The sequence below is a fragment of the Jaculus jaculus genome, chromosome 4 (genome assembly GCF_020740685.1).
Source record: "Jaculus jaculus isolate mJacJac1 chromosome 4, mJacJac1.mat.Y.cur, whole genome shotgun sequence".
Taxonomy (NCBI): Eukaryota; Metazoa; Chordata; class Mammalia; order Rodentia; family Dipodidae; genus Jaculus; species Jaculus jaculus.
Window position 1 is genome coordinate 108,870,759 of NC_059105.1, and position 144,179 is coordinate 109,014,937.

At 42.2% G+C, this 144,179-nt stretch overlaps 1 protein-coding gene and 1 pseudogene across 3 annotated transcripts; one reads left to right on the forward strand and one right to left on the reverse strand.

Annotated features, from left to right (window-relative positions):
- Nucleotides 1-2,055: 2,055 nt before the first annotated feature.
- Nucleotides 2,056-90,553, reverse strand: Gpr45 (G protein-coupled receptor 45). 3 transcript variants are annotated; one of them, XM_045146826.1, is made up of 3 exons: nucleotides 90,448-90,553; nucleotides 17,729-17,806; nucleotides 2,056-5,472 (listed from the first exon to the last, which is right to left on the reverse strand). In XM_045146826.1, the coding sequence occupies exon 3, from the start codon at nucleotides 5,210-5,212 to the stop codon at nucleotides 4,094-4,096; it is 1,119 nt and encodes a 372-aa protein (XP_045002761.1). In that variant the 5' UTR covers nucleotides 5,213-5,472; nucleotides 17,729-17,806; nucleotides 90,448-90,553; the 3' UTR covers nucleotides 2,056-4,093. The 3 variants fall into 3 exon arrangements, with proteins under 3 accessions (XP_045002761.1, XP_045002759.1, XP_045002760.1); XM_045146824.1 differs by lacking the exon at nucleotides 90,448-90,553 and adding an exon at nucleotides 89,992-90,052; XM_045146825.1 differs by lacking the exon at nucleotides 90,448-90,553 and adding an exon at nucleotides 71,782-72,377.
- A 38,892-nt stretch (nucleotides 90,554-129,445) lies between these two features.
- Nucleotides 129,446-129,809, forward strand: LOC123460020 (annotated as a pseudogene).
- The last annotated feature ends 14,370 nt before the right edge of the window (nucleotides 129,810-144,179 follow it).

Genomic DNA, 144,179 nt, shown 5'->3' on the forward strand with positions numbered 1-144,179 from the left:
AGCCTGGTTCTGAAACAGGTCTTCCACCCTTGCCCATATAAAGGACAAACATTTATTAGCAAGCAGGTGCACAGTCTATCTGAAATAATTATTGCCTCCAGTTCTTAATATCTACAGTGAGCCAGGTCTTCCTTGTACTCTATCCTTTAGATACAATATTTGTATTTATTTACTTGCTTGTTTATTTTGCTGGGAATGGAAGTCGGGGCCTTGTGAATGTTAGATAAATACTATGCATGCATTTATACCCCACTCTTGTTAATTCTTCACTGTATTTCTCTGACTGGAAGAAACCTGACCATCTCAAAGACAAGGATGGTAGGGACAGAAATGCTGTATGACTTATTTAGAATCACAAAAGGAGGGAGGCAGCCCTGGGATTCAGATTGTCTCAGGAGCAGTTGCTCCACCACATCCAAATTTCTATAGCACTCAAAGCTCAAGAGCCTCACTTCTTCCCAACTGCAATAATCAGAGGGGAGGACTACCAATTGCATGTGGAAGGGGTTCTGAGCAACACAGAACACCCTCTGTATAGGGGATGTCCCGTCCAAAGCAGCCTGTGTTATGAGTTGTGGGCGGGGAAAGCACACACAGGACTCAGAATGGCAGAGGGGCAATTGTCTAGCTTTTGGTGGTTCTTCTTGGTTGTCACAACATCCTTGGTAACTTTTGCTCTGCTCCCCCCCAGAACAAGATTCACGATGGAAGGTGGTAGAACTTGGGGGCTAGGGGTTCAGTCAGAATTAGAATAACATCCTTGGGTTCTATATCCATGTGTTCAACCAACTATGAATGGAAACTATTTGAAAAATATTTCCTTTATACTGAACATGTACAAACTTTTTCCTTGTCATTGTTCTCTGAAAATATAGCATAATGACCATTTGGACAGCAGTTGCATTGATTTGGTATTATAAGTCATCTACAGATGATTTAAAATATACAGGAAGAATGTAGGTTCTATGCATTGTTACACCATTTTGTGTAAGGGATCAAGTGCCTTAGACTTGGTATCTGTTGGGGATTGGTTCCAGGGCCCTGTGAGGATATATATGTCTGTAGCTCATTTCTCAGGCTCTTCCATGGAGCCCAGGCACCTGTGTGGAATGGAGATGGGTCTTTTAACTCAAAATGCCACAGAAACAATATGGTTGTTGAGCTGTTTTAACCACACAGATCCTAGAATCTGGTTAAACTACAAACCAAAGAGAAGATGAGCAATTGATGAATAACTGAAACAGCAAAGCAGCACTTCCTTGGAAGCCTTGGTAATGGAGTCGAGGAGCAGGCATTTATTCCAAATCTCAGGAAACCAAAGTTCCTTAAAGCTTCAATGAGTTGGGGAGTGCAGTGAAGGTAGCCCACAGATTAGAGTGAGGACCAGCTGGCCCAATGACTCAACATCACCACAGTGACAATAAGCAACATTGTGTAGCCACCTCAGCTGTGCTCCAACAATCTCTAGTTGTCATTTTATTGTCCCGTTTGTCACATCCTCCTTTAGAATTTCCAGCCTTGCTGGTAACTTACAGGCTATCTAATTCATCAGTTATTCTTTGTTTGGAGTTGTTCTAGTCAGAATGCTAAATTGTCCCCAAATGCCTATGCTATCACTTCACACCCAATGTGACAGTGTTAAGAAGCGGGATTAGGTAATGAGGTAGGTATCCTATCGCATGCATGGGACTAGCACCATTAATTTAAAAAGAAAGGGAGAAGGGAATGTGGGAAGGAAAAAAAGGAAGGGTATGGGAGGGAAGGAGAAAAAAAGCTTGAAGGAGCTTTCTCTTTCCCCTTTGTCATGTGAGAACACAGCAACAAGACCCTGTCTATACCAGAGAACAACCCTCACCAGGCTTATCTGTTCATGACTTGATCTTAGACACTGCAGTTGTTAGAACTTAAAAGCCTCATACTTCTGTGGTTTATAAATTACCCAGACAAAAGTATTGTTATATTAGCCTGAACCATATTGATAAAGGAATATTGAACATTGGAATCTACATTGACTATTCATGATCTTGTAAAATATTTGGCAAGAAAATGATTTTATACATTGAAAGAGCCATAATAGTTTATTTAAAATATATACAAAATTATTACTTTAAAACATATACTATTCCACAAATATCATATAACATGGATCGATGTAAATTTTGGTACCTTCATTCAGTGGATCCTCTTTATTCAAGGCTCTGAATTGCCCCCTGGAAGGGAGGTGTCCCTAGGGTTGCTCCCCACAGTAGTCTTGTGGTGCTCTTGAGCACCAATGGACCCTGAAGCCCTGGCCCAGGGGAGCTAAGGGCTATCCTCAGCTTTGGTGTGGGCACTGAGAGCACAGGTCAACCTTAGTCAACTATTTACCCACTGCATGTCTTCTCTCCCTCTTCCCTTGGTTAGCGAGAACAGCTGTCAATTATTTTCTTGAAAGACCCTCCCCGGGGCTGAGATTTATATGTTTCATTCTCCTTTCATCCCTCCTTTCCTGCCCCCATCACTGCTACCACAGGAAGAGAGTGCTAGAATGGGGAGCTAGCCTCTGAATACAACCTGGAAAGAAATAAGAAATGAAGCAGAGTGGAGCTTCTGTGCTCTTGGGTGGTTTCCACTCTCCTGAGATATGGTGGGCTATTGTCCTGGGTAGCCCATGATTCACTTATAACCTCACATACAGTGCCCTGTACTATCAGGCACTTAACAAATGCCATTGCATGGGTGAATAAATGAATGCAGAGGACCTCATGATTCCAGGCAGAAGTTACAGTTTAGAATCAAGGAGATGGAGGTCATGTAGAACAACTTCTTCCCTTGGCAAATGGGCTCTTAAAAAGAGATGAAATGAGCAAGGTCACAGACTAGTTCCCAATGGAGTCAGACGTGGAATCAGATTTCTCTCTCTCTTCAGATCTGACTTTGTAAAGAGTCTAATGGACCTAGTGTCGTGTGCCCTAAGCTCACAGAAGTCACCTTCTACATTGAAACTCCTGGTCATGATGGTGGCTATGGCCATAGTGGCCAAGTGTGTGATGCAAGCAAAAGGTCCCCTCTAGGATTCCTTCCCAAGCCGTGGTCCTTGGTTAGAGGCTCTGACAACAGCGTGGACGTGAGTGAGGTAGGAGGAACAGAGATGAATGGGGCACCCGGCTTTGGGGAGGGTTGTTCTATGCCTGAAACAACTCTAGTGCTGACCTGGATCTAGTGCCTCACAAAGGCTCTGGGGCATCCAGAAGAAATGTGTAAACAAAGCCCAGTGGTTTTGAGAGCAAGTCACTACAAATACCTGCTCAATGGATGGAGTCACAGCAGGTGGTTTTCTTTTTTTCTGTTGGCACACTGGACAGGATGAAAACAAAGGGAGGCTCAGAGAGGACAGGGACAGAGGGACAAGGGTCATCAAGCTGGCCAGGCATGTGAGGGGACAGGAGCACACGTGAGGACCCAAGTGGACTTCTTATAGTTCAGCTTCTCCCGAACACTCCCCTCCCCCAGCTTTGAGGCTTTCCACCTGTCACACTGGTGGCCTCAAGAGCTTCCCAGTATGATTTACATTTCTTTCTAGAAAATTCAATTTGGCATGGTCAGAAATGCACATCTGACCAAAGTGAAGACTCTTGTCATTCATTCCCATCCCCTACCGGTAGAACTCTAAGGAACGCTGGCATCAAGTGGAGGGAACGATGACCTGTGAGATGACAATACCTGTTTTGAGTTTCTTGCACCAGAATCTAGCACCAAGGGGTGCTCCTGAGAGCGGGGGCTCAGATGAGAGAGCTGAGCTCTTTTTATAGAACCTCCTCCTGCCCCACCCTCAACCAGCTCCACTTTCAGCTTTCCCGCCTCCTCTCTCTCTTTCAGACCAACTCCCACAGTACCCTGTTCCCACCAGACCCACACGTGGTTCTTCTGAGATGAGAAACAAAGACACATCTTGTGGAGACTTGAAGAGTGAGAGCAGCAGCTCCCCTGGAAACAAATGAGTACCTTTGTGCTTAGACAGTCGCCACAGAACGCCGAGGGCTTTGAAGCCCGGAAGCGGAGTCCAGCGCGCGGGCCGCGGGGCGGGGCGGGGCGGGCTCGGCTCCCGTGCTCCCTAGACCGCGGATTGGTTTTCGTTGCACACGTACACCGTGCTGGGCTGGATTCTCCGCTGGATCCGCTCAGGCACTTTGGGAAGGATTTGGAAGGTTTGGGGCAGCAGCTCTATGCAGGCCTCCCGGAATTTCTTGATCCTCCAGCAGTAGACGATGGGGTTGAAGACGGACTTGAGGTAACTGAGCCACAGGACGCACGTGCTGGTGGCGTAGAAGGAGGAGCTGTAGTAAAAGCGCCGGCTGAACACCGACAGCAGGCTGTAGACGGAGTGCGGCAGCCAGCAGAGGGAGAAGCCCACGAAGAGGATGAGGATGGTGGTGAAGGCCTTGGTTTTGAAGCTCAGGTCCAAGCTGACCTGCTGCTGCCGCTGGAGCCGCCTCAGGCCGGCTCTGGACAGCTGCCTCAGGTCCAGGCTGTCGGACTGGTTGTGCACGCGGACGGCGTTCTTGCGCACGGTGTTGAGGATGCACAGGTAGGAGCACAGCATGACGCCGAAGGGCACGAAGAACACGGCCACCACCAGCGTCACCACGTAGGCGCGCTCGGCGGGGAACTCGGTGTAGCCCAGCACGCACTGCGGGGCCCGCGCGGGCACCTCCACGAACGTCCAGCCCGTGAGCGAGGGCGCGGAGATGCAGAAAGACAGCACCCAGGAAACCGCGATGATCACCTTGGCCCTGCGTGGGTTCAGCTTGTCTTGGCGCTGGACGATGATGAGAAAGCGGTCCACGCTGATGATGAGCAGGATGGCCACGCCCTCCAGGACAAAAAACCAGTAGAGCGTGGCCGAGAGCCGGCAAAAGTGATCCCCAAAGTGCCAGCGGACGGTGATGAGGGTGATGGCAGTGAAAGGCATGCAGCACAGGGACAGCATGATGTCAGAGAAGGCCAGGGTGGCCAGCAGCAGGTTGATGGCAGAGCGCATCGCCGGCCTCTGATACACGATGATGCACACAACCGTGTTGCCCAGGAATCCCACCACAATCATCAGCATCATCATGATTGCCAAGGACAACCTGAGGGGGGCGGGAAGGGGGGCGACCCTGGAGTCGGAGGCATTGCTTACGTTCAACAGCAAGTATGAGTAAGTCTCCATGGAGGTGCTGTTGCAGGCCATCGCGAAGAGCAACTTGGAGCCGGGACAGAAGTGGCTGCAAGGGCACCCTTCAGTGCTGGCGCGGCTTTCATTTTCTGCCAGAGGGCTGCATCTTTTCCCTCAATGTCTGAGGCTTTCTTGGGCCTTGGAAAGGTTGAGAGAAGTCTTTCTTTGGGAGTGCTAGCTGGGATCTGTGGGTCATCAGTCACATCCTTTTCCTGTCTGTGGCAGCCACATGTGTGTGTGTGAACTGCACATCTCCCCAAGTGGGCCACTGCAGCCTAGAGCAAGCAAAACACAAGAGGAGTCAGGCTTTGCAAGCATGCATGGGATAGACAAAGGAGTGAGGCTTGGATAGAAAAGGGAGTCAGATTGTGCAAGCCTGCATGGGACAGAGCCCTGTTTAAATTTGACAGGTAGACACACTTGTGTGTGGGTTATGCATGTTTATAGTCAACTGACCTACATAAGAGATATTCAGAATGAAAAGCTGTCTGAACATGTAAAGACTTGTCATTATTTTCTAAGCAATGCTGCTGTTTTAAAATACTTTATTTGAGAGAGAGAGGAAAAGAGAGAGAGAGAGAGAGAGAGGCAGATAGAACGGGCATACTAGGGCCTCCGGCCACTGCAAACAAACTCCAGATGCAATGCACCACCTTGTTCATCTGGCTAATGTAGGTACTGGGGAATTGAACCTGGATCCTTGGGCTTTGCAGGCAAGTCCCTTAACTGCTAAGCCAACACTCCAGCCCCAGTGCTATTATTTGCATAGAATGTGTTACAAGTAATCTAAAGATGAGATAAATTACAGAAAAGGATTGCATAAGTTATTTGAAAACCCCATGCCATCTTCTAAAATGGACTGGAGCATCTGGGATTGTTTTACTTTTTGAGGTAGGGTCTTGCTGTAGCCCAGGGCATCCGGGGTTGTTGGTCTCTAAGGTCTTGGAGTCAATCACAAATAGGTTCCCAGGGACACTAGAGTGAAGAGAAAAATGACTCATTTATTGTGATTTAGGGAAAAGTTTGGTGATTAGAAATGTTGAATCTTATCAAGCAGTCTGGGAAAACCTAGCCGCTCTCCTTTGAGAGACTTGGAAGCTCTTTCTTATAAGTACTTTGGAATTATCATTTATGTAATGTCTTGGGTTTTAGGCAAAACGACTGAATAAGGCCTAAGACAAACCAATGTCTATTAACATGCCAGAGCAAAGAGGGCAGGGGATGTGGCCTGTTTTATTTTCTGCATGTCTATGGTACCCAGGACAGTACCTAACAGACAGAAGGTGCTTAGCAGATTCTATTTGAGCAGGTAAATCCGTGGCATTTGATGCTGCTATATTTCCTTACCTTCAAAAATTCACTTTCTTGAGGCAGCTGTACATCTTTACATCTCAGTAGTATTGGGGACAATGTATGCTGTGACATCATCACTACCATTAAGATCATGAGCACATATATCACTCCCACATTTGGCCTTTTTCCCCCTCTTTTATTTATATGTTCACAGAAAGAACATTTAACTTAAGATCTATGCCCTTAACAAATTTTAAAGATGTTTATATTAAAATATATGTATATTTGTTTAGCTATATTTTGAGATAAGTATAAACTCATGTGGAGCTGTAAGAGAACAGTAAGCTCCCGTGTCCCCTTTTCCATGTTTCCCTGGTAGTAACATTTCAGATGACTGTTGTGCTGCTTTCACATGCTTTTTGGAAACACTGAGAGGGAGAAGGAAATTCTCCCTTAAGATAAGCCTTTTAAAAAGATAGGGCCGGAAAGATGGCTTAGCAGTTAAGGTGCTTGACTGCAAAGTCTATAGACCTGGGTTCTATTCCCCAGTATCCATATAAGTTGGATGCACAAAGTGGCACATGCATCTGGAGTTTGTTTGCAGCAGCCGGGGGCCCTGGCACGCACATTCTCTCTCTCTTTCTCACTATCTCCCACTCTCCAGCCAGGCATGTCAAACAGTCCCTTCTACAGAGCAGCTGTGCATATCACAGGGTGATGTCACCATGTCTGACGGTGGAAGGTTCTCCAGAAATGACACTGCGAATCCCTTGAGTCCTGAGACAAGCCAATCACAATATTACAATGGCTTCTGTTTAATAGGTATGTGATATAAGCAAACATTTGTGTGTGTGCTAAGGCTGCCAGCAGGTGAAGTGAAGATGCTTTGAATTCCCACCACATCCATTATTACACTTGCATGAGGAAGGCGGCTTCAGGAAGGCTAATCACCAGCCTGACTACAATGAAGCACTGCGGGTGGGCAGGTGGTGCACTTGTCACTCAGCTGGAAATCTAAACTAGGAGCCTTCAAGAAGTTATAGCAGCAGCCAGAAGGGAATCCAAAAAGGAGTACACAGAAGGTCACCAGGGTGTGTTGGAGGTTCTCTCATCTCTCCAGGTTTCCTGCCCCCTCCATGCAGTCCTGGAAAGTTGGACCCCAGCCTCTGCAGGAGGAGTGAGAAGTGAGGTCTCTCCTGCTCTGGCTTCCTTTGGCTGTGTTGTGGTTGGTGGTTTGTTCATCTTGTGAGGTCTCAGCTGATTAGAGAGAAGCTGTTCTACACAGCCTAGACCCTCCCCAGGTTCTCCATCTGTCCCCTGCCTCCTGCAGGTGGTGGTGATTTCCCTTATCCTAGCCTCACTTCGGACAAGAAATTCTTTGATCACACTCTGTGTGCATCTACACAGTATTTTAATCTCTTCCCTGCCTGTTTTTAGTGTTGTGACAAGGGTCATACAAACACAAGGTATGTGGAAGCAAAAAATAAGAACAGATAGTAGTGGAGAAAAGTGTGTGTGTGTGTGTGTGTGTGTGTGTGTGTGTGTGTGTGTGAAGGGACACAAATCGACCTCAAATCCTGACTGGTTTTCAAATAATAGCATCTACTTATTCTCCATGTATGCATTTATAGTATTTGTTCCTTTCCATGTGTTTAAGGGATATTTTATCCTTCCTTCCTTCCTTCCTTCCTTCCTTCCTTCCTTCCTTCCTTCCTTCCTTCCTTTCTTTCTTTCTTTCTTTCTTTCTTTCTTTCTTTCTTTCTTTCTGTTCGGTTCTGTTCTTTTCTTTTTTTGAGACAGGGTCTAACTCTAGCCTAGGCTGGCCTTGAGCTCATGATGTTTGTGTACCTCAGCCTCCTGAGTGCTAGGAGCATAGGCATGAGCCACGCTATCTGAGTAGCCTTTCATTTCTATGCCATCTCTTACCCTTACCTTTTCCCTGGTGCCTCAAAGAAGCCTCTCTTAGCACTTTGCTGGTGGTTCTCCCATGACACTAAATGGTTAGTGTTATAGTTTGAATGCATATCCCTCATAGACTCAGGTGTTTTATTAAAGGAGCTGTCACTGTAGGTGGATTCTGGAGTGCAGCCCTAAGGTGTGTTGGAGGCAGATCTGAATTCCAGTCAAAAGGTACACAGATCCTTTGTGATGTTTTTAACAAGTAGACTTAGCCAAGGGGCACTTGGAAGGCAGCGGTAGGATGATCACTTTGAGGTTAAGGCCAGCCTGAGACTACAAAGTGAGTTCCAGGTCAGCCTGGGCTAGAGTAAGATTCTACTTTCAAAAAAACAACAACAACAAAAATGTAAGTAGAGGGCTGGAGAGATGGCTCTGAGGTTAAGGCACTTGCCTAAAAAGCCAAAACACCCAGACTTGATTTCCCAAGACCCACGTAAGCCAGAATCACAAAGTCGCTCATACGTCTGGAGTTCATTTTCAGTGGATAGAGGCTCTGGGGTGCCCCATTCTCTCTCCCCTCTTCTCTTCTCTATGGCTCAGATAAACAGATAGAAGCAAAATATTTGAAAAAGATAAGTAGACTTTGAGGATTTAACTCCCAATGATGCTATTTGTATATACTTTTATAGTAACATAAGCTTGTTTATAATTGGGGAGTTTATTTTTTTTAAATATTTTGTGGCAGTGGCCAAATGGCAGTGATGGTCAGCTCTGGATTGTGATGCTGATGGGACACTGTTCAGCAGGGCTGTGGCATCTGAGACATTCTTTGGCAGGACCAAGAAGTCTTTCAGCGACTTCCTGGAGTGCCTGTTGTCTGACAGTTTGCGCTATTACTAACTTTTCCTTGAAATTTTTGGTGTTATTATAAGTTTATTACTGCTTATTTTAGCTTTCATTTTCCCCTTATCAGTAGTAATAGGGGAATCCAATTCAGATGTGTTTATACAGTCACCAATGATTAAACAGGAAAAGAATGTTTCTGCAGAAATTTCTAAGGCTGTAATGTTTGAACAGATTATGGATCCTGAAACTACGACTAGTTTAAATGAATAATTTCTCAACACCACAAATGTATATTTCACCAAATGAGACATGTTTCTCACAATGCTCTGCTACATGCCTTACCAATTGTTCCCAATAAAATCCTTGTTGTCAAGATGATTACAGGAATTAATGGGCACATTTCCTGAACCAACAGATGACTTACAAGAAAAGGAGCCTGACATGTTAGGAGCAAAAGCAAACATCTTTTAAATAATCAGGTTGGGCCCAAGCAAGGTAGTAAAACAGAATATGTAACTTTCAGAATTAACAATAGTGTTTAATGGGCTCCTAAAGGAAAGACAATGCAAAACACTGGTTGGATAGATCAATCTTTACCATATACAGGGGCATATATTAATAGAGTAAGGATGGTCTGGAAAGATGGGAAAAAAGTTAAATATAAAAATCTTCCTTTTATGGAGAGACTTGCAAGGTCAGGACCAAACTGTAAAATGGAACGACAAACTAATGTCATAGAGAAACAATTAAATCAGTACTGGATTAGAAATATAGGAACATACTGTTATTCAGGCTACAAGATATTATGTAGAGAGTGGCTAACACAGCCCTTTCTCAGGTCAAAAAATGTCTGTCACCTTATAGCTGCCAGAGGTACCTGCTAGGGCTCTTGGCTAGTTTCCATGAGCCTGGGTAAGATATTAACCAGCTTGCAATATTTGACTTTCTTGTTTATGATGTTATCAGAATGTCTATGGGTCGAGCTTCATGAGTTAAGCAGAAGCAGGAGAAACCAGGGGAAACAAGGAATATTGTGCAAGATTTCTTAGAGAATAGAAGCTACATGAATAAGTTACTATGTCTTGCTTGCAAAAAATACAATGTATAGATAAAGAAGCAGAGTTTTGCTCTGCGTCCAGTATGCTACTGGTCCAAATAATTTCCTCACAATGCTGACTCCACACATCCCCTTCTAGTTCTCCAACCCTGCTGAGGCTGGACCTCACCAATTTTGATTTTTAACTTATTTATTTGAGAGTGAGAGAGAGAGAGAGAGAGAGGCAGATACGGGGTGGGGGGGGTGCACTAGGGCCTTTACCATTGCAAACAAACTCCATACACATGTGCCATCTAGTGCATCTGGCGTACTTGCTCCTTGGCCTTAACCACTAAGCAATCTCTCCAGCCCCAGTTCATTCTTCAGAATATCTTTCCATGTGATTGAACACTGTGATCTTAGAGGGGTCAGATCTGCAGGGAGCACATTCCTCTCAGTAAGCTCAAGTGGAATCTGCCTTCTTGTAGCTCTCATCAGAGCTTGGATGCTAAAAGCATGATGCGTAACAGTTGATTTCACATGGACTACATGACTGGCTTGTGTTTCCCTTGAGCTTCTTTGGCCCTTGGTGTACTGTGCCTTTATCTGGTGGTTCTCATCTTTTTTTTTAAATTTTTTTTATTTTTCATGGTATAGTCTCACTCTAGCCCAGGCTGATTTTGAATTCACTATGTAGTCTCAGGGTGGCCTCGAGCTCATGGCGATCCTCCTACCTCTGCCTCCCAAGTGCTGGGATTAAAGGTGTGCGCCACCACGCCTGGCTAGTTCTCATCTTTTTACAAATGGTTCTTTCTTTCCTTTTCATGAAAGTTTGCCTCTACTCCAGAGCTGAGCTGTCCCCACTGGAGCAGCATGGCTGCCATCCCATACTGCCTTTCTTTGATCCCATGATTCATTTGTTCCTGAAGGCCGTGCCATCTTCTTTCTGGGAAACATCTTTAAATCACTTGCTAAGAAAAGGTTGAGGGGGATAATTTCAAGCTAAGAAAGCATTAAAAGTCTTTGACTCTAACAAAATGTTTCTTCTCCCTCTTATCCCTTCCCACAGTCTGAAGATTTGGCCAATTATTGGGGCAGAATGTTCTTTCAGAAACTGGAAGACTTTGCTCTTTGTAGTACTTGGCATGGTGATACTACACATTACTCATTTTCTTCATAGGTAACATTTTTTCTCTTAAAGATTTGTTGATATTTTCGTTCTGAAAATGTTGGTATCAAGTGTACCTCTGAGTCTGTTTATATTGTGCAGGGTACTCAATGGGTCATTTAAATACAAATACATGTATCTGTTTTCTCCCCACTGACTTCTGTGGTGGTACATAGAGAATGGCCAGATGTTAGGCCTCATTCATTGGACTCCTAACTCCTTTCCTTTAAAATAATTCATTTCCCTTTTTGGTTCTTACTTACTTAATACCCTAGGGGACTAAAAAAATTCTTTTGAAGTAGGGTTTCACTCTAGCGTAGGCTGAACTGCAACTCACTTTGTAGTCCAGGCCAACCTCAGTCTCATGATGCTCCTTCTACCTCAGTTTCCTGAGTGTTGGGATTAAAAATATATGCTACTGCACCCAGCTAAAAAAATATATGTTTAATCTTTGTTGTTGTTTGTTTTGAGCTAGAGTCTCATGTAGCCCAGGCTGGCCTCAAATTCACTATGTAGCTGAGGCTGGCCTTGAATTTCTGATCTTCCTGTTTCTACATCCCAAGTGATGGAATTACAGGCATGTGTCACCATGCCCTCCTCATTTAATCTTATTTTTAATGAATGTACTTATTTATTTATTTGAAAGAGGGAGAGAGGGAGAGAGAGAGAGAGAGGCAGATAGAGAGAATGGATGTATCAGTGTCTCTAGCCACTGCAAACAAACTCCAGATGCATGTGCCACCTTGTGTATCTGGCTTACGTGGGTCTTGGGGAGTTGAACCTGGGTCCTTTGGCTTTGCAGGTAACCACATTAACTGCTAAGCCATCTTTCCAGCCCATATTAATCTTATTTAATTCTAGTTTTAGAAATCTTTTTTTTAAAAAAAAACAAAAACATAAGTGTCCCTATTGCAGAGCACTTTGGTCCAGAGGCTATGAAACATTTTATTTTAGCTTCTCTCCTGTTTTTCTGAATTATCTGTGACAGAGACAGTTGGTTTATCTTTGCCTTTATATTTAAGATTACTGGTTCTCTTCATATGGCCAATGGTTTCGGAATCTTGATAGTTATTCATGACTAAGGACTGGAGAGTCCCTGTGGGCCAGTTTCCCCAGAAGCTGTCTTGTTGGATGGTGTGACTCTGAGTAGGTTCTTGTGTAGCAGGGTAAGTAGACAAGAAGCCAGACCTTAAGCTGGAGCCTAGGAACAAGTTGATGAGGGATCTCTTCTGGGGTTCTGTCATCCACATTTTAACCCTTCACTACCAGCATGGGCAATACTAAAGAATCTTTGCTGATACAAGTAATGGAATTGTTTTGTCCTGTATTAGACCTTGCTGATGATTCTTGTTTTAGTATCCCCTTAACCATCCAAAACCACTTAATACTTCTATGGAGAAGAGAGTAGTGGGACTTCAGAAACCTGCCCACCCTCTAAAGAATGTTTCTTCACAAAATGCTAGCCCCTTGAGTATCTTGTAGATTTATAAAAATATCTAGAGGAACAGTCAAGATAGCAATTAAAGAACTTAAGCAAAAATACCCCATGTGAATGGGGGAAAAAGTCATAAGGTAGTTGGGTGAAAATTTCAGTGCCAGTGATGGTTTGCCCACCTATGAGCTATTGGCTAGGAAAGTCCCTAAGATCTGCTAAATGATAAGGCTACTGCTGCTATTGGTTGTATGCAAAGTTAGATGATAAGACCCTATTGCTGAAGACAGTGTACACTGGCTGCAGAACATGGAGAAATCAGCCTGGCACTGAACTGGACATGTCCTTCCTGCTGACTTACTTTCATAGTACCAGAAGACACCATACAGACTCATGGGGGAGAATTGCCACCAATAGCCCTGCTTGGCTATTGACCTTGCTTATTACACTCATGTGTCAGACAGGATGTGCCCACTGGTGCAAAAGTGGCATAATTATTATGGATGCAACCAACTAATTTATCATTCTATTGAAGGCTCACTCCACAAGAAGGAACTCACATCTAGTACTACAAACCATTGGGAAAGCCTATGGCTAGGGAAGTCAAAGGTCCCAGTAAGGAAGCAACTGCAATTGCTTTGTTAAGTGGATTTGGTGTGCCCTGTGAAATTGCCTTCTAAGATTTGTATTTGTGGCCATAGATTATTAATGCTGTCAGCCCCAGGTGGTTATGGAGGGATTTTTTTTGTTTTGTTTTTTTGAGGTAGTCTCTCTGTAGCTCAGGCTGACCTGGAATTTACTATGTAGTTTCAGGATGACCTTGAACTCACAGAGATCCTTCCACCTCTGCCTTCCAAGTGCTAGGATTAAAAGCATGTGCCAACATGCCTAGCTGATTTTTCTTTATTTTTATTTTTCTTTATTTATTTGAAAGAGAGGGAGAATGGGTTCACAAGGGCCTCCAGCCACTGTAAACAAATTCTAGATGCATGTGCCACCTTGTGCATCTGGCTTATGTGGGTTCTGGGGAATCAAACCTGGGTCCTTTGGCTTTGCAGGCAATTGCCTTAACTGCTAAGCCATCTCTCCAGGCCTCCTTTTTTTTTTTTTTTTTTTTTTTTTTTTTTTTTTTTTTTTTTTTCAGTGGATGGTAATGGTGCAGAGACTCATAATCAGCCAAGCTCCTGAGACTGAGTGAGTATTCTGTATTGACCATCCTAATAATGTTAATGTTTTTGTTTTTCAGATTCTGCATAGCCATCCATGACTAATTTGTACTTTCTTGGAGCAGACAGGCAGAAATAGAGAGGGTTATTGTTGGAATAACAGCATTGCTATTAGAGAGGGGTTTTGTGAAGTGGCCGTGAGGAAAGGATATCAGTGGCTGGGTTCATACCTGTTACCTGCTAACTCATCTCTAATCAAGGATGGAAGAAGCTTAATTTAGCTTGGCAAAAGGTCCTTGAGGTGGAATATGCTTTTAAATTGCTAACCATGTATCATTTGACATATACTTTGCTTAGAAATTACTTAAAATATAATGAAAATTTAAAACACATGTATCTGATAAGTTGACTATTTGAATTTTCTTTGGCTTGCTTAATTTTTTTATCTCTGAAAAATAAATACATAGTTATTTCAATAGCTAAACACAGTTACTCATGCTTGTATCCCAGCATTCAGAAAGTTGAGACAGATCACAAGTTTGAGGACAGCCTGGGCTACATTTTGAGACCTTGTCTCAGAATATAATGATAATAATATTACATTTCTGTTATTTTTTACCTAGAAACTCCAGCTTGACATAAATCTTGCCACATTTACCTCCAAGTGACCCATATGGATCGATTTATCTGCTTTGCCTTGCTTTCGTCCTTTCTTGATTACTTTGGCACTTTACAGATATAATTGATATGCTTGTCTAAGCCATTCAGATCTGCCAAATCTTCCTATGTCTTAAAGATTATGTCCCACTATGGGATGGCCCATATAGTCCCAAGGTCCCTAATGAATCAGCCTCCTTCTTAAATCTGATGTGAATATAGTCTTATTTGGCCCAGTGAATTGGGCATCAAATACCACCTTTCTACAGCTCAGATCTCTCAGTAAGGACTGTCCTTCATTTGTATTTTCCAGTCTCTAATATTTATGTGGACTTCAACCAGTCACTGTACCTTATGGCTCATGTGAGCCAGTCCATCAAGGACTTATATCCTATATATATGTGTGTAATCTCAGGTTATGCATCCTCTGCCACAAGGAGGGAAGAATAGTTCTATTACTCAGTTTCTCCAATTCCACAGAACTCAGACTGACCTATTTGCCATTGTGTCCCTTAGCTTCATGAAATGGGCTATGAGAGGATCTTCCAGTAACTGATATAAAACTTTCCCAAATCCAAGCAGTTCAGATACAAGGTATTCTCCAGTTGTTATAGTTTTATGTGCTGGGCCATTGTTAGGCCCCTATCTGCAAGCTAAATCATGGCTTTTCCTTTACTCTTTCATAAGAGAATTGTCTCCTACCACTTTGACTTCATTTTCTTACTCTCCACTGCCTAATTCTTCCAATTGGTTTCAGGTTTTTGGATCCCAGGAAGGGCCCTTTAGCACAGCTCTGTTTTGTCTTTTCTTTGCCTTGCCTTCTGCCAGATATAAGAAATATAAAGGCAACATTTCCATCTCATCCACCTTTCCCAATAATAAAATAATAATAATAATAATCATCATCATCATCTTCATATTTTTCCCATTACATGAGCAACTTCTTTCTGGGAACACAGCTGAATCTCAGTTCCATGTCTTATCCCTCACTACAAGGGCCACACAAGTGGCACCATAGCCTGCTTACAATCCTGCCCCATACACTATTCTATTTCCAGGGACTTAAATGTAATTTCTAGTCAATCAGTGGTTGGGGGGCATCCCCATACTCATTATGCACCCACTTATCCTGCCACCCCATAGCAGATAAGGAAGATGTTCACCCTGGGATACCCCTGAGGATGTTCCATTCTCATAGGCTGCGGCCTTGGCGACATGTTCTGTCAGTCCCTGCAGGAAACATGCAATCACCTGCTACTACAAAGTAACACACCAGCCCAAATCACATGAGGAAAAGGTAGCCACCCCAGCTTGCCTCCACTCATGCTCTACTCTTATGGGTATCAGCCTCAGTTGCATGTCAGCACCCATTGCAGGGGCCACATAACCACTACTCCCCAGTGCATCTTTGCTTCTGTGAGTCCCCACGTGTCTGTTCAGGCATCAATTTTGCTGTGTGACTTTACCTGGGGCAACATGAATAAATGTCTATTCACTGCAGACAGGGCACTGACAAAAGACCAAATAAATAATTCACAAATAATAATACACAAGTACAGCCATTTGAACCAGTGAGTATATTAGAGTTTCTTACAGGTGTATGGGTGTGGCATCACTTGCAGGAGCATGGATAACTCAAGGCAGCTGTTTCACCAAAAACCCATCTTAGCAAAAGTAATAACTTGAGAAAGCTATATAATTGGGGCTCTCTGCATAACTTTCAGGCAACTCAGATAATTGGATAGTCTCTTTTCTCCAGCAATTATTACTGTGCTTATTACCAGGGGGAGGGCCTTGGGAATGTTGGAAGTTTTAGGAGCTTCCTGCGTCTTATAAGCTTTATGTATTTCCCTAGCCTTATGAGCATCTCTCCTTCTTTCACAAGGGAATTTTCTATTTGAAGGAAATCATTATAGAACAAGTGTTCAAATGCATTAGGCTGGGCTGTAATATCAGAAATCAGGTGTATTGATTTATAACTAAGAAATAGCCTCTCATGCAGACCAAAAGCATGATACCAGGCTTCTATGCCTCAGCTTCCTTTTCTTTTTCCCTCCCTCCCTTCCTTCTTTCTTTGCTTTTTTTTTTTTTTTTTTTGAGGGAGGGTCTCACTCTAGCCCAAGATGATCTGGAACTCACTCTGCAGCCCAGGCTGGTCTTGGACTCATGCAATCCTCCTGCCTCAGCCCAAAGTATGAGCCACCTCTCTCAGTTTTCTAAGAGAAATGGAGATAATCACATTATCTATCCCAGAGTTAGTTGTAAGATGTTACAGGAAATACCTCAGGTACAAGGAAAGTTGTTAATACATTAACTTCTTACCCCTCATTGCTTCAAGTTCATGGGTTTCTGTCTTTTATGTTAAGCTGTAAACTCAAAGAAGACCGAGATTTGACACTCAGAGAAGCTCTTATGGGTTAAACTCTTGTTGGAACATAGAACTAGGGCACTGAGTGGAAATGTCTGTCACCTGTACCTCCACACAGGTCTGCCAATCCTGGGTGCCAGTGAACCCTTTAGCCATGTTTCCAGCTATGTCATAGGTTGAATGTTCCCCACAGTGATAATTAAAGATAGCAATTTCATGCTGAACCAAAGAAACAAGTCATGCAAGACATTTTTCTTTTTTTAAGGTGTGTATCTTAAGGTTGAATCTGATGAAAATTGTTTTGGCTTCTGGGCAACAATCTGTCATAGATATTTTAATTTAGTATTTTGGTAGCAGTCCTGTTGCTAATATCTGATTCAACAGTGCTCTTACTAGTATAAGAATCATTAAAGAACAAAGTCAAAGGTAACACTTGCATGTTATACTACTCTCTTCTGAGTTCCACACTTAGCATCTCTAGTGGGTTGCACTTAGAGAAGGGGGCCACGTTGGGACGCATAAGCCAAGGAAGAAGCAAGGCAAGAACTGGAGTGACTCACAGCTCTTGTTAGAGTTACTTTCCAAATTATCTCACCCTGGAACTGGGAGGTCCTGTAAGGACCATAAGGATGGACAATTACATAAAATCGAAGTGTAATTTATCACCTGGAGAGGGTGGCCTCAGGCCCACTGGCCCTGTGCTCTGGTGGGAGATGATGTGCTTGGACGAGTCCTCAGTGAGCTCTGTTCAAACAAAAGAGAGAAGGTGTGTTCAATGGTGAGCAAGGAGGAAAACCACCAAACATGGAATTTCCTGCAATATTTTCCACAGTGGCCCCATCACATTCCTCTGCACAGGAAGCCCTTCCTTTGTCAGCCATCCACCTTGTCATCCTCATTGCTGACAAGATGAAGTGGCAGAGAAGCCATTCAGGAAATCTCAGACACAGTGGTGGATAGCAGAGAGCATAGCTGAGACTGGAGGCATTCTGGTCCTAGACACCAGAAGAAGCGGTTAGGACATGGCTAGGGAGAAGTGACAGGAACTCTTGCATGGATGTGATTTTTTTTTTCAAGGTAGGGTTTCACTCTAGCTCAGGCTGACCTGGAATTCTCATCGTAGTCTCAGGCTGGCCTTAAACTCATGGTGATCCTCTATAGTGCTGGGATTGAAGGTGTGTACCACCACACCTGCAAGGCCCAGCATTTGAGATAATCCTTTCCTACCCTCCCTTTTCCTTCCATTTAAGCTGGTACCTCTTTGTCTCTACACACCCTTCATTCCAGCAGAGGGCTTTAGAAAATACTCTCTGCCACTCAGCACCTTTGCACTTTGACCGTGACTTGAGGAAGCTCTGCCCAGGTGTGTTCCTGAGATGCGGCCACCACCCACAGATAGCAAAACACCTGAGTGCCATATACAGCACCTTGGTGTGTGTTCTTTTTTAAAAAAAAAAAAATTATTTGAGAGTGACAGAGAGAGAGAGAGAGAGGGAGAGAGAGAGAGAGAGAGAGAATGGGCATACCAGGGTCTCCAGCCACTGCAAATGAACTCCCGATGCATGCATCCCCTTGTGCATCTGGCTAACGTGGGTCCTGGGGAATTGAGCCTTGAACTGGGGTCCTTAAGCTTCACAGGCAAGCGCCTAACCACTAAACCATCTCTCTAGCCCTTGGCGTGTGTTCTTAAAGAACTGTTTTGCACTGGCTTTGGGGAAAACTCAAGTGTATAAGATACACAGATACATCTATCTGTAAGACTGTTAGAACACAGGTATGTTTGCTTTATGAGGCCAGGTGCAGCCTGGGGCGCATGGCTAAGCAGGAAATCAAGACCAGCTCCCCTGTTGTCCAGAACCTCAAGGCCACATCTACTGTCTTCCTAACTCCTCCCATACCCATCTAGTGACTCCCTGGTTCCTAGCATGTAGGCTGGGTCCCTTGGTGCAGAACTTCCCCCTTCCAGAAAATTTATAAGAACAGTCACCTCACTTTGTAACTCAGAACCCAACCCCCCCCCCCCAACTCTGGCTTCAGGATCTCATCATGCTCTTTCATGGTATAATATCCCTTCCTGCACAACAAACCTCTCTCCAGAAAGAAATCTGTCTGAGCATCTCTCTGCCAAACCTACCTTAAAGAATCTTTTATTACTATGGCTTTGTAATATAGTTTTAGATCAGGTATGGTGATGCCTCCAGAGGTATTTCTTTTGCTGAGGATATGTTTGAATATGCGAGGCCTTCTGCCTTTCCATATGAAATTTGAGATCATTTTTTCTGTCTGTGAAGAACACTGTAGGGATTTTAATTGGAATTGAATTAAATCTGTATATTGCCTTTGGTAGGATTGCCATCTTCACAATGTTAATTCTGCCTATCCAGGAGCATGGGAGGTCTTTCCATTTTCTCAAGTCCTCCTCAATTTCTTTTTAGAGTATTTTTATGTTTTCGTTGTATAGATCTTATACTTCCTTGGTTAACGTTATCCCAAGGTATTTTTTTGTTGTTGTTGCTATTGAAAAATGGGACTATGTCCCTTATTTCTTTCTCTGTATCTTTGTCATTTGCAAATAGAAAGGCTACTGATTTTTGTGCATTGATTTTGTATCCTGCTACTTTGCTATAGGAGTTAATCACCTTCAGGAGTTTTGGGATGGAGTCTCTCAGGTCTCTTACATATACAAACATGTCATCAGCGAATAGAGCTAACTTAACTTCTTCCTTTCCAAATTGTATCCCTTTTATTTCCTTCTCCTGTCTTATTGCTTGAGCTAGGACTTCCAGTACTATGTTGAAAAGCAGAGGTGAGAGTGGACAACCCTGTCTTGTTCTTGATCCTAATGGGAATTCCTCCAGTCTCTTTCCATTAAGTATTATTTGGGCCTTCTTTTTCTTCCTTTTCTTAGTGGGCATTGACCTGTAACTCCCAGTACCAGCATGTGGCTATCATCCACAATGAACTTTTGATCAGAGAGACCTACAAGGTTTCCTAAAAGAAAGACAGATTTCTGTCAGAGTACTTGATGACCTACCAAAGATTAGTGGTAAGACCATACTGCTGAAGACACCTTCTGTGGTTGACATGTAAAACGGAATGGCATGGCTGGAAGTTGGAAGAGAGTCAGTCCCCAGACAGTCGGGGTGTCTAGTGCCAGAAGGTGCTACATGAGCGAGTGGGGTAAAATGACCAATATCTGTCCAAGCAACTCATGGTCTAACCTACTTAGCAGCAAATAACCTGTTGTGATAGCCACACAAGTGCAAAAGTGGCACACAGCCATGGTGGGGAACCAACTGCTCTTGATTGGGCTAACTGGTCCCCTCAGTGGTACAGGACCCATAGCTGGAGCTGGGAAACAAGTCAGAACCATATCCAAACATAAGCCCACTGTCCATTATCAAGCTACCATCAATCATCAGCTACAAGAGGGCCTATACCTATTAAATTCCCTATAAAAAGGTAAGGGTTATCTCATTTGTCCTGGAGCTAACTTAATCTTCATTGGAGAATCTGCTTCTCTTTTTCAGATAGATGCAGATCCTAAGGAGAGAGCCACCCCATCATACCTCAAAAGGGCCCCGACTGAAACTAAGAAAAATTGGCGAAACAAGCAAGGATGCTGTTTTCCTGGTGAACTGGCTACCAGCACAAGGGGGAAGGAGAGCAACACAGAGAAAAATCAACACCTACCAAATCAGAGAGCCAGAGCCCCAGAGGCCCCCAATACCTCATCACTGAAGCAGACCAAAAATGAACCCAACACGGCTCAGGGAAATTTTGCGGAAGAGGGGGCAGAAAGAATGTCAGAGCCACATGTTGGGTCATGATATGCAGAGACATTTATCTTACCCATAACTGTGGGCTAACTCTACAATGAATGACCCATATACCTCAACAAGGAGGGGCCAAGGGGAGGGGTAGGTCACGGATGAGCCTAATAATGGTACCAAACTGACTATATTTGCTGAATACAAAACTAATTAATAAAAAATTTTTTAAAAAGAATCTTTTAATCTTACAGAGACAACTCTTACATTTAATAGGATTTGTTTTTTCTTTGTCAGTTCTATTTCAGCTAAGTGGTAGGAAATTTGATGGGCTCTGTCTCTTTAATATTACTTCCGGTAGCCAATTAGTGTTTGTGATATTGGGTTTTTCAATTCCTGATCCAAAATGCCAAATCTAGGAAAGGAAGTGAATCTTGGCAGAAGGGAAACTGAGAAGCAGCCCTTAGCTATGGAAACAGCTTGACTCCATCATTACCTGCAACCTCATCACCTGCCTTTTTGGTACATACTCAAACAGATGGTATATTTCAGTTTCAATAACTTTATTGGCAATGAAAAAACAACATGCAAGGGCTGCCAAAAGCAGTATATCAAGTAGATGTGTTTAGAAACAGATGTTGGGTCACGTGTCTCAACTTCAAAGAAAGGTGAGCTGACAGGAGCCTGACTTGTTATTCTTCAACTCAGGCAAGACTGTTGGAGAAAAATTTCCAACTAAAGTGGAATTGGGAAAGTTTTTAATAAAGCAAATGTTTATTGCCTATTCTCAGCCTAAAATATCCCATGTTCTCTTCCTATGCTGGGCTCTTTATTTATCTTGGCAGTTGACACTTTGCTCCTGGATTTCCATCAGCATCCTCCAGAACTTGTGGACTTCTCAGGGCCACCTGCTGAACTAGAAACTCAAGGAAAGCAGCAACTGGGCTTTAAGAAACTCTGGAGGGTTGCATGTTCTCAGTGGGAATTTCTGACGTAAGTCCTCTTGTTGAATTCTCACATTGACTCCTTTTAACATTTCATATACTTAATTGTGTGTGTGCATGCATGTGTGACGGGTGTGTGTGTGGTTTTCCAGGGTCTCTGACTGGTGCAAACAAACTCCAGATTCAAAGTGCCACTTTATACCTAGCTTTTCATGGGTACTGGGGAATTTAACCCAGGCTGATAGGCATTGCAAGCAAGCATCTTGAAGCACTGAGCCAGATCCATCTCCCAAGCCCACGCTGATTCCTTTTTAACAGCTGAGTAATCCAAGGTCAGTTATTACAGGAGGGCTTCTGAGCTCACAGGTTCTGCATTCACTAATTCAACTGGCTCTGCATTGAAGACATATAGGAGAAAAATTATATCTATACAGAATATGGTCAGACTGTTTTCCTTGTCATCATTACTGTTAACAATGCACTATAACACCATTTCAAAAGTTTTCCAAATCCTATGAAGATGGGATGATGTGTACAAGTTCTGTGCAAATACTATGACACTTTACATAAGGGAATTGGGCATCTGTAAATGTTGGTGTCCAAGAAGGAACCAATCCTACATGGAGACTGATGGATCAATGCAGTGAGGGCCTATGTCAGAACCAAGTGGTGTTATTTCAAAACTATAACCTTAAGCCATGGGCTACACAGAGGCCACTTAGATAATGACATAGTGGGAAAGTCTATCAGATGTTCATATCAGAAATGTGTCACTATTTTGGAGCAGCAGCAGTGATATCTTACACAAGAAAGGAAAAAGGAAGTGAGAACAGACACACTCACACAAACTCAACTTTACACTCCTGTTTTGACCATATTACTTGTCTCTCCATTCTTCTGTTGCAGGGAAACCTCAGGGTACTTACTTGGTACATACTTGGGTTTCATTGTGTGGACAAATTTGTTCCCACAGTTTCAATTTATGACTGACCAATCAACTGGCCATACTCACTCTAGTTTTAATTCCTCTGAGAAGTCAAAACTCACCCATGGGACATTTATACAGTGTCTGTTTTATGCATCTTTCTGTTGCCACCTTTCTTGGAGGAGGATAAAGTGTATTGACTCCCTAAGGAGTGTCAGTTTCCAAGTGGGTCCTTGAGAATTTTATCTGTGAATTTCGCAAATGAAAGTCCACATTTTCACCCTGGCTCAACTAATTTAGAGGTGTTGCATCTAAGGCAGGGGTTTTTAAAGTCCCTGAACTAGGCATGAGGATTTTGCTCTAGGCATAAAGCATATGGTACTTGTTTAAAAATGGATATAGCTTGATATTTTAGCAAAATCTGAGACAATTAGCACATTTCAAAATGCTAAAAAACAAAAAAAAAAAATGGTCTGCCAATGTTGTGTTTCTCCAGGTATAGCATGTGACATCCCAAGCAGCCTGGCCCAGGAGCTCCTAGGACAGCTGAGGCTTACACAGGAGACAATCCAGATACCAGCACTTGGACCTTCTCAGAGCTGCAATGAGGCTGCCTCACAAAAACCTTTTCCTTTAAGTCACACCTGAAGCCCATCTTTTTTCCTTGGCATCCTCAGAAACTATTTTTAAAGTTTTTTTTTTTTTTTTAATTTTAAACCCTTTTGCAATTTCCCAACATTTTATTCCATAGTTCTGGAGAACAGAAAACCAAACCAAAATATCCACCTAAGTCTGATTAAAACTCTGCTTTTCACTTATAATATGAGAAAGGCCGACACAGATGACACAGTCCAGTATAATTATTTTTGGTGATATTTTAATGTTTGAATAGCTATATTATGATATAATATACCACTATAACATTTCCCATTGTAAGTTTATGAATTGATGTTTTTAATCTGTTTAACATGTTCTTGTAACTCACCCAGGGCAAGGTGGCTCAAGCATTTAATCACAGCACTCAGGAGGCTGAGTTAGAAGGATCACTGAGTTGGAGGCTAGCCTGTGATACAGAGTGAGTTCCAGGTCATCCTAGGCTAGAGTAAGAAACTGCCTCAAAAAAATGATGGGCTGGAGAGGTAGTTCAGTGGTTAAAGGTGCTTGCTTGCAAAGCCCGATAGCCCAGGTTCAATTCCCTAGTACCCACATAAAGCCAGATGCACAAAGTAACACATGCATCTGGAGTTCATTTTCAGTGTCAAGAGACCCTGATAAGTCAATTCTTTTTCTCTACTGGCAAACAAATAAATAAAAATGTTTTTAAAAGTTACATTGCTGGGCATGGTGGTGCACACCTTTAATCCCTGTACTTGGGAGGCTGAAATAGGAGGACTACTGTGAGTTCAAGGCCAATCTGGGCTGCTGAGTGAGTTCCAGGTTATCCTGGTCTAAAGTGAGACCCTACCTCAAAAACAAAAACAAAAATAAAACACCCTCAAAACAAAGCAAAAGCATTGTGTAACTCACTATGGTCTACTTAATCACCTTCTGCTACCCCAAAAAAGACCACTCATGTCTATTTGTAAGCCAGCTAAATTGAGTTGTTTAATAGATTTTTTTCAGTTTTTTTCAACCCAAGATGGAGAGCCTGGTAGTCCTAGCCCCTCTCCATACATTCCTACCTAGTCCAAGATGCATGCAGGAGAGATGCTAAGGAGGCACCTTCTTTTTTAAAAAAAAAAATTTATTGACTTATTTGAGAGGAAAGAGAGAGAATGGACACGCCAGGGCCTCCAGCCACTTCAAACAAACTCCAGACACATGAGCTACCTTGTGCATTTGGCGTATGTGGGTCCTGGGGAATCAAACTTGGGTCCTTTGGCTTTGCAGGCAAGTACCTTAACCACTAAGCCATCTCTCCAGCCCAGGAGGCACTTTCTTAAAAGTAAAAAGTCACTGAAATCATGTCAGACCCTGTGCCAGGCCTATGCTGATATTTTGATACTGAGTTGGTAAGTTTTATCAGGCAAAAAGTAAGACAAGGTTAACTTCCTTGCCCATATGAAGCCACCAAAGTACCAAGAGCTTTGGAGAGCACCAAACATTTAGAAAAGCAACCCCTACCCCTCCCCACCACCACAAGGCATGAAGCACTAGACAAGGAAAGTATGTCTTTATTAGGACAAGTTGCAAGAATGTCTGTGTTCTCCAAAATTATACATTGGCATCCCTGTTGCAGTTAACTTTTCATTGCTGGAACAAAGCACTTGAACAAAAAACAGCTGATGGGGGCTGGAGAGATGGCTCAGTAGTTAAAGTGCTTGCCTGCAAAACCTAAGGACCCAGGTTCAGTTTCCCAGAATCCATGTAAAACCAGATGCACAAGGTAGTACATGTGTCTGGAGTTCATTTGCAGTGGCTAGAGGCCCAGCCATGCCCACTCTTTCTCAAATAAATAAGTATTTTTAAAAAAAGTTGATGGGAAGGAAGTTGTTTACTTTGGCTTACAGTCTTGAGGGGAAGTATCATGATGGCAGGGGAAAGGGTGGCATGAGCAGAAGCTGTAAATCATCTCTGCCACAGCAAGTGGAAAGAGCAGCAGGAGAGTGAGCCAAACTGGAGCAAAGGGAAGCTGACCGTAATACTCATAAGCCAACCCCCAGCCACAGCCACACACCTCTTCCAGCAAGGCTCATTTCCCAAACTGCTGGCTGGGAACCAAGCATTCAACACACATTCAAACACAGGAGTTTATCAGGGATAGCTGATTCAAACCACCAAAATCTTACTCCCAATATGGTGAGCATGGGAGCTGGGGTCTTTGGGAAGTGGTGAATTGAGGTAAGGAAAGCTCTCACAAGTGGTTGGTGCACTTAAATGAGATCCGAGAGCCCTCTTCCCTTCTACCATGTAACAACATGGTAAGAAGGCACCATTCCATGAACCAACATGTGGATTCTGATCACATGTGAAATATGTCAACAACTTGGTCTTGGAGTTTGCAGCCTTCTGAACTTCCAGAAATAAATTTCTGTCATTTACAAGCCATCTAGTTTGTACTGTCTTGTTATAGCAGCCTGACTGGTCTAAGACTTTTTGATTACAACTACAGATAAAGCCTCTATAAACATCCATTTGCAGGATGTGTGCACATGAGTTTTGTGTGCATGGAAATTTTCAACTATTTTGGATAAGTAAAAGAGCTCAGATGTTGGAGAGTAGGGTAAGAGAGTGTTCAGCTTTGCAAGAAACCATCCAACTGTCGTTCCAAGTCTGACAGCATTTTGCATACCCACCAGGATTGAGGATAACTTCTACTCCACACCTACCCAAGATTTGGTGGTGTGCATTGTTGGATTTGGCCACCTAGTAGATTTCTGATGGCATCTCCTTGTAGGTTTATTCTACAATGCCCAAGTGACATATACTGTTAAACCATCTTTTCCTGTGCTTGCTTGCCACCCATGTGTCTTCTTCCAGCTCCTTTGTCCATTTTTCATTGAGTTATTATCTTTTCTTCTTTTTATGTATGCTTAACCAATTATATAGACACCTTGCTCCTAATTAGCCCATCTCCACTTTCCTTGTGACAATCTTTGGCTAGGGCACAGTGGAAACCTCCATATTTGATTCACTCTAAGCTTTTCCACTTGTCTGTAGTTGGGCTATGTTCTTTTGTTGAGTTTGAAGACTACTTTGTATATTTCAGATAACAGTCTTGTAGCAGATGGAACTTTTGCAAATGTTTTCTTCCAGCCTGTGGTTTGTCTTTTCATTTATTTAATGGTGTCTTTGACAGGGTCTCATGGGTTATGCTTTTGGTGCTGAATCTTAAAAGTCATCACCAAACCTATGATAATCTAAAATTTCTGTTGTCTTTTATGAGTTTTGTAGTTTGGCATTTTACACTTAGGCCTGTGATTCATTGTAAGTTAATTTTTGTTTGTGTATGTGTGTGGCGGACTTGTGTACATACGTGCATGTATATGTGTGTGAGTGTATGCATGTAGAAGCCAAAGGTTGACACTGAGTGTTTTCCTCAATTACTCTGTACATTATTTTGGGGGGGGTATGTTTGTGTGTGTGTGTAAAATATGTGTGGTATGTGTGTACATAGTGTATGCACATGTGTGCTGGTGCTGGTGTGTGCATGTGTGCAGAGGCCAGAGGACATCAAGTTTTGCTTCTATTACCCTCCTTCCTCATTTCCATGAGAGGGGTCTCTCACTGAATCTGACATTTACTATTTTTCATTTAGACTGGCTGATAAGTGAGCCCCATTGACCTTCCTATCTCTGACCCCCAGCAGTGGGTTTACAGGTATGTACCTGGCCTTTTACATAGTTCTAGAGATCCAAACTCAGGTCCTCATGCTTCTGTGGCTAAGCCATTTCCCCGGCCCTCATTTTGAGTTCACTTTTAAAAATTATTTTATTATGAACTTTACAGTATGAACATATTGCATGTTGGTCATATTCCCATTGGGTGTACTCTTATGTCCTATCTTTCTGACCACATTCCACTGAGGGCCCTCCTTACTGGGGTGTTGGTATTTACTGTGGGGTTATGAATGCACCAGTCAGTCTTAGTTGGGGTGGAGAACAATGTGCTGGGATACACTTTCCCACACTGTGGCTCTTACAGTCTCTCTACCCCTCTGTCCTAATAATTCCTGAGCCTTGTCAGACATGTTACAAGTCTCCTTTAACTTTAGTGTTGAGCTTTCTGTATCCTCTGATTTTCTTCTCTGATAAATTTTGTATCTCCTCAGTGTCTACCATGATCTCCTTGGAAAAGGTTGTCAGGAAAGCAGTTAGAGCAGCATTGAGTTTATTTTTAAAGTATTCTGTCTGAATTCTTTGATGGATTTGCACATGTCCACTACCAATTGACAAAAAGACTCATATTGCCTTTGTTCTGTTGTCAAGGATCAACTGAGTCCATCCTCACTCTTAAAGCAGCCATCATTTTAAGTGCTAAGTGCTCATGTTTGGCTGAGTGTATTAGTCTTGGTTCTCTGGAGGAACAGAACCATTGGAATGGATGAATTTTATAAAGGGGATTTATTACAATTGCTCACTTAACATGAACTGGGCAGTCAAATAATGGCTGTATATACCTTGGAGAGGCAGAGAACTAGGTAGCTGTTCAGTCCATGAGACTGGATGCCTCAGCTGTCCCAATTTAGTGTTGAAGGACTGAATCATTCCTGGAGAGCAGCTTGTCTTCCATCCATGTTGAAATGCTGCAGAAACTGGGTTCTGAGGTCTATGAATGATGGTAGCTCCAGGGTAGATGCACTCACCATTAGAACCATACTCTCTGTGAAGGCTCTAGGTCAGAATCCTTCCTTGCCTCTTCTGGCCTCTGGTGACTCCTGGAACCTCTTAGGATTTCCTTGGCATCTGGATGCTTTGAAGGCACCAATGTCTGCCTTTCTTCATATGGCTATCTCTGTGTCTGCTTGCCCTCTCCTTTTCCTATGAAGTCTCCAGTCATTAGATGTAGCACCTGCTCTTATATAGTCTGACTTCATCTTAATTATATTTTCAAAGGTCCTATTTCTACATGAGGTACCAGTTTAGGGTTCTGAATGGATGTGAACATTTTGGGAGGTGATGCTAGTCAGTTCAACATGCTCATCTGTCACTTAGTCTTAGCATAATAGGTTCTCAACATGACTAGAACAAGTTGGGTTGTTTACCTCAGAGTCCTCCAGAGGTCCCTTCTTGGCTTTACTATCAGTAAAGGACCAGCAGTTGGAATAGTTATGCAAACAATATTTCCAAGACCACTTGTATTTCCCAACCACCAAATATAAATTAATCCATACAAAACCTTTTGTAATTATTATCTATGCTTATTTCCCTGTTATAATACAGTTTCTGTGCATGTTCTTGAATAATATAAATCAGTGCTTTTGAATTCTGTGAGTTGAAAAGAGCCCAAGTGAGTTGTTCTAATTTTGGCAAAAGATAATTCATAATAATAAAAAGAACAAACAAACCTAGCAGATCCCTGATTTAGAATGTTTAGAGAAAATTAGTATTAAGAGCAAAATGTTATTTTAATTTTCATTTCCTAAAAAGTATCTCCCCTACCTCTTCTAGAATCCAAGGACTTAATGGCTTAATGTCAGGGAATTCATTGCCTAGGAGATGAAAAATTAGTAGAAGACAATTTTATTTTCTTCCTAGAAAATTAATCATACTAAGATAGGGGCATTTGGATCAAGGAATAAGCCAACAGGCCATTTTAATTCTGATTGGTATAGCTGTAGTTGTTATGGTTTAAATATGAAATGTTCTCCACAGGCTCATAGGTTTGCAGCTGTTGGCACTGTTTTGGGAATTTGCAATATTTTGAGACTTGTGAACAAGCTAGCAGAAGTGAGCTGCTAGGGATGGGCCTTAAAGGTGATACATGCTTCTAGTTCTGGCCCAGGGTTTCTCTCTGCTTCCTGGTCTTCCAAGATGTGAGGAGCTCTACCACAAACTCCTCTACCATGAAGTTAGTCACTCTGTCATGCCATCCCTGCTGCGATGGACTAAAATCCCTGAAATTGAAATCAGGAGCAAAGCCAAATTCTTCCACTTTTAAGCTGCTTCTCTAAGGTATATTCTCATGGCAGCTTTTCAACAACAGTTGAAAGAAATACTAAAAAGCAATTCATAAGAGGGAAAAGAAAATCAAATAAATATTTAGAAATAGGTCAATCTTGGTACTAGGGATGTGGCTCATGGTAGAACACTTTCCTAACTTCATGAAATCCTTAGTTTGAATCTTACCACAGAATAATAATAAAAAAAAAAAAAAAACAGAAGGCAAGCCAGTCTTAAGAATGCATCTTGAGGGCTGGAGAGATAGCTTAGTGGTTAAATGCTTGCCTGTGAAGCCTAAGGACCCCGGGTTGAGGCTCGACTCCCCAGGACCCACGTTAGCCAGATGCACAAGGGGGCCCATGCATCTGGAGTTCGTTTGCAGTGCCTGGAGGCCCTGGTGCACCCATTCTCTCTCTCTCTCTCTCCTTCTTTCCCTCTGTGTCTGTTGCTCTCAAATAAATAAACAAAAAAAGAATGCATCTTGAATTTGTAATTTTCATATTCTCCATGCTGCTGAGAAGCACTTATTATTCTTCTATAAAGCTTTTAATGAAATATTTGTAGACTCTTGATTCAATAGAAAAAAATAGAAAGCTTGTCATGTGATGAGTTTGATATGGAATAAGCTAGTGCTTTGTGGATGTGTGTGTGTGATATGTGTGTATACATGTTAATATGTGTGGGTGGCTGTATGCACAGTCAGATGAGCACATGTGCATAGGGAGGAAAGAGGTTGATTTTAGGTGTCTTACTTAAGTACTCTCCACCTTATTTACTGAAGCAGGGTTTCTCACCTGAGCCCACGGCTTGCTGATTTGGCTAATTTAGCTAGCCAGCTTGACCAAGGGATCTGCTGTCTCTGCTTCCATGGTACTGGGATTACAAACAGGCTGACACAAACACATGGCATGTATGGGGGTGTGAGGGATCCCAACTCTGTCCCCATCTCCCCAGCCCCCAAATTGGGCATTGTGGGAACCTGATCTCCTTCCCTTTCTCTCTGTTGGAGTCAGATTTGCATTGGTGGCAGAAAACACCTGACCAAGATCAGATTGTGGGGAAAAAGGTTTATTTTGGTTCACAGACTTGAGGGGAAGCTCCATGATGGCAGGGGAAAATGATGGCATGAGTAGAAGGTGGATATCTCCTCCTAGCCAACATCAGATGGACAACAACTACAGGAGAGTGTATCAAATACTGCAAGAGGAAGCTGGTTATAACACCCATAGCCAGCTGCTAATAACACACTGCCTACAGGAGGCTTTTATTCTCGAATTGCCATCAGCTTTGAACCTAGCATTTAGAACACCTAAATTAATGGGGGACACCTGAATCAAACCACCACATTCTGCCCCTGGCCCCTATAAATTGATAATAATGTAAAAGGCAATGCATTCAGTCCCACTTTAAAAGTCCCCATAGTTTTATCTAATGATATTCAAACATCCCCACAATCCAAGGTCTTTTAGCTGAGCCATAATACCACCCTCAAAAAAATCTATAATGGCACAGAATAAACATTCACACTGCAAAAGATGGCATTGGGCATAGCAAAGACATTTTCAATCAACACAAGATTTAAACAGGACAAACATCAAACTGTAGCTCCAAGTCCAGCAACTCTAGTCAGTGACAAGTCTCTAAGTCTGATAATTCTAACCAGTGACAAGTCTCTGGAGTTCTAATTCTGCCCCTCCAGCTAGGCTACACACAGTCCCAGAAAACTTCATCTGGTACTGATAGGTGTGCTTGGCAACCATCTAATGGCCCTGGGGTCTCCACTGGGTCTCCACTGCAACCCCTGGTTCATCCTAATGGCTCCATAGGGTCTCCATGCAGGTAATCCAACAAGCCTGCTTCACACTGCCCATGGCCATTTCCAAAATACAAAACCATGTTTCAAATTCAATGACCTCTCTTTCCTGCATTTGTTATATTCCATAATACCAGGTGGATTACCAACGTGTTAATCCGGGGGGACTAAAGCAGACTTTGAAAAACAGGACACTCCTTTAGCATTCAGGCTCCTTCAAAGGAGTCTGCATTCTTTCTGTCTTTCTAATGCAGGTCAACTGGCCCAATCTCAGTGGCTATAATCTTGCAATTGCAGCTGAATGGGCAGCAGTTTTGGCCCAAAGATTCCATTTTTTTGTGTGTGCCATATCCCTCTGCTCACACCAGCCCATTTCTTTTTTTTTTGTTTATTTATTTGAGAGTGACAGACAGAGGGAGAGAGAGAGAGAGAGAGAGAGAGAGAGAGAGAGAGAGAGAGAGAGAGAGAGGGAAAGAGAATGGGCGGGCCAGGGCCTCCAGCCACTGCAAACGAACTCCAGACGCATATGCCCCCTTGTGCATCTGGCTAACATGGTCCTCCTTCAACCAGGTAGCGAGGTCACCTAGTTTGTATCCCTCTTCAAGTGATACAATGAGACCTTAACATGTGCAAATAAGAATAACACCTGAATTTTAAAACAGAAATGCAATGTTCTAGTCTTTATAGACACTATACACTTATTCTACAAATACAATGCAAATATTCTTTTTTCAATAATAAATTAATAATATATATCCATATATCTATATGTATATCTATCTATATGTATATCTATCTATCTATCTATCTATCTATCTATCTATCTATCTATCTATCTATCTATATATATATATATAGAGAGAGAGAGAGAGAGAATGGGCACACCAGGGCCTCCAGCCATTGCAAATAAACTCCAGATGCATGTGCCACCTTGTGCATCTGGTTTATGTGGGTACTGGGGAATCAAACCTGAGTCCTTAGGTTTCACAGGCAAGTGTTTTAACTGCTAACCCATCTCTTTATCCTTTATAGCTTATTTTATTGTACTTTTTCTATATGTATGTAGGTTTAAGTCCATAAATATTCACAATTGCTTACAATATTTAGTCTTATAACCTAGGCTGAAACCACTGGCCAATTAGGCAATGGGTAGTAGGTTTGTGGAAGTACTCTATAATATTGACACAGAAACAAAATCACCTAATGATGCATTTCTCAGAGTGCATTCTCATTGTCAGTGATGCATGGCAGTATGTTGGTAGCAGATATACAGAAGAAGAAAAGAAGCCAGAGAAGAAGAAAAAGGGGCTCAGGATGATAAGCCTAAATGAAGCTCGTAATGATGGTAGCTACAGTTACCAAGAGCTACAGTTGGGTCAGATATGTTTCCTATCTAATTTAATGTTTCCCATACAACCAGAAATTGGGGTTATTTCTACTTAGAGACATTGCATAACTTGCCTCCCAGCATCAGGGGCAGGTGGAGGATGGTCTTTGAGGGCCTAACTGTAATACCACTCATCATTCCATCCATGGCTAGAGGGCCTCTAGCCTTGTTTTCCACAGAACTCTGGCATATACACAGCTACTCAAGAACCTGCTAGAGGCTCCAAGGGGACAGATCTCGTGAAGCAGGCACTATGGAGTGTGGCCACCAACCTTTTCCCTAGCTTCATGGAGCAAGAGCTCTTCTAGAGAAGGTCTTGCTACTTCTCAAACAAAGCATATCTTTAAGAAACACTAATGTGAATGAGAGGTCTTTAGTCAGGTGTGGTGGCTCACACCTTTAATCCCAGAGGTCATGAGGCTAAGGTAAGAGGATAGCTGAGCATTCAAGCTAGTCTGAGCTATAAAACGAGTTCCAGAGTCAGCCTGGGTTAGAGTGAGACCCTGCCTGAAAACAAAACCAACAAAATCAAAAAAGGAGGTCCATTTTCAAAGATGCCCCACCAGACTAATGGTAATTACTGCTTATAGATGGACTGATATCACCTATATGGTTCCTCTGAGCACCGAGGACAATTATTTGCTCATAACTGTTTAATTTATGAAACAAATATTATTGCATGGTCACACTAAAAGAAATTACTTAGAAATCCCACTTTTGGAATTGATTCTAGAGAAACAATTGATAGATGAAGAGATTTTGCCACAGCAATGTTTTATGCTTCTACAGAGAGAAACTGAAAACCCATTCAAGACGACTCAACATAGCAAGACATGCAGGAGCAGAGAGGGGGTTTGCAGCACCAAAGTCACAGTGCCTAGGTTCAGTGTTGATCCTGGCACCGGACTTTTCTTAGTATTGGCTTCTGCATCTGAAAATGGGCAGCATGAGATTCTCTGGGCCATTGTGTCATACTGTAGGACTGGAGTATGGGGAACTACAGACACACCAGCGTCTCAGGCCTCTGCTTGGTCACAGCAGAGCTCACAATAGACACAAATAACTATCCAACTGCTAGCTCACATCTCCTTCTTAGTGAATAAGCATGAAGGTAGGGATTCCTGTTGGTTTTGCTGAATTTTATGTGTCTTACACTGTAGCAGCTTCCGGAATTCAGTAGTCACTCAAAATACTAGGTGGATGAATTATTTTACCCAACTTCCTTCCATTGCTAGTTGGAAGAAAAGCTTTCTGCCATTAACATATCTTATATTGGGGTTGGGAATATGGCCTACTGGGTAAGAACACTTGCCTCACAATCATAAGGGCTTGAGAGGGCCTAAGCCAGCATGAGCTCAGTTCCTAGCACTCATGTGAAAAGTCCAAGCATAGACGTGTTTCCTGTGACTCCAGTCCTGTGGGTAGCAGAGATAGAAGAATCACTGAGGCCTGCTGGTCAGCCAGTCTGATGAAAACCAGCAGCTCCTGATTCAGTGAGAGACTCCATCTCAAGGAAATACATGGGCGAGGGATAGAGAAGGACAGCTGGTGTTCTCCTCTGGCCTCTTCAAGTGTGCACATTGGGTGCATGAATCTGTATACCCACGTGCATATGTTATACATACAAATACCACTCATACTACACATTCTACGTACACATACACCTCCCTCCTCAAACTCCATGTCTTCTATGAAGGAAAACAACCAGTTTTAAAAAGGAGTAACCTTTTCCTATTTTTTTTTTTTTTTGCATTTTTGGTATGATGGATGGCAGTGGAGGACAGAGATCATGAGATGAAAGGAGGGAGACAATCAGGTTGACCTGCTGTTTCAGGCGATGTCCTGGACGATGGCCAAATCCATTGCAAAATCAGGGTCTGCAATTTAATACCACTTCTTATCAAGAAAGCCTGCTTACTAATTTAAACCTAGGGCTAGAATATTTCAATACCAGCTTCTCCAATTTCTAATAATTCCCAACATATTTTAATTGTCCAGGTTTCTAATAATATCAAACACATGTCTCTACAACATGAGGAACACATTTACATCAAAAAGAGCCAACATGGAAACATTTGAAGTACATAGTCAAGCCACAGGGTGAATCAGCCTCAGGTTGGCTTCTCCCAAGTGGGCTGCCCGGAATCTAGCCACAGAGGATCATATGCCACCACAGAAGTGCAGGCAGGTTGCTTGAGACTGTGTTTGATGAGCAGGCCAACACACACCTGTTCTGTGTTAGCCTCCTCTGAGTAATATTATCTGAAGGTCTGGACTGTAGAAAATAATGGCTTGATTCTTATTTGAATTCAAAGACCATTCTAACAGGGAACTAAGAGAATCCCAGGATGTGCTGCACTTCTCATATAGTCTCCCAGGTTATCTCTTCTATTCCAGTCACCCAGAATTCTGCTCAGTCCCCATTCCACAGACACAGACTTTCTCTTGAGCCTTTTTCTTCAAAGACCATGGATAGAGCAGCGCCTTCCCCCTAGTGAGACTCCCCACCTTTGCTGTATCTGAGCAACCAGCACCATTGTCCTTCTGGTTACCAGAGCAGAAACTGTCACCATGACTCCTCCCATCACTCCATCTGCATGACTCCCAACAATTATCTCTTCTCAGTCCAAAGAAATTCACAAACCAAACCATTTCTCTATTCACGCTGTTAGTGCTCGTGCCTGGGGTATGCTTATCTCTCAAATGGATTATAGCCTCATGCACTCTGCAGCATATTCCATGAAGTCCAGGTCACCCTTGGCTTAAACCCCTTCGCTGTACATAATGTATACTGTTTTCTGGTGAGAACTCAATAACTCTATGTTGAGTAAACAATGAACCCATCAGTGGCTCCCTGGTAATCTCAAAATCAAGTTCAGACTTTGAATAGAGGCACATGAGATCCATTAGAATGTTATGAAGTTTATTAATCATAACCAACATATCAAAAATGAAATAGGGGCTGGAGAGAGGGTTTAGCACTTTTGCCTGTAAAGCCAAAGGACCCAGGTTTGACTCCCCAGGACTCACATAAGCCAGATGCACAAGGGGGAGCATGAGTCTGGAGTTGGTTTTCAGTGGCTGGAGGCCCTGGTGTGCCCATTCTCTCTCTCTCAAATAAATTAATAAAATAAAATAAAATGAAACATGAAATAGAAGCTGTATACCATAGTACATACCTCTTATCTCAGCACCTGTGAGACTGAGGTGGAGAATGGTGAGTTCAAGGCTTGTCTGGGATACATAACTGAGGTACTGTCTCAAAAAACAAACTAGCAAGCCTAGGCATATATAGCTAGTGGCAGTGCACTTGCCTTGCATGCATGAAACACTGTGTTCAATCCATAGTAGTAGTGGAAATAAGCAAACAAAAATAGAAAATAACAGAACCACCTTACCTCAACAAAATAGAATTAAAATAAAGTCATTTGTGCACTGCAGGGTGAGTGTTGTTTGTGATGATGGTTTCATATGTATGTGCATATCCTAAGTATTGACGTAAGATGAATTTCATAATGTGGGGTGCAATGTTGGCAACTTTGAGAAAAAACAAGTAGACAAGACCTTTCAGGATTTACCCAATGCACAGGCTTCTTTCCTACTTCTCCACATTTTCAGCCTTCTCCAGCTGCATGGAGTTTCAGACACACAGCTCTGTGCACATGCTATTCTCTTTCTCTGAATTTCATTGCTTGTCTTGCACCACCAAGCTCCACCTCAGCCTTTCTTGACTGCCAGGCAGGAAGAGGTCATCTGCCACATGTCACACTCATGGTCTGGCAATACCCTGACTTGTGTCTGCTTTCCCACGGCTGGCTCATTTAGCATAGGAGTCACGTGTGCCTTATCACATCTGGGGCCATGGCACATAGCTGAGGGCTGTACGTGTGGGAATGGGAAGTATCTGGTAACCATGTTAACACAAGAACCCATTCACAGAGTCAGCGGTTACTCAGAAGATTTCTTGGGTGCCTTGACTCTGTGGACACACAGAAATAAACAAGGCAGCCTTCCTGACTCAAGTTCAGAAAGAATGGATCCCTGATCTGTCAGGTTACAAGAAAAGAATCCCACCAGTGGCAGAGTTGGGAGAGTTGGGAAGGCTGTTTGCCCTCTCCCAGATAAAAACCAGACACTCTTACCAAGCTTCACACTAACTATCCCTTCCCTGGTTTACTCAAAGCTGTGTTGTTTCAAGGCGGTACCAAGGGGTCATCCATCTGGTTTAAGCCAGACATGGAGGCTTTGCCAAGACCCTAACATTCAGGGGAGAAGGAATGCATGTTAAACGTCAGTATTCAGACCTCATGGTGAATCATTTTTGAAACAAAATGATGCTAACTGGAGGGAGGAGGAAGCAGGGAACTTCAGCCTCTGGGGCTAGAAGTTAGGGACAAACGGAAGAGAAAGGACACAGAACTGGAGGCTTTGGAGTTGGTTCCCTGGGTCCCAGTCCTTGCTCCTCTTTGCTAGTCTGAGGCCCTGGTCAGGGCACCTGACCTTACTGAATGACAATTTACTGACCTGTAAGAGGAAGTTAGATGAATAAAAACAAAGGATTTAAGTCTAACTCTCAGCATACCTTCTCTACACAGGGAACCTGTGGCCATGAGGTCAGCTAGGGATATCACAGTAATGGTTAGGTGGCAGAGGATATGGGCTCTGTCTAGTAGCTCTCTAAAGCTTTACCAAGGTAGGGCTGGTAACAAGGTTCGCAACTGTCACAAATCCGAGGACCTAGAATGGCTCATAACCCTTGATGAAATGTTAGGCTGCCCATCATAGAGGATGTAAAGGACTCTTACAGATGGGGAGGCCCTGTGATACACCTCCATTCATTTCATTTTCCCTTTTTATGTAATATGAGCTTATGTGACCATAGTGTAAGTGTGTGCCGCGTTATTCTGAGGAAGCAATTATAGGAGTGGACAAGGCACACCTTATTGCTTCCTGCTGGGCTTGGGGTCCTCAGCTTATCTGATATGAACCAGTGGAGGAGGAAGCCCCAGGGTGGGGTGTTCTCCATTTCCTGCTGTGCTAGGAGAGGCAGGAAATGAGGGGCAGGCCCAGCTAGTTGGACCCAGGTAAACCCAATATTCAGAGCCTTTGTTCTCAGTAACTTTAGCCCATACTTTTGAGGATGCTAATAAAAACCATGCTAGGGATTTACATCCCTCAAATATTTAATGTAAACCATGTACAAGGCTTTCAAGCAGGCTTTGAATAAAAGGTGGTTTGTGTTCCCAAAGAGTCTCAGGGTCTAATTTTGGGGGAGATTCTATGAGAAATTTGAAAAGCTGAGGAAAATAAGGACCTTACTTGATCCTTCCCACCTTGAGGTGAGATATGGTGGGGTGCACTACTACAGTGGAAGGAGCTGTGAGTGTGGGCTAGATCTTCCCTCTACATCACCAAATGGATATGATGGTAAATTTCATGTGTCAGCCTGTCCAGACCACAATCCCCAGATAGTTGGCCCAGTCTGGAAGTCACTTTTAAGGCTTATTTTAGATGAGATTAACTTGAGTAAAGCAAGAAACCCACCATAACATGGGAAGGCTTTATGAAATCAGTTGAGGTCTTAAGAGAAAAAGATTGAAGTCCCCAAGGGAAGAGGAAATTTTGCCTGCAGTTGGATTTTGGTCATATCCTGCAATATCAACCTTTCCTTGGGTCCCCAGCCTGCCAGACTGACCTACATGTTTCAGATGTGCCAGCCCAACCATTTCATGGGCCTATTCCCTAAAATAAACCTCTGTATCATTATTCAAATTCACATGTATTTATTGGGCTATAAATCTGTATATATGTATATGTGTGTGCATACATACATACATAGATGGAGAGATAGAAATTGCTGTATCTACGTATCTTTCTTCCTACCTTGTGTGTCAGTGAGATAATCACCCGAGGAGATGTGCTTGGGGCTGACTACGTGGCACTGGGAGTTCTGAGCTGCAGATAAAGTGTTTTCTCTGGCTAAGGACTAAGGACTTTTAATGGAGATGAAAGCTGAACATTGTGAGCCACTGAACAGAGGTGAATGACCTCCCCATCAATGTTATTTGTTTCTGGAAGGCAAGGCTTGATCCTAGCCTTCGCAACAGCTGTGATCACTGCATCTTCTTCAGAGCCTTTCCCTTTGCTCAGGTGCTTGATGGGAATGTCCTGTGGATTGTTAGAAATGCACTGGCACTTCCATGGTTCACATGCAGTGCCAGTGGCAGAAGCTCGGCTAGAAATAGGAGAAGATTCGTGACAGCTGCGAAGAAAGCGAGTGACTTTGTCCCCCAGTCAGTGCAAAGCCGTGAGGAGCAGGGGTGTGGCACTGGGCACCCATGCTGAGCAAGTGCTATCTTGCACATGAGAGCTTGAGAGAAGGGATCATATCTTTCTACTTTTATGTTCCTGCTTCCAAGGTTAACAGATAGATTTACATGTGAGTGAACACAATCAGTACTTACTACATTAAAATGCACCACAGAGGTTTGGAGAGATGCCTCAGTGGTTAAGGTGCTTGCCTACAAAACCTAAGGAATCAGGATTGATTCTCCAGTACCCAAATGAAGACAGATACACAAGGTAGTGCATGCATCTGTAGTTCATTTGCAGTGGCTGGAGGCCCTGGTGTACCCATTCTTTCTCTCTCTGCCAACTTCTTACTCTTAAATAAATAAATAATATAAAATGTGTCACAAAATGTCACATTAATGGCAGGATTCCTTGGAAGGCAAGAGCAATAGTTGAAATACCAATGGTAATAGTAATAGTAACAACTACCTAATGACTTAAGACTTGGTCTCAAACAACAGAACTCCTAGATGCAGCAGAGAGAAACAGTGTTGTGACACTTAATTTGGCAATGATTACTTGGTTCTGACACCTGAAGCACTGGCAATAAAAGCCAAAGCAGATCAATGAGATCGCATCGAGCTTAAAAACCATGCCAAGGAACTATTACCAGGGTGAAAAGGCAACCTGTAGAGTGGGAGGCGTATGCACAGACTTTGTATTTGCTAAGAAGCTAACATCTAGACTACATAGAGAACTAATCTCAACTGTCATTACTCCAAAATAAAAATCAAATAACATCCAAGAGGATGTGCAAATGAACAAGCATATGCAAAATGCTCAGCACCAGCCATCATCATAGAAGTGCCAATCAAAAGCATAGCCCCTCACTGCACTGCTGGGATGGCTACCATGTGCCAACTGCTGCCAGACCTTAACAGACGGTGAGCAGGGGCAGAAATCGGAGCACTTATGCATTATTGATGAGAATGTAAAGCAATGCAGGCATTATTGAAAATAGCCTGGAGATTCCTCAAAAAACAAATTTAAAATAGGTTAACCATGTGACTCAGCAATCCCACTAGTGGGTATTAACTTAAGAGAATTCTAAGTGGAATTTTCATGACATATTTGCACACTCATGTTCACAAAGCACTATTTACAGCAGACAGAATGAAGAAGCATACCAGAGGGTCCAATGATAGGTGAATGGACATCAGAATATGGTATGTGTAGAGCACCTAATCTTATTCAGACTTTAAAAGGAAAGAAATTTTAACTGGATTTAACAGGAGTAAATCTTGAAGATGTAATATAGAATGAAATAATACAGTCTTCAAATAAAAACCTTGCATGCTTCTACCTAGTGCAGTCATGTTTATAAAGTAGATGGTGGGCTGTCAAGGCCTGGAAGATGTCAGAATGGGCAACATGTGTTAATAGGAGTGAGTTTCAGTTTTGCCAAGTGAAAATAGCTTTAGAAATCTGAGGCACAACAGTTTAAAGTATTTGATGCTACTGAACTTTACACTACAAATTGTTCAAGATGGTAAATTTTGTTTTTACCACAATTAAAATTTTTATGATGACAAATTTTGAGGGAAGTATTCTCCATTGTGATCTGTCTATTCCAGCCCAGGAAAGACTTCTCCCTGGATCATTTTGTGTAAATTGTTACAATATCTACAAGAACTAATAGCCTGCTGTGCAGAGGAAGTAACTGAAGGCCAGCGGGAGGTCATGTGCCCAAAGTCACATCTGACTAGTGGCTTAGCTGAAAAGCCTGAGAAATGTGCTGTAAGCCAGAGCTAGTAAGGGCTGGGCTGAGCTCAGTTCTCAGTGTAAGCTCATTCTCATTACTATGTCGTATTGTGGGAATGCTAGGCAGGGTGACATTGACCTCCTGTCAGACTGTGGTATCGTGTTTTATCCTCCAGGGAGGCGTGTGGGTGTTAGGCCATGGAGTCTGCTGTAGGGTGAGATACTTTGGAAGCCAAGGCTCAGAATGTACATGTCTAAGCCTGGGTAGACAGTTTTGGGGATGTATTATAGATTAGGAGGCTCCAGTTTCCAGCAGCAGCAAATTAGGTGGTGATGTCTCTGTTGGGTTACGGAGAAGGAAGAGCAGCATACATGTGCAGAGACCTCATGCCTGCATCACCCATCTCTGTGATCACCAGAGAACAGTTATTAGCAAGGGTTCTTCTAAACAAATTTTAATGCTTGTATGTGTGTGCATGTGTATGTTTGTATATAGATGCATGTGTGAGCACATGTGAACATACACATGTGTGTGTGTGCATGTGGAAGCCAGAGGAAATCTCAGGTATCATCCTCAGGAATGCCATTCACCTCCTTTGAGATGGGTTTCTTATTGGCTAGGAGCTCACCAAGTAGGCTAGACTGGCTGGCCAGTGAGCGTCAGAAATCCTCATGTCTCCACCTCTACTGGGATTACAGGCATGTGTCACCGTGCCTAGCATTCTTCTGCAGCTTCTGGGACCAAATTCAGGTCCTCATGCTTGAAAAGCAAGCATTTTACTGACTGAGCTATCTCCAAAGTCCTGAGCTAGGGATCTGTCATCCCACTGATGAGGACACAACACTTTAGAAATTTGGCCAAGGTGCTATGGGAACAGTAGACCCTGGATGTACTGAAATGCTTCCTGTGTGAACCCTGAATGCATGGGTGGAATCTGCAAGGGCTCCTCTAGTAACAAACAGATGGCTTATGCTGTCCTGCTCAACTGCCCCTCTTTCTTATAGGACTGTTTTACCTTTCTTTGCCCACAAATCCACACCCTTCTCCCCAACCCTGTTAGCTCACTTAACGAGAATTAGCAGAAGCAGTAGGAATAGAGCCTCTCCAGGCTGCCTCCACACCTACCATGCCAACACATCCCTGGGAGGGGGCGGGGTGGCCTCAACAGAACTGACCGTGGTACTGAACCAACTCCTCCCTACAAGACACAGCCCAGCACATCTCCTTTCTGCCTCGTGTACCTTGTACTATCCCTCACTGTCAAATCCTCTATCAGTGCACAATATATAACAGCATCTCTCATTTTTCACATCCTCCCCAGTCCTCTCCATGCATACTTTCTGCTGCACAGTCAAGCTGCATACAAGACCTCTTCCTACTTTTTATTTCTTCCTCCTTTTCTTCCATTTTCTTTAGACTCCAATCATGCCTTCATTCCCACGACTTTGGCAAGCTTCTCTTTGTATGTGTGTGTGTGTGTTTGTGTGTGTGTGTGTGTGTGATGTGCATAGAATGTGTGTTTTTTTGGTGTGTGTAGTATATGTAGTGGTGGTGTGTGTGTTGGTATGTGTGTGGTAGTGTGCGTCTAATATATGTGGTGTGTGGTGGTGTGTGTCTAATATATGTGGTGTGTGGTGGTGGTGAGTGTAGTGTGTGTGGTGTGTTGTGGTGGTGTGTGGTGTGTGTAGTGTCTGTGGTGTGGTGTGCAGTGTATGCATATATATATGTCAATACATGGTCCTATGTGCATTCCTGAGGCAGTGGGAAAACCATTAGGTTTTCCCTCCATTACTCAACTGTTTTTCCTTGAGACAGTCTTCTACTGATTCCAGAACTCACCCTTTTCACAAACACCCTTGGTTCTCTGGTTTCTCCTCCCTCAATAGGACTAGAATTACACACTATTTACATGGGAATTAGGGAATTGAACCTGAGTAATCTCAGACCCCCTCAGGCCCTCAGGTTTGCACAGGAAACACTCTTAACCTTTGAGCCATCTCTCTAGTCCTCAAGCTGCTCTTGTTGAGGTTGTCTCTTCTAAACATTACTATCATATTTACTAATAATCTTTATTATTTTGGTTCCTTTTTAGTTTTAAGACAATTACCAAGTTTAAGGGAAAAGTTTTCATGTCCAAGCCACTCCAGTAGATCTCACAATTAAAATTTTCACTTATCAAAAAAAAAAATACAGCTTGCAGTTTATAGTTCCATCGTATTGTGAATTTTAAACACAAATGAAAATATCTGCTGGTCACACTGAAAAAAATGGGTTGAAGTGTACAGTTCCATATCTTTGTACTGACAAGCTGTGTGCTATCAATATCCATGTCAAAACTATATAAATAGGAGCTAGAGAGATGGATCATTGGTTAAAGGTACTTGCTTGCAAAGCCCAACACCCCAGGTTTCATTTCCCAGAACTCATGTAAAGCCAGATGTACAAAGTGGCACATGCATCTGGAGTTCATTTGCAGCAGCAAGAGGCCTTGGTTACCAATTTTCTCTCTCTCTCCTCTCCCACCCCCTCAATAAATAAATATTTTAAAAAACAAGTTAAGCTGGGTGTGGTAGCACACACTTTAAATCCCAGCACTTGGGAGGTTGAGGTAGGAGGATCACTGTGAGTTTGGGGCCAATCTGAGACTAATTCCAGGTCAGCTTGGGCTTCAGTTGCAATTGCAACACTCTTTAAAATAGGCCAACTAAAGACTACTTTCAGTAAAGTTGTTGAGAGCTACCACTGCATGGTGATGATAAAAAGCAGACTTGCTTTTATTTGAATAATTATTATGAATTCTACACAGTGACAAGGAAAAATGAAATAATGAAATTTGCAGGAAAATGGATGGAGCTTGAAAAAATTATTCTAAGTTAGGATACACAGACACAGAAAGACAAGTGCTAAATGCCCTTTCTCATATGCAGCGTCTAACTGGAATCAACCGGAGATGAGTGCAAGCAGTAGTTAAGCATCAAATGGTAGTTAAACATCAGGAATATGGACATCAAACTAGAAGGAGACCAGGAGAGAGAAGAAATAGGGAGGGAGGAAATACTCAACAGGCTAGGGAGGGTCAGAATATTGTGGGGTGGAAGCCAGGCATGGTGGCCCATGCCTTTAATCCAAGCACTCAGGAGGCAGAGGTAGGAGGATCACCATGAGTTCAAGGCCACCCTGGGACTACATAGTGAATTCCAGGTCAGCCTGGGCTAGAGTGAGACCCTACCTCGAAAAACCAAAAAAAAAAGAATATAGGGGGTGGGAGGGTATTGGAGGGTCAGGGGATGGGCAGGGTAGGGAGAAGAATTACACATATCTTAAAATTCTTGATGGAAAATGTGCCCCTTGGGAAGCCTCTCACCTTGACCTCCATATCAAGAAACCCTGGGGTTGTAGCTCCACCCTCATCCTGAGACTGGCCACAGCACTGATCATAGCCTCTCTGCTCCCACTTTCTTCATAGAGGCTTTTCTTCATAAGCTGCTTCTCCTCATTCTCCATCGTAAACAGCAAGGCACTGGCCTCAGGCTGCCCACCCTCTAGACAGCTTTTCTAAGACTCATGATTTTATAATTGCTTCCTCTCCAGTGAATCTGATCTCTAAATATCTGTATGCCAACTACTTCCAAATTAACATTTTCCATTGAGACTTTTTCCCCACATGCTGATACTTGTATGTTCTGATGCCGTTCAGAATTACATTTCAGTCACTGGCAGACTAGGTATGACTGTGGTCTCATGTGATCACAATAGAGCTGAAAATCTCGTGGTGCCTAGTAACATCATAGTCAGCAACACTGTAGAATTCAAATGGCTCTCATGTTTGTGGTAAAGGTGTAGATAGTCCTCCTGCACTGTGAGCTCTGTGGAAGTGCAAGTCATAAATATATACAGTACAGCACACTGGATGTGATGGAACACACTGGCTTTGCTTAATGCCTACTGTACCATTCACTGCTATTTGAGAGTACAGTCTTACACACTGTTAAACAGCATATCATGTAATGCTGACAGCAGACTCAGGTATCTTGTACTGTGTGTGTGTGTATGTGTGTGTGTGTGGTGTGTGAGGTAAGCAGGCAGGCAGTACTAGGGGTCAAACCCCAGATCCTTGAGAATACTAGGTAAGTACTCTGCCATTTAGCTATATTCCTAGTTCTTGTTTGTTGGTTTGTCTTTGAGACAGTCTTACTATGTAGCCCAAGCTGCCTTCAAATTGCAATCCTACTGCTTTAGCCTCACTAGTGCTGGAGATTATAGGCATGTTCCCACATTTCTGAATGCTGTGCCTCTTCATTTCACCAAGAGGACACATGTATTGCCTGACTTGTTCAATCTGGGTTTATATAAAAATCTCTTTGTGATGTTTATTCAAAGAAATTGCTTATTGACCCATTTCTCAATACATATCCCCTTAGTTAAATGACCCATGGATTCACTTAACAGAAACACCCTTGACACCTCTGCCAGAATAGCTCCTTGGCATCACAAATTCACTCCTTGACCCATCCCAACAGAGCTCTATTTCTATTCTTCTGTGTCTCTAGTTTTCTACTACTTAGCCTAAAAGGTATGCAATAATCTATAAGACTCCTCAATCACCCCCAATTCTCTGAAAATTCAGAGTGTGAAATGGTTTCTTTTCTCTAGGCTCAAAGCTAGCCATCAGGAAAACTGCAGAATAATGCTTCACAGGTTCAATACTGAGTTCATTCTTCACAGCTGCCATTGTCAGCGTGACAGGATCTAAAACCACTGAGGAGCTAAGTCTCTGGGCATGTGTGTGAGACAGTTTCTAGGTTAGGTTAGTTCAGGTGAGAAGACTCACCCTGACTCTGGAGAATATCATCTCATGAGCTGGGGTCCTGAACAGAAAGAATACCAGCTTTCATCTGTGGGGATGGAATGCGATTAGCCGCCTCGTACTCCTTCTGCTGTGCCTTCTCCATCATGATGGATGGTGCCCTCGAACTATGGTGAGCTGAAAAAAACACTTCCTGCCTGAAGTTGCTTTTGTCTGGTGTTTTGAGATAGCAACCAGAAAAGTAACATATGACATTCTTTGCATCACATGTCCAAATTCATGTTTATTCCTCTAAATATGTCCTCTCTCTTCCAATGTCCGCTTCAGCAAGTGGTCCCACTGTTCATTGGGATCAAGCCGGACACTTCTCTTCCTGTTTCATCACAATGACTGCTACCTCATCCTCTCCTCCACCACCATGTCTCAGTACACCACAACCAGAAGTCGGCTACTAGCCAACTGGGCAGATTAAAACTGAACATTTTTAGTGGAGAAGCTTATTAAATTGGTTGACTTGAACTTCCAAGTTGTATCTAGCCAGGGGCACTACACCCTTAAAATACCTCCTCAGACTAAGGACAACTTTTAGGGAGACATGCCATAATTTGTCTTGGATGTGTGTGTATGCATGTGTGCATGATCTGTTCAATTTACACTCTGGGTAATCCTGGAGCAACTTCCAGACATTGGCAAAGTGAATATATTTTCTTTGGTTTCCAGTACTCAAAGACTTCTGCCTTTGAAGATTTCTACCTTCTGGTGACCCAGGCTTTGAGCTCTTTATTTAGCTATTTTCTCTCCACACGGTCTTCCCTCCAGCCCACCTTGATGTCCATTTAAGCATATGTTTAGCAAGGTAATCAAGCCAGGGTTGTGCCATGTCTTTGCCATGTCCTGGCCATGATGCCCGACCGTCAGCATTCTGGGCACTGAAACATACTCACTTGTCTGGCAGTTTTATGCCCATGCTCAGCTAGGCTTCTGCTATTCAAATACATGAGTATTTATTCAACCACTGTTTATATAGTAGAACCTACTTTACAGGGTGGAGGTAAGATGGTGAACAAAATCCTCAAAGACCCTGAATTCTCTGACTTGATAGGGAGACACAAAATAGATGAATGTGGAAAGGACAGTTGGTAAGCTCTGAGGATAATGGGGCAAGGCTGGGATCTCTTGTGAGTTTGTCTGGAAGGCTGTGTCAGCTGTTTGGGGGTGGAAGGGGCTGAGGTAGGGTCCGTAGCAAGAGATTTTGAGGGAACAGGAGGCCCAGGGAGGCTGGACTTGGCAGGTACTGTGGAAACAGAATTAGTTGGAATCAATCATGGCTCTTCTAGCTTTTTGTAAACAAGCACATGAACACATGTAGAGAAATCTTAAAAATCCAAATTTTAGAAGATAGACTTAAATCATTGTCTGACTGCCAAGTCTGAATGTTTGTGACCTCTTAAGCTAGTGTGTTGAAATCAAGGAGCCTTTGGGAAGTGGTTAGACCATACAGGAGGCCACACACTTCTAGTGTGTGTTTCAGAAAGCATTCCTTGAGGGCTTTGCAATACTGTCTTCCAAACACAAAGTGGCTGTGGTATTCATGACCTCACAATGGCTGATACTACCTACATAAGACCTGCATAATGAGGGAAAAATGACACAAGAGAGAGACTTGGTAGAAAGAAGAAAACATTCAGGGGCAGAGGGATTTGGCAGGGAGGAAAGCAAGAGTAGTAGGAGGGGATTATGATCATGGTATCAACCACTGTTTATGTAGTAGAACCTGTCTACATGTATGGAGGCTGTGAATAAAAAGTTATTTTTTAAATAAAAAACACACCTTGAAGACAGGCGTTTTCTATTTTTTTTTTTAATAGAAGACCAGAAATGGACAAATCAAGGTCCAGTCTCACCATAATTCCAAACAGGATATGAAGCTGTAACGTAGGCCTCCTCCTGTGCTAATGTAGTGTCCTGCATGCTCTGATTTGTCCTCACAGCATGACACTGCTGCTCTGCAACAGCAACTCACCAGATTATGTATAAAGTGGTGAATGCAGGGAAGGATGATGCCTGGGACAATATGGAAACAGCAGGGGCTCTTGTGAGTTGAGTCAAAGGACATTGGATAAGATGGAAGGATGTTTGGCAAACATTTTCAAAGAGCCTTGGATTTGAACTCTATTCCCACCAGGCTGTACCCCTTTGGATAGATTTCTCTAATGACTTCAGCCCTGAGTACAGGCTTCTTTCTCCATAGAACCACCCTTTTGGCCTTTTTTCATATCACTCAGTGATCCATACCATTTCAGCTATCTTTAAGCACAGTGGCTTATATTTCCCTCAGTATCTCATAGGATGGGGTAACAATGTCCCATTTGAACTAAACTGCCAGGGGAAGCCCATTCATGGCTATACCCTGAGGCTTGCCCCCTACCGGCTCCACTGCCCAGGTCCCACCTTCTAGAGGTTTCACAATCTCCAAAATAGCGCCTCCATCTGGGGACCAAGTGTTCAAAAACATGGGCATGTGAGGAACAAGTCATACTTCAACCATAGCAGGACCTTAGCAGGGCAGGTGATGGAGAATGAAGATGGTTTGCAAGAAGACAAATTCAAGTTCTCACTTTGTAACTTTAAGATCTTTAAGCCTTGCTATTCTTAACTTGAAGCAGGCATAAAGACATATTGCAAATTTGGGTTAGGGACAATATATTACCCAGATCCAAGCAATTTCTAGCTGGGGAGTTCTTCAAAACTTTCAGAGCCTTCTTTTGTCACACTCTTCTTAGAGGCCAACTGCTACCACCTGGCTCTGCCCCTAGCCTTGTTGGGTAGCATGGGTGGTACACTGGAAGCACATGTTCAGCACACAGCCTGGCACATAGCAAATGCTGCCACAGCTGTAATGATTTTATATGATTCTTGCCTCAAACCTTCCAAAACCTGGTTGAATAACATCAAAGAACTACTTCATAATCCACACCACTATTAATTTCCGGAGCAAGCCTCTGAAGCACTGGGTGTGCCGCCTCAGAGGATTAAGCAGGTGTCTGCCACAATCTGTTTGCATTTTAAAGAGAGCAGGCCAAGCTTTAGTCTCTCCTTCTTTGCTTGTACCCCAGCCTTGAGCTGATCCATCCAGACATTCCACTGAGGGGAACAAATTAGGATGATTTTTGTATGAGACAGCTTGAACTTGCCTTCCCATTGCTTAGAAACTGAGTCGCAACCCAAACTGCTGAGAAATCTCTGCACGTCAGATATTCTTCTCCTAGTTGATAAGAAAGTGTTCAAAAATAGAACTGTCATCTGACAAATCCTGGAACTAATTGCCTTACACATAGCAAGCTACTAAACGTGACTGACATTCTCCCCTCAACTCCATGGTTCCCAAGGAAACAAGGTTAATGCATTCATGCCTACACTTGCCTTGTCAATCCCAGTTCACCACAGCCACATAGAGCATGGGGGAAAGTGCTGAGAGCATCGTTTCACGCTTCTCCCCTTTCTGCTTTCTGCTTGGAGTGCAAAAGTCTCAAGTAAAGATTAAACAAATGTTCAGCCAACCATCAAAAATTAATCAGCATGCACACTTGTCCCAGATTCTAAGTGCTTGCCTGGGTGTTCTCCTGGCATCAAAACATCAAGGTACTCGAATTCACAGACCATCAAGTTTTAAGAGTAGCTAACCCTTCAGTCAGGAGTGGTGAAAGCTTTCTTTGAGTTTGTTTTGATAATTGCTTAAGTCTTCTATTTTTGAAAAAAAAAATACAAAATAGTTCACCTGCAGAAAATTACAGTTCTTAAAATGAGCACTTATGTATGTAAGTCTTGTTCTAAATTTATAATGAGAAACAATAGTAAAAACAACAACAAAGATCTTAACTTCATTTCTTTCCCTGCAATTCCATTCTCCTTTACTTCCAGTTTCTGACAATTGATGCTGGACATGGTGGCTCATGCTTATAATATCAGCATTCAGTAGGCCAAAATGGAGAGATCATCATGAGTTCAGCCTGGGCAATAGTGAGTTCCAGGAGAGCCTGGACTAGAATGAAACTCTGCCTCAAAGACAAAAAGAAAGGAAGAAAAAAGAAAGAAAATTGAGGGGCTAGAGAGAAGGCTGAGAGGATAAGAACACTTGCAGTTCAAGCATGGGCCTGAGAGACCCAAGGCTGCCTGAGTTTGGTTCTCAAGCGTCCAATAAACAAAGCTCGACATTGCCACACACATCTGTACCTCCAGACCTGCAGGAGATGGAGACAAAAGAATTACTGGGGCTCACTGACTGAAGAAAGGCAGCTCCGAGCAAATACTCCATGCTAAGGACTTGATGAGCAGATGGCCAGTAGAAGAGGACACATGGTGTTCTCCTCTGGCCTCTGCTCGTGGGCACAGGAGTCCATGCTTCTGCACACACATGGGCACATGCCACACACATGTCATACCATACATGCCAAAAAAATGGAGGCAATCATTATGAAACCCTTAGAGATACAATAGACAGTTACCTGCTCTATAACCCACAAATCTGATTGATGGCACTGCCAACAAGTGTCTTGAAAATTCTCTTGTTTGTGTTCCTATTGCCACCTTGTTTTAAGAGCTTCAATCACACTTTTTCCCATTCTGCTCCTAAATTGGCAGTTTTTGTCCTTGAATGATATCATTTCACTATCTCCTTACTTCACTGTAGCTTGAGAAATCAGCTATCAGTCTATTTCTAATTCCTTGTGTGTCATCTGATTTTTTTTTTCCTTTCAAGGATGATTTACAGATTTTTCTTTTTTAACCACTGGGGAGACTCAAAGCTCCCCAAACTATTTAGAAAAAAATGGTAGTGATGTCTTCAGGACTGAGACTTCTCTATCCCGCCCTCCAAGCCTCCAGGACCATTGCAGAAAAGGTGGTAGTAAAAATGTGAGCTGCAGGAAGAGGAGGAGTGCTTTGCAACACTGTCCTCCAGACACAAAGTGGCCATGGCATTCATGATCTCACACTGGCTGATGATAGCTACACAAGATCTGCATAATAGGAGGAAAAAGTGATGACATCAAAGTAGAAGGGAGGCTGGAGAGATGGCTTAGCAGTTAAGGCATTTACCTGCAAAGCCAAAGGAGCCTGGTTCAATTCTCCAGGACACACATAAGTCAGATGCACAAGGGCGTGCATGCATCTGGAGTTTGTTTGCAGTGGCTAGAACCCCTGTTGTGACCATTCTCTCTCTCCCTCCCTCTCCCTCTCCCTCTCCCTCTCTCTCTCTCTCAAATAAATAAAATATATAAAAAGAAGGGAGACTAGCTGAAAATAAGAAAGGGTTCAGTGGAGAGGCTATCAGGAGGGGAGAACAGAGGGTGGTGAGAGGGGATTATGATCATGGTATATTGTCTACAAGCACAGAGATTGTCAATAAAAAGTTAAAAAGGATTTATTTTTAGCATTCTATAATTTATGTTATATGCAGTTTTGGATGTCTTTTACATTATCCTATTGGATATGAATTAGGCTTCTAGAGGCAAAGAAGGCTAAAGTTTTCTTGTCATTTCTAAAAATTCACCACTACAATGTCACCAGGCTTTACCTCTATCTTTTGTTACTTTGTTTTGAGTAAAATTCTAAGTTTGTCCTCTTATCTTCAAATCTCTCTGATTTTATAGCTCATTATCTTTCTGTTGTTCATTCTGGGTGATCTCTTTGGGTTTTTCTTTTAGGTTAAAAGTCTTTCTCTTGCTGAATCTATTCTGCTGTTTAATCTGTTCAGGGAATTTTGATCATTACATTTTCCCCATGTTCCTAACATAGAGCTTTAAAGGATTTTGGGATTTATGATAGAAAATCTTTGCTATACTAATAAAATAATTCATATTGAGCCCTTACATACTTCAGAATGGAGCTGGACACTGGGGCAAAAAACCCCTGTTATGTGGGACTGGAGAGATGGCTCAGCACTTAAGGCATTTGTCTGCAAAGCCTAATGACCCCTGTTCTATTCCCCAGGACCCATATAGAGCCAGATGTACAAAGTGGCACATGCATCTGATGGATCTGAAGTTCAGTTGCAGTAAGTAGAAGCCCTGATGTTTCTCTCTCTCTCTCTCTCTCCCTCTCTCTCTCTCTCTCTCTCTCTCTCTCTCTCTCTCTCTCTCCTCTCTCCTCTCTCTCTCTCTCTCCCCTCTCTGCTTCTCCTTGCAAATAAATTATTTTTTTTTAAATCCTCCTGCTATGTGACTAAGGTAGGGGTTGGAATTTTAACCACTTGACCTCCAGGGAGAAAAGGGGGTGGGAAGTTGAGTTCTAGCAATGGCCTCTGACTCAACCCATCATTCCCACATAATGAATTCCAGTAAACACTCTGGACACGGGTTTAGGACAGCTTTCTGGGTTTACACACAAAAGTATGTTGGGAAAGTGTTGTTCTCTGATCCCATACAGAGGGGGCACAGAAAATCTGTGCGAGTCAAAATTCACCCCATGGCCCTGGACCTCTTGCTGTGTCCTTTATGATAGAACTCCAGTTTGAAGCACAGTATTTTCTGAGGCCTGTGAGTTGTTCTAACACCTTAGAGAAACTGAAGAGTTTGTGGGACCTTTTGAATTAATGCAGTTGGTTGGAAGAATGAGTGGCCTGGGCCCCCCCACATTGCACTGTGGTCTGAAGTAAAGACAGTCTTATCAGGGCTGTGCCCTTTGGCATATAGGCTCTGAGCTTCCAGAAATGCATTGGAGTACACTCAATTGTAGTTCATGGAGAATAGAGTCCCAACCTTTCCTTTTATAATGTATGAGGCTTCAAGGAAATGAAAACCAAAACTGTCCCTGTGATTCAGTTTCCTTATCTTTAAAGTGATATCAGTAATACCTTAACACATTAAAAGTGTGAAAAAGAAGTAAGCTACTCAGCATCCAGTGTAACAACTGTTCAACCATGATGAGTGCTATAAATGTGTGCTCACATGTCACCAGACCCAGATTGCATATACTGTACTCTGGAAGAAAACATCCCTCCTTCCTTGCAATGGACATGTTCTGCCTCTTATTGTTTTCTTTTTCTTTTAGTTCCCACTACATCTTTCTGCTGTAGTGCTTTGTAACAGAGCAGCCCTCACAGCCCAAGTCTTTATTCTCATTACCTATATCCTGCTAGCTTGGTTGATCCAAGCTGGGTTGTTCTGATCTGACTTTAGTTCTCTTGGTCTTGTCTCTAGGCTGTGTGTTGGAAACAAGTTGGGCCCACAGATTTGCAATATTCTGGGACCAGACTTCTATGGCATATTGTTATGGCAATGGCAGAAGAACACAGCAGACCAAACCCTACAAATGCATTAATACATTTCAAGCCTCTCTTACATAATGCTCCTAAATATCCCATAGTCCAAAGGCAGTTACACAGCCAAGTCCAGCAACAAGATGCAGAGAAATGTGCTCGGCTTTTTGGTCACATGACAGAATAGTGTATAAGTCTAATCTAAGTAAAGCCTGAAGAACTGGGAATGCTGTGCCAATCTAACATATCATTACACCTGTTATGTTTTCATGTGTTTCTATCTAGAGTATATTTCCTGCCAATGTCCTATAAACTCGGTGAGAGAAGGGACATTAGTCATTCTTTATATAACTCTATCCCTAGCATCTCCAGTGGCAGTCATTTAGCAGGCATCTGTTGACTGAATGAATGAACAAATGAGTCAATAGTGTCTGTAGTCAGAGCTCAAGCATGTTGAGGTTGTGATATAACTTCTAACAAGTTGTAAAATATCAAAGAAAAAAATCAGAAGAAAGCTGGTGGGGCTCCCTCAATGACAGCAGAAAGGCCACTGTACCAGATGTGGGATAACTGCTATTTACAGTGTAGATAGAGTCACGGGTTCTAACCCAGGGCCTATAAAGCTACATGGAAATTGTATTCACAGAAAATTTTCAATCATGAACCTCACTGAACCAAGTGTGATGGTGCATATCTTTAACTCCAGCACTCAGGAGGCAGAGGTTGGAGGATCGCCATGAGCTCGAGGCCACACTCAGACTACATAGTGAATTCCAGGTCAGCCTGGACTAGAGTGAGACCCTACCTCAAAAAACCAAAGAACAAGAAGAAGAAAAGAAGCAGCAGCAGCTCAGCGAAGGTAGTAAAAGCTCCTGACAAAAACATTCCAGTGTCCCTGGTGCCCCAGCTGTGCAACACATCCGTGGTAATAGGAAGTGCTGGGACATGCTGACTGTACTCAAGCCGAGCGCCCCCCCCTGCTCCACACGCAGCGCCCGCTGCAGGTCAGCAGGGAGAATTTCACACCTGGAATCAGAAAGTCTAAGTTAAGCTACTTTTAATCTTCCATTGGCTTTCCTCAAATAATGACACTATGAATGGAGAAACCCCTAAAAATACAAATTCTCAGCAATTTAGCAAATGCAGGGACAATGAGATACTTAATAATAAACTTGAGACAGACTAAATACCACATAATTAGCACACTTGAACCAAAAGCATAAGAAAACATGTAATTAAGTCTGAATACTGTAGGAAGAAATAAAAATAGTCCAATAATAGCAAAATCAACCAGAATAAGAAAGGTTAAAAAAGGAAACCTCCAGTTGACTTACCCAGTAAAAAGACACTGGACCAAGTAGAAAAGCCTGGAAGGAAAAGGGGGGTAATAAACTACAGATGTAGAAAAATGATGATGTAACAGTTTCTTCCCAAGGAAACACTGAGTTTTCCCATGGTTCATAGGAACAAAGAAAAACATGTATACAACTCAGTTCCCCATATTCATTCTTAAACACTAAGCTCAGGGGTAGGAGCTTTAGGGAGGACATGTAACTAAGGTGTAAGGCTTGGCTGTTATGTCAGCAGCACACTTAAGTCCTGTGGAGGAAGAACTTATCAAGCCCAAACTAGAGCAAAAGGTCAAGTCCTTTGTGTCACATGGAATTCAGGACTATCAGTACTTTTGCAGAGGCAGGTGTTCACCACAAGGTACCCATCCAAGGACAGTATAAGTTAGGCCCAGACACACCTTGATCGAAGTACATGCATACGACAGTCGATGATGGAGTTGTGTTCTGAGAACTGTGTCATTAGGTGATTGTGTGGTGTGTAAACATTGTAGAGCACATCTTACACAGGTGGGGTGGGGCAATCACTCCACGGGCATGCTTAGTGCAATCAAATACAGTTGACACAAGTATAAAGTGGCTGCCAGTGCAACATGGCACACTATTTAACAGTGCACTGCTTTATAAGGGGGAGTCCAGTCTAAAATAATGGCAAGAAGTATAGCACAGTAAATCACAAATCAGTAAAATGGCTGTTTAGTATTATCAAGTTCATACCTAAAATACACTTGTACTGTACTGCATAGACTGTATATGATTGTATTATATGCTATTATGGGCTCTGTTTTCATACCATTGGCACTGCAGTAGGTTCATTCTCACAGCATTCCACAACACATGAGGAATGCCCTATTCTGTGACGGCACAAACATCACTACATAGTAGGAAGTTTTCAGTTCCACTGTAACCACGTTGAACCACTTGGTAGAGTCCTAGTGCTCTCTACCAACCCCCTCTTTTCCTCCCTACTACCTGACTATGCTCCTCTGCGCAACCTCACACTCTGGGACCACCTCTTGGAATCTTAATGGGCTAAGAGGGGGGAAGGCAACATCCCCTCCTCCCACAAGCCCTTCCTCCACACACTACCCAAGGCCTCTCCCTACCTGGGCAGTTTCTCTCCATGGCCTCATTCTCTCTCTTTCCACTCTCCTGTTTCAGGTGCATGTGCTCTCTGTCCTCTTTTTCCTCTCAGTCCCTCTCACACCCTCCATGGTGCATGCCCAGTCATCTCTCCACATGTCTCTCCTCCCCTTCTCTCTCTCTCCTCTGTTACAACACAGTGGTGGAATGGAGTGGAGCCAAGAGCTTCTCTGTGAGTCCTCAGATCTGAGGATTCCCTGTCTTTTTTCAGAACACACCAATCTGTCCTGATGTAAGACCCTAGGTCCAATAAACTGTCTTTGTGCTTTATTGTGCATTTTTAACCTTACACTGTTTATTTTTTTTATTTGAGTCACAGTCACACTATAGGCCAGGCTGACTTGGAATTACTTTGTGGTCAGACTGGCCTTGAACTCATAGTGATCCTCCAGCCTCCTAGGTGCTGGGATTTGCCACCACTTGGAACCACAGTTGTTTTTTTTTTTTGTTAAACAGTTTAGATTTTATTGACCTCCTAGGTTTTTTCTTTTTAAGTTAAATTTAAGGTCACACCTGGAAGAGTCTGCTGTACTTTATACAGGTCATACAGAATGTCTATGAAGAGATACAAATTAGCCAACTTCTTCCACCATGATGAAGCATCCCATGGAATCCGTAAGTCGGAAATAAACCCCTTCCTCTCATAAGCTGCTTCTGGTCAGGTGTTTGACCCAGCAATGAGAAGGTAGTAATGACCAAAATGTTGGAAGTGTTTTTTTCTCTAGTTTCTGGAAGCCATTGAATAGAATTGGTATCAACTTTTCTTTAAACTTTTGGTAGAGAATACAAATACAAGCACTTTAATTTTGAAAAGCAAACACAAGAGAGAAGTGTAAATCCAAATGTGTTTAACTGCTTCCATTTTGAACAAGTAAGAACCTATACAAGTTTGTTCACAGAAGCTAATCCATCACTAGTCTCTACTTGCTTTGTGTTTTTTGAGGTTGGGTCTTGCTCTAGCCCAGGCTGGCCTCAAATTTACAGCAATCCTCCTCCCTCTGCCTCCAAAGTGCTGTGATTAAAGCTATGTGCCACCATGCCTGGCTTAGAATCACTGTTTTACATGTGGTCCATCAATGTGTGAAATCTTATTATATTGCACATGAGCATTACTTTAGTTATAACATCATTTAATTCTGTACAAATAGAAATGACAATACAAACTACTTGTGCTTATGGCTCTTGCACAGCCAGAAAACCAACAAATACACTAATGCTATGTAGACCAAATTTAGAGACAAACTAAAGCACATTAAAAGTTTAGAGTTTATTTAAACAATTTTCCATGAATTGGGCATCTCTAGCTCACAGGTGTTTGGGGCTTTAATGACGAGGCATGAAAGGAAGCCAAACATAGAAAATACTTGATTGGCTAAAGTGGAAAAAATAGCCTTATTTGGATTATTGCATTTAAAAAATCCTAGCAACTAGTTGGTAATATCTGATTGGTCTAGAATGTGCCTGTGTCCAATCAAATTGCTTATGTGGAAACCCAAGGAGTGGTGTCAGTCTAATGATCTGTTAGTCAACTTTGAGTTTTTGTAACAAAATACCTGAAATAATAACTTTAAAAGGGGGAAAAGTTCATTTTATGTCATGATTAAGATGTTTCAGTCCATGATCATTTGGACTGGTAGCTCTGAGCCTGTGGTGGGCAGAGCCCAACACCCATGTAGGCATGTGTAGTGAAGAAAGACTGCTCACACCATGGCGGCCAGGCAGCAACGAGGGGATGGGGGACAGGTCCCAGTGACCTAACTTCTTCCTACAAGGCCCCACTTCCTAAACGTTTCATCACCTCTCAATTGCGCCCCAGGTTAGGGACCAAGCCTTTAATAAAGGGGCCATCTTTGATCCTAATTTTGCCACCTTACAATTATTTTATGTGAAATGTTTTTCTGTTTTTGTTTTGATGATAAACGAAGGGGAAAAACTATCAAGTGGATACCAGTGCCTGACACACAAGCACATAGCACTCCTAGAATGCACACTGACCATGAAGGAGGGCCCAGAAGACAGGGTGAGGCTGTAGCTCCAGCCTCACGTATAACATTTTGATTCCTCAGCCTGAGGGAGAAATAGGAGCAAGGAAGTTCTTTTCTTTCTTTTCATTTTTTTTAATAGGTGGTCAGCTAAGAAAAGAGAAGTAACAAAAAGATGTTGTACCACCTGCTCTCTTCCAGACTCACCTGATCCTGGTGGTAAAGCCCACCCCAAAAGGCTATAAGAGGGGCTTAGGGGCTTGCCAGGTTGACTATTCATCTCTCCTGATGCCTGTTCCTCCAGCTTCCTGTTCCTCTCAGCCCAGCTGGGATGGGATAGCATGGGGTGGTAGGAGCTTTTTTGTCATTTTGTTATTCTTTTCTAAGCTAGGGGACCCTTACTCACTGACTGCTTAGCTTTTTTACTAACGTGAAGGTGAAAGATTTACATTCTTTTTTGCTCCACTTCTTGTGTGTGTGTGTGTGTGTGTGTGTGTGTGTGTGTGTGTGTGTTCCTTTAAGCTCTGTCCTTTTTCAATTTCTTCGGAAATCCCCTTCACATTTTCCCTTTTCTCCCATGCTCAGCTTCCCACAGAAGTTCTCTGGGACTGCCACCATGTGGGTGTGTATACCCATTCCAGCCCCCCTCCCTGGATTCATAATCTCCCCTAAATAAATTAAATGACTTATAATTTACCCCTCACAGTCCATTTATTTCAATTCTTTGTTAAATATAGATAAGAACTTAAAAGTTGGGGTTCATAAGCCCTCCCCGAACTCTAAAACCCTGTATCATGTCTTGACAGCAGATATTTCACTTGGGAGGGCAGAGGCAGGAGCACCTATAACTATAACACAAATGGGCTTCTATTTATTGTAAATAAGTCTCAGACATTTTGTCGTAATTACAGAATATGGACTAAGACAATGTGTCAAAAGATTGCACTTTTAAAACAACTACAGTAGTATCCAGTCTACTTATGTGTGTTTAAAATGTTTCTGTAACATATCTCTTTCTCTCTGTCTTGCACACACACACACACACACACACACACACACACACACACACACACACTGTAGGGGGGGGAGTAGCTATTTTATAAAGAGTATTGGAAAAATCTTTTTATTTCCCCACATTGTTTCAAATTAAAATAATGTAAAAGAAATAGTTTGGGCTGGAAAATGGCTTAGTGGTTAAGGCAATTGCCTGAAAGCCAAAGAACCAGGTTTGATTCCCCAGAACCCATGTAAGCCATATGCACAAGATGGCACGTGCATCTGGAATTCATTTGCAGTGGCTGGATGCCCTGGCATGCCCATCCCATTCTCTCTCTCTCCTCAAGTAAATAAATAAATAAGTAAAAAATATTTTTAAAAAATTAAAAAAAGAAAAAGTAAAGTAAAAGTTTTGCATACAGTTTAGAGACAACAAATGAAAGAGAGGGAGGGAGGGAGAGAGGGAGGAAGAAATAAAGGCAAGGTAAGAGGGGAAGGAGAGGGAGAGAGAAGAAAGATAGAGAGAGGGAGAAGAAAACAATTCAGGAACAATACAGAGAATAAACATTAATGTCAAAGTCTGAGGAAGCCAGACATGGTGGTATATACCCATAACTGGGAGGCAGAGGCAGAAGAATCATAGTACAAAGCCATCCTGGGCTACATGTTAGTAGCTTTATGATTTACTTTTAAGTCTGGGGTCTTAAAATGTTGACTTATATATATGTGCAACTGTATTAGATAAAGAAAAATTGGGGCCAGAGAATGGCTCAGTGGATAAAGGCACTGCTTTCAAAGCCTGATGGGCGGGGTTCAGTCCCCTGTGCCCACATAAAGCCAGGTGCACAAAGTGGCGCGTGCATTGGAGTCCACTTGTGGCAGCAGGAGGCCTTGATGTGTTGGTGCTTTCTCTCTCTCCCTCCCCCAAATAAATAACATTGCTTGTAAAAGAAGAAGAAGAAAAATTAAAATGCTGCTGTTTATAGCCAGGTAGACTATTGGAGGTAGACTGGAAAGCAGCAAGAGAGATGGGCAGGGAGAAGTGGTGAGATTCTGCTATGCAGTGGGCCACTCTGCATCCCTTTGGTGGCCATGCAGGGCAGTGGCATGAATGTGAGTGGTGGTTATAGGTGCTGCACATCAGATGTTTCCTATGGGTCGAGTAGCCCTGCCATAGAGTGGCCTTCTCATGCCCTTGAGGCTGGAGATGGCAAGCAGTATGTATTGGCCAGTGGCTATGAGGCATGTACCTGCTGCCTGAGGCTTAGGGCCAATGGTAGTTGCCCTTTTTTCTCCAAAAGGGCATGTGGAGGTAGAGCCTCTTGGTGTCTAGTCCCTCATGTGTCCCTCCTGCCATTGAGTCAGTTGCTTATCCCAGCATGAAGCTGATGAAGAGAAGGGCCCTAAGGACTTCATGGTGGACTTGGGGCACAAGCCTTTGTCACTGTATGTGATTTGTCATAATAGCATCTCCTAATCACCTAATCCAAGGGTGTGGGTTAAAGTGCAGTCAGTGACTGGCTGTGGAGCTGGGGACTGGCACAGTGTGCTACTGAGCAACGTCTACATAATAATGCTTCCAACAAGCTCCAGGAGGTGCTTATGGGCTTCCACGGAGAGAGGAGCTGCTAGGACACTGGCAGGTGCACAGTAGGACAGCAGGAGAGCCGCAGGATTCCCTAGCTGCCTGCAAACTCTCAACATCCTCATCCTTAAGATGAGGTCACGTGGTTGGAACAGATGGCACAGTTCAGGCTGCTGTGACAAAGTACTATAGATTAAAGGTTCTAGAGGCAGGAAGTTTGTGGTCAGGGTGCCAGCAGGACTGGGTTCTGATGAGGGTTCTCATCCAGGCATTAACGAACTTCTCTTTGTATTCCACATGGCAGAAAAGAATTCTCTGGAATCCCCCTTTCACGGACTTTAATCCTATTTGTTTTTTTTTTTTAATTTTTGCTTATTTTTATTTATTTATTTGAGAGCAACAGAGAGAGAAAGAGGCAGATAAAGAGAGAGAGAGAGAATGGGCACTGAAGGGCCTCCAGCCACTGCAAACGAACTCCAGATGCGTGTGCCCCTTGTACATCTGGCTAACATGGGTCCTGGGGAATCGAGCCTCGAACCCGGGTCCTTAGGCTTCACAGGCAAGCGCTTAACCACTAAGCCATCTCTCCAGCCCTTTAATCCTATTTGTAAGGGCACAACCCTCACAGTCTAATCACCTCCCAAAGGCCCTCACTTCCTCATACATTTCTGGTGAGGAAACATTGAATTTGGGGGACACAAATGTGGGTGATCAGCCTCTCTGGTGCTTTCTGCTCTCATTGTATGACAGACTGAAAAATGGCTGTGGCTACCATTGTGGGGTCAGACATGCATGATCCTTGACCGTGAGGGAACACTGAGAGAGAACACTGACTGAACAACTATACCTTCTTCCTTAGAAGAGAGGTAGGATCATTTATTGTCCTGAAAGTCATTCATGTTCAAAGCACATTTGACAGTCTTTGTACATAAATAAGTGCTCAGTTACTAGAGGCCCCACACAACTTCATGCATAAGCACCTGGAAGCTGACCTGAAGGCCTCTAGGAAAGACAGACAGACAGACACAAACGTGTTAAGCATACAGTGGTTAGCCTTGCCGACTGGCTCTTTACTTTTCATTGCTAATGCCTTCAGGTCTACTTCACTGGCTGCATTTCAGGGCTTCCTTCTCCATGCAGTGCTTTACTGCCTACTAAGCCCAAGGGTGGAGCACGAGTGCCTTAAGTCACAAGAAGTCAAGGCAGACACATGCTTCCTCCTTCCTTAACCTCATGTAGCACTTTCTCCTGCAGCAATATTCACTTCCATGTGCCTTCCCCAGTGAATTGGTCCTCCTCCCCTCACTCCTTCAAGTAATGAAGTACTCAGCACTGGGAGACAGATTCAGCATGGCCTTGAAGTCCAAGGCTTTAGTGGAGTAACCACTCAAATAATGGAAAGTGACAAGGCCCATAAGAGCTGTGGAAATCATATCCACACCAAAGACCACAGCCCCAGGACATGGTGGGACTAGGGGAGGCGTCCTGCCATGTGCATATTCCCATGGTGTATTTCTGCTTTCTAGCTTTTTTTCTGGGGCGCTTACAAATTTCCTTCTAGAGCTTTCACCTCTTTACCTTAGACCTCTCCCTAGAGTTTCTGGAACATAGCATTTCAAGCTGCCAAGGACAGGCTTACTATGATGTCCTGTAAAAACAAAATCAAGCATACCATAATTACCTATTGTGTGCATGAGCTGCATGCATTTACACCACCTTCTTATGGGTCCCTACTGCTTCTGTTTTACATGAAAACACTGAAGTGTTAGGGGTTAAATACTTGCTCAATGCTCAATGTCTCTTGGTTCATAAATAGCAGAATCTGAGTTTGACCTCTATCCTCTGATGTGAACCTTGACTCATCCCATCCACCACCCCATTGCCTCCTGTGTGGTCTTGGCAGCTTGCCTTACGATATCGATATCCTAAACCAAGCTCCTCCTCCATCCCTCCCTGCCACCTTGTCTCTTCTGTGGCTTTGGATTTACTCTCCCAGGCACTGAGGCTGCACGCCTGGTGTTATCTCAACCATGCCCTCTGCCCCTTAATCCTTCCTAGTGAGCTAGTAGTCCTTACTATTTGCCTGCAAAGTGTTCTGTATCCAGATAGCTGCTGAGAAATGATCTAGTCTCACCCTACTTCGTTGAATGGATCCCACAAATAACATGCAACATGTGCTTTCCTAAATCCAGGTCTAATGGGCTCCTTCCTTGGTGAGACACCTTACGGCATTTTAATGAAAACCGTGCACCCTCTCTTCTAAGCTGCACTAGTCTCCACTGGAATCTCCCAAAGACATCTGAAATTCAGTATGCATCAAGCCATACTGGATCTTCTACTGCAAAGATTCCTCAGCTCCATCTGCTTCCCCTCTCCCTCTTGTAGCCTCCCTTCCTCCCTCCCTCCCTGGAGTAGTATCACTCCACAGTCTTAGCTCAGCACAATATAACATATCCTATTTTTCTCTGTGCTAGTATGTTTATGTGACCAAATTCTCCAAGAGCTGATGTGAGCAAGTTACAAGTCACAACTTTAAACTTTAAAGGGGCTGGAGATGGAGCTCGGTGGTAGAGCATTTGTATAACATGTGCAAGACCCCAATTATATCAGTAGAAAAACAAATAACAATGAGAAACCAAATAACCCAAACCTTAAAAGAAAAAAACTATGCTTCCGAGAAACTCTTGTCTCCTTCCATTTTTCTGGGGTCCCAGGAAATTGACAAGGAGTCATTCTGGATCAGTAAATAACAGAACAAGACAGAAGGTACTGGCATCTCACTATCTGGAGCCCTTTTAATTCTAAATTGCTTACACATCAGCAATTATAATTATCTCTTTCATGTAAATCATTTTGAGTATTGTATATTTTGTTAGAATAACTAGTTTGCATCACAATTGTTAAAATGAAATAACCTCCTTGTTTGAGTAACAAAGCCTAACCCTCAGCCACCTCCAAACATAGTGATCTGTACCCTAGGCAGAATATGTGAACAAGCTGTAACCTGCCCTAAGAGTATACCTTTGTAACCAAGCAACTGATGTCTCAGCTAATAATGGCTGTTGAGCTTCATCCAATCATGAGCTTACAACTCATCAGAACTTATCCACATAAAGACACATGCCAACTATAGCAATTCAAGATGTCTCTGTATGGCCCTTCCTTTCTCTGGCTATAAGCACAACTTGCACATGCAATGACATACAGCCTTTGGACCTGTCTTCCTTCTGGAGTGCTGTCCCAAAGAAACTTTTTCTTACTCAAATACATTTTGAAAAGTTTAGCTGCTCTCAGTTTTTCTTTAATACCTTGTCAGATTGTTAGTTCAAAGCCAGCCTTGTCTACAGAGTTTGCTTAAGGTGGTTAAGGCTAGAACAAGACCCTGTCTCAAGAAGAAAAATGAAAAAGAAAACAAACAATAAATAAGTACCAATATTGGTTTCTTTGTTGATGTGACAAAATACCTGGCAAAAACAAACAAAAGGAGGAAAGACTTGTTTGGGACAGTTTGAGCATATAGCGTGGTGGTAGAGCCATGAGGCAACTGGTCACATTGTTTCTACAGTCAGGAAAGATTGTTGTTGTTTAGTTTTCTTTCTCTCTCTCTCTCTCTCTCTTTTATTAAGTCCAGGACTCCAGCGTGTGGAATGGTGCCACCCACGGATAAGCTAGGTCTTCCCACTTCAATGAACCTAATCCAGAAACTCACTCACAGCCATGTCCAGAGATTTTTCTTTTAGTTGATTCTAGATCTAATCAAGTTGACAATTGAGGTTAACTATCACAAGTCTACCACTTGTCCACTTGACAGCTAAACATGGCCCTTTTAAGTCATAACCTTCCATGCTTTGTCATAGGCTCACGGACATCTCATAGGGTAAAAAGCATTCAGTTCAACTTCAAAAGTTTCGTTAATAGTTCCAACACCGTTTAAAAATGTAAATGAAGGGATGGAGAGATGGCTTAGCAGTTAAGTGCTTGCCTGTGAAGCCTAAGGACCCCAGTTCAAGGCTCAGTTCCCCAGGACCCATGTTAGCAAGATGCACAAGGGGGCACACGCATCTGGAGTTTGTTTGCAGTGGCTGGAAGCCCTGGAACATCCATTCTCTCTCTCTCTCTACCTCTGCCTCTTTCTCTCTCTGTCACTCTCAAATAAATAAAATTAAATTAAATTAAAAAAAAATGTAAGTGAAGATCAATCTTTTTTTTTTTTTTTTTTTTTGGTTTTTCGAGGTAAGGTTTCACTCTAGCCCAGGCTGACCTGGAATTCACTATGGAGTCTCAGGGTGGCCTCGAACTCACAGCGATCCTCCTACCTCTGCCTCCCAAGTGCTGGGATTAAAGGCGTGCGCCACCACGCCCGGCTGAAGATCAATCTTTGAACTGCAAGACTCTGTAACATCAAAAAACAAGTTGAGTACTTCCAACATAAAATGGCACAGAGAAAAGATTCCCTTTCCAAAAAGAAGGAATGGGAGCTGTTGTAGTCAGCTCTACACTGCTGATATGAACCTTTAAACCAGACACAGTTTATGGGAGGAATGAAATTTATTTCAGGCTTACAGATCCAAGGGAAGTTCTATGGTGGTGAAATAAGCTGGCCCCCTTTACCAAACTCATGCACAGAGAAAAACCACCACCAGCACCACAAGCAAGCATCCTCTGGAAACCCCAGGCAGAGCTCAAGCACTCTGCATGCTTAGGCTAGAATTCAGATCCACCCCCTGTAACATGTTAGGGCTGGCCACCCCCCCCCTCACTCCATCAATAGTGACACCTCCTTCAGCCAGGTGGCTGGAAATCCAAGTTACATACTTTAATAAACTCCTAAGTCTATTGAGGGGCATAAATTCAAACTACCACAGGAGTTTAGCAAGAAATGGTGCAACCAAATCTTAACTGAAATCCAGCAAGCTGAATATCAAAGCTTGCAGCTTCATGTGTAGCATCTGGGACTCATGATGGGATGACCCAGGCTGCCAGGGGTTTCAGCAGCTGTACCTACTGTAGCACATTTAGCCTTTCTCTTGAGCTGGCTCTACCCCATGCATGTAGCTTTCCTTAGCAGAAGTCTCATGACTCTGGCATCAACAGCAATGTGGCATCTCCATGGCAATTTAGGTTTCATATTCACAGCCTTATACAGTGGCCTCCCATAGTCCACTCACAGGGTCATTGAGTCTACAACATAACACCTGGCTTTAGTGGCTCTCTGGAATTGTGACACAAAACTCCACAACCCCCTTAGTCTTGGATCTTTCATGGACAACACTGCCAAGTTCTGCTGCTAGCTAAGGTGGAGAGTGGCCCTATTGGATCACAGGTCCATCTGTATTTGTGTACTGACTCTAGGGAAATAGTTTACCAGTAAGGCAGTTATTTTTGAGTATAGAACTACTTCAGAAGTATTCTCATTTTAGACTCTTTCCTTTCAAATGAATTGGTATTTTCACAAAATGGAGCATATAATAGGTAAGGTCTTGCACTTGGGTTCCTTTTCTATTGTCCCAGTGTAGAGTATTGGGTTTCTCTTTTATTGCATGACTTTTAAAAAAATCACAGCTCTTGGGGATAGAAGGATGGCTTAGTGGTTAAGGCATTTGCCTGAAAAGCCAAAGGACCCAGGTTTGATTTCCAAGGACCCACATTAGTCAGATGTACTAGGTGACACATGTGTCTGGAGTTTGTTTGCAGTGGCTGGAGGCCCTGGTGCACCAATTCATTCTCATTCTCTTTCTCTCTCTCTCTCTCTCTCTCTCTCTCTCTCTCTCTCTCCCCCCTCTTTCTTCCTGTCAAGTAAATAAATAAAATAAAATATTTTTAAAAATCACAGCTCTCTTGAACTTTCCTTGTCTTCATATTTAAATTCACAATTGCTTTCCTCATCAAACCATGCTTTTCATATCCATTTGCTCCACTTGTTGGTCTCTCATTCCTCACCTGGATTAGAGTAGTGAACAGTCATCATAACACAGTCTGAATGCTATCCTGTTTTGAGATTTCCTTTGCTAATAAATCAGTCCATTACTTTTGAATTCAGCCTTATTAAAGTTCTCAGAACACAGGCATAATGCAGCTAGATTCTAAGCCAGTTTCTGAGCTAAGTAAAGAAATTTAAAAACTGGCTGAATTTACAATTATTGAACGAGACAGGTATGGTGGCACACACCTTTAAACCCAGCACTTGGGAGGCTGAGGTAGGAGGATCACTGTGAGTTCGAGGCCTGCCTGAGACTACATAGTGAATTCCAGGTCATCCTGGACTAGAGTGAAAAGAGCAAAAATAAAAAATAAAAACTAAGCCAGTTGTGGTGGCACAGGACTTTAGTCCCAGCACTCAGGAGGCAGAACTAGGTGGATTATTGCGAGTTAGAGGATACCCTGAGACTACAGAGTGAATTTCAGGTCAGCATGTGATAGAGTGAGACCCTATCTCAATCCCCCAAATTAATTAATAAAATAAATTAAAATAAAAATTACTAAAATTTTTTAATATGCAAGAATGACATTATGATGCATTTTTTTAAAAAGTATGTTTCTTTTACGGGTACATTTGAACTATTAACAAATGAAATTATAGGACTAGTAAGACAGTTTGTACTTAAGTTCCATGGAAAGCAAAATGGAGGGGAGCTGTCTAATCTAATGGTCTGAAACTGACCTACAATGGGAAACTAGAGGAGTTGAAGGAGTCCATTCTGAATGAGATACCTCAGTCTCTTTTCTGATTTGGGATCTCAAAAAAAGCAGAAGCAATATTGCATTAGATATTTTAAGTCATTAGGTACAGGTGAGTAGTTAGTGGTGGCTACTAGGGCTCTTTTGTGTTGTGCTGTGCAATACGGAATATGGGCATGAGTGAATTCCACCATTCTCATCCATGGGGCTTACATGATGTAAGGAATTCAGACATCAATGAATGAGTCACCATGACTTGCCAAACCAATTCAAATGGCCAGGCCAATTTGGAAATAAGTCATGGGTATAGAGTAAACTATAAGCCAATTTAACATCTCAGGGACATGCCCAGTTTTTAATCTTTTTTTCTAAATATTTTTATATATTTATTTGAGAGAGAGAAGGAGAAAGAGAGAGAATGGACACACCAGGGCCTCCAGCCACTGCAAACAAATTCCAGACACATGTGTCCCCTTGTGTATCTGGCTTATATGGGTCCTAGAGAGTCGAATTGGGATCCTTTGGCTTTGTAGGCAAATGCCTTAACACTAAGCCATCTCTCCAGCCCCCAGTTTTTAATCTTTTACTACCAACAGCTCTTTTCTCAAGGCCCACACAAATGTTTGGTGAAGAAATAAGTAGATAATGGAGATGGTATTTTATAAAAAAAGAAAAGAAGCTCAAATCAACAAATAATAATTGTTTTGGCCATCTGGTCTACCATAAGGCTGCAATTTAAATCTATAGTCACCTCACAGGTTCCTTCATTCTTACACTTCTATTTTCAAACCAATGACACATTCAGTGGAAAGAGGAGGTTGGGGTATGATGCTTATTAAGCACATTACATGCTTTACAAATGCTGTTTTGTTTAATCATACAGCAACTCTACAAGGCATTTTCATTATTTATCTTACAGATGAGCAAATAGAAGAAGAAATTAGTTAATAACTTGGGCAAGATGATACAGAGCCAAGAGAAGAGGCATTGCTAGACTTGGACCCAGGATGATCTGAGCTCAAAGTCTTTCTGTCTTTAGAATGCCATGACTTTTCAAACTTATTTTAGCAGGACCAAAATAGCACAAGACAAGCACTACTTGAGTGTCCCATTTCTAAAGCCAACTAGCAATTTATAACAATTGCCTTTTCCTACCTTGCACAAAAAAAGAGTAATTGAGAGATTTTCTTAACTTTTGTCTTCTCCTATTGTATTTTCCTAAGCTTTGGTGCCTGGTAACACTTATCTGCCAGTGACATCAGCAGTCCAAAAGGAATGAAAAATTTGGGAAGAATTATTAACAAACCTCCCTGTTACATTCACTAGATTTTCTTTAACTGCAAAAATCAATGCTCCCAGTTTTGATTTTATATTGAATTTTTGCTTCAAGAGCCTCAGGCCCTCACAGGAGTTATGTATATAAAGTTCATTTTAAGGGCTGGAGAGATGGCTTAGCCGTTAAGCGCTTGCCTGTGAAGCCTAAGGACCCCGGTTCAAGGCTGGATTCCCCAGGACCCACGTTAGCCACATGCACAAGGGGCGGGGGGCACGCATCTGAGGAATTCATCTGCACTGGCTGGAAGCCCTGGCACGCCCATTCTCTCTCTCTCTCTCTCTCTCTCTCTCTGCCTGTTTTTCTGTCTGTCACTCTCAAATAAATAAATAAAAATAAACCAAAAAATAAAAAATAATTTAAAAAGTTCATTTTAAAAGCATTTTTTGGCCAGGCATGGTGGCGCATGCCTTTAATCCCAGCACTAGGGAGGCAGAGGTAGGTTGATCACCTTGAGTTCGAGGCCACTCTGAGACTACATAGCGAATTCCAGGTCAGCCTGGACTAGAGTGAGACTCTACCTTGAAAAAAAAATAATAATAATAAATAAAAGTGTTTTTAGACTTGATGTCCTAAGGAAGGCCATCTATCTGAGAAAGGATATCAGTATGAATCCAGCTCCAAATTAGCAAGAACACACCAGGGGTGATGAAATTAATTTCCTACTCAGAAGTAGCTAGTCATGTTCCCTCTTGCCTTTACAAGTAGCTTGTCTCTCCTGGTTTCTATTAGAGACAGAAGCAGTCCGGGGTGACTCAATGCACTGATTTCCCACAGAAGACATGTCCCTTTCATTAAAAAAGGAGAGAAATTAGGTCACTGCCTGAGAGCTATACAATTGTTATGCTTCAAACAATTATATAAAAGCCAAGTCCCATGGGGAATTGACTGGACAATACAAAAAGAAAGAAAGAAAGAAAGAAAGAAAGAAAGAAAGAAAGAGGGAGCTTTGAAAACAGCTAGGTCTGAGAGGCCAGATTCCTCATTCCTGGAGCCCTTTACTCAGTTACCCCTCTATTTACTTATTCACCATTTACACAAACCTATTCTGTGCTACCAAGGACATTTCAAGGCCTGTGGGTAAACACGGAAGTAAGATGAGGTGTCTGACAAGGCACAGAGGCAGTAAATGGAATGAATATACTCTGTACCCACAGGTTGTATTAGGTGTGTAAAGAATGTGAGCAGGGCCACAGCAAAGTATAGGTCTTTGGGGGAAGGGATATTATATATCTATATTGTCTTGATGCCAAACATGATCTCCTGGTATGACACAGGCAAAGGAAAAAAATTAAATAGGGCTCCGTCAAAATCAAAAGCATTTGTGCATCAAAGGACACTACCAACACAGTGACAATGCAGATCATAAAGAGAATTTGCAATACATATATCCAACCAGGGATTGATATCTAGAATATGTGAAGAGTTTCTACAACTCAACAATAACTGATTTCCTGATTGGAAAGTGTGCAAAGGACTTGGATAGATATTTCTCTAAGGAACATGTACAAATGAGGGCTGGGGAAGCATCTCAGTGGAACAGCACTTGCCTAGACTGTCTGAGGCCATAGGTTCAATCCTCAGTTTGAACAAAAGAAGATGTACAAATGGCCAACATTTAAACTGAACAATACTCAACTAATTGGGTGTGGTGGGACACGCCTTTAATGCCAGCACTTGTGAGGCAGAGGTAGGAGGATCACTATGAGTTTGAGGCCAGCCTGAGACTTCATAGTGAATTCCAGGTCAGCCTGGGTTAGAGTGAGACTACATCAGAAAAAAAACAAAAAACAAAAAACTCAAACTCATTAATCATTAGGGTAATGTGAGATACCACTTCTCACCCTTTAGGATAGTTACTTTAAAAAATAAGTACATGTTGGCAAGAAATGAAAAAGTTGTAATTCTTCTATAGTTGGTAGAAATATAACAAAAGTGTATCTTCTGGGTAAGTAAATATTATGGAAGTTCCTCAAATTGTCAAACACAGAATTACCTTAAAATCCAACAATTCTAGTTGTGGCTAACTACTAAAAAAAAAAAAAAAAATCCCTAAAGAAAAGAACATTTTTACACAGATTTGTATACTCTCATGTTTCATAGAAGCACTATGTAAAATAGCTAAAAGGTGGAAACAACCCAAATGTCACAGAAAACAAAATCAACATATTGAGTTGGTCCTCTGTATTGTTGGGTTCCACATTCATTCAGTCAACCACACTTGAAAATATTTTAAAACATTGCATCCATACTGAATATGTATAGTTTATTTCCTTGTTATAATTCCTAAACAAATCAGTAAGATAACTACTTACATTGAATTTACATTGTATTAAGTATTTTAACTACTCTAGAGATGATTTGAAGTATGCAAGATGATGTGCATAGGTTCTATGAAAATATTATATTTTTTTAATATAAGGGACTTGAACATATTTGGATTTTGGGATAACCCCAGTATAGGGGATTTATCTTAGACCAAGAAAGAAAATTGTGGCATATGATACATGTTGGTCGGCTTTTAACATTATGACAAAATATCTGAGAAAACCTATTTCTATGGAGGAACTATTATTTTTGGCTCATGGGGTAGCCCATTCTTGGTTGACTCCATAGTTTTGGGCTTGTGGTGAGGCCGAGCATCACAATGGAGAATATACGGTGGAGCAAAGCTGCTAATTCACCTTTTGTCAGTCAAAGCAGAGAAAAAGGAGGAGGAGCTGCCCCCCCATGTTCCCTTCAAAGTCATGCCCCAAAAGGCTAATTTTCTCCTACTGGACTTCATCTTCTAAAGGTTCTACCACCTGCCACCAGCCACGCTCTGACAACCAAGCATTTAATATGTGGTTGGGAATGTCTAAGACCAAATCATAGTACTGCACTCCTTGACCCCAAAACTCATCTCCATCTCAATGTAAAATGCATGTAGCTTATATCCAAGAGTCTCTAAAGTCTTAATAGTTATTGCATTGCTCAAAAGTTCAAGTACAAAGTCTCCTCTGATACTCAAGGCAAACAGCTGAGAGCCTCAGTAAAATATCCAAACTGTTACATACTTCCAACTTACAGTGGTGGGATAGGGTAAACATTCTTATTCCTAAAAGGAGGAATAGGGATGTAGAAAGAAAACTTGGATGAAAGCAAGACTGGACCCCACAGGATGAACAGAAAAAACTGAATAATCCTGTAGCTCCATGTCAAGCAGCCAGGGTACATGGTATTATAATGTGTGTGTCAAATGGTTTGGGCAGCCACATGGCTCCTTCTCACCAGCTGTTTTCTGGCTGTAGCTTCTCTTGTAGATGTTCCATGTTCCTGGCATCTCCATCATCCTGGGGTCTCCCCTGAGACTGACTTTACTCCCACAGCTTCATGCATTGCTCAGCCAGAGGTTGCCTGCTGGGATTCTGCCTGCTATATTCTATTTGGTTGTCCAGAATTTTTCTTTTGAAATCTCAGTGGAAACCTTTGTGATACTACAACTCTTGCATCCCACATGTCTGCAATCTAGAATTATGGAGCACTATTAATTGTTGCAGCCTCCTCCTCATTGCTGGGACAAATACCTGACCCAAAGCAGCATATGGAAGGAAATGGTTTGTTTCAGCTAATAGTCTCAAGGAAAAGTCTCATCATGGCATGGCAGAGCAAAGACCAGGCATCACATCTTGTCAAATCTGCTGGAAGGTAGCAGCAACAGTGAGTTATCTAGTGAACACTGAGTGAGGCTGGACTAATAAACCTTAAAGTCTACCCTTAGTGACACATGTCCTCACCAACGCTCCACCTTCCAAAAGCTCCATCAGATGACCATCTCATGATGCAAAATACATTCTGCCATATTATAAAAGGTCCATACTCTTTACCAATTTCAACACTTCAAAAATATGAAGTTGAAAGTCTTATATAAGACACAAGACAGTCTATTATCTGTGAACCTGTAAAATCCAAACACAAGTTACATTCTTCCAAAGAATACTGTCACAGACTAAATATTCCCATTCCAGAAAGAAGGCAACACAAGGAAATACTTGGCCAATGTGAGGTAAGAACAAGTGGACAAACATTAGATCCTGTAGCTCTATGTCAGGCACCTGTAACTAGTGATGAAGTGCTCCAAAAGGCTTCAGTAGCTTCCATCCAACAGTGCCACCTGTAGCCCAGAGAAGATCCAACGACCAGAAGCTTTCCTTTTCTGTCACATTCTTTAGTCCTGGCATCTCCAAAATCCTATGATTGCCACTGCAACCAACAGTTGATCTTCACAGCTCCATACAATAGTATCACAGGTCCTCCTTTGTAGAGACCTCAGTCCTGCTTTCTCACTGTCTGTGGTTGCATCCCATGGCCCTATTTCCTGCATTTGTTATAGTTCCAAAACCAGCACCAGGTGGGCTACCAAATTTGTTAAACCAAAGGGTAATAAAGTGAGCTTTGTGCAGTGGGAAACTTCAGCATTCTTCCTTCAGAACTCTCCTTTCCAAAAGAGTCAGCACTCCTCCTATTGCCCCAATGCAGGGCAGCTGGCCCATTCTCAGTGGTGGCATGCTCCTAAACAATTGCAATTTCAGCAGTCTCTGTGTCTGGTATGAGAACCTGCTCACATTTCCTCCACCAAACACCTTAGTCCAGTATTCTTGAATTCAACTTTGCTCAAGGTCTCAGGACTTGAGTAGAACACAGCCAGAATATCACATGGACTGCCTGCAGTCCACTTCTGACAGAGCCCGTTTTTCTTCTCTGAAAACTCATAAGCTAAGCCTTCACAGTCCACAGTTCTCTCTGCATTCAGGTCTTTCAACTCTCATAAGAATAGTCTGTTGAGCTCTGCTTATAATGGTTCTCTGGAAAAAAACTTTAAATCCTTCCAAATTCCCGCCACACACTAGTTTTAAAAAACCAGACCAGCTTATTGCAGCAACGACTCCATCTTTTGTTTCAAAGTAGGATTTCACTCTAGCTCAGGCTGACCTGGAATTCACTATATAGTCTCAGGGTGGCCTTGAACTCAAGTAATCCTTCCATCTCTGCTTCTTGAGTGCTGGGATTAAAAATGTGCCCCGCCACGTCCTGCTAACTATCCCACTTCTAAGAGACAATTTTCTGTTGCACTTTTCTTCTAATTTCTGAGACAAAACAATTGGCCCAAAGTAGCATATGGAAGGAAAGGGTTAATTTTAGTTTCTACTCTCAAGGGGGAAGTCTCAACATGGCATGGCAGAGCAAAAGCTGGGTATCATATCTTGTCACATCAGTGGAAAATAGCAACAAGATCCAGCTAGCTAATGCATACCAGTAAGACTTAACTAATAAATCTCAAGGTCCGCCCTTGGGACACACCTTCTCCAGCAAAGCTCCACCTCTGAAAGCCTCCACAAACTTCCCAAATAGCACCACCAACTGGGAATTAAGTATTCAAATACATGAGTTTAAGGGGACATTTTACATTCAAACCACTGTACCTGTATCAACAACAACAAAAATCTTCCTGGCATTTTGGTAAGAATTTCCTTAAACATGAATACTAATTTAGAAAGAATTGGCGTCTTTACTATGTTGACTACTTTTAAAATGTTACGTTTATTTATTTTTATTTATTTGAGAGCAACAGAAAATAAGAGAGAGAAAGAGGCAGACAGATAGAGAGAGAATGGGTGTGTCAGGGCCTCCAGCCATTGCAGACAAACTCCAGATGCATGCCCCACCTTGTGCATCTGACTTATGTGGGTCATGGGGAATTGAGCCTCGAACTGGGATCCTTAGGCGTCACAGACAAGTGCTTACCTGCTAAACTATCTCTACAGCCCATGCTGAGTATGTTAATCCACGAAAACAGTATGTTTCCCCATTTATGTAGGTTTTCTGTCATTTCCTTCACCAGTGCTTTGCAATTTGCTGAAGCATTCTATTATTTTAACATTTCAAAGTTTTAAGTCACTGTAAATGATTTTGTATTTTGCAAATGTATTTTTATTTATTTATTTGCAAGCAGAGAGAGACAGAGAGAGAGGGAGAAAGAGGGAGAAGAGAGACAGACAGAATGGGTACACCAGGGCCTCCAGCCACTGCAAACAAACTCCAGATGTATGCACCGCTTTGTGCATCTGGCTTTATGTGGTACTGGGGAATTAAACCTGGGTCCTTAGGCTTTGCAGGCAAATGCCTTAACTACTAAGCCATCTCTCCAGCTCAAATTTGTATTTTTAATTCCAGTTTCCAAGTATTTGTTAATCTGGTTCATTCATCATTTGTCTTGTGGTGTCACTTATTAGCTCTAGAAAAGTTATAAAAAGATTTTTAAAGGTGTTTTCAACATAGACATGTCATCTGCAAAGGACAATTTTATTTCTTCCTTTATGATCTAGATGCCATGTATTTTTTTCTTATGACATTGGCAAGAACTCTATGTACTATGTTTAATAGGAGTGATGAAAATGGACATCCTGATGTCTGATTTTAGGGAGAAAGCATTCAGCTTTTCATATTAAGAATATTGTTATTTTAGGACTGTTGTGGACATCTTTGTTCAGTTGAGAACATTCCCACTGTACTTCTTGTTTTCTGGGTATTTTGATTATGAATGGTTACTGGATATTCTCAGATGTTTTTTGTTTGAATCAATTGATATGGTAAGATTTTTCTCCTTCAGCCAATTAATATTGTGTATGATAGTGATCAGTTTTCATATATTGGGTCAGCCTTCCATGACTGAAATAAACCCCATTTATTTAGTTATGATGCATGTTTTTATATATTATGGACTTTCATATTTGACAAAGGAATTTGTATCCATTTTGATAGTGTTTATTTTCACTTTTTTGTATTGTTCTTGTCTGGATTTTTTTTTTTTTTTTTGTCTTCTTATTTTTTGAAGTAGTGTCTCTCTGTAGCCCAGGCTGACCTGGAATTCACTATGTGGTTTCAGGCTGGCCTCAAACTTAAAGAGATCCTCCTACCTCTGTCACCCCAGTGCTGACATTAAAGGAATACACCACCAAGCCTGGCTTTGTCTGGTTTTTATATAAAGATAATATGGCAGTTTTATTTATTTATTTATTTATTTATTTATTTATTTATTTATTTATTTAAGAGTGACAGACACAGAGAGAAAGACAGATAGAGGGAGAGAGAGAATGGGCGCGCCAGGGCTTCCAGCCTCTGCAAACGAACTCCAGACACTTGCGCCCCCTTGTGCAACTGGCTAACGTGGGACCTGGGGAACCGAGCCTCGAACCGGAGTCCTTAGGGTTCACAGGCAAGCGCTTAACCGCTAAGCCATCTCTCCAGTCCATATGGCAGTTTTTAATGTAAATGTACCTAGCCTTAGGTGTTTTGATTAAGTGGAGTATTTAGCAGGTAAAGCCCTGATGGAGGAAATATGTCACTGGGAGTGGATATTAAGTCCAGCTCTGAGAGGTGTTCTGAGCTAGCTTGAGCTCGGGCTACATCTGCTATCAATGTACAATGAAATGAGCTCCCATGATGAATCATCCCCTGGAAGCTATGAGTCTACAATAAACACCCATAAGATGCTTCTGGTCAGGTGGTTGACCCAGCAATGGGAAGGTAATTACAACACATAATAATGGCCAAAATATTGGAAGATTTTTTTTCTCTCTAGTTTTTGGAATTGAGTAGAACTGGTATTAGTTTTCTTTAAACTTTTGGAAGCATTCCATAGTGAAACCATCTTATTCCTTTAACAGACTTTAAATTACAAATCAATTTCCTTAATAATTATAGAGCTATTCAAATATTTTATTTCATAATGGAGCAGTTGTGCAGGCTTGTAATTTTTGAGGATTAATTTTATTTAACTTGTCAGGTTTACGTGAATAAACTTGCTTGTGGCATTCTCTTGTTAGCCTGCTTTTTTTTTTTTTTTTTTAAGATAATGTCTCACTCTAGCCTAGGCTGCCCTTAATTCACTATGTAGTCTCAGGGTGGCTTTGAACTCACAGCAATCCTCCTACCTCTGCTTCCGAAGTGCTGGGATTAAAGGCGTGTGCCACCATGCCCAGCTTCTTGTTAGCCTTTTGATGTCTGCAGATGCCATAGATGTGCTGTTTTACTTCTGGTATTCACATTTCTGTCCTCTCTGTTTTTTGTGCAGGTGTGTGGTGTGAATGCATATGTGCATGTATGCTTGTGTGTATGTGGGCACACTTGTGTGTGGGGGCACATGGGTACATGTGGAGGCCAGAGATTATCACTCTTTACTTTATTAATTGAGACAAGACTTTTCACTGAACACAGAGTTCACTGAGATGGATTGTTTAGCATGCCAGTTTGCATGGGGAATCCTTCTGTCTCTGCCTCTCAAGTGCTGGGATTATAAATCCCATTGCATTTACATGGATGCTGGATATACATGGATAAACTTGGGTCCTCATGACTGCTCAGCAGGCACTTTAGGAACTGAGCCATCTCTATAGCCTCTTGTTTTGCTCCAGGTTTGACAATATCTTTTTATATTTATAAAGAATCAGCTGGGTTTCTTTTCATTGGATTTCTCAATTTTTTTTTTCTGTTTCCAGATTTACAGATTTCTGATTGCGTCTCATATCATTTCCTTCCTCCTACTTGCTTTGGTCTTTTATTTTTCTCTATTTAGATTCTTGATGCAAAGTTTTCCTAGTTGAAGCATTTAATGTTATGTTTCAGCATTAATTTATCTGTGTTCCACAAATTTTGATGTGTTATAGTTTCATTTTAATTTGCCCTAATGCATTTTTTTAAAAATATTTTTTGTTCATTTTTTATTTATTTATTTGAGAGTGACAGACACAGGGAGAAAGACAGATAGACGGAGAGAGAGAGAATGGGCGCGCCAGGGCTTCCAGCCACTGCAAACGAACTCCAGACGCGTGCGCCCCCTTGTGCATGGGACATTGTACGTGGGACCTGGGGTACCAAGCCTCGAACCGGGGTCCTTAGGCTTCACAGGCAAGTGCTTAACCGCTAAGCCATCTCTCCAGCCCACCCTAATGCATTTTTGTTTCCCTTGAGAATTCCTCTTTTGTCTAGGGTTATTTAGAATGTGCAGTTTACTTAAAAAATGTTTGAATATTTTCTTGTTATTAATTTTGAGTTTTATTACCATTTAATCACCAAATACATTCTGTAAAATATCAGTTCCTTCCAATTAGTTGAGGTTTCTTTTGCAGAACAGGCATGGCCCATCTTGACGCATCTTGCATGAGATCTTGAGGAGTATGTGTATTCTGTTGTTTCATGGAGTATTTTGTAAATGTTGGCTAGATGTTATTGACTGATGATATTCAGTCATATATTGATGTTGATTTGCATCCAACACAATTATGGATATCTCTATTTCTCTATTCAGTTTTGTTCAGCTCTATCAGTATTTGATGAGTTTTTATATGTTCCATGTATGTTGTATGCATATTTATGATTTTTGGTAATGGACTCTTTTATCGTGATGTAATAATGTTCTTCTCTGTATCACATCATTTAAAAATTTTTTATTATTTACTTGAGAGGAGGGAGAGAGAAGGAGAGAGAGTATAAATAAGCCAGGGTCTCCTGCTCTTGCACATGAATTCCACACAAATGCCACTATGTGCATGTGGTTTAATGTGGGCACTGGGAAATTGAACCTGCACCAGCAGCCTTTATAAGCAAGCACTTTGATGGCTGGGCATCACCACAACACTCCAAAACCAAAAAAAACCTTATCAGATAATTCTTATGTGTTTGTCATCTTGGGATTGCATCTGTTGCCTCACATTTTTAAAAAAAAATCTTTTATTGATTTGTGATGTGTGTGTGTGTGTGTGTGTGTGTGCGTGAGAGAGAGAGAGAGAGAGAGAGAGAGAGAGAGAGGGCGAGAGGGAGAGAGAGAATGAAGCAAACTCTAGATGCATGCACCACTTTGTGGATCTGGCTTTATGCTGGCACTGGGCAATCAAGCCCAGGCCAGCAGGCTTTGCAAACAAACATCTGTAACTGCAGAACCATCTTTCCAGTCCTGTTGCCCAACACCTTTTTCAGTCAAGTTGAGATTCTCCTGATAATTTGTATGGAAATGCATGATTTTCACAGACAGTCAGGCATTTGGGAAGCCATAATGTTTGGGAATCTGTTATTGCACAAATTCTTACTTCTCCTTTAGATGATCTAAGAGTGTTCCGGGTCTGGAACCTTCTCCTGCATGCAAGACAGGAGCTATTGATTGACTAGTGTCTTCTTCCTCGATGGAAGAAATGTTCCTCTGTCTTGGTTATGCAGCGGAATTCTGGTTCTTTTCAAGTGTGTGTGGCACCTGGCACTTGGCAGCCTGCATGGATGGAGAGAGTCTGCAGTATAAGACAGGTGGGTAAGTGTGACAGTGGTCAAGAGGGAGCTGGCCATTAGAGGTGGGCATCCATTGCAGGTGCTGACGTTGCTGTATCTGCCTTCCTTCCTATGGCTAGGGGAGTTCCAGCCACTGTCATGTGTGCAGAGTCCTCCTTGGTGACCTTGTTCCTTAGCAACAGGTAGTAGGCTGGGTCCACAGTGTGTGACATCACCATGCTCCTTGCTGTCTTCCATGTGGAAGAAGTCTTCACTGGGGATTCACTGGATCTTCATACATGTGATGGTTTGTATGGGGCTGGAATAGTCCTTGAGGACTATTAATCTCTGTTATGAGGCATTAGGAGCATAGAAATTCCATAATATTTAGAGGTGGCTGTATGTTGGATTAGGATTAGGATGAATTCATCAGGGTGGTGCCCCAGGATTGAATCTTCATGGCTTCATAAAATGACAGAGAAGAGAATGTTAGCACACAAGCATGCTCCCAGTCTCTTGTCACATGATGCTGTATACCATCTTGAGACTCTGTCAGTAAGAACTCATCACTTGATGCAGGCTCTTGGCCTTGTACCAGAACTGGGAACCAAAATAAACCTCTTTTCATTGTAAAGTAGCTTTTTTCAGGTATTTTATCATAGTAATTAAAAACAGATCAATATATTGCTGCCTTCATTTCTAGTACGTCTAGATTAGAGGTTTTTACCTTTTCAACCTTTTCAGTTCTCCTGAGTTAAAAGAAGTCCTTTTTCTACATTCCATGTACATGCTCTATCCAGACACTCATCTCCTGCTGGAATATTTGAATATGTATGTGTACGCATGCATAGTGTGCACTGGGTGCATGAATGTGTGCATGTGTGTTTGTATATATGTGGGTTCATGTGGGGGGTGTTGCAATCAGGTTTGCATTGCTGATAGAAATCACCCAACCAAGAGAAGCTTGTGGGAAAAAAAAAGAGGTTTATTTTGGCTTACAAGCTTGAGAGGAAGTTCCACGATGGCAGGGGAAAACGATGACATGAGCAGAGGGCAGACATCACCCCCTGGCCCAAATAAGTGGACAAGAGGAACAAGAATGCGTGCCAAACACTGGTAAGGGGAAACTGGCTATAACACCCATAAACCCGCCCCCAACAATACACTCCCTCCAGGAGGCATTAATTACCAAATCTCTATCAGCTGGGAGCCTAGCATCCAGAACAACTAAGTTTATGGGAGACACCTAAATCAAACTACCATAGAGGGGTATATGTGCACATTTATGTGTGTGTATTTGCAGGCAAGAAATGGATACTACGTATCTTCCTTAATTGCTCTCTACCTTACTATTTTACATATTTTTTATTTACTCTGAAAGAGAGAGAGAGAGAATGGGCATGCCAGGGCCTCTTGCCACTGCAAAGAAACTTCATACGCATGTGCCACAATGTGCATCTGGTTTATGTGGATTCCAGAGAATTGAACTTGGGTCCTTAGGTTTTGCAGGCAAGTGCCTTAACTGCTAAGCCATTTCTCTAGCCCTCTACCTGTAGTTTTCAGACAGAGACCTCTAAACCTAGATCTCACCAATTTGGTTAAACAAATTGGTTAGCAAACCTCAACTGCTTACATGTTACTTTAGAGATATTTTCAGTGCCTGCCCTAGTGAAAAGGCAGAACAAGTGGTCCTTGCAGTGTCTCTCCTCTTTCACAGAACCCAGTGCTTGGAGAGAGAGCAGACCCTCCAGTGGCTGGCAGTGCTGGGCTGGTGGGCTGCGTAGGAGGTGCGATGGAGAAGCATCTGCCTGCTTTGAGACGGTGAACTGGCTCCAGGAGAGTCTTGTCTGCTTGAGTTCCTCTGAATATCTAGGGAAGGAACTTCAGAGATAAACTCACCATGTGTATTGTAGAAGCAATTTTCAGGGCTGTTCTAGACCAGGCCCTTTTTATTTTTATCTCTGCCTGCCATGCTTATATGTAAAACACACACTCTGTAGCTGCAAGTTCTCCTCTTTGGAGTGGGTGGTGACATGAGAAGTGGGTGATGAGAGAAAGGGGTTAAATCTTAGCTTGGCGACCATGACCGAAGTTCTAAGGGCCTCAAATATCTCACCTGCAAAGTAGGGACAGCGATGGTCCCTATGGAGACTCACATACAAATGCTGAGGACGCTCATGGCACTCCACACGTGCTAGCACTGTTTTCCACAAAGTGGCCTGAACACTGAAGGAACGCCTGAAGGACCAGGAGTAAGGCCTATACTAGCTTTTTTTTTTTTTTTAAGATTTTTATTTATTTATTTGATTATTTGAGAGTGACAGAAAGAGAAAGAGGCAGATAGAGAGTGAGAGAGAGAATGGGCGCGCCAGGGCTTCCAGCCTCTGCAAACAAACTCCAGACGCGAGCGCCCCCTTGTGCATCTGGCTAACGTGGGACCTGGGGAACCTAGCCTCGAACCGGGGTCCATAGGCTTCACAGGCAAGCGCTTAACTGCTATGCCATCTCTCCAGCCCTATACTAGCTTTTTATTTGCTTGAAATTTCTTTTAAGCTTTACATATTTGTATGTTTGCATTGTACTCTATGATAACCTTGAGTTTGTTTTCCATGGGGCTAATATTTCTTCTTCAAAAATATTCAGGAAGCTGGGAGTGGTGGCATATGCCTTTACTCTTAGCACTCAGGAGGCAGGGGTAGGAGGATCACCATGAGTTCAAGGCCACCATGAGGCTACATAGTGAATTCTATAGGTCAGCCTGGACTAGAGTGAAATCCTACCTCCAAAATCAACAACAAAACAAAACAACACCACCAAAAAAATAAAAAAAAAATTCAGTAAATATTTATATTCTAGGATTCTTCTCCATTGTTCCCTTGGCCCATGGTGTAGCCTCTTATTGGAATACTCACACAGTTTGGGGGAATTCAGTTCTCACAGGCCTTGAGACCCAAATGAAGAGGAATAGTGCACAGGCTCATCAATTAACTTGCCACTGATGAGAGCTGGGAGGTGGGAACAGGCTCTGGCCTGCAAGCCATTGATGAACAGAAGCTCACCATCTCAGCCCATTGTTTTCATTCAGGAGCATTGGGCTCTTGTTAGATGTGTGGAATATGGATACTGGAAACATGAAAAGACAAACCTTAGTTTGGCTTTCTTGGACTATGAACATCAATAAAATAGGACAAAAAGAGATCTGTAATCTAAGGTACATATTATTGTAATTAGAGCTTCGTGCATAGAACTTTCTTCCTCCTTCCCTCTGAAATAATGAACCAGTTTAACATCAATAGTAATTACTCTGGTCTCCATCAAGTGGTGCTCAGTGATTGCATAATTAAGGTAACAGCACATACTTAATGGATGCTGAATGCAAAATGTAAGAGAAAGGAAAACATATGAAGGAATTGAGCCTGGAGTCAACATTGAAGGGCTGAGGCAACCCTCAACTGTGTGTTTCTTACATGTCACCTTGCTACCACAGAGGAACTAAGACCCAGAAGAGCTAAGGGACATGCAGATACCAGGCACACAGGCAAAACCAGCACCTAGGTTTCTAACTCTTTCCCAGTGTTCTTTCCAACTCCCCATGCTGTCTTTGGGAAGCTGGAGAAAATGAAATATCCTAGAAAGCTTTTCACATATTAAGTTGGCTGTGCTATGCAAACATCACTGAGGTAGAGAACAATTGTTTGTGAGCTTAAGATGTTGTAGGACTTTTCATTACATGTCATTGCATTTGAGTATCATCAGCCAAAGCTTTAATTTTTTTTTTTTTTTTTTTAGTGCTGGGATTAAACCCAAGACTCAAGCAAATTGTACAAGTGCTTTGCCACTGAACTACTTTTCCAACTTAGGAAACATTGTTCATTGTACCCATTTTATTCCTATATTGTAGCAGGAAAAATTAGCAATTACACAATAATAATTTGGTTTAATTTACTATTCATAAACCTATTTAATTTGATCAACTTTAATTTTAAGATAGATTTTACTCCTGTAATTATATTGAGAGCATCATATGTAGATATAACTTTCTCATACTAATGAGAACCTTTGTGGTTTTGTATTCCAGAAACTCAGGCAGAAGAAACACTCTTTGGAATGACACCACGCAAGATTACCTGAGGACATAAGCCAGTGTATTCATGGTTGCAGTAATTACCTTTGAGTTGCTGGGACAAAACACCCAACCAAAAGTAGCTGATGGGAGGAAAGGTTTTATTTTAGCTTACAGTCTTAAAGGGAATCTTCATGATGACAGGGGAAAGCATGGCATGAGCACAGTCTGGATATCACCTCTGCTAAAGCAGGTAGAAAACAGCAGCAGGGTCTAGAGGGATTGCTTAGTGGTTAAGGCACTTGCCTGCAAAGCCAAAGGACCTGGGTTTGATTCTCCAGGACTCATGTAAGCCAGATGCATAAGGTGGCACATGCACAATTTCTGCTACTGTAATAAAATAGTTGAGACTTCTAGGAACTTTGTAAAGAAAAGAAGCTTATTTACCTCACAGTTCTGGAGATTCAAGGGCATGGGGCCTGCATGTGGTTGGTTCTGGTAGGGATCTGTGAAATATGTCACCATAAAAGTAGGAGCACATATGAAAATGGGGGAGAGAGAGAAGGGAAGGGAGAGAGAGGTCTCATGGCAAGACAAGAAGACAGATAGCAGGGATGAGCTTATCTTGAAATCTTCTATTAGGATCCATCCTTCAAGGTCTCATCTCTTCTCAACGTATACACACTGGGTGCCAAGCTTCTAACACATGAGCCTGATGGGAAAGGCACATCCAAACCACAACAGGACTAAACAAAGAATCCTCCGCCCTCCTCACCTATGAAAGTAGCAGCAACATTACCTGCTTAACTGAACTGTGAACAGAGAACATTTGTGACAGCACTAAACACAATGAAGAGACAAGCTGGCCTATCTGAAAGGATTGGCAGCACCAGCAGAAAGTCAGTAGAACTAGTGGCTAGTGAGCCATTGGTTTATCCTTGGACTAAAAACAAAATAACTTGGGACATATTTTCAATAATGAGGAACTTCAGTTTACTTTTATGCACCTCAGTCTTGGATACATTACGTTGAATTTCCCAAAACATACTCATTCACATTTCTGCTACCTTTGCAATGTTGACCACAGGTAGCTGAATATCACTTTCATTATAATTTAATATTTTCCCTTGTACCAAATTTAAGTGAGCTCTGCATATGTTTTTATATTGTTGTAATGAATAATTCATGTCTGACAGGCTAGTAGTATGCATCTAGCTCACACAGAATGTGTGGAGGAACACTGTATTAACCCACATAGCATGTGTGGAGAACACTATATGAAGCCAAAGATCACTATGCAGACAGGAGTTCTCTTTTCCTCAGGAGACCTGCCAATGTCTTGTTTGTACACAGAATGCCTGGGATGTTCACATCACAGAGCAAGTGTGCAGCCACAACAGATTGAAAAGCACCCATTTTAACACAGTCATAGTTAGTATACAACTTGGTCCTGACCACAAGCCTGGTAGCAGGTTGGGGAGGTGACAGCATCCTTTTTTATAGGATTTATAAGGAGCACAGCAGAAATGAGGGTCAGTATCCCCAAAGCCTTCAGATCTCCAGCTCAGCTCAACTCATCTAAGTGTACTATAACCTGAGTAAGGAAAATACTATTCTAAAAAATTGTGTTTTGTGTAAGTATAACTTTTAAATTCATTTGTCTATCTATCCACTTACCCATCTATTGTTTTTGTCTACCTTTCCATACATGTGTCTACATTTGTACATCTATCCATCCATAATCTTTGTACTCATTCACTTACCTATCCATCCATTCACCCCTCAATCATTTATCCATCCACCTAGCTGCTCATCAATCCATTTATCTAATCACCCATCCATCCCTCCGTTCATATTTTATTTATTTATTTATTTGAGAGAGAGAGAGAGAGAGAGAGAGAGAGAGAGAGAGAGAGAGAGAGAGAGAGAGGACATGAAAGGGCCTCTAGCCACTATAAATAAACTTCAGACATATGTGCCACCTTGTATATCTGGCTTATATGGGTCCTGGGGAATCAAACCTGGGTCCTTTGGCTTTGCAGGCAAGTGCCTTAACTGCTAAGCCATCTCTCGAGCACTTTCATTTTCCTTATTTTGGGGTGTATGTATGTGTGTGTGTCACTGAGGATTGAACTCAGGATCTAATGAAAACTAGGCGAACACTTTGCCACTGAGCTGCTTCCCCAGACCTACATATCCTTTTATCTACCCTTCCATATATATATCCATACTATCAATTTATCCATCCACTTATCCATTCATTAATAACTTATCCATTAATTCATCTATCCATCCACCCATTCACCTAGCAATCCTCCTGTCCATCCATCCATTCAATGTCAGAGAACCTTCTCTGCGCTCATTACCATTCAAGTGCTAGACCTTCCTACTAGATTTTATTCTACAACAGCAAGGTAAAGGTTTACTTTTGAACAGGGATAGAAATAAGAGTAATCTTTCTGTCAATCCTTCCTCATTCATCATTGATTTTTCTCTGGTGATTGCAAAACAAATCTATAAGCACTAGTTCTTCCTGTCGACTGAAATAAGAGTCTTAAGAGTTTGACAACAACAGGATCAGAAAAGACCTACTTAATGAGTCTTTTCCTTCATAAGTACATTAGAAGTACAATAATTGTGGTGATGTCATTGGATCACTTGAGATGAAAAGGACACACTTCCCATTACGCCTCATGTGTAACAAGGTCATATAATTAGAAATTTGTCTGAATAGTCTTGAAACTTTTTAGAAGAGCTAATTTAAACCTCTAGGTGTTTCCTCAGGCTGCCATTCATAGTTCACTTGTCACGATTGTTCTCTGTTTGGGAATTTCAATCTTCAGTTTCAGAGTTGAGGGCAGTGAAGCAGCCAGTGAGGCAGGGGCACTAGGATAGTGAGTCTCTGTAAAGTGATGGGCTTCAAAGTAGATAAAATCTTCAAGCCAGGTGTTGTGGTGCATGCCTTTAATCCCAGCACTTGGGAGGCAGAGGTAGGAGGCCACTCTGAAACTACATAGTGAATTCCAGGTCAGCCTGGGTACAGTGAGATCCTATAGCAAGAACAAAAACAAACAAACAAAAACTTCAAAATTAGAGCAAACGAAATACAAATCAATTTTTAACTAGTTTAACTAAAAAAAGGAAAAGAAAAAGAAAAGACAGGGCTCGAGAGATGGCTTAGCAGTTAAGGCACTTGCCTTTGAAGCCTAAGGACCCGTGTTCTACTCGCCAGATCCCACATTAGCCAGATGCACAAAAGTGAGGCAAGCACAAGGTAGCACATACCCAATATGTGGCACAAGTGGCTGGAGTTCAACTTCAGTGGCTGAGGCCCTGGAGCGCCAATTCTCTCTCTCTCTCTCTCTGAGAGAGAAGGAAAAACTCAAACATGCAAAAGAAAGTGAAATGTTTGAAATTTCTAAATAATAACAGTTATGTTTTTTACAAATTTAATTTCCCAAATAGGTTGTAACTCCTAAGACAATACTTCCATTAAGTTTTGCAATCACCAGTGACTTATTTCTCAGTTAACACAATGGAGCTGTGGTTCTGAATTTCAGTGTGCAACAAAAGTGCTTATTAAGACACAGGTTATGAGCCAGGCATGTGGTGCACACCATTAATGCCAGCACTCAGGAGGCAGAGGTAGGAGGATCATTGTGAATTTGAGGCCACCCTAAGACTATATCATGAATTCCAGGTGAGCCTGAGTTAGAGTGAGACCGTACCTCAAAAAAAAAGACAGAGGTTACAGGCTGAGGATGTAGTAAAAGGGTTTATGAGTTCTTGACTTCAACCCCAAGCATGGCAAAGCAAAAGCAAACAAAACAAAACAAACAAACAAAAACCCCACACCACCTTCAGGGTTTTAGTTCCAGTCGTCTATAGTAGAGGTTCAGGAATCTGTCTTTCTATTAGGTGGTATCACTGCTTTTGGTCTGCTGACTCCACTTTGACATACACCACTATAGAACATCTCTAGCCCCATCCCACTTCTCTGCTACTTGTATGCAAAATGGAGTGCAGGGTGTGTGTGGGGGGCGGGGGGAGTTGCTGGGATCATTCCCTAGACCTCTGAAGCCTCCCTGGCTTTCCATCTATCCCTTCTCTGTTCCTTTCCTGTTGCTTAGAATTCCTCAGGTCTCAAAGCTACTGTTGGACTCTTTCACTGAGCCATCCCTTCTCAGAAGCCTTCACTTGTCACTTAGATCTGGTGGCTCCACAGGTTGGAGCTCCCAATTGGGAACTTCTTCAGGGTTCAGGCTCATGGTTGTACGTCAAGTGACAGAGCATGCCTGGCATAAAATGAACTCAATTAATTTGTGTTTCAGAGATTTCCCCAATAGCTATTTCTCACCAAATGTTCCACATGCTAACTCCACATGCATCCAGAAAGGGATGTAACAAAGTCAGGCATGGTGGTGCTTCTCTGTAATTCCAGTACTTGGGAGGGTATAGCAGGAGATTGCCTTGAGCTCAAGGTCAGCCTGCTCTACACAGTGAGTTCCAGATTGATCTGTGAGAGCTCATCTCAAAGAAGCAGGGGGTGGTGGAGGATGTATGGGCAAGGGAGGCTGGACATGGGGCTCCAAAGTATATTTCAATGGGAGGGATATGTCCTAGTATTGTACAGCACTGTAGGGTGACTACAATTTACAGCAACTTATTAGATATTTATAAAGGCTCCAAACACAAAGAAACTACACATGTCAAGGACACAGAAATAATAATTAATTACCCTTATTTGATCATTATACTTTGTATGCATGTATTGAATTATCTCACAGTCCTCCCCATGCATGCAATTGCTGGTGTCAATTGAAAGAAAAAAAATTGAATTAAAAATATCATCAAAGCTAAATTAATTTTTATGTTTCCAGTGATACTTCATCCATCCACTCATAAGACCCTAAGGATGCCAAGGGTTACCCATGAATCCTCCTGTAGGTTATGTTCATTTTGCCTTCTAAATTTCAAAGCCATGGCCACTGTGCAGGTAGTCACTGATCTCTCATCTGGATGCCCATACAGCCTCCCCTTTGTGCCTCCTATAATGCGGGCACCATACTGCACCCAGTCAGTCCCTCAGATAGCATCCTGCCCACCATTAAAGTATGCCTCTCTTCCTGAGTAGAGCCCACTCTCCACAAAGCAGGGTGCCTTGGATCTCCGCACTGCTGGCTGCAGTTGCACCAGCTGTCTCTTCACCCGCAGCCCCACGCAACTGACTGGCTCATTGGCCCCTCCACGCCTTTCCTGAGCCAGTGACTCTAGATGCTCCTCTACAGGAGGCTCCACTCCTTTTCCTGCTCTCACTGTTGCAGCTGCTTAACTGCTCATTTTTCAGTTTTCTATGGAAAAATGCACAGCCTTCGGGAAACTTTGTAGTTTGCCTTCCAAACAAAGTTGTTAGATCTGTTGCCGCAGTGGTTCTGTAAACCTCAGAGTAGGGTGGAGCACTGCCCTCATGCATCATTATTGGTCCATGTGCCTCTTTTTGGCAAGGCTCATGTGCATACTTCACTGGGCCCAGGAACACACTTCATCGTAAATGCTGAAGGATTCGGCCACCTGGACTTAATGGGGTAAAATTTTATATTATTATTCAGAAATTATTCTATATATATACATATATATATTTTGTTTTGGTAAAAGTCAAGTAGTGGCTGAGAGCATGCTGACTGGATAGGGGCACAAGGGGGAAGGCATACTGTAGCAGACAGATTCAGGTTCGCTGACTACCACACACAGACAAGTGAAAAATTCATCAAGCTGTGTAGAAGGCATTGTGCATATTATGTATGTAAGTAATGCCTCCACAAACAAATGGCAACCTGGGATACAGTTCAGTGGGAGAGTATGGGTTGAGCATAAAGGAGGTTCTGGGGTCAATTCCCATACTACCAAAACCATGAAACAAAACCAATGAGTGGTTTTTATAGTACATTGCACATGTGGATATAAAAACTCATGGATACAAGAAGTCACTATAGAATTCAGTGACCACCTGCTGGGAGCTGAACATTTGTGTTTTCCCTAAAGTCCTGCTGAGCCCTTTTCCCCAATGCAACTCTGTTAAGGGGTGTAGGCAGGGGTTAATGGACAGAGAGTATACCTTTGGTAAAGGGTTAATGTCCTTATAGCAGAGGCTAGAGAGAGCTTCCTTGCCCCTGTGTCACATGGACACATGAAAGCTGCCATCTATGAAGCAGAAAGCAAACCCTCACCAGACGTGAACTAGGAGGCACCTTCATCTTGTACTTTCCACAACCAGGATCAACTGCTTACAAAGTACCCTAAGACATTCATTACAGCAACAGAAGGGACTAGGGCACAAACAAGGAATAAGATTTCCTTAAGATGCTACTTATTTCCCAATGATCCAGAATTTAAAGCACAGTAATTTGCTTGAAAAAATTGTGTGATTGATGGTGTCTTACTTAAATTTGAGCCCCAAATATTTTTAGGGAAATATTCCAGAGTCATTCTCCACAAAATTACATACACTATTTTGAAACCCCATTTCATAAATTGAGGAAGTTTGCATGAGTGGTGTGTGATTATACTCCAACATTTGGGCTGCGTTCAGCTGTGATGTGACAACCGCTGTTAAGCTGGGGCCACATAATTGCGAATACTGTCTTGCACTGTAGAAATGGGGTGACCCATGTCGTGGGGCATGCCTTCACAGCCCTGCCCATATGGAGCCATTCAACAGTGGCTTTTGAGGAAGAATATTTCCAAGCCTGTGAGTTAACTTGATTCTTCGGTTGTCTTTCATAGGCCGGACCATAAAACTGTAGCTCAGGGTTCTGTTACTAGCCAATAGGAGAAAGGAGTAGATTTAGGATCCTATTTCTGTTTTACTTTTCAAAAGGAGGTAGGGCGCCATTCGAGGGCCTGTGCTTGTTCCCACTGGTCAGGGGCCCTTGGACAGTCAAAGGCAGTTTTGAAACCCAATGATTAAACCATTCTTCAGGTAGGGTGAAAACACGGGGGCGGGGGGAGGTCACAGTACACATCCACAGTAATGAGCTTCCCGCAGACACGTGGCACTAAAGGGGCACTTCCCACACTTCCAGGGAAAGACGCCCTGCTCCCCTCTCCCGGGGATTTTCCTACGGAGGATAACTGCTTTACTTGTATTCTGAAATAATTTAGTCCAAGTTTCACAAGTTTAACGTTTCAATTGCCACCAGTATTTTGACACCTCAAATTCGATAGGTAAAGTTTTTGAACTCCAACAATCTCTAAAACGATGATGACATTACGTAGTTGTCACTTTCATTATTACGTCTCTCGGTCCCTTCTACCGCCAGGATTAAGGATTAAGCAGACTGGGAATCACCCAGCCCCCTCTGGGGGACCTACGCCCCTTTTCCTGAGCGTCAAAGCGAGGCAGCTAGGAGGCCTGGAGGGTGCGCGTCCCAGAGCAGGCGCCCCCACGCCCCACGCGCGCTCCCGTTCTGTGCAAGGGAGACCCGACGCAAAGGAAACCGTCTGACAAAGTTGGCGCTGCGCGGGGAGATGAGATGGGGGTGGGTGGGGTGAGGTGGGGGTGGGGAGGGATGGGCGACGGTCAGTGAGGATGGTGATGGTGGTGGTGGTGATGGTGGCGCTCGGCCGGCTCCTCTCCCGTTTTTCCATGACTGCCCGTCCTCAGCCTTCGCGGTCCCCGCCGAGCCTCTGCCCAGAGAAACAGGATTTGCACCCAAGCCGCAGTCGGCGGGCGCGAGGCTGCGGCGCCCCGCACGCCGCCCCCGGCCCGCCCCGCGCCCCGCGCCCCGCGCCCCGCGCCCGGCGCCGACCGAGCTCCGCGGCCGAGGCTCCGCCGGCCCGGCCTCCCCGCAGGCGGCGTCCGCGACCCCGGCCCGCCCCGCCCCGCCCCGCCCCGCCGAGCCTTCCCGGCCCGACGCCCCCCGCGGCCCCGACACCAGTCACTTACGCCTGCGCTGGGCCCGGCGCGCCCGAGACAAAGGCTGCGCGGCCGCGGCGCCGCCGGCTGCTCCCCGAGCCGCGGCTGCCCGGGACGGAGAGGAGGCGGCGGCGGCGAGGGAGGGCGGGGGAGGGGCCGCGGCGCCCACCACCCGCTGCGGCGGCCCAAAGCCAAGTCCTGCTCCCCCGCCACCCTCCGGGCGCAGACCTCCCCCGGGGACCAGGGGACCGCCCCCCGGGGCGGGGTGGGAGGAAGAGGAAGAGAAGGAGGAAGGGAGGTGTGAGCGCCCGTGTGCTCCTCCTCAATCGTGATCGTCTCCACCCACCCCCGCGTCCGCCCGCAGCCCGAGGAACATGCTAGACTCCTTGCCGCAGCTGCCCGCCTCCCCGCGGCCTTCGCCCCCCTGCCCTCGGAGCCCGCGCACCGCTGCTCCACACCGGCCAGCCGCCCCACCAGCGCACAGACCTGGAAGGATAAGTTTAGCCCGAAGGCGCAGGCCCGGGAGAAAGAGCGGAGGGGCTACAGCGGGGCGCCAGCCCTTTAGGAGCCACCTCGTGTGGTACCTGTTCCAGGTCTGGCCCTAGCGCCCAGGGGACCGCCAGGGATTGGAGGGCGGGCATGAGCTTGCTGGAGTCCTGCAGCTTCTCTTCCTGGGAGAAGTCACACTTTGGCTTGGCTCTGTTATTTGCATGCTGGTATGATGAGTGGTTTTGATTCATTTCTATTTTTAAAACTTTTTATTGTGGATTTTTTAAGCCCAAACGTACGAGAATAGAGTAACGAAGCACAAGTGCACATCTCCAGCCTCCAGGGATGGCCCACATTGTCCATCCTCTTGACACCATCTCCATTACAGAGGCTAAAGATTAGGAAAAAATAATCTCCCTGTCATTTTCCTGCTTTCCAAAATTAATGTCTTCACATCACCCATTATTATGTTTATGGTAAACGTTACGTTATACCCTAGATCTGTGCTGAGAGGTTCACCTGTACTGAGTGGCTTGGGCTGGGACCCGAAGTTTGCCTTGGGTAGGTAGTAGAAAGACCCTGATGAACCATGAGCTATACATGGATTTACCAATAGCCAACACCTGCGGATGAGCCCAGACCCTTTACAACTCTGCTTGATGCCTGTCCTGCCAGAAAAATGCACAGCAGAATTTTCACTGAAATTCCAAGGGCTCCAATTCCATTTTCACCAGATGTACAAGTCCAAGTGCAGGTTAACAGCCACAGAGGTGGTTGAGATGTTCCTTGCAAGTCCTTGAAGTGCTATGGGTGAGGCCAGGCTTCCCCAGTAGTTTCTTTCTAGTCCTGGAGTCCTAGCATAGCAAGAGATTAACGCTAGTAAGCCTTCGCCTATACTTCCACCTTTGCCTGCTCTTCCACTTTCACCTGCCCTTTGCTTTCGCCTGCACTTCGGTGCTGCACAGGTACAGCATGGAATGCTTCTCAGCTGTCACTCAGAACTGCCGCTTTCTAGGATCAGGCCTGTACTCAGGACACCTGGACACTCCATGGATCTGAACTCCCCTCAGGGGGGTCCTTTTGCTGAGTGACTTTGGAAGCACTATTGACAGGCAGTTGAACAGAGGGGTCAGGATGTAGGTTCTGGACTCAGATTGTCTGGTTTTTAATCCTCCTTGTCTTGCTAGCTGTGTGCCCTTGGGTGGATGACTTGGCAACTCTGTGTCCTAATTTCCTCAGTGGGAAGAAATAGGGGTTGTATACAAATTCTGTCTATTGGGGCTGCCGGGAGGCATTCCTGCATGTGCTGTACCTGACTCTAAACAGCTGAAAAGGTGCTCAGAGCATTCATACTTCTCGTGCCCCTCAAATCGGAAAAACACAGTACTTAAAGCTCAGAGATATCATTGTTCCCAGCAGTTGACAGCCTTACTTTCATCGTGATCGGAGATAAGGCCCAGACCCACTTCCTGTTGAAGTAGACACTGAATACATAAGACATTTTAAAAATGGCTCCTCTCTCTCTGCAGCATCTAGCTGGCAAGATGCTGACTGATCAGTACTGGGGCTGTCCTTACTGATGGATCTCCAGGGCACAATCTTTGAGGCCTGAGGGGAAGTGTTCACTTTCTATGTACTTACCCAGAAAAACATGCCTGTCCCTGCCTCCCAAGAGTTATCTGTGTATAAGCAGTCCCCACCTGAGAGCTGGGCCAACCCTGTGTTTGTGAAGACAGCTGTCAGCCCATCCAGACTGCATAGATTGAGCTGCAGCCTGTCAACAGCCTCTGGGTTCCTGATGACATTTTTATCATTGCCCAGCCATAGGCAATGTAAAACAAAAAGGCCATCCTCTTAGAAGGATTTCCCTCAAGCCACAATTTTCACATCTTTAGTTGACCCAGCAGCTGGTTCCAGTGACTGGAACCAGTTCACTTGCTGGACCTTTCCTGGGGCAGAGTCTAGTGAGGCAGAGGCATAATGTGTTCCACAGAGCTGGGACATTCTGTGCCTTGACAATAACACCCCCAAGTCCCGACTCTTAATCTGTAATGAGAAACATGGTTTCCTTCCCTGGTGTGGCTTGGGACCTCTCTGACCTTTTGACAAAGAGAACTTTATTGTCGTCGTTCCATCACTCTGGCAACACACCTCAGGATGGCAGTTTCAAGGAATATTTCTTAGGTGTCAGTGCATGTTGTTCTCTTGGGTTCTGTTGTTTTGAGGCTGTGGTGAGGGAGAACATCATGATAGAGAGCATGTGGTGGGGCAAAGCTGTTCCCTTCATGTGGCCAGGAAGCAAGGAGAGAGAGGGAAAGGGTCAGGGATCCCAACATACCATTCATAGGCATGTCCCCAACCTCCAGTAACCCAACCTCCTCTGACTAGGCCCTGTTTCTTACAGGTTCCAACATTATTGTGAACTGAGCACAAAGTCTTTAATATATGGACCTCTGGGGACCATTTTTGATCTGAACCAAAACACCTATCCTTCCTCTTCTCTACCATCTCATTGCCCTCTCCCTAACCCACTTTTCTCTCCCAGCTTCTAATACTCTTTTTCCCTCCCTATCTCATAATGCATATTGCATTTACTTTTGCTTAAAATATTTTATTTATTTGAAAGACAGAGAGAGAAGGAGGCAAGAGAGAGAGCTTTGACACATTAGGACTTCTAGCCACTGCAAATAAACTCCAGACACATGTGCCACTATGTGCATCTGGCTTTACATGGGTCCTGGGAAACAGAACCCAGGCCATCAGGATTTGCAAGCAAATACCTTTAACTGCTGAGCCTTTCTCCAGCCTTGCATTTACTTTTAAAAACCTTTTATTGGCTTTGTCCCGATGAATTTAGGAGCAGGTACATGAGTGATGTTGTCTTGGGCTTTTATAGAATGAGGTAAACAATGATATGTGGTTTTATTCAGTGGAACACTCCCAAACTGTAAGTATCCTTACAGAATATCTCCTGATTCTTATTGGGAATAGTTTACCAAAAAGTCCCCAGAATGGGTTAAGAAGAAACATAATGAAGGACATTATTAGCATCTTGTGTTCTCTGTGGACAATCTGACCTCAGCCAGTTCTAATACAAGACTCTAAAACTATTAAGATGACAAAGAACTTTAGACTTGATGAAGAAATAGAGTCTGGTTAGCTAAATAGAAGACCATATGAATGTGGAAGGGTGGCTTGCCATGATAAATGGGCTCAATGGCTATAAAGATCAACTTACAAAAGATTAATAGGAAGGAAGACGTATAATATCTGAGCTTCCAGCTGTTGAGTGCTAAACCTATTGACATCAAAGATAAGCTCAGATAAAAGAAATTCAGTCTAAATGGAGAGAAAATACTTTAAACCTAATGCTGGCAACTAAATTAAGGCAGTAAATATGTCTGTGGTTCCAGCTCATTTACTGTGATAGAGACTACAGATGATTAGAGTGAACCGCAGATTATTAACCACAAAGTGCCCGATGTATCACAGGGAATTTGAGCCACTTACTCTCCCATGTCAAGGGAAATCCACTTGTTTCAGCAAGAAGAAAGCTTGCAAGTGCAGGCTGGAAACTAAGAACACTAACAATGTCATAGGGCATGCTTCTACAACAAGCGGTGAGGTCTTTGACCCTCCTCAGTGATTTTGATGGATTTGCCAACAGAAAATAGCAGAAGAAAATGACGGAAATGGGGCCAACACACAATTTGTTCAAACAGTAAAATGCATCAATAATAATAATAAAGAAAATAGCAGAAGAGTGAACATGTGATATTCCAAGGCCAGGTGGTGAAAGGTACCCAGTTTCCAGTGTTCCCTCTCAGTAGATACCACCCCAAGAACCGGGAGCCCAAACACATGGGAAGCTCATGGAGCAGTGCCAAACCCACAGTCTCAGTCTTGCGAACATCTCAGTCTCAGCCCACACACAAGATGGTTCTAGTGCTCAGCCCTCAAGTTCCCTCCAGCCAATCTCCAAGCATTGTAGATAACAGACCAGTCACCATCTTGGTATCTTGTCCAAATTGCTAACCTTTCCCCATCTATGAGAAGAGTGACAAGTAAGGTTGTTTGATACCATGATGTTTATGTACTTATGCAGTGATAGGTAACAAGAATGCCAAATGATACACAAACATACAAAAATGATGAGAACTCACATCAGAAAGCTCACAGTTTCAGCAGGGACCCATTAGCTGAATGAGGCCAGGATCACACCAAATTCCAAGCTGCAACATGCCAATCCTAGCTCCACAGCCCTCTGATAATGTTGGTCCTGCTACCTCCTGTATGCTTGAATCAAATGAAACAATCATATCTCCTTCATAAGGGAGTTGTGAGGAGCACACACGAAGCTCTTAGAACATAGGATACCCATAAACACTGGTCATCCTTAATGGTGTCATGAGCTAGGCACGCTTCCTCTATGGCACAGGAGATTCCTGGCTAAACCACTAGGAGACTGCTGTTTCAGGAAAAGCAGAGTCATACAATGGGCTGCCTGAATAGGCCCCATGGTTTTATGGTGAGTTCACACAGAACCCTTAAATCAGACTTTTGTGACTGTATGTATGTGTGTGTGTGTGTGTAATTTATTTATTTATGAGAGAGAAATGGGCATGCCAGGACCTCTAGCTACTGCAAACAAACTCCAGATGCATGCACTACAATGTGGAATCTGGGGAGTCAAACCTGGGTCCTTAGAGATCACAGGCAAGTGCCTTTACCACTAAGTCATTTCTCCAGCCCGGCATTTATGATATTGTTTGCACTGTCACCTGCAATAAGAAATACATCTAATGGTGCTGTGGAGATGGCTCAGTGGATAAAGTCTTGCTGTGCAAATATGACAATACCCAGTTCAGATTCCCAGTACCCATGTAAGTGCTGGGTTTTGTGGTGGTCTACTTGTAATCACAGTGCTCAGGAAGCAGAGTCAGAGGATCCCTAGTTCTGCTAGCTAGACTAGTCTAATTGGCAAGCCCTCGGTTCAAGTGAAAACCCTGCTTCAGTAAATAAACTGGAAAATGATTGTGGATGACAAGTGGCATCTCTGACCTCTACGTGTGTGCATACACACACACACACACACATACACACACACAAATACACACACACACACACACACAAACACATAACAAAATATATTTCAGATTGTGAGCCAGACACATAAACACCACCTATATAAAACCATATTCAAGTTTTCATGAAACAATACTGACCCTTAACTTGTGCAGTACAGTCTGATATTTTCTGGTCTTTTGTACTGAAAATTTCAAAATCCACTACACTGATTTCACAGCCCATTAATGGATCAAAACTTACAATTTGAAAGCTAGCCAGTAAACAATATTTTTTACATAGCTTTTGAGTTGGTTTATCTTACATGTCAACTCCACAGGGCTAAGGGACGCCTAGGCATCTTTCTGTGTGTGAGAGACTGTGTGGGGAAGAGAAGGTCACCCTCCCAATGTCAGTAGTCATCACTGAGTCCCCAAATCAAACAGGTGGAGGAGGGGCACTTTCACTCTCTTTCTGAGCTGAGACACTGTCTCTTCTTGTCCTTGAATATTGGTTCCCTACTTCTTAGGCCTTTGGGCTTGGATTAGAACTGTACTAGTAGCTTCCGGTCCTCCAGCTTGCAGATAGCAGATTGTGGGTCTTCCCAGTCCCCATAATCTCATGAGCCAATATGTTATCATCAGCCTCTTTGAGTGGTCCTCTACATTCTGTGGCTTCTGCTTCTCTGTAAGCCCTAAGAATGCTTTCTTGTCCTAGACTTTTCATTGCCTTTGATTTTGTTCATTTCACTTCTGTAGTTACATCTCTTTAGGACTCCACTTTACTGTCCTAAGTAAGACCAGTTCTGCATCCTGCAGAGCCAAGCATCCAACCTCAGGATGGTACAGGATCTCAGGAGTGCTTCTGTTGTTTCCACAGGCCTCAGCACTGTGTGCAGCACAGAGCAGGTGCCAGAAAGGCTTTTTGGAGTTGACCTTGGAACAGGAACACTATCCTGTATTTTTCTGCACATGCCATATGCACGTGAAGCAGTTAGTTACCTTTAGATGATGTATAATTTGATGTTATTATTGATGGTGATACAATTTAAGTGTCAGGGAGAAGAGCTTTGGCAAACATCTCTTTTTCTGGTGTTTCGAACAAGCAGGCTCGCCATTCGGCATGCTCACTTCTGTCATAATGCCTCTTTCTGGAAAGCAGCATTCCCTTTATAACACCAGGACATTGAAAATCAAAGTCCAGAAAATACCTCCCAATTAAAATTTTATACTCTCTGTTGCTGCATACCAGATTTGTGCTGCTTTTTGTTACTAACCATTATAAATAATGACCCTAGGACACATTTTGTAACATGAGCCATTAATGAACATGCCATTCTGCTCCCATGAAACAAGCTACACATCTGCTAAGGTGACTTGCTGGCCAGTTTTTTTTTTTTTCTTTCTTTCTTTTCCCAACAGAAAGTTGAAGTATAAATTAGAGCTGCAGCTTATCCTGCAGGGGCCTCTCCATTTGGTTCATGGTTCAAAACATTTTGTTCACACTTGGAGCTACTGTATCAATTAAAAGAGAGTGTTGGGCTGGAGAGATGGCTTAGCGGTTAATTGCTTGCCTGTGAAGCCTAAGGACCCTGGTTCAAGGCTCAATTCCCCAGGACCCACGTTAGCCAGATGCACAAGGGGGCGCATGCTTCTGGAGTTCGTTTGCAGTAACTGGAGGCCCTGGCGCGCCCATTCTCTCTTTCTATCTGCCTCTTTCTCGCTCTGTTGCTCTCAAATAAATAAAAGTACCAAAAATTAAAAAAAAAAAAAGAGAGTGTGTTTGCATAGAAGTGACTTGTCTTCATCTTGTGGCTTCAGAGGGAGGGAATGATCTCTTCAAGAGTAGCAGTGTGATGGGATACAGACAAAGCAGAATTTAGTGTTAAACAGAATGGGGTGGTGAATCCCAGAGCTGTTGTTTATTATTTATTAGAATAGTGGTATTAAGGTCATGGTTCTGGAGGCTGATGCAGGCTTTGAGTCAGCATCTGGTGAGGATCATCTTTTTTTAATTTTATTTGTGTGTGTGCAGTGGGTGTGGTGTGATGTGTATGCACAGATGTGTATCTTCCATGTGCATGTATGTACAGGCTTGTGGGGCACATCAAGTGTCCACCTACATTGTTCATTCTTCTGTTTCCTTGAGCTGGAATCTCTTACTGAACCTGGGGCTGCCATTTTCCTGAGCCCCAAAAATTCTCCTGTCTCTGCTTCCCATATGGCTGGAATTACAGATGTGCATTCACCTGGGCAGTAGGGAATGAACTCACACAGTCTCAGGCCCTCTCAGGCCCCTTGTGCTTTAGAATCGAGTGCTCTTACCCTGAGTCATCTCTTCAGTGTGCTTCATTGTAACCAGGCATCGTATGGTGAGGCACAGCAAGTATGTCTGAGAGATCTCACCTACAAGAGTCATCCTTGCAATAACCCGTTAATCCATGAATGAAGACAGAGCCCTCATGGCTCAAATATCCCCCGGAGGTCCCACCTTCAAAAGCCTTTTACATGTGAATTTGGTGATTAAGTTTCCAACACATGAAATTTGGAGGACCATACTAAAACATGAAGGAGCTGAGGGAGAGGACAGTTACCAGAAGCCCAAGGAACAGCTCCATGGAGGATGGCCAGACAAGAGTGGCAGCAAAGGGATGTAAATGGTGGTGGTGTTGGTAGGGTGACTTCCAGCCTCCTGCTGGGTCTTCACTGGCCAATCTCATCCAGAAAGCAGAATACAAGGGGCATGGTAGATGACATGTGGAAGGTCAGCCTCCGAGCCACACAGACTGGAAAAGGCTGGAAGAGGATCCCAAGGGACCAGTAAGGAATATCCTGCACAGTCTGCCTGCTCCTGATCTTTCTTCCAGTTTATTTTTATTATTTATTTATTTATTTGAGAGTGACAGACAGAGAAAGAAAGAGGCAGAGAGAGAGGAGAGTGGGTACGCCAGGGCTTCTAGCCACTGCAAATGAACTCCAGACGTGTGCACCCCCTTGTGCATCTAGCTAATGTGGGTCCTGGGGAATTGAGCCTTGAACTGGGGTCCTTAGGTTTCACAGGCAAGTGCTTAACCACTAAGCCATCTCTCCAGCCCTCTTTCTTCCAGTTTAAGAAGAAACATCATGGTCTTTACAGAAGGGATATCAAAACCTTGCCAGAGATTTTACAGAGTAATATGTCTAATGATAGTTGTTCAGCCATATGTCCACATGAAGACTTTTGATTTTAGCCCCAACAGAGCTGTTTATATCATGTAGCAGGAGTAGAGGGAAAGAAAGATTGAAGAAACAACACAATCATACTATGGTGTCCCTCTTCTATAGCTGGTACTGAGGTCTGGTGTTGACCCAAAGGTGACTTCTCATGCTCTGCTCCACTGATTCTCTGCCGGCACCTCGGTGGAGGAAGTTCTTTGTCTGATGGTGGTGGTGGTGATGACACAGACCTTCAACAAAAACAGTTTTGAGTCGTTGGTGGCTTTGCTTAAGAGCAGACTTCCTCTGCTGAATACTACTAGGCAAGGAAGTACTAAGAGCTCATGGTTTCATGAGATCTACACATAATCCTCTCCCCTCCATTGCTTGGGAACAGTCCTAGCTTTCTCTGTGTTTTAAGACTGATCTCCTGACCCATGTAGTGATGCTACCTAGGGCTTTTGGTTCAGCACAGTGAGAGACTCCACATGGTCAGAGCCTAATCTCATCTTCTCATTTAGGAGCACTGTGTAAAATAATCTTCTGTAGGACTTCAAACTTCCAAAATGACTGATTGCAAGATTGCAGGATGAGAAGTGTTTTTGATATAATGGACAGAGAGACATTACTACCCTTTGTTTCCAAGACCTACATATCTGGCTTATGTGGAAATAGCCCCAAATATTGGCCAGTGGTTTGAGACTGTGTTAGTTTTCTCATTACTGTGACCAAATTGCTGACAAAAGCAACATAAGGAAGAAGAGTTTGTTTCAGTTCACAGTTTGAGGGGCTGCAGTCCATCATAGCAGGAGCAAGAAGTTACTGGTCACATTCAGTCCACAGAAGCAGAGAGATGAATGCTACTGCTCAACTTGCCTTCTCCTTTTTATTCAGTCCAGGGTACCAGCCTATGAAATAGTATCACCCACATTTAGAGTGAATCTTCCAACCTATTCTAATCTAGGAAGTCTCTCACAGACACATCCAGGATTGGTTTCATTTATATGCTGGTTCTAACTCTTTTGAAGTTGACAACCAAGATAACCATCACAGGGGCATGTGCACAATCCAGCCGTCAGTAATTTTAAAAGTATTGCTTCCCATGTGCTACCATAAAGGAGCCTTTAGCAGACCATTCTAGCATCCTGCTAGTTAATGTTCTGAATGGTGGTGGGTCCTGAGGCAAAACCCGCACAGTGCATATACTTCTGTATTCACAAAATATGTCTTCTGATTTGGGTCAATGTTATAAAGTATATTTGGGGTATCATTAAGTAATTCCTAAAACCCATAATCTGTGGGTTTTGGAGAGCACTAAGGAATGGGGGCACAAATCACCCAGTCCATACCAACATGTATCATTCCTTTACCTGTTGTTCCTTTACCAGCTGCAACAAAATACCCAACAGAAAGCAATTAAAGGAAGGAAGGGCTTATTTTTGCCTCACAGTTTGAGGGTATAGGCTGTTATGACAGAGAAGACATGGCAGCAGGAGTTTAAGGCACCTGGTCATACTACATCTGCATCCAGGAAACAGAGAGATTAAAGTTTGTGTTCATCTTGCTTTCTATTTTTTACTAAGTCTGGTACCCCAGGCAATGGAATGTGCTGTCTGCATTCAGGGTGGGTCTTCCCTCCTCAGTGAAATCTTTCTGGAAACACCCTGTAGGACACACACCTAGAAGTGTATTCCCATGATAATTCTAAACTCAGGCAAGTTGGTCATGAAGATTAACCATCATACTACATAGTGGTTTATCCTTTAAAAGGCACCTTTCTCCTTCCTCTGTGATAAAAGAGGAAAATATAATGAAACTCTCCAAAGTAACAAACTGCCTACCACACCGTAACTCCACCCAGAGAAAGGAGTTATTTGGGCGGTCAACTGAGTGCTCTTGGAAGTATGCAGCCTCATAATTGAGAGAGGAAAGTCCTTTTGCTCAGCCTGTACAACTCCCCTTTCTTTCCCAGGGCCATTTTAGCCTGGAAGACTGAGGAAAAGGTTGATGGACAGCTACAGAATGTGCTGTCTTGTACAGCTTGCTTGTTATGACAGCCTGGATTCTGGTGGATGTCTCCTGTGAGGATTTCCGTGGAGTCTGCATTCCTTCACACTCTGTGAACATTCTAAGAACTGTCCCACATTTCTGTCTCTGAGGTTCTTGCCAAATTCTTTATCAGCAGGTGCTATGTTTGAATGTTTACACCAAAATTCATATAGTAAAAATCTAATCCCCAATGCAAGAGTGTTGACAGGTGAAATCTTTAAGAGACGATTAGGTCATGAGGACTCTATGCTCATGGATAGATTAGTGCCAGTATCAGGGGAGCGAGTCTCTATTACAAGACTGGGATATTTGCGGCCCTACTTGCTCTATATTACTATGTGGTGCCTTCCATCCTGGGATGGATGATGTTGCATGAAGGTCTTTCCATAAGTAACTGAGCCTCCATAATGGTAAGCTCAATAAACTTCTATTACTTATAAAATACCCAGCCTATGGCATCACTGGAACTGCAAGTATCATAAAAGTTTCTGCTCATGAATAATGATAAGTACAGATCTCTGCATATAGATAAATGGACATCCTGACATATGATTAGATATTTTGTCTCCTGAAAGGACTTCCTTCACTACTGGTTATAAGGTAGCCCCAAATTTTCCTGCAGTGCCGTCAGTCTCTACCCTCCTAGGTCCTAATTGGTCCACCAGGACCAGAGAAGCTGATCTATCCTGTACCCCTTCTTTATCTAACCTTTAGGGAACACTACCACAGAGTTGCCCAGGGGTGAAGGCACCCCATTTCATAATGTGTTGGTGGAGGCAATGCCATTTAGACCCTCACAAGAAGTGGGAGGCTATGCTTATGAAGGTTACCAACTGCTCTGTGATTGGATACAAGGCCTCACTCAGTAGGAGGGAATTCATGCAGTACTAAGAACAAGTCAAAAGACCCTCAAATGAAGTTCCTATTGTTTGTTGGCAAAATGGAAACATTGTGCCCATCAAAAAGACTTCTAATTATATATGTTTATCCAATTTTGATTAATGCTGCTCTCATTTGTGGTTAGAGAACCTGCTTTTGACATATGGTAGTGAATATTGGGGAGACCCAAAATCCATCAAAATGACAAAAAGGAAAGCCTAGTGCATAGCACTGGACAAGTCGTCTCTATCACATCCATCAGAGCCCAGGGAACACTGCAGAGGAAGTGGCAGGTTAAATATGAATGCTGCTGTCACTGCTAGCCAGAGAAACTTCCTTATAGAGATAGCAGTTGACACGGGAGAGATTTGAAACTCATCAAAGCAGAAAATAAGAGGCTGTTGAGAGCTCCACATTAAAAGAAACCTATGACACCCCCTCTAAGTCTCAGAGAACATGGGAAAGGGAGATGCAGAAAGAATATAAGAACCGTGGGATGGGAAGGCTTACTACAGGACATACTCCTCCCAGTGTGAACCAATTGGTACATTCATGACATATGTTGTAGGTTGAATTTATGTCCACCAATAGACTCAAATATTTTACTAAGCTACAACTTGGATTTCCAGCCTCCTGGCTTTAAGTGGTATCACTGTGGACAGACCCTGAGGCCCAGCTCTAATGTGTTACTGGGATCAGATCTGAATTCCAGCCTAAGGATATGCAGAGTACTTGAGCTCTGCCTGGAGTTCCCATTGTGTATTTGCTTTTAGTGGTGCTGGTTGTGGTCGCTTCTCTCTGTGTGGATCTGCAAAAAGGGGGCTGGCTTCTTCTGCCATTACGAAACTTACCCTGGATCTATAAGCTTCAAATAAATCCCTTCCTCTCATAAACTGTGTCTGGTTTAGAGGTTCATCTCAGCAGCATGGAGCTCACTACAGAGAAATTGGTACCAGGAGTGGGGCGTTTCTGTGTGATAAATCTCACCATGTGGATTTTGGAACTTTTTAAACTTTTGTTTTGCTTCCATACATGGGCATGGACTTAGTACTTACATTAAAGATGCCTTACATATCAGTAGGCCAAGTTTTATGAACTATTCTGGTGAGATTTAAAAATGCGAAGTACAGAAAAAACTGCATGTGAAAGCTTTGCTTATGAATTTTCTAAGAGGAAGCAAAGGCCAAAGAAAACTTTGTTGTAGCTGGTCTACTGACATAAAGGCTGGCTGTATTCTGCTGTCCATGCCCAGAGAATTTGATCAAGGTTAAATTTGTAATGGACTGATGTGCTTGGCTAAAGATATAGAAGTGAAAAAATTAAGATTTAAAGTCGGAGAAAATCAAGTTTAAAATTACCAACACTGAGACTGGCTGCTGATGCTGCTATAGTTAAGGAGATATTACCCTGCTTAAGGATGCGGGACACTATGAAAAGATCAAATATTAGAATTCAGGGCATAATAGAAGGAGAAGAAGTCCACTCCAAAGGCATAGTAGGTACCTTCAACAAAATCTTAGAAGAAAATTTTCCCCAAATTGGGAAAGAGGTGCCAATACAGATACAGGAAGCCTTTAGAACCCCAGCCAGACAAAACATGGAAAGAACCTCTCCTCGCCATATTATAATCAAACTTCCAAATACACACACCAAAGAAAAAATATTGAAAGCAGTTAGAGAGAAAAATCAAGTTACCTACAAAAGTAAGCCCATCAGAATTACAGCAGATTATTCAACACAAACTTTTAAAGCCAGAAGGGCTTGGAGTGATATATTCCAAGTTCTGAAAGATAACAACTGTCAACCAAGGTTACTTTATCCTGCAAAGTTATCCATTCAAATAGACGGAGAAATAAGGACATTCCATGACAAAAGCGGGTTAAAGGAGTATTTGAAGACAAAACCAGCTCTACAGAAAATACTTGATAGAATCCTCCATGCTGAAGAAAAGGAAAAGCACACATATAAGGAACCTAGAAAAAACAAGCAATACTCAAATACTTGTTAAAAGAGCACAGGTAGAACCGGAACCACAAAAAAAAAAAAAAAAAGGCAAATATAAATATACACCTTTCAATAATATCTCTTAATATCAACGGCCTCAATGCCCCAACAAAAAGACATAGGTTTGCAGACTGGGTTAAAAAGCAGGATCCTACAATTTGTTGTCTCCAAGAAACTCACCTTTCTACAAAGGATAGGCATTATCTTAGGGTGAAAGGTTGGAAGATGGTGTTTCAAGCAAATGGGCCTAAAAAAAAAGCAGGGGTTGCTATCCTAATATCTGACAAGGTAGACTTCAGTCCAACGCTAGTCAAGAAAGATAAGGTCACTTTATATTGATTAAGGGCACACTCCAACAGGAGGACATTACAATCCTAAACATATATGCACCTAACATGGGGGCTCCCAAATTTATCAAACAAACACTATTAGAACTAAGGTCACAGATAACACCAAACACAGTGGTGGTGGGTGACTTTAACACCCCACTCTCATCAATTGACAGGTCATCCCGGGAAAGAATAAACAGAGAGGCATCTGGACTAAATGAGGTCAAAGAAGGAATGGATTTAACAGATATATACAGGACATTTCATCCAAAGGCTACAGAATATGCATTCTTTTCAGCAGCACATGGAACATTCTCTAAAATAGACCATATATTAGGACACAAAGCAAATCTTAACAAATTCAGGAAAATTGAAATAATTCCTTGCATTCTATCTGTCCACAATGGAATTAAACTACAAATCAGTAGCAAGAAAGGCTATAGAGCATACACAAATCATGGAAACTAAACAATACAATACTAAATGATGAATGGGTAAATGAAGAAATCAAAAAGGAAATCAAAAAATTTATAGAGTCAAATGACAATGAGAACACAACATACCAAAATCTCTGGGACACAATGAAGGCAGTTCTAAGAGTTAAATTTATAGCCTTAAGTGCCTATATTAAGAAATTAGAAAGGTCGCAAGTAAACGACCTAATGCTTCGCCTTAAAGCCTTGGAAAAAGAAGAACAAGGCAAACCAAAAGTCAGTAGACGGGAAGAAATAATAAAGATTAGGGCAGAAATTAATGAGATAGAAACAAAAAGAACAATCCAAAGAATTAATGAAACAAAGAGTTGGTTCTTTGAAAGGATAAACAAGATTGATAAACCCTTAGCAAATCTGACCAAAAGAAAGAGAGAAGAGACAAAAATTAATAAAATCAGAGATGAACAAGGTAACATCACAACAGATGCCAGAGAAATTCAAAAAATCATAGGGACATACTATAAAAGCATATACTCCACAAAGTATGAAAATCTGAAAGAAATAGATGATTTCCTTGATCTATATGACCTACCTAAATTAAATCAAAATGAGATTAATCACTTAAATAGACCTATAACAAACATGGAGATCCAAACAGTTATCAATAATCTCCCAACTAAAAAAAAGCCCAGGCCCGGACGGATTCACTGCTGAATTTTACCAGACTTTTAAGGAAGAGCTAACACCATTGCTTCTTAAGCTTTTCCAGGAAATAGAAAAAGAAGGAATTCTACCAAACTCCTTCTATGAGGCCAGCATCACCCTGATACCAAAACCAGGCAAAGATAGAACAAAAAAAGAAAATTACAGACCAATCTCCCTCATGAACATAGATGCAAAAATTCTCAACAAAATATTGGCAAACAGAATACAAGAGTATATCAAAAAGATCATTCACCCTGACCAAGTAGGCTTTATCCCAGAGATGCAGGGATGGTTCAACATACGCAAATCTATAAATGTAATACATTACATAAATGGGTTGAAGGACAAAAATCACATGATCATCTCATTAGATGCAGAGAAAGCATTTGACAAAATCCAACATCACTTCATGATAAAAGTCCTACAGAGGCTGGGAATAGAAGGAACATATCTCAATATAATAAAGGCTATTTATGACAAGCCTACAGCCAACATATTACTAAATGGGGAAAAACTGGAAGCTTTTCCACTAAAATCAGGAACAGGACAAGGGTGTCCACTGTCTTCACTTTTATTTAATATAGTTTTGGAAGTCTTAGCCATAGCAATAAGGCAAGAGATACACATAAAAGGGATACAAATTGGAAAGGAAGAGCTCAAGTTATCATTATTTGCAGATGACATGATTCTATACATAAAGGACCCTAAAGACTCTACTAGCAAGCTGTTAGAGCTGATCAAAACCTACAGCAATGTAGCAGGATACAAAATAAATACCCAGAAATCTGTAGCCTTCATATATGCTAACAACAAACACATAGAGGATGAAATCAGAGAATCACTCCCATTCACAATTGCATCAAAAAAAAAAAAAAAAAGTACCTTGGAATAAACCTAACAAAGGAAATAAAGAATCTCTACAATGAGAACTTTAAAACTCTCAAACAAGAAATTGCAGAAGACACTAGAAAGTGGAGAAACATCCCTTGTTCCTGGATTGGAAGAATCAATATTGTGAAAATGGCAATCTTACCTAAAGCAATCTACACATTTAATGCAATCCCTATCAAAATTCCAAAGGCTTTCTTCATGGAAATAGAAAAAACAATCCAAAAATTCATTTGGAATCACAAAAAACCTCAAATATCTAAAATAATACTGAGCAACAAAAAAGAGGCTGGTGGTATCACCATACCTGATTTTAACCTATACTACAGAGCCATAGTAACAAAAACAGCGTGGTACTGGCACAAAAACAGACATGTAGATCAGTGGAACAGAATAGAGGATCCAGATGTAAGCCCAAGTAGCTATAGCCACCTGATATTCGATAAAAATGCCAAAAATACTCATTGGAGAAGAGACAACCTCTTCAGCAAATGTTGTTTTGAAAACTGGATATGTATCTGCAGAAGGATGAAAATAGATTCTTCTCTCTCGCCATGCACAAGAATTAAGTCCAAATGGATTAAAGACCTTAACATCAGACCGGAAACTCTGAAACTGCTAGAGGAAAAAGTAGGGGAAACCCTTCAACATATTGGTCTTAGCAAAAACTTTCTGAATACAACCCCAATTGCTCAGGCAATAAAACCACAGATTAACCACTGGGACCTAATGAAATTACAAAGATTTTGCACCGCAAAGGACACAGTGAAAAAAGCAAAGAGGCAACCTACAGAACGGGAAAAAATCTTCGCCAGCTATATATCTGATAGAGGATTAATATCTAGGATATACAAAGAACTCAAAAAGTTAAATAATAAGGAATCAAACAAGCCAATCAAAAAATGGGCTATGGAGCTAAATAGAGAGTTCTCAAAGGAAGAAATACGAATGGCATATAAGCATCTAAAAAAATGTTCTACGTCACTAGTCATCAGGGAAATGCAGATTAAAACTACATTGAGATTCCATCTCACTCCTGTCAGATTGGCCACCATCATGAAAACAAATGATCATAAATGTTGGCGGGGATGTGGAAAAAAAGGAACCCTTCTACACTGCTGGTGGGAATGCAATCTGGTCCAGCCATTGTGGAGAACAGTGTGGAGGTTCCTAAAACAGCTAGAGATTGATCTACCATATGACCCAGCTATAGCACTCCTAGGCATATATCCAAAGGACTCATCTCATTTCCTTAGAAGTACGTGCTCAACCATGTTTATTGCTGTTCAATTTATAATAGCTGGGAAATGGAACCAGCCTAGATGTCCCTCAACAGATGAGTGGATAATGAAGATGTGGCACATTTATACAATGGAGTTCTACTCAGCGGTAAAGAAAAATGAAGTTATGAAATTTGCAGAAAAATGGATGGACCTGGAAAGTATTATACTAAGTGAGGTAACCCAGGCCCAGAAAGCCAAGCGCCACATGTTCTCTCTCTTATGTGGATCCTAGCTACAGATGATTGGGCTTCTGCGTGAGAATGAAAATACTTAGTAGCAGAGGCCAGTAAGTTAAAAAGGAGACATAAAGGGAAGAGAAAGGAAGGGAGGAGGGTACTTAATAGGTTGATATTGTATATATGTAAGTACAATGATTGTGATGGGGAGGTAATATGATGGAGAATGGAATTTCAAAGCAGAAAGCATGGGGGGTTTGGAGGGAGGGAATTACCATGGGATTTTTTTTAATAATCATGGAAAATGCTAATAAAAACATTAAAAAAAAACTATCTCAATTGAGAATCATTACACTAAACAGGCAAGTGTACATATTTTATTGTGGTCAGCTTTCATTACTTACTGTGCTATTGCTAACAACTTGACTCCATGGAGTAAATGAACCACATTTGATGGTTAATCTTAATTTATATTACATTGAAGGTTTCCTAGAAGAAGAATAACAAACACCTCTTTATGTGTCTGTGAGGGCATTTTCAGAGAAAATTAGACCTTGAGGACTGTCTTAATGAATCATGTCACCCATTGGTGGAGTCCGAATTTGAATAGATCAATTCCTAGTACAACCAAAAACAAAACAAATAATGAAATGTCAATAGAAGATTGGCTGGCAATGGAATTGTGGAAAGGGGACCCTTGTTGAAGGGAGTAGGCTGATGTAGGTACCCCACTGGGGGCTGTATTCTGCCCTGGCCTCTTCGTGTCACTGCTCAGCTCAACTTCCTGTTTGCCATGATGTAGGTGGCTATGCCATGCACAAACACACCACAGTGAACCAAAACTTGTGAAACAGAGAGCAGAATACATTTTCCTTCCTCCAGCTATTTCCATCAGGCATTCTGACACAGTGACAAGAGAACTGACTGGCACACTATAATCATAGAGCTGGAGGTTACACCTAGGCACCACAATTCAGACACCACTTACCAAGTTACTGATCTTGCTGCTATCTCTGCCACATATTTGATCTGACAGAAACAGAGGCCAACAAGAAACCTCCAATATGGCAGCAGTCCTCAAAGAGCCTAACTGGCTACTCAGTGGCAAGATAATCCCAGTCATTTTAATAAGGAAGAGATAGTCTAGCAAAGAGTTTGCGTTTTCTGCTCATGTAACCCTAACACCACCTCCTGAGAGCCTGCAGAATGTTCCGTTCACTAGTGTGTGTGTTCCTGTATCAATCCTGCCTTTTTATCCTAGTGTTTGTCATCTGGGGCCTTGCTGACTCTGGGGAAATGGTCTTACTTAATACTGACCAACTGCTAGAGATGGTAAATGACTCACTTGTGAATGTAACTTTCAAATGCAAACGAATCAATCCACAGCCAGCCTCTATCTGCAGCTACCTACTGTATGATGCTTTCACACTGTGTTTACTATGTACCTCCCCTAACCACCCCAAAGTCACTCAGCAAATAACTAGTGATGTTCCCTATACCCCAAAGCCCACTCAATGATTTAAACCAGCCTATCATAAGCCTGACTCCTTTGCCATACCCACCCACTCCTTGCAATGGAAACCACAATATGCTTGTGTTCTCCTTCCCTCTGGGTGTAACCACCACTGGGGCCTGCCCCTCCTCCTGAGAATGGTGATAAGCCATCTTTTCTAGAGAAGTAATTTAATGACCTGCAGACCTTATCTAACATGGATAAGAGTAAAAACTACATTTTTTCTTTTGTAAAAAAGTAAATATGTAATAATTGCACATATACATAGAGTACATTATATTTTGACCATGTTCACAATGGGTATCCAACCACCAGACTGAGAGCGTGTCTCTATCCCTATCATTTTCCGTGTCTGGAGTGCCTCTTTGCTCTTCATAAAACTGATAATAGGGTACTGTGAACCATAGTCACCCCGCCGGGCTGCAGAGCACGAGAGTTTATTAAAACAGATCTCATGTGGTATTAGACTTGATGGCCTATTTTACAGCAAAGGAGGCATGGTGTGAGACTGTGACCACAGGGTTCACTGGCTGTATCACAAGTCAGTTTCTTCTGAGGGAGAGAGGTGAGGTTCACCAAGCAGGGCGAAGAGAAGACTGTGACAGACGTAGAGCTGTGTGCCCCCACCCCTCCCCTTGGGACTATCGTTTAGGCCACAAACCATGATCAGCACACTGGTTCCATTCATTGTAGGCCCACACGTGCTGGTGTGTGTACAGGCCAGTGGTTGGCACTGGGTATCTTCCTCAGTCATTTGACACTGTATTTACTAAGACAGGGTTTCTCACTTAAATCCAGAGCTTGCCACTTATGCTAGTCTAGCTAATCAGTTTGCCCTGGCAATCCCATCTCTAACTCCTGAGCACTGGACTTACATGCAGGCTGCCATAACTGCTGGGCATTTGCATGGGTGCTGGAGATCCAAACTCTGGTACTCATGTTTAGCACTGACCCGTCTCCTCAGCTTCCACAAATGTATTTTCTTACAATTCTAGACACTACAAGTCCACAATCAAGGTACCAGCAGTGTTGTTTTTCTCTGAAGCTGCTTCTTGGCTTGGAGATGGCCATCTTCTCCTTGTGGTCTTTATATCATGTACCCCCCCTTTATTGTATGTCTTCTAATGTCCTCTCTGTTGTTGTTTTTCAATTAAAGGTGTGCCCCACCATGCCTGACCTAATGTCCTTTTTGTAGAAGGACATCAGTCATGTGGGATTGCAGCCTATCCTAGTGACCTCATTTCAACATAAGCACAGTGTTAGTGGTCCTGTAAGGCCCCAGCACAGTCCCACAACCTGGGAGTATTGAGCAGACATGTTTCAGGCCGTAAATTATCTAATGCACATGTTGTGCTCCAAGCTCTATCTCAGCATCTGCTTTTAGAAATCTCAGCCTGGGACCATGAGCCAGCCCAGTGTGTCCTGAGTCCTAATGTCAACAGGATTGGCCTCATCTACTTTTATATTTCTTTCCTGTTGGTCCACCCCTTCCTTTCTGCTTCTCTTGCTCTTTCACTAGGCATACAAGCTGCTTCCTCTGAAAGCAAACATGGGGGGTGAAGCTTTAATGTTAAACTGAAATTACTATCTCAATATTTCCTTCATATCTCCTTCCATATTCCACTGCCACCACCTTAGTTTCACCTGCAGTCCTCCTCTGCCTGGATGTGCGCAACAGCATCTTAAATGGCCCCAATGTCTCCTGCCTTGGCCATGTTTAATTCATTTCCTGTCTGCAGCCCGAGTGAACTTCTGAAGTCAGAAGCAGGATGTTTTCCTGATATTAAACTGCTGTAGGTGATATAGACGCCCTTTGCATTGAATCAGTGGTACTGAGCCTTTTAAGAGAGAGTTTGCAAATGCCTAGAGAAAGGAGTATCTATCTGCTCAGGTGTGTGTGACAGTGAGATATTTTAATGTGTGGAAGGAATTAAAAAAAATATTTGACTGCAGTGATAAAGGGTGCAGGTTTTAATTTTCTTCTGTTCCAAAAGCCTTCCTTTGCACATTCCACCAGAGTCGAGTGCAGAGTCCTGAGCTCAGTCTACCAAGGACTAAGGAGCAGTAAGATTTTCCACCAGAGAAGGTGGGGTGCCTTTTCAGGTGGGAGGCGGAACTGCAGGAGGGAGGGCACCACAGTATTTAGAGGTCTGAGGATAGACAGGCTTTGGGTTGGCCTCCCTTCCCTCATGCCCACCCCTACTTGAGGTTTATAGACAGTGTTGGAACAAAGGACAGAATGGGCATGGTGTCCTTCAGGCACAGCTTATGGGTTCTTCTTTTTTCTCTCTCCCTTCTTCCCTTCCTCACTCTCTCCTTTCCCTTCCTCACTTCTTCCTCTTTTCCCTAATCCCTCCTTCTTTGTTTCCCTTCTCCTTCTCACCTCCTCTATCTTTTCTTTTCCCTCTTCCTTCCTTTCTTCTTTCCTTTCTCCCTTCCTTCCTTCCTTCCTTCCTTCCTTTCCTCCCTCCCTCCCTTCCCTCCTTCCCTCTTTCTTTCTTTCTTTTGTTCGTTCATTCTTTCTTTCCTTTTCCCTTCACACTTCAGTTAAAAGTGTAAAATGTCACCTCTCTGAACAAAGCAGAGGAAGTAAGTGGTGGCTTTGCAGTTTCCATGGAGGCACTCTGGGACTCAGTGAAGGAAGTTAGGACTGTAGTGATGTCTACATGACAATGCTGATTTGTGCTTCCTGTAACCTCATCGGTCACAGAAGGTGCCACATGGCTACAGCCCAGGAGGATGCCCGGCCCAGAGCTCTAGACTTTCAATGGGTGCTTGCTTGTTTCCATGTTGGCTTTCTTCATGAGGGTGGGTGGCAGAGTTATAAATAGAAAAATGGTGGTGGATAAACAGCAGGGTGCTTCTCCAGATCTCTTGCCTCCTAGTGTCTAACTGCTTCTTCTGATAGTGGGTGGGACCATGGTTAACAATGAATGACTTTCAGGATTGGCTGGTAGGTGACCCCAGAAAAGACAGTTTGCAGACTGGCAAGCAGTAGTCTATAGAAGCTAAGCTCCCTTCTCAGGACCGGCAGCACATGTTGTCATTGCAGCTAAGACAGTGAGCAGGGTGGGGATATGCACAGCATCCAGGGAGCCCTGCTGAAAGGAAGAGGATAAGAAGATGGGTGGGAAGGGAGAGGGAGCTCTTCAGTCTATCCCCTCCCGAGGAGTTCCCTAAGGTCCTCTGGGGTTAGATGTTGCCAAAGAGTGGTGTTCTAGATCCAAAATAACACCTCTGGCCATTTCCAGGTAAGCACTTATTCTGTGGTGCTGTAATTTTGCCTCTGTTGAATTCCCCTAATATTAAATATATGCATAATCAAATGTAAGTACAAGCCCACATTTGAAAGTCAAATATAAAAGGCGCCCGGATTTGTATCATTTTGCATTATCCAGGCTTCTGCTTTCATCCACAAAAATGAATAAATAAGACTTGTTTGAGATCAACATAATTTTCTGGGTAAGGTGAAATAATGTGTTAAAAATGAAGAAGAAGAAGAAAAGTCTCTGTAAAGATGAAAAGGTTTTCACCCAAGATTGAGCTAGGAGAGTTGGAATCTGCCTGTTATTTTCCATTTTCATCATCCGGCCTTTTATGATCAAGGTAATAATAGGGGAGTGCAGAAGCTACGGAAGGAAAGAAAGAAAGCAGAAATGCACAAGCAGTGCTCATCAGTCAGCCCCTGGCTGGTGCTTCTGAGGCCCCTGACCCCAGCCCCGTGTGCATTCCACTCCAGTCACTTCTCCTCCAGGTCCTAAAGTTCCTTGCCTATGAAAATCAAATTTCTTTTGATGACCTCATTAATATTTTCAGAGGAAGATAAAGCAAGCCAACCCACTTAAGACCCAAAGTTAGCTGGATGTTATACAAATTAAGCAGATTCTCCATTTTACTTTCTCTTTTCATTTTTAGAAAAGATTGGACCTTTTATAGCTTGAGGAATTTGTGAAGCCTTCAAAAATGAGGAGATAGGATTTATTATAGAAGTAATTCTCTTCTGACAACTTGATGTTTCTCATTTAATATTCTCTAACAAGCTCTGAAACTGCATTTGTAAAAAATGGCTTTCTTGATAACATTTATGTGAGAATTCGTTCTAGTTTTTTGTTTATTTTTATTTATTTGAGGGCAACAGACAGAGAAAGAGGCAGAGAGAGAGAGACAGACAGATGGGCTCACCAGGGCCTCCAACCACTGCAAATGAACTCCAGATTCATGAGCCACCTTGTGCATTTGGCTTACATGGGTACTGGGGAGTCGAACCTTGAACCAGGGTCCTTAGGCTTCACAAGCAAGCGCTCAACCACTAAGCTATCTCTCCAGCCCGTAGTTCTAGTTTTTAATTACATATGCATATCCCCACTTCAAATGCAGAAGGACTGGGATTGGAGGAATGGACTTGGTGGATTGAAATGGCATTTTGAATGGGCTGTTTAGAGTTTTGCTTCTTCTCTGAGAATGGAGGCTACTCCTTTTATTGTGAAATATAACATATCTAGTACATTTGCACAGAGCAAAAGCTCTAAAGAATAAAATGAGTATAAAGAAATGAGCTGGGAGAGGGGTGAGGGAAGGATAAAAGAACATCTATGAATATAAACAGATGGGGGAAGATGGGGAGAGGTGAATTGGGGGGGTCTGGGGGTAGGAAGGAAAACAAGCACTAACAAAGCTAAATAAAGTGCCAGAATGAATGATACTTAAATCTCTAAATACCCACCAAAAATATAATTTAAAAACAGTCAACTACAGGTAGGCTCACTACATAGCTCAAGAATCCCAGCACTCAGAAGGCAGAGGTAGGAGGATTGCTATGAGTTTGAGGCCACCCTGAGAATACAGAGTGAATTCCAGGTTAACCTGGGCTAGAGTAAGACCCTACCTCGAAAAAACAAACAAACAAACAAACAAAAACAGAAAACCAAAAAAAAAAAAAAAAAGGAAAAAAAGAAAAAAGAAAGAAAGAAAGAAACAGAGTTTCACTCCTCCCCCAGAACTTCCACGCTGGGTTTACTCCTTGCGCATATCCATAGCTTCTCTCATTATCACTCTTGTGTTTTGTTTTGCTTTATTTTGCTTTTCTAACATGGACTATAAACAATGACAGGCTTCTCTGTCTCTTCCATTATGGTCCACTAGAATTTTATTTCTTCATTATTTTAGATATTTCTTTTTCGTTTTTTGCTGCAAATGAGCTCCACATGCCTACACTACTTTGTGTATCTGGCTTTACATGGGTACTGGGGAATTAAACCCAGGTCATTATGCTTTGCAGGCAGTCATCTTAATGGCTGAACCATCTCTTCAATCCCTCTTCATTATTTTATAGAAAATTAAAAATGGGGCTAGAGAGATGGCTTAGCTGCTAAGGCACTTGCCTAGAAGCCTGAGGACCCAGGTTTGACTCTCTAGAACCCACATAAGCCAGACACACAAGGTGATGCATGCACACAAGGTCACGCATGCTCACAAGGAAGGACACATGTCTGGAGTTTGATTGCAATGGCTAGAGGCCCTGCCATACCAATTTTCTCCTTCCCTTTCTCTCACTCACTCTCTCTCTCATAAAACAAATTATTAAAAAAAAGAAAAGAAAATATAGCATACCAAATGCCAACAAGGATGCAGGGAATTTGCATCTCTAAACTCTTCATAGGGATGGAGAAGGTAGAGCCACTCTATGAGACAGTTTTGCAGTTTCTCACTAAACTAAATACACACCTTTCATTAAACTTGGCAGCTGTACCCTTGGACATTCCTTCCAAAGGAACAAAGACTAGTGCTTACACAACAGTGTGCCCATGGATGCCCACAGGGCCTTCATACACAACACTGCGCCCATGGATGCCCATAGGGTCTTCCGTGGTTCTCACACAACAATCTGCTCAGGGGCTTCACTGGTCCTCACAAAACAGTGTACTCAAGGATGCCCACAGTGGCTTCACTGGTTCTTAAGTAGGACTGAAAGATATTTTAAGTTAAATATTTTATTTAAGACAAAAACAAATTAGAGATATTTATTCATTCTCACAAAGTAACCTCTCCATAGTTGATGAAGTAAGTCCAGTAGCTGAGCCATGCCGAAATTCTTTCCTGCTTTGTGGGTAATTCAGATGAGCAAATAATTTTGAAAAGTTCTTGTATAATAAGAAAATTTTTATTTAATTTATTAAGGCTCCAAGAAGATTTCCTAATACTCAAAGTGCCTTTTGAAAGATGGAAGTAGAGAAAAAGCTCTGGCTTAAACCCTGAAGCCAAGAGCAGCACACTTCCTCCCTGACAATCTCCTGTTACCTCTTATCATTTGGATGAATTGCCAGAAATTACCTCTCGGCTTCATTTCTTGCCTCTCATTAGAAAAATCCATAAACTTTACATTTTACTTATGCTAATGTTTTTAAACAGCCTTGCTACCTTATGTGCATATTATCAAAATACTGTTTGAAATTTTACATTCATTTATCACAGTTAAATTCAAATGCAGTTACACTGAAGTAAGTTGAAACTCCTCTGACCCCCAAATTCCCATACTCTGTGCAGGTGGGCCTCTGTGAGCCATGGGACTCTCATGATCACTGTTGCCCCCCATGCTGAAGACGGTGGGAGAAGGCACAGGAGGGAGTCAGAACAAGCAGTTCAGATCTTATCTCATGCAATGTGACCTCTCTGTGGAATGGAAGAATAGCTGATAGAGGATGGATGGATATTTGTATGAGTCAACACCGTGACACATTTGTCCAGTTGCATTGTATGGTACCACCTCTGCACGTAGGTGTCTGGCTCAGGATGTGCCATTGTCACCCCTGTGGAATACTTCTACATTGGGAGGCAGGAAATCTGTATTTCTTATTTTGGCTGTACCACCAACTTGCTACTTCCTTATCTGTAAGTAAGTGAGTTTAACCATATCCATAACAGTCCACAGTGTGATATTCTGATCTAAGTGAATGCCTGTCTGTTAGATGGTGATCAGAGCATGGGATCTGAGCCTGGTATTTAACTGTCCTCACTCCCATACAGGAAAATCATGCGTAACACCTGAAGACTGTTTGGGGCTCCAGTGAGTGGCTTATTGTTGGCAAACTACTCTGTGTAGTATGGACGTATGTATTCACTTCACTGTGAGAAGTGTGTGGATAGCCCAGAGAGTTAGAGGGAAAAGAATTGTAAAAGGCATGAAAAGGTACTTTCAGAGGTTTAATACCATCTAAAGAGAGCAGTTTTTGATTTTTTGTGTTATAAAAGTGTGGTTTATAGTCAGGGTCATGCCACTTTTTAAAATATATAAAACAGTATGTTCATGAAGAAATCTTCACCCCCTCCCATGTTGGTTTCAGAGATTAGGACGAGAGTCCTGGGATTTGAAAAACACGATCTCAGCACATCTCCAACTACAAATAGCTTTTTCCTGAAATCCAGCCAGTTTGGTTTGCAATTTCTGGTTTTGCTTCAACCTTTCCAGGTGATTCCAGTTGGGGAAAAGAAGACTTAGCTTTTTTATTTCTTCCAGTGAACAGAGAAAGGGGGAAGTATAAATGCCCGTGTTTGTCCTTAGCCCTGGGCTCTTCCTAGTGTATGTATAGGAGGAAAGTGTGTCAGTGCTGTTTGAAAGCCTGGGTGTCTGCAAGGCATGGTGTCCAGATGAGAAACGCCATTCGAAATGCCATTCTGTCTCTTATGAGTAGCTCTTCAGTTTCTCTGCTCATAGCTTACATTAAGATAGTGACTATAATTGTTGCCAATATACACCAATTCCAGAGTGCCAATATATTAGCCAAGAAAAGAATCAAATTATCTCACACTGGCAAATTTTACCTAATTTCCATTTGAGACAGCTTCTTCTATACCAGTCTTTCTGATGAGGAAGCTGTCCTGCAGACACGCCCTCTTTGTCAAAAGTATTTTCACAGCAAAACACTGTAAGCACTTGCGTGGATTAGAATTAAGTTTACATAGATTCCCTTGGGGATAGTAATTATGATTAGTGTATAGTGTATAAAGAACTGCCAAGGGGCATTATGAGACCAAGGAATACATTCACCCTCGGTGTCAGCTGGGATGATTAGCTTGAGAAGTTTCACTTCTTCATTTCCTCACTTGCCAAATGTATACTGGAATAAAAAGTTTATTTATTGGCAAGCAGAGAGAAATGAAGAGAGACAAAGAGAATGGGTACATTGGGGTCTCTAGCCAGAAGAAACTCCAGATGCATAGGCCATTGGGCATCTGGCTTTACATAGGTACTGGGGACTCAAACCTGGCTTGTTAGGCTCCAGCACTCTGGGTTTGATTCTGTTGAGGGCTGAGCTGGTCAGAGTTCTCAGCTCTCAATCATGTAAGGGAGTCAGGTGCACCCAACACCTCTCCCCAGTATGAAGATGCACAGTGAGCGTGTTTGCCAGAGGCTGTAGTGAGCACAGTGCTCACTGTGCCTTGGGCTGTAGCCAGGCAGGTTTTGTAAAGAAGTAGCCTGGGTGTGGAGACCAGGCCTGGACAAGTGGGAAGAGCTGGTCACACACTGAGCCATATCCAAGAGCCTGGCTCCAGTGGCCACAGTAGTGCTGTGTCACCACAGCCCAGGGACAACCAAGTACAAACAGACCCTCAAGGATATGAGCATGTCTGTAGGCGACAAAAAAACCTAAAAGAGCTATTTTAATTTTTTAACTTGTATTGTGGTAAAAAATAAATAAATAAACTTTACCCTTTTACCTTGTTAAATGCACAGTTCAGGGGAATTAAGTGCATTTACAGTTTGGGGTCATCATGACCATCCATCTCCAGAACTTTTCATCTTCCCAAGATAAACTCTAGACACATTAAATAAATAACTCCCATTTGTCCTCTTCTCAACCTCTGACAAAACCAGCTCTCTCCTTCTGTTTCTGCAGATTGATGGCTAAACATACTTCGTGTAAGTAGCATCATGCAATGTTTTCCCTTTGTGATTAGCTCATCTCAGCACAATGTCTTCTAGGTTTATCCATGGCACAGTTCCATCCTTTTATTTCTTGTTTTTTACTTCCATTCCTTTTAAAGGCTAGACAATATTCTCTTGTATAGATATACTAGGTCCTATTTATCCATTTGTCCCTCATTATACATTTAAGTTGTTTTCATTTTTGGCTATTGTGATAACGCTGCTCTAAAATGGATGCAAAAATGTGGTGGTTTGATTAGGGTGCCCCCAATAAACTTAGGTGTTCTGAATGCTAGGTTCCCAGCTGATAGAGATTTGGGAATTAATGCCTCCTAGAGGGAGTGTATTCTTGGGGGTGAGCTCATTGGTGTTATAGCTAGCTTTCCCTTGCCAGTGTTTGGCACACTCTCCTGTTGCTATTTTCCACCTTATGTTGGCCAATGGGGTGATGTCCACCCTCTGCTCATGCTATCATTTTCTCTGCCATCATAGAGCATAGAGCATCCCCCTCAAGCCTGTAAGCTAAAATATACCTCTTTTTTCCCCACAAGCTGCTCTTGGTTGGGTGATTTCTGCCAGCAGTGTGACCCTTACTGAAACACTAAAATATCTTTTCAGTCTCTAATAAATGATGCTAGGAGGGCTGGAGGGATGGCTCAGTGGTTAAGGTGTTTGCCTGCAAAGCCAAAGGACCTCAGTTTGATTCCCCAGGACCCACATGGCCAGATGCACAAGGTGGCATGCATGTGTCTGGTGTTCGTTTGCAGTGGCTGGAGGCCCTGGTACATACATTCTCTCTCTCTCTCTCTCTGTGTGTGTCCCTCACTGTGTCTTTCTCTCTCTCGAGTAAATAAATAATAAAATATTTTTTTTAAAAAAAGACCCAAGTGTAAGACTTAAGACTTGGAAAGTACTAGAAGGAAACATAGGAGACTAGTACTAGCAGTGGGATACCTCCCAGTGAGTTGTTAGTTATGGGGGCACTGAGATCTCCAAAACAGTACAAGGCACTGCTGCTGCTCTTGTTTGCCTACTAGAACTCTAAAGAGTAAGACTGTATTGCTGAAGACACCAGATTCTTCAGTTTGCAACACAGAGAAATCGAGGTAGAACTGAGCTGGAAACCTCCTCCCTGGTGGTTACCTTTCATAGTGCTGGAAGGTGCTGTGCAGGCTGCTGTGGAGGGGGGCAGCCCTTACCAGGTTCACCCACCTGCAAGTTAAATGACCAACCCGCCAGCAAGATGTGCCCGCTGGTACAATAGTGGCATGACTGTTGTGGGGATAATCAACTGCTCTCTGATTGGATTTGAGGCCTGCTCCACAGGGGAGAATTTCATGTCTAATACTTAAGATCTAGTCAAAACCCGTAGTTGGGAAGCGGTGGTGGCCATGCCGCTGCAGCAGCGGGCTCTGGAGTATGACACTGGGACTCCATCTTACAAAGCTGCGGAATCTGAGACTTCCTTTGGCAAAGCCGGGAGTCTTTCAGCGACCTCCTAGAATGCCTGCTGCCTGATAGTCTGTGCTACTGCTATCTCTTTCTTGGAATTTTTTGGAATTATAATAAGTATATTGTTGCTTATTTTTGCTTTCATTTTTCCCTTCTCAGTAGTCATAGGGAATCCAATTCAGGTGTGTTTATATAGTCACCAATAATTAAACAGGAAAAGAATGTTTCTATAGAACTTTCTGAGGCTGTAATGTTTAAACAGGTAAACAGATTATGGATCTTGAAACTACAACTACTTTGAATGAACAAAATTTCTTAACACCACAAATGTATATTTCACCTAATGAGACATGTTCCTCGCAAGGCTATGCTACATGACTTACCAATTGTTCCCATGAAACATTACTTACAAGAAAATTCTTGTTGTCATGATGATTATAGGAATTAATGGGCACATTTCCTGAATCTACAGATGACTTATTAGAAAAAGAGCCTGAAAATCTAGGGAGCAAAAGTAAACATCTTTCAAATAATTGGGTTGGGCCCACACAAGGAAGTAAAACAGAATATGTAACTTTCAGAGTTAACAATAGAGTTTGGTGGACTCCTAAACAAAGGTCATCAATGCAAAACACTGGTTTGATATATCAACCTTTACCATATACAGGGTCATACATTAATGGAGTAAGGATGGTCTAGAAAGATGAAAAAAGAGTTAAATATCAAAATCTTTCTCTTATGAAGACACTTGCAAGTTCGGGATCAAACTGTAAAATGGAGCAATAAAGAAAGTTCATAGAGAGACAACTAAATCAGTATTGGATTGGAAATAAAGAAACACATTGTTATTCAGGCTGCAAGATAATATTATGTAGAGTGGATAACACTGCCCTTTCTGAGGTAAAAAAAATGTCTATCACCTTATAGCCACAAGAGCTACCGGCCAGGGCTCTTGGTTAGTGTCCATGAGCCTGAGTAAGATACTAACCAGCTTGCAATCTTTGGCTTTCTTGTTTAAGATGTTATCAAAATGTCTATGGATCAAAAGGTTCATGAGTTAAGCAGAAGCAGAGGGAACCAAGTGAAAAGAGGAATATTGTGTAAGATTTCTTAGAGAATAGAAGTCACATGAATAAGTTGCTATGTCTTGCTTGCATATATATATAATGTATAAATAAAGAAGCAGAGTTTTGCTCTGCATCCAATGTGTTTCACCTGAACCACTGGTCTCAATCATTTCCTCACAACCCTGACTCCACACATCCCCTTCGAGTTCTACAACCCTGCTGAGGCTGGACCTCGGCAGGGAAGGTCACAGTTCCTAGGAGGGAAGCTACTACTGTTGTTTGGCTAATTATATGTGGTATGCTCATCAAATTGTTCTCTAATTTTTTTTTCCTCTTTCAAGGTAGGGTTTCACTCTAGCCAAGGCTGGCTTTGAATGCTATGTAGTCTTAGGGAGGCCTCAAATTCATGGCAATCCTGATATTTCTGCTTCCCAAGTGCTAGGATTAAAGGACATCACTCCCAGCTCTAAATATTTGTATTTATGCTCATAGATTAATTCTGCTCTTAATCAGATACACTTCTTTTTGCAGTTGGCAGTGGCTACTGAGAAGACTCACAACTCATCAAGGTGCTGAGAATAAGTAACTGTTGAATGCTCAGTGTTAAGTGAGACAACTGTATCATACTCTTCAGGGTTCAGGAAATACTGCAGAAAAGGAGTGGAAAGACTTAGAGCTAAAAAAGATGTGGAAGAATGCTGTAGAAGGCTGTCTTCTGGACAGGACATGATTATTGTACTCATGAGCTGAGAATGGCTGTAGTTACCTCACAATATTGGCCCCATCAACATTATATCATGGATGGTGGAGGAGGACATGAGATCCTTACTCCTCCCGGAGGAGTTGGTAGAAGTTTGGTGTTGCTGGGGGATTTCTTCAGTTGTGTAGCCACTAGTAAGTTGCACATGTTCATGCAAATAACCCTAATGAAACTCAGTGGGACACATACACACAAAGACATCAAAGTAGAAGAGAGACCAGTTGGGAAGAAGGGGTGAGGTGGGAGAGGGAAAGGAATGAGGTAGTGGGTCAGTGTGAGAAGAATGAGATGGGAGGATCAGAAAAGATAATGATATGGTCAAATGACATTATGTCATTATGTCAGTGTATATAGTCATCAGTAAAAAAGTAAAAAAAACAAACCAAAAAAGAAAGAAAGAAAGAAAAGAAAAAGAAAGAAAATATAAATGGACACATTGAGACATCAGAATATGTATTTTTTTAAATCAAGATCTCAAAAGCACATAGAAATTTCCTATTTGTCAGGTGGGGAAATGGCTCAGTGAATAATAAAGTCCTCACTGCTCAAGCCTGAGTATCTGTGGATTCACAGATCTCATGTAAAAGCCAGGAGCCAGGACAAGCTTCAGAAATCCCTGCATACTGCATGTGCTATAGGTGGAACAAGGAGAGTTTCCCTGGAAACTTGTGGAGCACCTAGCTGGGCAAGCACAGCAGTCAACACAAACAAGAACAAGAGGCCCTGCCTCAAACAAGGTGGGAGGCAAGCACTGACACTCTGACCTCACATGCATGTTGTGGCACACATATGTCATCCATACTTATACATATGTGCACACACAAAAATTATTAAAGAAATTAAATGTTCACAATAGCTGAAATAAATCTTGTATCAGAGGCTTCTACAATGCAAAAGAAACATTCAGCAGAACAAGTATATGCTACAGTATAGGAGGAAATATTTCTAAATTCACCCAACAAGGAATTTAATATCTAGAACATAAAAGTAATTAAGAAAAACATCAATAGTAAAAACAAAATACTCTGATGAACAATTTAGATAAAAAGGTATACAGATATCAAGTCTATGAGAAAGATGCTCAGCAGTACTAATCACTAAGGAAATGCACATCAAGATGGGGTGAGATCGTATCTCATCATAGTCTCAATGGGTATAATAACAAGGACAAAGATAATGAATGATGGGCGTGGAGAGTTCACAGGTTTGAAAAGTGCTTCCTTGCAAAGTCCGCCTGCCAGAGTTCAATTCCACAGCACCCACATAAAACCAGATGCAAAAGTGGCACAAGTGCCTGGCTTTTATTTGTAGGGGAAAAGACCCTGGCATGAAACATACATATATACTACATATGCAACATTTAAAAGATAACAAATGATGAAGAGGACAGAGAAAGGAGCACTCATATGCTCTTGGTAGGAATATAAATTAGTAGAGACTTCATGGAAATCAGCATGAAGGTTCCTGAAAAACCTAAAAAAGAGCTCCCATATGATCCAGTAAGCCCTCTGCTTGGCATATTTAAAGGAAGTGAAATTTCCATTGCTTTCCCATGTTTATTACAGTAGTAATCACAACAGTCAAGTTAGGAATCAACCATGATATCAATCAGCAGATTAATGCATAAGAAGAATGTGGTAGATACACTATGGCATATTATTTAGCCACAACAAGAATGGAATTAATCATTCGTGTCAACATGGATGGAATTGGAGGACTTTAAAAAATATTATTTTTGTTTATTTGAGAGATAGAAGAGAAAGGGGGGAAAAGAGAGAATGAGCATGCCAGTGCCCCTAGCCACTGCAAAAAAACTCTAGGCACATGAACCATCATGTACATCTGACTTACAGACAAGCCCTTTCACTGGCAAGCCATTTCTCCAGCCCCTGAGGACTTTTCACTGAAATCAGCCAGACACAAAGACCAGTAGCACTGGAAACTACCAAAGCTAGTCTCATCAAAAGGGGGAATAGAACAATTTCCCTAGAGACATGAAGTAACAGGAAGGAGGTGAGGAAGATGGAAGTCAGATAACAAGTACCAAAGTACAGTTAGATATAAGGGATAAATTCTAGTGTTCTACATACTAGGGAGACAATACATGGGTGACAATAATTTATTACATATTTTAATTTAAAAAATATAGAAGGCAGGAGTTGTAGGTTTTTCAACATAAAGAAATGATGTAGGGGTCTTGACGATTGTAGAAAATACTCAGGCATAGTGTTTTGGATAACCACTATCAGAAAAGTTGAGTGACACCCAAATACCTCTACCTTTAATAGCAAAATAAAACAGAGAACTGTACAAAGTAGGAAAGTCCAGAATCCATACCAAGGGGATTGACTTAGTTTGGGGAGCATCTCACTCCCAGTGAGAGGGAGCACTAATGGCAGATGGTGGAACCACAGACTCAGAATCTGCACTGTGGGCTGGAGAGATGCTTAGTGGTTAAGTGCATGCCTGTGAAGCCTGAGGACCCCAGTTCAAGGCTCAATTTCCCAGGACCTGCATTAACCAAATGCACAAAGGGGAGCACGCGTCTGGAGTTCATTTGCAGTGGCTGGTGGCCCTGGCACGCCCATTCTGTCTATCTGCCTCTTTCTCTCTGTCACTCACAAATAAATAAGAATTAAAATAATTTTTTTTAAACTTAAAAAAAAGAATCTGCACCGTGCTTTCAGTAACAGACATTTTAATGATCAGAAAAAGAGGAAGACGCCAGATGGGTGTGTGGAAGCATTGGCAGAATAAAATGCACAGAAGACCCTCTCTCCTCAGCACCTGACATTTGACTCAGTGAAAAACTTCCCAAGAAAATATTTGCAAAACCAAATTCAATATCACATAAAAGTGAAAATTCAAGTTGTCTTCATTCCAAAAATGCAGGGATGGTTCAACATATGCAAACCACTAAATACAACACATCACATATACAGACTCATGGACAGAAGTCACAATATCATCTCAAAAGACACAGAAAAAGAGTTTCACTAAATTCAACATCCATGAATGATGAAAGTTGTGAAAAGATTAGCAGTAGAAGAAGCATAGCATAAATCTTAATAAAGGCTATATACAACAATATTGTATAAAGAATATTATAGTAAATGAGAGAAACATCAAAATATTGCCACTAAAATAAAGAATAAGAGACATCTGCTTTCTTCACTCTTCAATATAATGCTTAGCTAGACCAATAAGACAAGAGAAAGAAATAAAAGGACTACAACTAGGCAAGAAAGAAGTAAATATATCCTTATTTGCAGATGATATGATTCTATGTATAAGTCCTTAAACAGACAACCAGAAAAAAATCTTAGAACTGATAACACTTAGGACAACACTTAGCAAAGATGAAGAATACTAAGTTAACACATAAAAAAGAGTTTCCTATATATCAATGACAAATGACAAATATTCAGTTTCATCAACCAAACTCTATTAGACTTAAGGTCACAGATAACACAAAACACAATTGTAGTGAATGACTTCAAATACCCCACTCTTGTCAATTGACAGGTCATCCTAGCAAAAAATAAGAAGAAAGATATCTGGATTAAATGATGTCATGGAACAAATGGACCTAACAGAGATCTACAGAACATTCCATCCAAATGATGCAGAATATACATTTTTCTCAGCAGCACATGGAACATTCTCTAAAATAGATCATATATTAGGACTCAAAGCAAATCTTAACAGATACAGGAAAATTGAAATAGTTGCTTGTACTCTGTCTGATCACAATGGGATTAAACTACCAATCAGCAACAAGAAAAACTACAGAGAACACAGAAATTCATGGAGATTAAACAGTACAACAGTACACTATTGAATGAAGAAAGGATCATTGAAGAAATCAAAAGGAAGTCAATAAATTCATAGAATCAAATGATGAGAATACAACATAGCAAAACCTTTGGGACACAATGAAGGCAGTCCTAAGAGGGAAGTTTATAGTTCAAAGTGCCTATATTAAGAAACTATAGAGTTCACAAGTAAACAATTTAATGTGTCGCCTTAAAGCCTTGGAAAAAGAAGAACAAGGCAAACCACAAATCAGCAGATGGGAAGAAATAATAGATTCAGGCAGAAATTAATGGAATAGACACAAAAAAAAATCCAAAGAATCAATGAAACAAAGAGTTAGTTATTTGAAAGGATAAACAAGATTGATAAACCCTTAGCAACTTTGATCAGAAGAAAGAGAGAAGAGATAAAAACTAATAAAATTGCAGATGAAAAGGCACCATTACAACAGATACCAAAGGAAATCATAAGGACATCATACTTTAAGAATACATACACCTCAAAGTTTGAAAATCTGAAAGAAACGGATGATTCTCTTGATTCATATGACCTATGAAAATTAAACCAAGATGAGACAACCATTTAAATAGATCTATAACAATATGGAGATCCAAGCAGTTATAAAAAGTCTCCCAACTAAAACAAATCCAGGCCCAGAAGAATTCACCAGTGAATTTTACCAGACTTTCATGGAAGAACTAACACCACTGCTTCTCAAATGTTTCCATAAAATAGAAAAGGAAGGAATTCTGTTGACCTCCTACAAAGCCAGCATCACCCTGATACCAAAACCAGACAAAGACAGAACAAGAAAAGAAAAATACAGATCAATCTTCCCCATGAACATAGATGCAAAAATTCTCAATAAAATACTAGTAAACAGAATATAAGAATATATCAGAAAGATTATTCACCCTGACCAAGTTGGCTTTATCCCAGAGATGCAGGGATGGTTCCACATATGCAAATCAATAAATACATCATGTAAATGGACTGAAGGACAAAAGTCACATGATAATCTCAATATATGCAGAAAAGGCATTCAAGAAAAAACAACATCCATTCATGGCAAAAGTCTTACAGAAACTGGGAATAGAAGGAACATATTTCAACATAATAAAAGCTATTTATGACAGACTTACAGCCAACATAATATTAAATGTGGAAAAACTTGAAGATTTTCCACTCAATTCAGGAACAAGACAAAGGTGTCTACTATCCTCACTTTTATTTAATATAGTATTAGAACTCTTAGCTATAGCAATAAGGCAAGAGACACGCATAAAGAGCTACAAATTGGAAAGGAAGAGATCAAATTATCATTATTTGCAGATATGATTCTATACATAAGGGGCCCTAAAGACTCTACCAGCAAACTGTTAGCCTCTTTTCCATTATAAGCCACTGTGTCACAATATGCATGGTTGCCCATAGACTGTGGGAGGATGTAGCTCCTGTACTGGGCTCTGCCCGTCCTGTGGCATTGGCCTCTGTCCAGTTCAACTGGAGGCCGCACCTCTGGAGTGCTGCGAGCTGCCAGCCTGAGACTAAGGGTCTCTGGCTGCTTAAATGAGGGAAGACAAAAACCGCCCCAGCCAAGCCCCCAGAGTAAGCACTTGGCTGGAAAGGTTTCTTCAACTGACCTGGGTCCCAACCACATGCCCCCTTCCCTCCATGGAGCTGAGGCCTGCAGTTGTGTCAGCTGGGTAGGGGAGGTAACCACACTTTCCTTCAGGAAATATAGACAGACACAATGGGAAAGGCATGTCTGATGGTGCTTGCTAACTGCAGTGATTTTCTGCCAAAGTGCTCTATGGAAAATGTATCTTTATATAACTGTAAATCATTTGTTTACACATGTATTATAAAAAGTAAAATGAGGGCTGGAGAGATGGCTTAGCAGTGAAGGCATTTGCCTGCAAAGCCAAAGGACTTCAGTTCTATTCCTCAGGACCCACATAAACCATGTCCACAAGGTGGCACATGCATCTGGTGTTCATTTGCAGTGGATGTAGGCCCTGGTGCACCCATTCTCTCACTCTCTCAATCTGCCTCTTTCTCTCTCACTCTCATAAATAAATAAATAAAATATTTTTTTTTTAAAAAAAGTAAAATGAGCTAAGTCTGATGGCACTAACCTATTATCCTAGTTACTTGGGAAGCTGAGACAGGAGGCTCTCCAATTCAAAGCTCCACTGTGATAGCCTGGTCCCACATTTAAAAACCACATGACTTTTAAATTGCTGGGTAAAATAAGTACATAATTTTTTATATTTTTTTTAAATTTTTTATTTATTTATTTGAGAGCGACAGACACAGAGAGAAAGACAGATAGAGGGAGAGAGAGAGAATGGGCGCACCAGGGCTTCCAGCCTCTGCAAACGAACTCCAGATGCGTGCGCCCCCTTGTGCATCTGGCTAACTTGGGACCTGGGGAAGCGAGCCTCGAACCGGGGTCCTTAGGCTTCACAGGCAAGCGCTTAACCACTAAGCCATCTCTCCAGCCCCATAATTTTAATTAACGTGTTTCAAGTTATTTAATGATTAAAAACAACTTCTTAGTAATGCTACCTGATATTTTCTCTTTTGTTTAGGCTTTAAACAAATAAGGTATTGTTCATAGACACCTTTTGGTTTCTTTATGATGTGTGATAAATTTCAGTATGATTTTCCTAATCCACACAGTCCAACATATCTCTCCTAATGTTTTTGCTGACATATGATTTATTTAAACAGGCCATAATTTGTTACATAATATGATAACTATAATTACTGAGTTTATATTCCAGATCAACTTCAACCTACATAAAAGATTGTTAAAACAAAAAATTCTCTCCGAGGTGTTGGCTCATAATTTGACAGGTATTTAAAAAGATTGTTATGTCTTGTCACTTAAAAGGAGGAGACAACTTGTCTAATTTCCAGGGCCGCCTGCCTTAAGACAATAAAAATCTGACTTAATTACTATCAATAGAATCATTTCCAAACATGTTAGAGATATTGATAAAGATTATCCCCAAAACATTTGCCATGTTTACCCTATATTCAGAGGCTTATAATTTTTAAAAACATATTTCATGGAGTTTATTAATAGGAGATATCTCAAATCAATGGGTTATATAAAATTTATAGGTATCCATTACAGGTATTATAAGACAAGTCTGGTTGTCAGTTAGAGTTTTTCAGTGATCTAAAGAATGATGAGATTCTAAGTTCTGCTAAGGCTGTTTCTCTACAAATTTCCAGTAATACGGTGGTTAATTAACTCTTTGAAGCTAGACTACTTGCTTCTTTGTCAATGGGTTATAAGATTAATCAACCTGGTATAATCTCTCTTAATAGTCTTTTAGAAATATTTTATTTTTATTTATTTATTTGAGAGAGAGAGGGAGAGAAAGAAATAGGCAGGTTGAGGAAGAGAGAATGGGTGTGCCAGGGCCTCCAGCCACTGCAAACAAACTTCAGGTGCATGCACCCCCTTGTGCATCCAGCTTACATTGGTCCTGGGGAATTGAATGCCAAGATAAGAGTAAATGCAGGAGTCTTCATGCTTGGGCCTATGCTGCCTGTGACAGTGCTTATATGTCATGATATAAGATACATGCATTTGGGGAGTGCTGGAGGTACTTGAGCTTGGGAACTGACCTTGTTGGATGAACATGGAGGCACAGAGACCGACCATGCTATGTGTCCCTATTTGATAACGGAGGGGGTGTGAAGTTTGGGTTAAGACTCCTGTAGAAAGGAAGGGGATTTAAAAACCCTAATTTCAGCTGGGTGTGGTAGTGCATGCCTTTGATCCCAATACTCAAGAGACTGAGGTAGGAAGACTGCCATGAGTTTAAGGCTACCCCAAGACTACATAGTAAATTCCAAGTCATCTGGGCTGCAATGAGACCCTACCTCAAAAAACAAAACAAAACAAAACAAAAAACTAATTTCTTCTCTCAGATCTGATCAGAGGGATGTCCCCCATCTACAGAAAGATTTGAGCCAGGATTGGACATAACCTGATTCTAGACTTTTTACTATCCTCCACTTTGTTTCCCATGGAACAGTCAGCTTCCAAATATCCCAAGAGTCTCTGCTAACCCATCTCTTTAAAAACTGGGCTCATTTATATAACACATTGCCCATTACTTTCCTCCAAAGACCTAAGAAGAAAATTTAAAAACATACTAATGTAAATCCAGGTACCTTGGAGGAGAAAATTCTTCTTAAAGATAAATTTTTAACTCTATTAACACCTGATATTTGTAACCCAGAAACAGAAGGTGGAAACTTCTGTTTATTATAATTGGAAAGCCGAGAGAGAGAGAGAGAGAGAGAGAGAGAGAGAGAGAGAGAGAGAGAGAGAGAGAGAAAGAGAGAGCGCAGAAAGAGAGATTAAAAACAAATTAAAAAAAATTTTTTAAGCCCAAAAAACAAAAAACAAACTTTTCTGGCATATTGTTCAAAGATGGTGGTCCCTGTGGATCTGGAGTTAAGAAGGCTTTCACAGACCTTCAAGTCAAAGTTACTGACACTCAACAGAAGGTGAAGCTTGCAGACATACAGACTGAATGGCTACACAGAACAAGGAAGCACACACGTCTTACAGATACAGAGATTATGACTTTGGTAGATGAGACTAGCATGTATGAAAGTGTAGGAAGAATGTTTATTCTTCAATCCAAGGAAGTAATTCACAATAAGCTGTTAGAGAAACAGAAAATAGCAGAAGAAAAGAATTAAAAAACTAGAGCAGAAAAGGTCCTACTTGGAGTGGAGCGTTAAAGAAGGATAACATCCGGGAGATACTGATGGCATGAAGGGCACAGTAGGAGCTGCCCTGCAAATGTCTTCCTTTTTGATCCTTACCACCCTGGCAAGCCTGTGCCTGGCAAATGTGTCCCTCAGTCTAGATATTTTGGCACCTGCTCCTAGGTCAGGGGACCATTGCAGATTATGGGACACTTCTACATTGGCCTACTGGTAAGTCACCTGTCTTCCTGATCAGGGAGGATACAGAGACCCAAAAACAAAAAACAGAAGTCATAACTGAAAAAAATTGGTCTTCCTGGCCCCCTCACCCCCTCAAAAAACTACTTGAGCAAGACAGCTCTGATTCATCCCAACAGACACCATAGTGTCAAAAAAAAAAAAAAAAAAACCACAAAAAACTATAGGGTTACTCCCAGGTCCCTAAAACCTCCTTCGGAAAGTTATTAGTGACCTCAAAAATTAATCCCTGATTAAATCTTGGCTATCAGCTTAGTCTTAATCACTCAAAAAATGTACAACTCACCAGGCATGGTGATGCACGCCTTTAATCCCAGCACTCGGGAGACAGAGGTAGGAGGATTACCATGAGTTCTAGGCCACCCTGAGACTACATAGTGCATTCCAGGAGAGCCTGAGCTGGAGTGAAACCCCACCTCAAAAAACTGGAAAAAAAAAAAGTATAACCCAAGTTAAAGCAATAGCTCAACTATTACATAAATGACCCCCATTAAGTAACACAACAAAAGCTTTCCAAAAGGAAAACAAACAAGACATTAAAATATGCTTGCCTCCTCCTTAATAGTTCTAGTTCTATAATAAAAAAGCATATATATTAAAAGGGTTATTTTCAAATCTAAAATATATATGGATAACTCTGACCAAGGGTTGCTTAATTTAAAGACTTCATTTATGCTGGGAACAATGGTGAGTCCCTTCTAACTTGTTCCAGGACATCATTAAATAAGTCCTGAAGCCAAAAAGATATTGTATAGTCCCTACTGGCTCCCAATGGCTCCAACCAACCTTTGGCTCTGGCTTCCCCCAGGACAAATTTTACAAAGTACACTCTGAAAGATTATGGTAAAATATGGTATATTCACTATTATCAAGGTTAAATGTTGAGTATACATTCTTGATAACTCTGCTAATATCGCATTTGTTTTACAAGCCATACAGAAACAAATTCAGGCCATGTCAAATACTTATGTGCCATTTGATGAACAATTCTTAACAACAACAACAACAACAACAAACTTCAGCCAGCTCATGCTCAGATGGGTCCTGAGTCCAACTCCATCTACCTGGGTTCCCTCAAATGCTCCCCAAGGCCTAGAAATCCACAAAAAAAGTTAAGCTCACTTCTTATTAACTTCTTATTTTTATTCTTTCTCCCCAACATTTTCTTTCAAGACTATCTTCCTTCACACCATCAATATACTATCAGGGTCCTTTAAAATAGTTCCTCTCTCTGGGAAATACTCTCTATCTGCCATATTTCTACACCCCCTTCAGCCAAAAGTAATTCAAGATCTGACACCATCATCCCCTGTCCTCTAGCAGAGGTTAGAGTGTCTTCTCATGAGAGGGAGGAATGAGAAGGGGATAGAGTTAGGGTGATTGGACCCCTGACAGTAAGAAAAGGGTAGGAAAATCTGTACTTGCTAGAAATCAAAGATGATCTGACTTCCTATTTCTTGCCTAGTTTCCTCAACCTGTTTTTCCACAAGCAACCAGGACCCCTCCTGGGAGGGAGGTCTTTTTTAGGATTTAAACATTGTAGTTGATCAAGTTCAGCCCCTGGAACTTGGTGTCCGGGCTCCTCGTCCTGAGACAGCCTCTAGCTCTAGCCAACCTGCTGTCGCTTTGGTTCATCTGTGCCAGAAGACAGCCCACTTCTACAAGGTTATAAATACCTTTTCAAGGGGAGGAGGACAGGTTTCCTGAGCACTTGGGAACTTCCAGCTGGGGGTGAGTTTTTCCCTTGGCTGGGCCTGGGCTGGCTCAGATCAGACCCAGGCCCAGCCAGGAGGGCCCCCTATCCCTTACTCTCCACATGAGCTCCTTTATCCCCTCCAGCTCCCCACATAGCAGGAGCACCTTGAACTTTTTTTTCTCTCTTTTCTTTCCAGTTTTTCCAGGCCCTCCATATGGGATCTCTAGACATGTGGATGTCATTCCTTGGCTCTGTACTTCCCTCAATAAATATAATAATTTAATAATTATCCTCCTCAGTCTTTATAAAGTCAATTCTTTGATTAAAATGAGAAACAGACCTAGCATTTGAGGTTCAAGGACTTTTCTGAAACCTTAGCACTCCTGTAAAATATGCAAGTACAAAAGACCCTGAATAATTAAAACAACTCTAAACAGAAAAATAATGTTGGAGGGGTGGCTAGGCGTGGCGGCCTTTAGTCCCAGAACTTGGGAGGCAGAGGTAGGAGGATAGCCATGGATTCGAGGCTAGCCTGAGGCTACATAGTGAATCCCAGGTCAGCCTGGACTAGAGCAAGGCCTTACCTCAAAAAACAATAATAATAGTAATATCAGCTGGATTACCGTATCTGATTTCAAGTTATACTTTATAGCTGGTATTGGGGGAAAAAGACATGTAAATGAGTTGAAGACTCAGATAAAGCCTACGCAACTATAGCTACCTGATTATTATTTTTTTTTTTTTGTCAAGATGCCAGAAATACACATTGGAGAAAAGAAAATGTCTTGCTGGGCGTGGTGGTGCATGCCTTTAATCCCAGCACTTGGGTGGCGGGGGGCGGGGGGTGGGGGGGGCGAGGTAGGAGGATCTCCTTGAGTTCAAGGCCACCCTGAGACTACAGAGTGAACTCCAGGTCAGCCTGAGCTAGAGTGAAACCCTACCTCAAAAAAAGAAAGACAATGTCTTCAACAAAAGGTTCTGGGAAACCTGGATATAGTCATGTAGAAGAATGAAGCTAGATCCCTTTCTCTCGCCCTACACAAATGGATCAACCATCTTGACATAACAATCTTAATATGAGACCTTAAACTCGGAAACTATTAGAGGAAAAGTAGAAAAATAGGAATTGGTAAAGACTTTCTGCACTGAACGCCAATCACTTGGCAAACCAAACAGTTAATTAAATGAACAGATAGACTACAGAATTAGAGAAAATGTTTGTCAATTATTCATGTAACATAGCATTGGTATCTACAGTATTACAAATGCTGCTCATGTGCTTGCCTCTTGATTTCCAGTTGGTGGTACTGTTCAGGAAGGTTGTGGGACCCTTGGGAGGCAGAGTCTTGCTGGGAGAGGTTGGCCTTGAGATTTTGTAGTCCAGTCCACTTGCTGTTCTCTCTGCTGTCTACCGAGATGACTACTGACTCTGGCCTGGTATGCCTTCCCTGTTATGCTGGATTCTACCTTCTAGAATTGCAAGCTAAATTAAATGCTTTTTCTCTCTTAAGTAGATTCTTATCTGGTGTTTGTTGCAAACAATGAGGAAGCAACTAATACAGCCAATAAAAAGAACAGATAGTTATCAAAAATGAAATACCAATAGCCAATAAAAATATGAGAAAACATTCAACTTTTCTAGCCATCAGAGAAATGCAAATCTAAGCTACACTGTGATTCCATCTTACCTCAGTCAGGATGAGAATTGTTTAGAAAACATATAGCAACAAATGCTGGAGAGGATGTGAACAAAAGGGAGCCCTTAGACACTGCTGATAGGAAAGAAAAGTAATCTAGATACTGTGTCATCAGTATGGAGGACTCTCAAAAAACTAAAGACAGTTCTTCCACATGACTCAGTTATACTATAACAGTCCTAGGTATTGCCCAAAGGATTCCAAGTCAACACATCATAGAGACTTGCACACCAGTATATATTGTAGCATTACTCACAATACCTAAACAGTGAAACCAATCTATATGTTCAACAAAAGAGGACAAATAAAATGTAATACACAGAGAGAATGAAATTTTTTCCCAGCCACTCCACTTGCAAGAAAATGAATGCAATAGGAGATAGTTATATTAAATAAATTAAATCAGTCTTGGAAAACTGAAAAATACATAGGTTTTTCTCATTTGTGGTTCCCAGATTTTATATAAATACATAAAATCATGTATAAACGTATGACATGAAAGTAGAAGTAAAACTGCATACGCTGACAAAGGGACTAAAAGCATGGGTGAGTAAAGGAGAGAGGGGAGTATTGGGATGGAATATGTTCAACATATAATAAATACACAAAAATGTTTTTTAAAAACCTTGAAAACAGTTAATATTTTAAAAGAAAATGATAAGTGCTTAAGGAAATGAAAGTAATAATATCAATTGGGATTTTACATATATTTGCTATGCCCCATAAATGTATATAGTTAGACTATATTTTAAGGGGCTGAGGGATAGCTCAGGTATTAAAGGGGCTTGCTTGCAAACTTGCTAGCCAAGGTTTGATCCCCAGCAATTCATATAAAACTGGACAGACTGAGAGAGAAGAAGTAGGGAGAAGAGAAGGGGTTACCTGATAAGTTAGGGTAGGGCAAAATATTGGGCATGGGAAGGGCTTGGACAGGTAGGGGGGGTGAGGAGAGAATTACACAAAAATTGATAACATGAATCAGTTCCATAGAAATCTTCATTCTGACCAGCGTTCTACAAGATATTACTACCACTAAACGGGGAGAGGTGACACTCCTGACAGAAGGTGGAAAAGCTTAACCTTAAAACCATAGACTCTGGCTGGTAATTCCCAGGCCCAGTGTTGGGTTGCCCCCACCCCCACAGTGAGCTATTGGCCAGGGAGACCCTAGAGATCCCCAGGACAATGTAGGCTGCTGTCAATACAATTGCTTACCTGCCAGAGCTAAAAGGTGAGGCCTTGTTGCTGAAGACAACACAGGCTGTTACCATAGAACATTGGAATAGCACGCTGGAACGGAATGGAAACCTAGCTCCCTCCTGGCTAGCACTCAGAGTGTTGGAAAGCCCCTTTAGAGATGCTGGAAGAAAATGGTCACCAACAGCACAGATAAGCAGGGTACTCTGCAGACTATGACATCAACCAACCGGACAAGAAGTACCCACTTGTGCTAGGTGGCACACAGCCTCTCCGGGTAACCAACCGTTCTCTTATTGGACATGAGTTCCACTCAGTGGGAGAGAACTCATATCTGGTACTGGAAGCCAAGTCAGAATCCCATGGCCAGGAAACTCAGACTTCAGAGAGAAGCCCCACTAACCTCTGAAGAAGAGTGGGTTTGAACACCAAAAATCCCTCAAAAAATGTTGCATATCCCACTTAACCCAAGCTGTTCTCACTTCAGGTAGAGAATCTGCTTTATTTTACAGATCTCAGAGAAAACTGAGGAGAATGAAGAGCCATCGATAAGGAAAAAAGACCGACAGCCCACCATGAGACTTGCCACCTCTTCCACATCTGCCAGGGCCCAGGAGAACTTGGAGTGAAAGTGATGCCATGAACACTTCTCTTATTGCCAGCCTGGCAACCAGCTACAGGGTGATGGTGGCAGACATGGTGATTAACCAAAACCTATTGAAGAAGAAATTCGGAGGCTACAAAGCACTCTACACTAAATCAGACTGCCAACATGCCTGCCATGGCTCAGGGAACATTGCGAAAGAGGAGGGCAGAAAGATTGTAAGAGCCGCAGGAATACCCTGAGGTATGGTGCCCCCACTACCTCACAGGGATTTACTGAGGCCTTCATGAACCCCAGTAAATACCATAACCCCACTGAGGAGGGCCCCAGGGAAGGCACCAGGAGTAAGGATAAAAGAGCATAATCTGTTATAATATATATAAAATAAAATAAATGTTAAAAAAGAAAGGTCTCACTAGTGGAGCAGAAGGTAAGACTGAAAATAACAGCAACGAACATTTACTATGTGCTTAACTTGTGCTAGGCACTTCTCCTGTCCTTAGTGCTTGATATTTAATCTTCATACCACCCAGTTCTCACGCTTATTCTTTTGTGGAAGATGTTATTACTTCCATCTTCCAGAGGAACAAACAGAGACCTAGGCTGAGGAAGCTCCATGGTACAGTGTTTGCAGAGCATGCATGAGACCCTAGGTTTAATTCTCAGTACCACCAAAATTAATACATGAATAAAAGCAAATTAAAAACTAAGAAATGGAGACCAAAGAGAAGTTCAAGAACTTTCCCAAGGTTGCAAATAGAAGAGAGATTCTGGTACTGAATGCAGAAAGTCTGCCTGGACAGCACACCGCTTCCCCTTGCCTGGGACAGGTCCATGGAAGGAGGCTGTTCAGTGCACCTGGGAATAAACAAGGCAGGTGATGAGAGCTATCAATTGCCTCTGGAAGCATGAACATGTGGAGAGGATCTTGAGACTTTTATTTAGCAAGTAGGCTGGATAAACTGCCAATAGTAACGATGAATGTGAAGGGTCTGAAATGCTGGACACATACAGATTATAATTTGACCCCATCGGTGGAGAGTGGGGTCATTCACTAAGAGAACACTGAAATTGGCAGATGGGATGGGGATGGGGGTGGTGATTCAGTTCCAACCCTGTTCAATCTAAGTTGTCTACAAGATACAGATACAGGTGATCTGGGGCATAAATGAAACTCTTTAGAAACATTTGGTTGGATCTTTGTGGACAGCACAAAGGAGAATTAGAATCTTGCAAGGAGATGGATTTGTTCATGGATCACAGGTATAGAATGAAAGGAAGAAGCTGAAACCTGGGCACTGCGGGGGTCACCACTTGGGGTCGAAGGCACTGTGGGGTTTGTTAGTTTCAGGACTGACAGGACTGCACAGGGGATGGCTGTGGGTACCTGACACAGTGCTGTCCTGCATGTCATTTCCCCCACTGTGCTCCCATGCTGGGGACCACCAGTGGTTAGGAGGAGACAGTGCTAGCATTGGAAAGGACAGAGTCACCATGATGAGGTGGGGGGGGGGGGCGTTCCAGAAGAATGGTGTCAAATGCTTCACAGATATTATATAAAATAAATTTAAAGTGCCCACTGACTTCCATAGTTAACATTGTTGATGATCTGGGAAGTCATTTTGTGGAAAATGTGGTGGTAGGAGAGAGCTAGAGCTGAACTGAAACGTGAAGGAAAGTGCAGGTGGTATGTAGGTGCCAATCTTAAAAAAAAAAAATCACAAATTCTCCAAAGAATGATGTTTATTTGGGATAGCAGAGCAATGGAAATACACATGCTGTAGTAGCTATGATGGTATGGGAGAGTTGGTGACAAGGGAGGTTTTCAGACAAAAGTGAATACATTGGATATTTTGAAACAATAATTGCTGGCGACCAAAATTAATAACAAATGTGATGTTATTTCATGGTTGAATGGGCAGGTGACATTGCAAAATGTTTTCTTTCTTTTTAAAATATTTTTAGGCTTGGTGTAGTGGCACACACCTTTAATCCCAGCACTCAGGAGGTAGAGGTAGGAGGATCACTGTGAGTTTGAGGCCACCTTCCCTGAGACTACATAGTGAATTCCAGGTCAGCCTGAGCTAGAGTGAGACCCTACTTTGAAAAAAAAAGTTAACCTTAAAATACTTTTAAAAAAATATTTTATCTATTATTTATTTATTTGCAAGCAGAGAGAAATAGAACAGAAACAGAGCAAGAGAGAATGTGCATCTGGCTTTACATAGGCACTGGGGAATCAAACCTGGTTCATTAGGCTTTGCAGGCAAGCACCTGAACCATGGAGCCATCTCTCCAGCCCTCCTTTCTTTCATTTTTTTTTTTTTTTCTGATGGTCTGTCTTTCTTTTCATTTTCTGGACAATTGCAGTTCTGGTGGTCCTTTGTGATAGTTACTATCAGGGAATCATCTGTAAGAACCCTTCACTCATAAACTTTCTGGCTTGATTTGCCTTCATTAGGGCTGACAGAAAGGATTCCATTTTGATTCTGACATGTTTCCCGTTTCCTCCACCTAGGTATGAAAGCCTAGGAAAGTGTTCCTGGGGACAGGATGAGGTGGAAAGTAGGTAGAGGGGCTTACTTGCTGGAGGCTGTGGGCATCTAGAGCTCCTTCATAGGCACTAGGAGATGACCAGATGGCTGGCTGAGCTGTGGGAAGCTGGAGTCTGTGTACGTCTTTTGAAAATGAGACTGTCCAGTGTTGATCTTCATGCAGTGGAGCTATACCCTTGGGTTGGGAGTTAAATCACTTAGAAGGGCACTTGGCACTGTGATGGTGGGTTTCTGTGGTCAACTTGATCATATCAGGAACCAAGTAAGAGATGTGCCTCTTGGGCAGGTCTGGGAGGGTGTTTCCAGTGGGAAAAGACCGTCTGCCAGAATGAGCAGCCCTTCTGGCGGCAACCTCTAGATAAACCACACTGATGAAGAAATGGCCATTTTTGCCAAGCTGCCTGTGCTATTTATTGGTGAGTGCATCCACTCTTTTGCTGCTGTATTTCATAGACACCGAAACCCAGCTTCTTTGGCTTTCCAACATGGAACACAGACCAGTGGCACGCTCCAGGAATCCTCTGAGCCTTCAGTACCAGATTGGAACTTCTGGGTCATCCAGCCATGCAGACTGAAAAGCTAGTGGATTCTCATGCTATCCAGTGTGAAACAAGGCAGACATTATTGGCCTATGTATCATGTAAACTCATCTAAAAACTTCTCTTTTAATATGTATTTTCTAAAAAAAAAAAATATGTATTTTCTGTCCTAGTCTTCCAGAGAAGCTTGACTAATGCAGACAGTAAATTCGCAGTTCATAACCATTAACTTGACAGTTAGTTGAAAGACTTCACTTGTAAACTTCAAGAAAAATCAAATGTCCAAAAAGAGTTCCCAATGGCTGAGTCTAAAATTCAGAATGGAGCCTGAGAAGCATATATAAATTGTGCACCACACACATTGTCTGTTTCTAGAATTGTGACTGGGTTTGGTGGTCCTTGCCAGAAGACATACCCCTGTTTTTCACCTGTGGAGATAAATAACTCCAGAAAAAAATTCATTTTGCTGTGGGTACTGTCCAATCGACTATAACCTACAAATAATGTCTATAAAAATAAACTAATCAGAAGTCATGGTGTAGTCTCCCATTTACATAAAATAGATCAATCAGGACGGAGCACCTGCAAAGTGTGTGTTCTATTTGCATAAGGAACATGGGTGGGAACCTCCTGGGTGGGAGAAATCAGCCCCTCCCTTGGTCCTTTGGAACACCCTTTGATTTTGCAAGAAAAGCTGCCATCTCCCTGATTTCCAAATTGTTTGTGCTCTATCTCTTCTCCTCTTTCTCCTCCTTCTCTTCTCTCCTTCCCCTCTTTCTCTCCTCCTCCTGTACTCCTTTTTTTTCTTTTAGATAAAGCTTCCACTTTTTTTCTTGCATCCTTTTCTAGTGAATTTTCTTGGTATTCCCTAAGGATAAGTAAAAAAAAAAAAAAAGCATACATATGAATATGCTCAAGAAGCATTATTTACAGTATTACTCTAAAAAAGCTCATGTGGTTAATGGTATGGAAACAAGTTAAGTAAATTATAGAACATATGCTCAATGGATAGAATATTATGAGGTCATTAAAATTATAATTACTAAGCTTATAGCTACACAGAAACATCGTGATGATTGCAAATGGAAAATCAGCTTTTAAATTGTGTGTATACTCTAATGGTGGCTATGTGAAATGCCCTTCTCGAGCTAGTATGCTGCAAGAGAACCTAATAATTACTGGCTGTTGGCTGAGAATAATGCTAAGATTATGGGCAATTTTTGTTTGCTTTATACATTGGTAAGCTGTTTTGAATCTTAAAGCTACAGTTCTAGTTAAATCATCAACAGCAAAATAGCCTTAATACGTGACTAGTTATTATCCTACTTAAAACAACATCATTTTTCTCCTCCATAGTCTGACAGAACTGAGGTCTAATAAGAGTGTGTGTTGCAGTGATTTCACTAGAACCTCCTCATATCCAGCGTTCAGATTTGAGTGTTGATAGGAATGGGTATCTCCAGCCTAGATCACTCCACTGGATACCTTCCATAGAAACAGCATTGTCTATGTGGCCCTGGGCACATCATATACGTGAAGTGAGCCATCCTTAGCAAGACAAGTATTGACTGTTCTCCCTCCTGTATGGAGTCTAAAATGTTGATCACAGATGGAAGTTATGAGTAGAATGTTGATAGTCAGAGTCTGGGGGCTGAGTGAGGGCTGGGAGGAAGAGAGGGTGACCAATATTAGATAGGCTTAAGCTTCTTTCGTACAGTGGAGTGACTGCAGTTGTCAGTAATGTATTGGACTTTCAAAAGAGCTAAAACAGAGAATTTTCAAAGTTCTCACCATAAATTAACACTAGATGCTTAAAGAATTAGAAGAAATTAGATTGGGAAAATGTAGAAATAAAATTAAAAAAAATTACTTGAGCTGGGCATAGTGGTGCATGCCTGTAATCCCAGCACTTGGGAGCCCCAAGAAAGAGGATCGCTGTGAATTTGAGGCCACCTTGAAATTACATAGTGAATTCCAGGTCAGCTTGAGCTAGAGTGAGACCCTACCTAGAAAAAACAAAAACAAACAAAACTTACTTGATTCACACAAGTCAGAAGCAAGGGAGGGAGGGAGGAAAAGGTAAATGAAAAAGGAAGGGAAGAAGGGACAAAATGTTTGCTAAAATGCTGGAGTGGGTGGGTGAGTGGCAGAGCTGAAAGGTCTGGCCTTGTTCAACATGTGCCCTTTATACAGAATGCTAGCTTTCCCATCCCCTGGCCTCTAAACCATTGTTTGATCCCCACGTTCCTCTTGCTTATGTCTCAGGATTCCTTGTTCTGGGTTCTCAGGCTTTGTCTTCATTTTGAATTAGATGCCTTCTGTGTTTCTCTCTCTTCGTGGTACATTAGCACTTAGGGGACTTATTAATGATTCAAAGCATTGATGCAAATATGAAAACTGAAATAGGAACTGAAATCTAATGGCTGCCATTCAGAACTGTGGACAGCACAGCCTGGACTCTGGCACCACACTTCTATTCACAAGAGCTTCTCTTCAGCAGAAGCTGCTGCTAAGCTTCCCAACTCCAGCCTCTAGTCCTCTCTAACCAGTTACCTTTTGCATTGAAGGGAACGAATTTAAAGGGTGAGATAATTATAGGTTCAAATTTAGGCATAATGGAAATAAATCAGAATTTATAAATGCATCTGTAATAGATAGATTTTGAAAAGATAATTAATATGCCTGATGTTTTCAAGAGGCATTAAAATGCACACGGATCACTGAGATGCAATCTAGGAAGGGACAAGGATCCCTTCTGGGCTTTCAGTTGTTTATTCAGTTGTACATTACGCCATCTTGTGGTTAAACAAAGGTACTGATAGTTTAAAATCTGGTTACTTTTATTTTCACATAGAAAATCGATGTGGTATACATTCTGAGACCCTAGTGGATTCCTGAAGCCATAGACAGACAGTACCGAACCCTACATAGTCTATTTTTTCCTCTAACAATAATTCCTAAAACAGAACAAGTATAAAAGATTCTGTAATGAAAAGTAGACAGTTGACTAGTGTGTAAGAGGAAGGAGATCAGTAGGTGTGGAAAGTGGATAAAAGTGGGTAATGGGGGTGTTGAATATGATCAAAATATATACATGTATGATAATGCCATAACAAAACTCTTTGTTATGTATAATGAATATAAGATAATAAACAACTTCAAAAAAAAGTTCTGTAATGAGTCATGTGGTTGTACTTTCTCTCACTATCTTCTTTTCTGTTTTGGTTTTTCAAGGTAGGGTCTCACTGTAGCCCAGGCTGACCTGGAATTCACTGTGGAGTCTCAGGATGGCCTCGAACTCATGGAAGTCCTCCTACCTCTGCCTCTTGAGTGCTGGGATTAAAGATGTGTACCACCACACCCGGCACTATCTTCTTTTTTATTTTATTTATTTGACAGAGAAAGTGGCAAAGAGAGAGAGAGAGAGAGAGAGAGAGAGAGAGAGAGAGAGAGAGAGAGCACTAGGGCCTTCAACCACTGTAAACAAAGCCCAGATGCATGCGCCACCTTGTGCATTTGGTTTATGTGAGTCCTGGGGAATTGAACCTGGATCCTTTGGCTTGCAGTTAACCACTGTAGTGGTTTGACTCAGGTGTCCCCCATAAACTTAGGTGTTCTGAATACTAGGTTCCCAGCTCATGGAGATTTGGGAATTCCTGGAGGCAGTGTAGTGTTGGAGGCAGACTTATAGGTATTATAGCCAGTTTCTCCTTGCCAGTTTGGCACACTGTCCTGTGGCTATTGTTCATCTGATGTTGGTGAGGAGGTGATGCTCATGCCATCATTTTCCCCTGCCATCATGTAGTTTCCCCTTGAGTCTGTCTGTAAACCAGAATGCCCCCCCCCACACACACACACAAGCTGCTCTTGGTCGGTGATTTCTGCCAGCAATGTGAACCTGACTGCAACAACTAAGCCATCTCCCCAGTCCTCAGTATCTTCTTGAACTCCTCCCTTTCCTGAGAGGGAGCACGTTATGGCTCCTCTGGCATATCTGAGCTGCCAGCATCACCACTGCTGCACTGGGGTGGGTGGAGCACTGTTATATAAGAATAAGGTTAGTTGGATACAAGGCCTGTGATACCACTACAGTCAACCAAGCAACCAAGATGGCTACTAAGAAAGTGATGAGCAGGAAGTGTATGTAGCGTCTCAGACAACAGACAGGATGGACATAGTGCTTCAGTGCAAGACTTCATCATGCCATTCAGACAGGTGTGTAGTATAAAGGTAAGGATTACTTCAGAAAGTTTCTATATTGTATGTTTAGACTACAGTGCTCTCAGGTGACTGATACCATAGAAAGTGAAACCTTAAATAAAGTTGTCCCCAGTTAAAACTTGTGAATGAACTTTAAACAAATTCAAATATAAAAATTATGAAGAGGGAGCTGGAAAGATGGTTCGGTGGTTAAACTGCTTGTCTGTTAAGCCTAAGGACCAGGTTTGGTTTCCCAGTACCCATGTAAGCCAGATGCACAAGGTGGTGCATGCGCCTGAAGTTCATTTGCAGTAGCTAGAGGCACTGGAGTTCCCATTCTCTCTCTCTCTCTCTCTCTCTCAAATAAATAAATCAATAAGATTATGAACAGGATTTTAAAAAACCGACACGAATACAAGGGACAAAGAAAGGTTATGTGGGGGTGTGTGTGCTCTGATGTATGTGCAGTTGTGTGCACCCACATGTGTGCAGAGGCTGGAGGAGGATGCTGGGTGCCTTTCTCTGTGGACCACCTGCATATTCCTTAAGACAGAATCTCTGTCATTCAGAGCTGCTGTTTCCTAGGAACAAGTCAGAAAGCTCCATCAGCTTTTCACTTTTGCCCCCGGCAGGGCTGGGGGTTTCACCGCTGTGTGCCCGGTGTACGTGTAGGTGCTGAGGAATTGAACTCCGGTGGTCTCAGGCCCTCGCAGGCCTTCTCAACCCCTTATACTTTCATATAAGAAGAACTGATAGAAAAGAATAGTGCTCATTGGCCATTTTCATTTATTTATTTATTCATTTATTATTATTTTGTTTGTTTGTTTTTTTGAGGTAGGGTTTTTAGCCCAGGCTGACCTGAAATTCACTATGGCATCTGAGGTGGCTTCAAACTCATGGCGATCCTCCTATCTCTGCCTCCCAAGTGCTGGTATTAAAGGCGTGAGCCACCATGCTCGGCTTCCATTTTTATTTTTGTATCAAATGAATCAAGTCATCATTTCAACCCAGTTCAGCACAGAGGCGGTCAGTAATTGATTACAGTAGCAGGCTAAACTAAGAACTCTGCATATTTTCTTGGAAGTTAGTGAACATAACCACCAGCCTTCTTGGCTATGGGGTTCCATGCTTGTTAAAAGGAGTAAGGAATAGCATTAGTGAGACACAGAGTCCCAATTCAATATTTTCATAAAAATTCAGGTTTTGGGTGCGAATAATTCTTTCCTTTTCTCCTCAGACCTCCTGGCCTTGTACTGGTCCATGTGTTTATGCAGCCACCTGGAATGCATTTGGCCTGCCAAATCTGCCTTAGATGATCCTTCCACCCCCTCCACATGACACATTTAATGATGCTGCTCCTATGCTGAAAACCCTGTTGGTCGATTTGCACACAGGTGTGGATGTATGTGCATGGGCATGGAAGGGCCACAGTGTGGATGTGGAGGTTAGAGGCCACCCATGAGCTGTTTCTGCTCTTCTTTCACCTTCGTGGAGATATGGGCTCTTGCCGCTGCAAACAAATGTCAAGCTAGCTGACCAATGAGCTTCTGGTTCTCCTGTCCCCGCCTCCCATTGTCCTAGGCATGTTGGGATCATAGACACAAGTGACACTTTATGTATGGCTTTATGTGAGTGCTGGAGAACCAAACTCAGGTCAGCAGGCTTTATAAACAAGTGCCTTAATCCACTTCACCATCTTCTCAG

What these genes read in the sequence shown, in the direction of transcription:
- Gpr45 (XM_045146826.1), bottom strand. Translation starts at nt 5,212, where the DNA reads ATGGCCTGCAACAGCACCTCCATGGAGACTTACTCATACTTGCTGTTG.